The 121,896-nt window shown below is 37.8% G+C and overlaps 1 protein-coding gene across 1 annotated transcript; it reads left to right on the top strand.

The window, feature by feature from the left end:
- Positions 1-1,043: 1,043 nt before the first annotated feature.
- Positions 1,044-84,230, top strand: TXNDC16 (thioredoxin domain containing 16). The gene is made up of 19 exons (XM_090270882.1): positions 1,044-1,268; positions 2,244-2,326; positions 13,749-13,822; positions 14,590-14,664; positions 26,146-26,267; positions 29,094-29,184; positions 33,647-33,797; positions 38,535-38,701; positions 39,119-39,176; positions 41,682-41,805; positions 47,755-47,898; positions 48,949-49,008; positions 53,249-53,417; positions 53,767-53,903; positions 63,633-63,717; positions 65,383-65,521; positions 73,324-73,484; positions 78,585-78,775; positions 83,025-84,230. Exons 1-19 carry the CDS (start codon positions 1,106-1,108, stop codon positions 83,291-83,293), a joined length of 2,463 nt encoding a protein of 820 aa, XP_090127008.1. The 5' UTR covers positions 1,044-1,105; the 3' UTR covers positions 83,294-84,230.
- The last annotated feature ends 37,666 nt before the right edge of the window (positions 84,231-121,896 follow it).

The following is a 121,896-nucleotide window of genomic DNA, read 5'->3' as shown; positions in this document are numbered from 1 at the left end:
TCAATTTAGTATAATTTTTTTCTAATTTTTAAATTCTTTTATTATTTTATTCTTCACTGAAAAATCCTACCCCAATCTTTATGGGTAATTTTTGCTTTTTTTCTCCCTTTCTCCTGTTTTAAAATAGTGATATTTGTTTGAAAAAAAATTAAAGCAAAATTCTTACTTATTCCTGTGATCATATGTTTACCTTCTGGAAGTATATTTTTATATTATACAAATTTTCCTAACTATCTTCTTTTAAACAAAAATAATGTAGACTATTAGTAGAAAAGATTTCTGAAAGAGTAATTGTTTAAGAGAAATTTGAAAGTAGCAAAACAGGAGACTTGAAAGATACAGAGGACAGCATGGAAGTAAGCAGAGCATGGAAGAAGATGAGAGGAGGATAATTAGAACAAATTTGAGTTCAGAAAATAGAACCGAGTTGAAAATACCTTTGAATTACTAAGCTGTATAAATAAATCAATGTCTTGAGCATTAAAAGTATGTATTAAGAGGGAATGTTCACAAGTAGTTTTAATAGCTATCTTCTAGGGGCTTTAAAGGAAAAAATAAGTAAACATAGTAACATACACATATTTTGAATGTTTCACACCCTGTTAATGGTATTATTCTGAATGTCTCACTCCCATGTTAATGGTATTAAGTTGCTGTTTGTCTATTAATTGTATATCTACTCTTGGTAGAGAAGGATAAAATTCCCAATTTAAAAAATGAATTGGATGTTTGAGAATACATTTTAGAACCCTTGAAAATTACAATTGGCTTCACATAACTCCATTAACTACCTATTAAACTTAAGATACTTAGTATTGCATTTTCCTGATTATCTTTTACAAGTATCAAAAATCAATAGCATTATTAAATCAATGCCATTATATATCATCCCCTCTCAAATTTTTACTAGAAGGAAATAATAAAGTACTAGAAAGATCGATTGTATAAATAATGCCTTATATTATTCTTTTTGCATATTTTACTTCATTTATTTAACAAATTCATTCAGCAAAACTTTGTTAAACACCTACTCTTGCCAGGTATTGTCTGTGGCAACGAAGCACAGCAGTGAACAAACTCTCCTGCTTATATACGACTACAACTGATGATGTCTTTCAGTTTCAATGTATTTAGAGTTGGCATCTCTTTTGTCATCATGTGCATTGTTTTCAAGTCAGCAGTCAATTCTCTACCAGAACTGAGTCCTCAGAAATATTTCAGTACCTTGCAAGCAGGAAAAGCCTCCTTAGCTTATTTTTCTCAAGCTGGTAAGTATGTTTTATATTCTGATTTTTATGACATTTCTATTGCTATTTAATCAGTGTACTCACTGGAAACTTATTGTTAGGATTAATAATATGTGCTGCAAAGCTGCTACTACAATATGCCTGCCTTGGTTTAAATCCTTGATTCGGCCACTTGACCTGTTGTGTGAACTTGTTTAAGTCACTTAACCTCTCTGTCTTTTCTGCATCCATGATGAGGAAATAGTAGTTGCTTTATACATTTGTTGTGGGGATAAGGATAAGTTACTTTACTAAAGTGACTAACCCATAGTAAATACTGGATAAAAATGAGCTGTTAAGATAACATCTGATTTTGTCTAGTCATTTATCTGAAAGTATACTTTTTCATATTTTTAGCATTTAAATAATTTAAAAGTGTTCTTTAAACTTTAAATATAGTATTAGTACTGCTTTAGCTATACTATTAATTAAACTGAATTAACTAATATAACTAATAATTGTATTGGTCTCATTTAAGGCTTCAGGCATAAAAACCTATTTTTGCAATTAGTAAGTGAAGTAAATCCACATTTCTATTTGGTTCCCTTATAATTATTATTTGAAAGTGGTATTTAAAATCACTTTGAAAATTTTATGCATGTGTACATGGTTTTTTTGTATATTATTATTAAACTTGGTAAAATAATGCCAAATATTAAGTTTAAATTAAAAATTTATTTACCCTATTGTTTTAGAAAGTTTTTAAATTTAAGGTCACTTACAAAGTTAAAATATGGCATTATAAAGACAGCAGAAATAAGAATAATGAGGCTTTAGAAAGAAGGGTATAAAATATACCATGACTAGGTGTGTTTAGTTACTGATTATTTGTTGTTGCATACTGGTTGAACAAACTTAATATATTTCTTCTTACTTTTGCACCGTTGGGCTTTAATTTTATTTCATCTTTTCTAAGGGGAAAGTCATTAAACATTCATAAAACATTTCTCATTTTAGATTCTCCCAGTACCTCTGTATTTCTTGAAGAACTGAATAAGGCTGTTAAACCTCTCCAGGACTATGGAATTTCAGTTGCAAAGGTAGAAAGATATTTATGTTAATAAATTATTAGTGACAAACATTTTACATTTGAATGACTTAAGACTGAATATCTAAAAATGCTTATGTTGTTTCACTTCTTTTTCTAAACTTAAAAATATTTTTCTACTTTTTTTCATAAGTACAAACAGAAGTACAGAAAGATAGTTCCAGATTATTGTATAAATTAGTACATATGGGGGGGCGAAGCTGTTTAAAACTCCTTAGTTTGGAATTTAATTTAATTTTGTAAACTATTCTATTGGGGCTTTAGTCATTTTCAGTCCTATAGTTGTAGACTTTTGTTTTGCCTGACAAATATATCACAATTTATTTATTTATTAAATTTCTATTAGCACAAATGGAGGTACCAAAATTGAGGTAACTGAAGCACTTTTTTTTTCTAAGTTTTTATAATTGCTTATGTTGTAGTTTCATTTATTTTTAGAATAAAGTTAAGACAGCCTAACTCGAAATTATGTATTTAATTCTCTTCTCAAAAAATTTTCAAACTTGCTGTGGAAAATTTCCACAAGCATCATGAATTAGATTGCTACATAAGCCTTGCTCTTAGTTTAAACTTAGAATTTGTTTAAACTCAGAAAACTGAATGAGAAGTAACCCAGGAATTACTAAATTCTTTCAGATTAGTGTCTACCTGACTTTCTGTTTTCAACATAAGAAGTGTCCAAGCCTCTAGAGAATATTTATAAGAGTTTATTTGAGCCAAAGTAACAACATACTCTGTAGAGCAAGATCTCAAATGATCTGGAGAATAACAGTTTCTTTTACACATTTGAAATTAGGGAGGAAATTTAAGGAAGATTACATGGTGATGGGAGAAAGGAAGGCCAGGATTGGATTACAGGATAGTTAATATTATGTGCTCTTATCACTTTAAAAGGAGGGGTCTGAAATGGTGGTCACATTAACACAAAACTGTGCTAACCTAGATGCACAGAAATAAAGACCAGGCTTGCTTTAGGCAAAAATAAGCCTTTTCCTAAAGTTATATGCCTGGGTGTGACTACTCATGACATCCCGCCCCCCCACGCCCAGTTAGGAATTTATAATCAGTTTACCCTGTGAGGTTGTTACAGAACCCCAAGGCTGCTCCAATTGAAAACAAACCCATGGGCTCTTTAGTTAGGGGCCCGATTGCCCGTCGCCAGAATTATAACTCTCAATACCAGAGTTTAGTGAAAAGAAAAAGAATTGTTTATTTAACAAGCGCGGCCGATCCCCGACGGGTAGCCAGTGCTGGGATGTGCTCGGCCCGGGAGCTCCTTGGAGGCGGAGGCGGCAGCGACAGCAGCAGCGGCGATGGCAGGGCACGCAACGTGGATGGGGACGCACTGGCCGAGCAGGTGGCGGTGGGGACCGACTGGGAGCCCGGGGCGAGCCCGCGGCGGTGCGGGCGGCGGCCGCCGGAGGAGCTCGAGCAGATATTTTATTCCCTCTTGAGAGACTCAAGACTCTCTAGACTCTAGACCAGCGATTTTCCATCAGTGTGCTACTCTACTCCTGTAAAGGAGGAAAGAGGAAGGACATCTCTAAAATCAGAGAAGGAAAACTCTGACTCCAAAAAACCTCCGCTGCCTTGCGGCATACCTCTTCAGGGGAAAGGCTAAGGAAGTAAACCCCGACAGAAAATCAGGAGCCGGAGTCCCTAAGGCGGTTTGACATTGTAGTCAACACCGGCAACTCCTGCGGCGCACCTGAAGCCAAGCTGTATTGACTTTGTCTTTCCCTTGGACCCTTCAGCTGCGAGGAGAGGGGGGGTCTGCTGCATGGGCAACAGCAGACCCTCCATATCACCCTGCCCAGGCTCTGTAGCTTCAGTTTCACTGGAGAGGACACTCCAGCGTCATCGCAAGATGTCGACTCAACACGGGAGGAGACAGATACCGGTTATAAGCTCATCCGATTGGCGAAGGAAACGAGCGCCAGGGGTCTCCTCTGACGGTGGGAGAGGTCATCGCACCTCACTGGACAGCTACCGTCTCGCCATGGCTCGCCTGCCCCACTGGGTGCGTGGGGATCAGAGAGGCGCCTCTCGAAAAGTGGGCCACAAAACACCCGCACCAGTTAATTCCAAGCAAACAACAAGAAAGAAGCCTCCGGCTCTTCGCCTCGCTAGCTGGAACATCAGGACCATGTGCCCCGGACTTACTGCAGACCTTCCGTGGATCAATGGTGCCAGGAAAACCGCTGTCATCGATAGGGAACTGGCACGACTAAACATTGACATTGCGGCTCTACAGGAGACCCGGTTGGCCGACAACGGAACTATCAGAGAAACCAACTACACCTTCTACTGGCAAGGGAAGTCTCCGGACCAACCAAGACAGCACGGTGTTGGGTTCGCTGTGAAGAACACGCTTGTTAACTCCATAGAGCCACCCACAGGAGGCACAGAGAGATTACTTACCCTCCGATTGTCAACAACTTTCGGCCCAGTCAGCATTCTTAGCGCGTACGCCCCAACCCTCTGCGCCACCACTGAAGAGAAAGAACAGTTCTACCATGCACTGGACGAAGCGTTATCCAAGATCCCCAGAAGTAACGCTCTTTATCTCCTTGGAGACTTCAACGCAAGAGTAGGAGCCGACCACATGGCCTGGCCCACCTGCTTCGGAAACTTTGGGAGAGGAAAGATCAATGAGAATGGTCAGCGACTGCTTGAGCTTTCGTGTCACCACGGCCTGTGCGTGACAAACACATTCTTCAAGTGCAAAGAGATCCACCAGGTGTCATGGAGGCATCCCCGCTCCCGCCACTGGCACCAGCTTGACCTCGTCATCACCAGAAGAACGGATATTGGCAGCACCCTCCTCACCCGCAGCTACCACAGTGCAGACTGCGACACGGACCATGCCCTCGTGGTAAGCAAGGTGCGCATAATGCCGAACAGGTTGCACCACTCCAAGATGAAGGGTCGCCCACGCATCAACACCAGTTGTGCCAGCAACCCAGTTAAGACCCAGCAATTCATCAACAAGATGGAAGATGCACTCGGCGAGGGAATGGCGGCAGACGACATTATCGAATCCAATTGGTCACGTCTCCGCGACGCCATATACAACTCCGCCATTATTGCTTACGGGAAGAAAGAGCGGAAGAACGCTGACTGGTACGAGGCTCACTGGGAAGAAATGGAACCCGTGATCGAGGCTAAGAGGAAGGCCCTACTGGCTTACAAGGCCACGCCCACTCCCAGTACACTTCAAGCTCTACGGGCTGCCAGGAACAAAGTCCAGAAGACCGCCCGCCACTGTGCCAACACCTATTGGCTAAACCTGTGCAGAAGCATCCAGGAAGCCGCCGATATAGGCAACGCACGAGGAATGTATGAGGGTATCAAGAAGGCAACAGGCCCAATCCCCTCCAAGATCGCCCCCCTTAAGTCCAAGACAGGTGAGGTCATCACTGACCAGGAACAGCAAATGCAGCGGTGGACCGAGCACTACCTCGAGCTGTACGCAACGAAGAACACTGTAACAGACACTGCTCTTAACGCCATCCCAGACCTACCAGTCATGGAGGAGCTAGACACCCCACCTACTGCGGCAGAGCTCGGCAAAGCCATCGACTGCCTCGCTTGCGGGAAAGCACCAGGAAGCGACGGAATCCCTCCAGAAATCCTAAAGAGCAGGAAACCAGTCCTGCTACAGCCGCTCCACCATCTACTCTGTCTCTGCTGGAAGGAGGGTTACATCCCCCAGGATATGAGAGACGCCAACATTATCACCATGTACAAGAACAAAGGAGACCGCAGCGACTGCAACAACTACTGGGGCATCTCTCTCCTCAGCGTCGTCGGCAAAGTATTCGCCCGGGTCGCTCTTGCCCACCTGCAGACCCTTGCTTCCCGCGTCTACCCAGAGTCCCAGTGTGGCTTCAGAGCTGGCCGATCAACAGTGGACATGATCTTCTCCCTACGCCAGCTGCAGGAGAAGTGTCACGAGCAGCATAAACCACTCTACCTCGCCTTTATCGACCTCACGAAGGCGTTTGATCTGGTCAGTGGAAGCGGACTCTTCAGCTTGCTACGGAAGATTGGCTGTCCACCACATCTGCTTGCTGTGGTCATGTCCTTTCACGACAACATGCACAGCACGGTGTCCTACAACGGCGCAACCTCTGAGGCCTTCCCAGTCAGCAGCGGAGTAAAGCAGGGCTGCGTCCTCGCGCCTACGTTGTTCGGAATCTTCTTCTCCATGCTCCTCCAATACGCCTTTAAGGACTGCAGCGAGGGTGTCTTCATTCACACCAGATCCGATGGCAAGCTCTACAACCTGGCCCATCTACGAGCCAAGACCAAAGTCAAAGAGGTGCTCATCCGTGAGATGCTCTTCGCCGACGGCGCAGCTTTGACATCACACTCCGAAGAGGGACTCCAGCAGCTAGTCACTTGCCTTTCCCACGCATGCAAGGAGTTCGGACTAGCCATCAGCCTGACGAAGACGAATGTTATGGCTCAAGGCACGGGGACTCCCCCATGCATCACCATCGACGGATACACCCTGGAGGTTGTCAACGACTTCACTTACCTCGGGTCCACCATCTCGAGCTCTCTGTCAGTCGACTTGGAGGTCAACCGGAGAATCGCCAGGGCAGCCACAGTTATGGCCAGACTGAACCGGCGAGCGTGGAACAACTCCAGCCTCACTGAGAAAACCAGACTGCGCATCTACCAAGCCTGCGTACTCAGCACTCTCCTCTATGGCAGCGAGACGTGGACCACCTACGCAAGGCACGAAAGGAAACTCAACAGCTTCCACATGAGGTGCCTGCGACGCGTCCTGCATGTCACCTGGCAGGATAAGGTTCCCAACACCGAGGTGCTGAAGCGAGCCAACATGAGCAGTTTGCATGCAGTTCTTAGTGAGAGACGCCTCAGGTGGCTCGGCCATGTCAAAAGAATGGATGCAGGCCGTATCCCCAAAGACCTCCTCTACGGCGAGCTAGCAGAAGGCAAGAGGATGACAGGGCGCCCAAAACTGCGGTTCAAAGACATCTGCAAAAAGGACATGACACAATGCTCCATCAATCTCAACACATGGGAAGTTCAAGCAGACGACCGCCTAGCCTGGAGGCTCGCGGTCAGGCAAGGTACGTCACGCGCGGAGGCTGCGCGCAACGAGGAGGCGGTCCAGAAAAGATCGAGGCGGAAGCAGCGTCAACAGCAGCAACAACAGCCATCTTCCTTCACCTGTAACAAGTGCGGCAGGGATTGTCACTCCCGAGTCGGACTGCACAGCCATTCTCGGCGGTGCAGATAGACTCTCAGGAAGCTACGCCATCGTCTCTCGAGACAGACGGCTGCCGACGGAGATTTAGATTATTCGCGGATTTCTGCTGTTAAGTCTTATGTTCTTTAAAACACCCATAAACACATATCCTTGCCTCCCCCCTACCAAACCTGGCCAGTCTTAGGAAGGTCAGAAACACCGTTTCCCTACTTTACAAACACAGTTCAGCTTTACCAGCAGCTGCCAATCACTCAGTTCTGATTGGGGAGGTCCTTTCTGTGCTGTGGTGCCCTCCAGCTCTCAATGCAGGACTGCCTGGATTCTCAGCCTCCTTGTAAACTGCCTTCTTCCTGCAAACCACATGGATCTCCTCTCCTTCTCAAAACCGCGTGGCAAGAGCCTCTTCTTAAAGCAGCTTGGAGGCCCCCTCCTCCAAGCCATATGGAGGGAGCACACGAGAGCGAGAGAGAGCTAAAATGTCTGCAGCTGCTTATATATCCCTGACTGCGTCCTGTGACGCAGTGGGTGTTGCAAACAGTTCTGACCATTCACAGAACCTTACATAGGCTCTGTCTGCTTTTTCCATACCATCCCCTGGTTCAAGACCCCTCTCATCTACGTGAGGCCTTGGAAGCATCCAAGCCATTTTGCATAAGAAATACACTAGCCACCAGCCTCAGGCATGTGGAGGCATTCTGAAAGCTGCTTCCTTCTCTCCATCCCCCAGCCGCAAAGTCTGGGGATTTCTGGACTCCCCTGTTTCTGTTACAAGGTTACTTTCCATAGAATTCCTTTTACTTCTACACTGTGTACATTTGTTCATTCTTGGTTCACTAGCAGTCCTTTTCCAGGCGATGGCTATTGTTCCACTTGGTCTCTGCAGCAAGTTCCCACGGCAGGAAGCAGGAAAGTTTAACTAACCTTGGCTATTAAAGGGATATTGTTCCCTCTACCCATAGAACACTTCTAACACCAAATGTGTGAGTTTTCCACACCAAGCAATTCTGATACTAACTTCCCAGAGTTAGCACAGATCCCACAGTGAAGGGCTCAGTCTTACAAGACTGCCTGTCACTTCAGATGCCAATTACAAGTAGTGTGTCTCCAGGTTACCTACAACTAACTTTTCTAGGACTTGGCTGCAGATTGGGTGTTCTCACCTTCCCCTCCTTAGTTTTGATAGTTTGCTATAATGGCTCACAGAACTCAGGGAAACACGTTACTTGACATTACTGGTTTATCATAAAGCCTATCTCAGGAACAGCCAAGTGGAAGAGATGGATAGGGCAAGGTCAGCAGCAAGTCTTGAGCATCTGTCCTTGTGTAGTTTGGGGTATGTCGTTCTCCTGTGATTTGAATGGTGTTCACCAGCCCCAAAGCTCTCTAAACCCTGTTGTTTAGGATTTTATGGAGGTTGCATTATGTAGGCAGGAGAGATTAAGTCATTGACCATTGATGATTAACAATCTCTAGCGTGGAGGATTTGAGGTGGGGCTGAAAGTTCCAACTCTCTTAATGATTGCTCTTTCTGACAACCAGACCCTATCCTGAAGCTATTTAGGACCCCCTGCCACCAGTCATCTTGTTAGCATAAAAAAGACAACCTGGGGGTTTTAGAAGCTTCTATGTCAGGAACTGGAGTTAAAGACCAAATATTAGAATGAAAATGTTCCTAGCATTCCTATCACTCAGGAAATTACAAGGGTTTTAGGAACTCTTGTCAGGAACCAGGGGCAGAAACCAAATATATTTTTCTTATGTCATGGTTAATACCTTGAAAAAATATTCAACTCTGTTTGTATAGAGGTCTCAGCTGCTAACTTTGAACAACCGATTACTCTAGAATAATAATGGTACTCATCTCTGAGGAGCTATGAATAACATTTTAAACTGAAATTTAGAAATGAGATAATATGTTGGTGTGAATAAAAAAGGATAATCATGCTGTTTGTTTAGTAACTAGTAAACTAGTAACTGTATACCTAGTAACTGGAGTAGAATATTGAGGTTCATACCCAGAGGTACCTTTATGAACTAACATAATCTAAACTTGATTTTATAGTTGAGGATGCCAAGCTATGTGGAAGGTAGATTGGTGAGTAAGACAGATCTATACTGAGTGCCTAGCTCAGTCCCTTGCATATAATAGATAGTAAATGTTTATGAAATTAAAATTAGCTTACTATATTTAGGTTTGGAAAGAAAGATGACTATGATCCATTCTATTTCTTTGGATACTTTATATGCTAAATAGGGAGGATAAAAGACATTCACAAATTATTCTAATAACTAGTAGAGCCCAATTATAATGAGATGCAGATAAAATGTCAAAGCAGTTAAAGGAAAGAGAGCTCATATATGATTGTTGGGGTGAAAGGTCATGTATGGTATTGGGAAAAGACTTCACAAATAGTAGCATTTTGAGATTATCTTCAGAAGTTAAGATTTCAGGAGGCAGAGGTAGATGAAGAAAACACTAATGTAAATGGATTAAATTTTTCAATTAAGACAAAGATTGTCAAGCTATTGTGAAAAATGCTCACAATAAAACACTGGGACACAGGACTTCAGCAGCAAAGCAAGGTGTTTATTCAAGAGTCTGCAGAGTTGGGCACACAGCCAGCCAGGGGCATGCGCGCCTGAAGTAGACAAAGTAAACCGGTTTTATATTAATGCAATTAGTTCCCCCTCCCTGATGCGATTAGCTCCCTCTCCTCTCCTTCTCCCCTGTTTCTCCATTACTTGTTAATCCCGGTTCACAGTCTAGCACAATTAACTACTTAACTCGTCAGCAGCGGTCCGTCTCGAGAGAGACGATGGTGTAGCTTCTTAAGAGTCTATCTGCACTGCCGAGAATGGCTGTGCAGTCCAACTCGGGAGTGACACGGTATCTGTCTCCTCCCGTGTTGAATCGACATCTTGTGATGACGCTGGAGTGTCCTCTCCAGTGAAGCTGAAGCTACAGAGCCTGGGCAGGGTGATATGGAGGGTCTGCTGTTGCCCATGCAGCAGACCCCCCCTCTCTTCGCAGCTGAAGGATCCAAGGGAAAGACGGAGTCAATACAGCTTGGCTTCAGGTGCGCCGCAGGAGTTGCCGGTGTTGACTACAACGTCAAACCGCCTTAGGGACTCCGGCTCCGGATTTTCTGTCGGGGTTTACTCCCTTAGCCTTTCCCCTGAAGAGGTATGCAGCAAGGCAGCGGAGGTTTTTTGGAATCAGAGTTTTCCTTCTCTGATGTGCCCTGACTGGAAGATCGAACCAGCGACACTTAGCTCGCAGGCCGATGCTCAATCCACTGAGCCAAAACCAGCCAGGGAGTTATAGGACTATCTCCAGCTTATTCGCCAAGTTATCTAGCTACATCTTCCCATTTCTCTGTGTTTGGTGATGACAGTCTTCCTCGTTTTGATCCCAGAGATAATGTGTGAGGAGCAGCTGAATGTTATTTCCTCACCCCTTTTCCATGATTCATCTATTATCTCCTACGGGTCTGAGAGTCACTGGCTTCTTTATCCCTTACACTGCATATAATGAGCAAACCCAACTCTATGCTATTTAGTAATGCATCTTTAAAGGATTCAGAAATTTTCAAAATAAATGAAAGGAAAAGATATATCATGCAAGTGATAATCAAAAGAAAGCTGGTATTGTTACAGAGCAGGTCCCCCCTAAAATCCCCAGAGCCTGAGGTCGTGGGTGGAGGAAGGGAGCAGCTTTCAAGATGCCTTTGCATATCTATAGCTGGTAGCTAGTGTCTTAGTTATGTAAATACTTTGGTTCTTCCAAGGCCCCAAGAAGATGGGAGGGGTTTTGACCATAGAATGGTGAGGAAAGAGCATAGGGGGCCTGCTCAAGGTTCTGCAAATGGTCAGAACTGGTTACCCTGCCCACTGCATCACAGGCCATGGTCAGGGACTTAAAAATAAGGTGGCAACCATTTTGGAGAGTAGAGGGAACCACGCAGTTTGCAGGAAGGTAGAAGGAGAACCACACGGTTTGCAGAGAGGAGAACCACACGTTTTGCAAGGAGGTAGAAGAAAGATCCATGTGGCTTTGAAAGGGCAAAGAGAAACGCTCATGATACAGTGCAACATGGCACATATTTTTCTGGACTGTTATATGGAGGCTGATGACGTTGTACCCCAGATACTGAAGGAGTCAGCTGACAGATAAGGGATGGGGAACTTATGGGAATGTTTTTGGCTTCTTGCCTTTTGGGGAGCAAGGGAAGTGCCAAGTCCTGTGGGAGAACAGGGCTCTGAGCTGAAGTGCTCACTGCCCTCCCCAGGTTGGAATATTGTAAATAAAGACCTGTTTTCCTCAGTACAAGTTGTTGGGTTTTACACCAAGGCGCCATGTGAAAGAACCCCCTTTTGCTCTGTTAGGAGTATGGCAATATTACTATTATCAATGTAGATTTAAAAAAATATAACAACTTTGAGTCATCCTTGACTTGTCTTTCTATCATAACCAATCCATCAATAAGTCTTTTAGGTTCTACTATCAAAACTTTCCAAATCCGACCACTTTCTGTACCTTTACTTTTACTCCTTCCTTGTCCAGGCCATCACTTCTCATCCAGGAAACCACAATAGCCTTCTAATAGTTACTGGCCTTTATCCTTTCACTTTTGTCTCATTAAACTTCTCCACATGTAAGTGAGATGTGTCAGATTACATTGCTACCCTTTCAGAAAGACTTCCTATTACAATTATGATACATTCTTGTGAGCGCTGGCTTTCTCCCTAATCTCATTTTTGGTTCCTACACCTTGCTCAGTTTGTTCTTGAAACATACTGGTCATCGTTCTGTTACTTGAATCAGATGTGTTATTTCCACAAGGCCTTTGCATGTATCTTCCTACTCTGCTTAGAACTCATGTCTTCCAGATATTTATATATTTGTATGTTTCACTCCATTACTTCAGTTGTTGGCGCAAATGTCACCTTGATTCCTAAAATGTCCTGTCACACACTTAATATTTTTATAACATTTAATATTGCATATTACTTAAGTTTTACAATTATCTGTCTCTACTCTTAAAATGTAAGTTCTAAAGATAAAGCTTTTTTATTTGGAACTTAACTGTATCCCCAGTGACTAGAACAGTGATTAAAATATGGTAGATATTTAAATATATGTTGAATGGATAAATGCGAAAATCTATTGTCATAATGCCAACTATCCCATAGCCTCTGACTTTTAAACATTCTTTTAAAATTACACTAAAATTTACTTTTTTGGTTATGGCTATAATCTGACTTTTAATTCTAATTTTCTATTTTTTTTTTTAAATAATTTATTTGTTTATTTTTATTTTTAGAGAGAGGGGAAAGGAGAAAGAGATGGAGAGAAACATCACTGTGTGGTTGCCTCTTACTCACATCCCCAACTGGGGACCTGATGTGCAAACTAGTCATGTGCCCTGACTGGGAATCAAACCAGCGACGCTTGGCTCGCAGGCCGATGCTTTGGTTCATTCTTTCTGATGCACCATCCTTAGCAAGTGTTTCTTCTTTAACGATGCCTCAGGGTCCCTGTTTAGTGCTGGTATTCTAGTTATTTTGTCTTTTGTCAGGAAGAAGTGGGAAGAGTAAAGAGTATCAGTGAACCCACTTTTAAGAATCTTCTAAGTATCCCAACCCAGTGACTTCTCCTAACACTGTTCAGCCATCCTTAGCTGTTGTGAGTCTGGGAAAGTCTTTTAATAGGGAACTTACTTTTAGTGAAGTTCTGTCAGTAAAACCAAAGGGGAGGATGGATTTTGACTGAGAAACCACCAATGTCTGCTATACACGTGTGCCCGCTCCTGAGATGCTTTCATGGTCCCAGCTTACCATGCTTCCTAGCTTTTTGCTCATGATTTTTGTCCTGCTTTAATTGTTTCCTTCCTCTTCTACCTGGTTACCTTCTACCTGTTTCATAAGACTGAGTAAACCCTTAGGTATAATTAAATATTACCATTAGGTGTAGAAACAGTTCCTTTTTCTGGGTTACCTAAATAACTTGAGTAAGTGAGCAATTATGGTTACAAATCAGAAAGAAAAGTAAAATAAAAAATATGGAGACAAAACTGTAATGTTTAATTTTATTTCTTGTTTCCCAAAGCAAGAAAATTTTAAATTTACCTTTTGATATACTCTAAACCTTAAATGTAATCTTTTAAAGGTTAATTGTATCAAAGAAGAAATATCAAGGTACTGTGGAAAAGAAAAGGATTTGATGAAAGCATATTTATTCAGGTAAACTTTATTTTGAGTGTGATGGACAAATATAAAACTACTAGAATATGCAATATAAAATATCACTAACCCAGAATAAAGTTGTATGCAGTGGGGAATCATGAGGCTTAGCAAAAAGTCCCAGTAATAGATTTGTTACCTGCACTTTAGCTTCCTTATCTATAAAATGAGAATAATATCTACCTCACAGGGTTGTTTTAAATATTACATGAAAATGTTATGGAAATTCCTATTACAAATGCCTGGTAAAAAATAATTAGTGTTTTAAGTAGGTACGTCAGGCCATATTCTGCCGATGTCCAGGTTACAGATTCCAGGACACTTGGGTCTGTCAATATATCTGAGGTTTCTGAAGACTCTTTTCCCAAACCCTTGAGATTTGACCTAGAAAACGAGGAGAGATCCCATCTCCTCAGACACCTACTGCTGAGGATACATCTTTCTCCTGCTTGTCTCCTTCCCAGCACAATTTGGGGGGGTCTGTGTGTATGTGACAGGGAGGTTGGTAGGAAGCCCTGTTTGCACTCATTTTTTTTCTTCCTCCCAGTCTTTTTGCTAGGCCCAGGGCCTAACCTTTTCTAAATTGACATAATTATTGAGTATATATTCAATAAATATTTGAGTCTGTATTATGGCCAGCACTTTGGTAGGTATGTGGGATAATGAGTAAGACACAGGCTCTAATATTACTGCCTAGAATATTAGAGAAACAAGTAAATTGGATGCTAAGGAAATATTTCTGTAATGCTTTTCCAAACTTTTTACAGGGGCAACATATTACTCAGAGAATTCCCTACTGATACCCTGTTTGATGTGAATGCCATCATCGCTCATGTTCTCTTGTAAGTACAGGGGTTACCATTCACTTCTTTAGTATTTATCTTGTGATTTCATTTTAGAGAACCACAATCCATTTAAATATTTTAGAGTTTTAACATTATATTTGTAGACATCAATTTCACATAAATTCCTGGTCTATCTTCCCACATAAAGGATCTAAAATTTCTTAAATGACAAATAATACAGAAACATATAGATACTCTGTGTTAAAATAGTAGATGGCATAGCATAGCCACATGGGTCATACTATTGCTTTTGCTTTTGATTCTACCTGTGGAGTGAGGATTTTACCAGGTAAGAAGCTCATGTTTGCTATCCTCAGTAGGATTTTTGAAGTGTCTAGCATTCTTCTCACCCAGCTTGATTTTTTTCTGGAGTCTGTAGCTCTGTGCCTGCTCAGTAAGTGCAGAAACAGTTCAAATAATTCCAGAACATGCCTGAATGTTTGTTGAGAGAGTGTAAGTTAATCTCACTTCCCTGGCATGATGTCTTTAAGCCTGGGATTCAGGCCTGTCTGGAGTCCGTTCATGCACTTTACCTCTGAATAAAGTCTAGTATTCTCTTTGATGAAAAAGCTAGAAACTATGACTTGTTAAAAACACGAGTTTACATGAACTTTCCCCATTTAATGTTATCGTAGGTCTGTTACCAACTATCTTTGTTGCCATTGGCTATCTTTGTCTTCTGCTTGGCTCCCCTTTTCCCTCTCTTCCCTGACTGGATTCCCAGATTAATTGGGTGAAAGTTAAATTACAGGAAACTTAAAACATATAGGTGCAAAGTTGTGTTCATCACTTTGGAAGTGGATACTTCTAAACGGTCCAGTACTAACAATATATTAGTGAAACATCTTTAGAAAGGATCCTTGACAACCAAGGATCTTGAGGCCTGTAGAGTAAGAAACCAATGATAAGAAATGAAAGGTGGCCTTTGAAGAGGGATTCCAAAGAGCTGTTGAGCTGTCTTAGAAGGCCTTTCCTGGATTAGAGAAGGAATGGCTATCCTGAGGTGGGGGTGGGTGGGGGGGGTGGGCATAAAAGGCTTAGCAAAAAGTCCAAATTATAGATATGATACTTGTACAGTGGTTACCTGATGCCTGTCTTTGACCCAGAAAAGAGGGTGAGGAAACAAAGAAGATTCTTTGAGGGATGGGGGAAGGGTGATTAAGATGGTCTTTGACAAGTTTGACAGCAAATCCTGGAGCAGCAGGTCTACCTTTGACAACCTGATGACAAGGCGGTTTTGAAACAATCGAGCCTTAGATGTGGAGTGGTGCCCCTGTTCTCTGAACTGGATAGCTTGTGGGGCTTGTGTCATGCAATCCTGCTGTGGTGATGTCCTGTTCCTTGTGCTGTGCTAACACTGGTTTATAGAACACTAATGCCGCAAAGATTATTCCCCTGTTCCCTCCATGTGCCAGATACCTGTTAGGTACAGGGGTTTCAAAACAGAATAGGATGTAGCGTCTGTTCTCTAAGAAGATAGTATATTGTTGCAGAGACAGACATTTACACAGAAAATATTATGTAGCAAGTAAAATAGAAGTATCTATGCGTAAGGGCTTATGGATCCAGAAAGTAGGGAATAGTTACTTGAACCTAGAATGAGGTGAATATTTACTAAGAAGTCTTTCTGAAGAAGGTGGCAGTGGGGATGAGTCTTCAAGCATAAGTGGGAGTTTGCTTGGTGAAGAAATGGAAGGTGGGTAAAGCAGTGGGAACTGTGTGAACCAAGGCATGGAGGTTAGAATAGTTTGGAGAAGGTAGCTTTTACCAGAGTATCAAATGTGGAGCAGGAGATGAGGGCAGAGATGGAGGCATGGGGTCAGATGAAGGGATCTTTGTTTACCAGGTGAAGAAGTTTAGGCTTTCAAGTAGCCACTGAAGGGGAGGAGTCCAGCTCCACATCAGAATCCTTGTGTCATCTTTCAGGCCCAACCGTAGGCAATTATAAGGTTTTGCCTGACAGGCCTCATAGCGGGAAGGTGCCTCCTTCACACCAAACTTGGTGCACAGCCAGCACATTGCAGTTTTTTAGAGAAAATTGAGGTCAAGGATTCAGGCCTCCTCTTTCTTCCAGTCCCTTAGGCCAAACATGTCCCTGTGTACACCTTCATTTCTAGCCCACTTGTCTCCATTTTGAGGCCTTGTTATCCGAAACTTGGGCTGAGGCAGCTCTCAGGTACTTCTGATAAGACCCTCTTATCTCTACTTTGACTCAGTCTCTTTCCACTACTAGCTCTTTTCTTCACCCCAGCCCAGCAGTCCATAGAGAGTCAGGAGCCTTCTGTTTGGTTCTCCTTGGAATGTGATGATACCTTACATTGGTGCTCTGTGCACCTGATCCTCACCTGGGCTGTTCCATGACAGGGAAGGGAATGAAACATTTTGGAACTTGTGCCTCTCTTTGGCTCTTGCTTACACTGTTGCAGTAAGTGAATGAAGTTTGGATTGTTACTTTTAGTTTGACTTGTCCTAATTTACTAGTGCAACATCTGATTGCTCAACAGAGGGTTGCCAGCAGGCAAGTGATGTGATTAAATTAGTACTGGAGAGCTCTTTTTGGTGGATGTGACAGTTTTGTGGGGTCCAAGGATGTGGAGAAACCATTGTGTGGCGGTTGTATAATCTAGGGAGGTAGAGATAGCAAAGGGGATTTTCTTTTTAATGATTAGGAGGTAAAATTAACTGGACTTGGTGATAGTTAATTTGGTAATAATGAGGAAAACTGCAAATTTGAGTTAATCCCTGACTTCTTTTTCACCTCACTCTACTCCAAGTCTAATCTGATCACTGTCTGAGGTAGGCAAGGAAGAAGAGCAAATTTACAGAAGATAATCTAATCTAACAGGCCAAATTCCCATCATACTTGAGTCTCGAGTGAACAGCTATAGGAACTTGAGCCCCGGAGGAGTACAGATCCAGGTGTTGTTAACGCGTAGGGCATCCAGGGAGTGCTGTAGGACAAAACCAGCACTTAAGGGAAGAAGAAACTTAAGGGGAGAAAAAGAAATGTCAAGTAGAATTCCAAAGAGGCAATATTCTCATTTTTGTTTAAAATATAGGAAAAATGACATGTGAAATACAGTGTTTGCATGTTTTTTGTTTTTTTTTTCAGTAATGCTATTTGGAATATTGAAGAACTGTGCTAAATGGTGTACTATATCGTAGTTCTACCTTTTGCAAATAACCATGAGGAAAAAATGCCTTTCACTCTATCCTACTTTTATGTGCTAAATCTATTAGTTTGAAATATCCAGTGTCTGGTAAGCAGTTTCTCTCACATCCTCTTTTGTGGTTGCATACTATTTCTAGAAATGGAGCTGAACTGTTGCTGCACATTTCCCCCCTCCCCCACCAAATTTGTCATTTGTCTTTCAGATTTCCCCACTTTGTTCTTTTAAAACTATCTGGTCAAATTTATCATTTCTCTTTGGACTTTTGAAATGTAAGTTGTATTAAGATCTCTTTTATGCCATTGTTACAAAGGAATTCACCTGTTTAAAAGATATTAATAAATTTTGTTTTTTTTAGAGCAATTTTAGGTTGACAGAAAATGTAGCAGATAGTACATAGAATTCCCATATACGTCATTTCTTCTCTGTACCAGCTTCCCTTTATTAACATTTTGCATTAGTGCGATACATTGTTACAGTTGATGAACCAATATTGACACATAATTATTAACCAAGGTACATATTTGTATTGGGTGGGGTTCACTCTGTTGTGCAGCTCTATACATTTTGACATGTGTGTGTATCTAATAATACAGTATCATACAGAATGGTTTCAGTGACCTAAAAAATTCCTTGTGCTCTGCATATTCATCCCACCCTACTGGTTCCCAACTACTAATCTTTTTGCAGTCAATATAATTTTGCTTTTTCTAGAATGTCATATAGTTGGACTCATATGGCATATGCCTTTTTAGATTGACTTCTTTTACTTAGCAATATGTATTTAAGGTTCTTCCATGTATTTCATGATTCGATATAGAATTTCTTTTTATCAATGATTGATAGTCCATTGTCGTCGTCGGCAGCCGTCCGTCTCGAGAGACGATGGTGTAGCTTCTTAAGAGTCTATCTGCACCACCGAGAATGGCTGTGCAGTCCAACTCGGGAGTGACACGGTATCTGTCTCCTCCTGTGTTGAATCGACATCTTGTGATGACGCTGGAGTGTCCTCTCCAGTGAAGCTGAAGCTACAGAGCCTGGGCAGGGTGATATGGAGGGTCTGCTGTTGCCCATGCAGCAGACCCCCCCTCTCTTCGCAGCTGAAGGGTCCAAGGGAAAGACGGAGTCAATACAGCTTGGCTTCAGGTGCGCCGCAGGAGTTGCCGGTGTTGACTACAACGTCAAACCGCCTTAGGGACTCCGGCTCCGGATTTTCTGTCGGGGTTTACTCCCTTAGCCTTTCCCCTGAAGAGGTATGCCACAAGGCAGCGGAGGTTTTTTGGAGTCAGAGTTTTCCTTCTCTGATGTGCTCTGACTGGAAGATCGAACCAGCGACACTTAGCTCGCAGGCCGACGCTCAATCCACTGAGCCAAACCAGCCAGTCCATTGTATAGAGGTACCATTTATCCATTCACCTATTGAAGGACATCTTGGTTTTTTCCATGTTTTGGTAATTATGAATAAAGGTGCTATAAACATTCCTGAGCAGGCTTTATGTGTGGATGTAGTTTTCAACCCCTATGGGTAAATGAATGTGGGTTCTGGATAATATGGTAAGGCTATGTTTAGCTTTGTAAGAAACTGCCAAACTACCTTCCAAAGTGATGGTACCACTTTGCATTCCCATGTATAGTGAGTAAGTTCCTGTTGCTATACATCCTTGCCAGTATTTGGCATTGTCAATATTTTTTTAGTCATTCTAATAGGTATATAATGGTATCTCATTGTTTTAATTTGCAGTTTCCCAATGACATAATGATGTTGAGCATATTTTCTATGCTTATTAGCCATTTGTATATTTTCTAAGATGGAGTATCTGTTAAAATCTTTTGCCCATGTTTTAATTGATTTTTTAATGAATTTTAAGTTTTTTAAAATAATTTTTCTCTAAGTTCTTTATTAGGTATATATTTTTCAAATCCCCCCAGTCCTCAGTCTGTGGCTTGTTTTTTAATTCTCTTAAAAATTTCTTCTGCAGAGAAAAAGTTTTAATAATAATGGACTCTAACTTAACATTTTCCCCCCATGGATTATGCTTTTGGTGTTGTGTCTAAATCATTGCCAAATCCAAGATTACCAAATTTTCTTCCATGTTACCATGTAGAAGATTTATAGTTGTACATTTTATATTAAGGCCTGCGATCCATTTTTTGTGAAAGGTGTAAAGTCAGTACCTGGATTTTTTTTTTTGCGTTCGGATGTCCAGTTGTTTTAGCACTCTTTCTCCATTAAGTTGCTTTTCTTCTTTGTCAAAGATCAGACTCTATTTGTGTGGGTGTATGTCTTCTCAGTGTTCTCATGGTTTCAATTTTACATTTAAATCTTTGATCTGTTTGGAATTTAACTTGGTGAATGGTATGAGGGATAGCTTTAGCTGTATATTAGCCAAGTGGCTACATAGTTGTCTCAAAACAACTGAGATTAACGAATGTCTTCACTATTCAGGATGCCATTTTTTACACTAAACCCTCATATATACTCTGGGTCTATTTTTTTAACTTTATATTTCAATGATATATTTGTATACTAGTACAATTATTTTAGTTATTGAGGCTTTATAATATAATATCTGAAACATATAGGCCTCTTCATATTTCTCTTTTAAGAATTGCTTCTTTTGTTTACAGAAAACATTAAAAATTAACTTGTCCAGTTTATTCCCCTCAATGACTAAATCCTACGAGCATTAAATTTATAAATTATTTTAGGGACAGTTGATATCTTTAGAACAAGTCTTCCCATTCTAGAACCTGATGTCTTTTTTTTTTTAAGTATATTTTATTGATTATGTTGTTACAGTAGTTCCAATGTTTTTCCCCTTTGCTCCCCTCTGTCCAGTACCCCGCGTCCCTCTAGCAATCCCACCCCCCTTAGTTCATGTCCATGGGTCGTGCATATACATTCTTATAGGCATCCTTTTGTAGCTAACTCTCTTCTTTTCTCTTGCTGTTTTTAAGATTCTCTCTTTATCTTGAACCTTTGGCATTGTAATTATGATGTGTCTTGATGTGGTCCTTTTTGGGTCTAGCTTGTTTGGGACTCTCTGCTTCCTGGACTTTTATGTCTATTTCCTTCACCAAATTTGCGGAGTTTTCCTTCATTATTTTTTCACATAAGTTTTCAATTTCTTGCTCTTCCTCTTCTCCTTCTGGCACCCCTATGGTTTGGATTTTGGCATGTTTAAAGTTGTCCCAGAGGTTCCTAAGCCTCTCCTCATTTTTAAAAATTCTTGTTTCCTCATTCTGTACCAGTTGACAGTATTTTTCTTTCTTATGTTCCAAATCATTGATTTGAGCCCCAGTTTCCTTCCCTTCACCAATGGTTTTGTGTGGATTTCTTTTTTTGTATCATTTAGCATAGCCTTCACTTCTTCCCTTACATGTTTGCTATACTTAAGCATATCTGTCGAGCCTGTGAGCATCTTTATCACCAGTGTTTTGAACTCTTCATCTGTTGGGTTGGCTATCTCCTTGTCGCTTAGTTCTCCTATTGGAACCTTGATCTGTTTCCTCCTTTAGGCCATACTTCTGTCTCCTCATCTTGACAGTCTTCTATGTTTGTTTGCCTCTGTGTCTTAGGTAGAGCTGTTGCTCCTGTTACGCTGTAAGGGGCGAAGCCTTAGGTTTTCTTGTCAGTAGAGGGTGACCGGTTTCACCACGCATGTTGTGGTGCTGTATGTGGGGAGGGGTCTGAAAAGGAACAATGTCAATTGCTCAGCACCCACCCCTTTTCCAGGCACTTCTCCCACTTTGTATGCAACTGGAGCCTCTCTAGCTGTTGCCTTGGCTGTTGTTCCCAGAGTAGGTGGGTCTGCGGATGTTCTAGGACCATGGAGGCCCTTTAAATAAGTGGACTCTGTGGAGAGACTGGCTGTTTCTTCCTCTGCCCCAACCCCCACTGGTTTTCATAGTCAGCAGCAATGAGGCTTGATTTCCCCCAGCACTGGGACCGTGAGCTGCGTGGTCTGGTGTGGTGCTGGGAGTGTTCCCTAGGTGTCCCTCCTGACTTTAAAATGTGTGACTGCACTTTCCGTTGGCCTACCACTGCCGCTGCTGCTGCCGCCACCACACCACGTCCTCTCCGCCCCGGCTCCACCCCTCCTACATTTCTGGATGAGTATTTCTTCTTGATATCTTTGTTTGTTGGACTTTCATGCAGCTCGATTTTCTGGAACTTCTGGTTGTCTCTATTTTTGAGGTAGTTGTATTTCTTCTTAGTTGTGGAGGGAGGTGCAGCATGTCTCTTTTAGTAATATTTTAATGCTTTCTTCATATATGCCTGAACACTTAAATTTATTACAAGGTATTTAGTCTCTTTTGTTTCTATTATAAGTGGTTTTTTTTCTTCCATTGTTTTCTAACACACCTTTTAATGTAAAATATATAACGTATCTAATATCTATAATATGTTCATATATATATATATATGGTATTGACTTCTGTCTAGTAAGTTTGTGTCCTTTGACCTTATTGAATTTCTGTTATTTAAAACAACACTGAAAAAACAAGCTATAGTAGTTAGAATGTAGTAATAATATTCCTATTGTAGAATGCATGAGAAATTTTACCACATTAGAACAAGAAAAGAAAATCCCAAGATAGACTTTTTCTTTAACCCATTTCTGTCAGTATTTCTCCTCTTGGCAACTGAAGTGAAGGAGCACACATTTATGGAATGGATCCTAGATCCCTAGTTGTGTCCATATTTTGGAAGTTAACATTAAAAAATAAAGTTAGGAAGCCATTGGGAAGGAATCATAGAGATCATTAGATAGAATATCATTAACTTTGGTTTATGTTACCTCATGGATAGTGCCCACTTAATGAGCTTTGGGACATTAGGCAAGGTAAGCTCTCTAAGCCCCATGGCCTTATCTGTAAAATGGAGTTCAAGATGGTATTGCTGTTAGATGGTTGCCAAGAAAATTAAACAGAACACAGTATGCATTGCTGAGCATTCTTAGTTAAAAACCCCAGAATCTGGGTCTGACTGGCTTAGGCAGAAAAGGATTTGGAGCAGATATGGGAAATCTCAGACTTGCTAGAAGAGCTGAAGAACTGGACTCAATTTATATGGCTCTGAATTACAGTCAAGATCACAACACAGAACTAGTCTGGAGCGATGGCTGCATTACTCCTGTGCTGGGTAGGAGAGCATGCATATCCTGTTCTGGGGTTGTTATCAGTACTGTTCTCACTGCTGTCTTTGGAGCTGACTGTTGCTGCTACTGCTTCTTGAAATAATTCTGCACTGTCCCCGATTCTTTATATCACCAGCTCCTTGTCCAAAATGTCAGGCAAGTGATTCTGGGTCATATAGCTGTGCCTTGCAGCAGGGAACTTGGGAAAGAAATTTACAGTAATATTAGATTTTATGAGGGGACTCAGCCATTTTATGAGGAGGCCTCTGCTCACCACAAAGGCTTAGAAAACTGGGAATTCCGAAAGCAAAAGAGAGTGCAGAGCTGGGCAGTCCCAAAACTGATTAACTTCCAGTACTTATAAAATGCTTAGTACTATGTCTGACTTGTGGTAAGTGCCCCCCATATGTTGGCTTTTATTAATTTATATTTGCCATTCCTTATTTCAAAAAGAAGTTTGGGAGATTTGTTCTCCCAGATCTGATTTTCAAAGCACATAGATTAGAGCTGCTAGAGCAATAAAAGTTAAAGGGCGGGTATAATTTCTAAGGTTAGAATTTACATGGAAGTCCAATAAAGTTTGTTAGATGGCACCTCCCAACTGTTTTGAGGTAACTCAAGAGTAATTCTGGACTTGCTGGCCAAAATATATAAGCTATCGATAGTCCAGATTGCCACCGAGACTCCACTGCCATTCATTTGTTGCCTCCTTTTCAACCTGGTTTCCTATTTGCAAGAGTGGTCAGTAATAATGTAGTTTACAAGTCCTGGCCTTAGCATGAGAAGGCCTGGATTTGAGCCTTAGCTCTACCAGTGACTACTGCTGTGATCTGAAGCATGTTATTTAATCCCTCAAACTGTTACCTGTATGTGTGTGTGTTGGAAAAGAATGTTCCAAGAATATTGTTGAGGATTTAAATGAAAACGTGAAAATATCTAGCACATAGTGAGTACTGCTCTGTGAATATTTCTTTTAAAAGTCAAAACAAGAGCCCTGGGAATTGTAGTAGATCAAGTTTTACTTTTCTTTAAAAAAGTTGAAGAAATCTGTAATAAATAGGTCAATATTTAAGTCAATGTAATTTAGGGCAGTAGTTTCAGGGTGTCCTTGAAATCACGATACTTTTACAATAATACTAACACATTATTTACCTTTTTCCACTTTTATTCTTTTAAGAGTGCAGTTTCCGCAGGCTATCTGATGTGTTGTGTGATGTCAGAACAGAATAAATGCAGAAGCAGCTATGAGAATCCAGCTGTCTTTTATTTAGTTTAATATTAAAGAGATTTGCAGAAGTGTAAAACAATACCACTCTTTTCACTAAGTTTTTCTTTTGTTTTGGAAAATTGCTTTCCTTATGAAAAAGTATTATTTATATTAACATGCTATGGTGTTTATTATTTAAAAAAGAATTAATAAACATTTTAAAATTCCTGTTTTAATTTCCGCTTTGGCAACTGTTGGTAGATGTAACCTACATAAACAAATGCTCTTTGAGGAGCTCAGTTTTTAACACTCTAAAGGTATCTTGAGACTGAAGAGTTTAAGAACTCCAATATTAGTAAAAAATGCCATGTTTTCCATAAGAGGAAAACAATATTTGACTAATTTGTTGGAGAGAGTTGAGTAAACCTTTGCTTAAGTATTTGGATGGAATGACTTAAGAATCTCTCCAGTTTGCCTAACAAAAATACACACACATGCACACACATAGATAAATATGTGAAATAAGTTGTTAGGGAATTTATGTAGAAGAGAAAATTAATAAAGATGTTTTTGGGTGAAGAAATATGATCAATTAGTCTGACTTACTCATTGAAAAGATGTTTTGGAAGAATTACGGTCCTGAACTAGGAGTAAGACCTGTTTTATGTTCTGTTCTTGGCTCCTTGATTCAGTAAATGTTTTTGACTAAGTAAGCTTTTCAGTGTTGTGAACTTGCATTTCTTCAAGTGAAGAATGAGAATAAATAATTTCTACCCTACTTCTTCTTTTATTCATTCAACAAATGTTTCTTGATTACTTATGATATACTAGGCTCTATTCTAAGTTATTATGGAAATAATGATAAAATATGCAAGGTCCCTGCCTCAGGAGGGTAACAGTTTAGTGAGAGAGGAAGGAATAAACAAATAAATAAATATATAAATATTTATAAATTGTGATAAGTACTAGGAAGGAATCAAATAATGTGATATGAAAGAGAAAAATGTTACAGACCTATTTATAGGACCAACAGGGAAGACTTCTCAAAGACCAGATGTATGAGAAGAAGCAAAGGCCTGAGGTGTGCCTGAAGTGTGGTATACATACGGAATGGCAGAACAAAATGAGATTGGAGAAGTAGGTAAGGTCTAGGTCATGCAGGGCCTTATAGGCCATGGAAAGAAGCCTGTATTTTAGATGTATGAAGGGCTCACATATATTCAAACTGAGAAAACTAACTGTAAGGGATTATTTGGCCAGACTTAGTGAATACAGCTAATATTCACTGAGGTCGTTGTGATGGAGAATAGTCCCTGGTCGATGTTCTCAGGGACAAACTAATGATTTAGAGAGTGATTTTAGTTTGGTATTAAAATGCTTATGTTCTTGCCCTGGCTAGGTAGCTCAGCTGGTTAGAGTGTTATCCCAATAGGCCAAGGCTGTGGGTTCAATCCCCAGCTGGGCCACATACAAGAATCAACCAATGAATACATAAATAAGTGAAACAACAAATTGATGCTTCTCCCCCCTCCCCCATCTCTTCTTTACCCTGTCCCCCTTTTCTCCTTTTTCACTCACTCTCTCTCTAAAATCATTAAATTAAAAAATAAGTAAATAAAATGTGCAGGTTCTTACTAATTTTTCTTATTAGGTTCTTTAATTTACTGTCATACCTTGTTACTCATTGGCTTCAGAACTCATCAAACCCTGTACTCGACACATTTTGATGAGAAAAAAAGTGTTTCAGCCCTCAGTGCTTAGTCAACACTGTGCATGCCTCTCTCATGATGAAACAGAGGTCTGAAATGTCAGTCTCATGGTAGCTCTGGAACAGTTTGGTACTTGTCGGTTTAGGCACTCATCACGAGTTCTGTAATGAATTAATCACAAGTACTTAAAAAATATGTATTAAATAAGTTCATACAGATTTTTCTACTAATTACATCTCTGTTTATTTTAGTGCCCTTCTTTTTAATGAAGTAAAATATATTACCACTCTGGAAGACCTTCAGAATATAGAAAATGCTCTGAAAGGAAAAGCAAACCTTGTATTTTCATATGTAAGAGCCATTGGAACACCAGGTATTTGTTAACTTCTACTTTAATATTTGCTATGTCTGTACTTGTGTGAGTATATTGAAGAACTTAAAATAGTGCATTTTGACCACAATATAAATATTTTAAAATAAATTTAAATCATTTTTACTATTGTGCTTTCTGTTTTTAATTGGCAGCATATTATAGTGGTTCCATAAGAACTCTGGAGCCAGACTGCCTTGGTTAGACTCCTTGCTCTATCAATTACCCATAGTATGACTTTGGACAACTTACTCAACTTGTTTCTTATTCACTAAGATGGTGGAAAAAAAAATGTGGCTACCTCTTACTGTTATTGTGAGGACCAGATGAGTTTGAATAATTAAAATAGTTTCTGGCATATAATAGGTGCTCTGTGTCAGCTGTTACCATTGTTATTTCCTTGTAGTCCTCATGGTACCTGGTATACTAGTTTATAGTATTCAGTAAATGTTGACCATCTAGCTTTCTTTTTAAATATTTTGGTATTTGCTGTTTATGACATATTTTTCAAAAATCTAACATGACAGAATCAATTTGTAAGTACAGAATAGGCAGAGTGTTTGATTTAACCTGCATTGTGTTTAGGCCAAATGATCAGGGGAGTGATTGTAAAGATTGTGGAATTTAAGCTGAGTTAAAAGAAAAGAAAGGATTTAAGGGGGGTGACTGATAGTGAAAAGTACGATTGTAGGTCCTGGAAGGTTAGTGTTATGTACTAGACTGAGTGACCTAGTCAGATGGAGGTATGGGGGTTTGGGGAGTGATGCTAGACATTGAGATTATGGAGGAGTTTGCAGAAATTGCTAATTAAAGGCCTGCAGTGGGACCATAGCAGTGAGTAGTTAAGGTAGGATTGAAGAAAGATCACTGATGTCTCTAGAGAAGGCCAAGGATTTTGAAAAGATCATCTATGGGCATAATAAGTCACTAAGGATTATGTCAGGATTGGTATTGGAGAAAGTGCCAGTGTGACAGAAACTAAAATCTTTTTGTAACGAGGGGGTGTGACCCTGGCTGGGGTGGTAGATGACTCCAATAAGGCGGTGTGGTGAGTGGAATAATCTGATGATATGTGATATAAGCTGTAGAAGATTAGGTGGTGGAGGGAAGGTAACTGCCTGGAAATGATAGTGAGGGAAAAAAGGAAAATAAATATGAAAAGGAGGAAATCTTCAAAGAAGCATTTTAAGAAAATTTCCCAGAACTAAATGATTCAAGCTCGCAAATAACCCATTGCGCCTCAGCATAGTGGATGAATGTAGATCCACACCAAAGCATCTCATTTTAAAATTTCAGAATATTAGGAATAAAAATTATTCTCAATATTTCAGGAAGAAAAAGTTTGTAGTTATAAGGGGTGGGTCTGGTCAAGGAATTAGTGTAAATGACCTGGGACATGGACAACAGGGTGGGGATTGACTGTGGAAGAGGAGGAAGGTGGATGGGGCAAGGGAGAGCAAAGGGGGAAAAAATGGGACCTCTGTAATAGAAAAACAGTAAAAGTAATAATAAAAAAAAAGTTTGCTGTTAAAGGATCAAGAATCAGAATGGCATTGGACTTCTCAATTGCAGCCCTGGAAACTAAAGAAAATGGAGCAATGCTTTCAAAATTCTCAGGAAAAATGACTTAAACCTCGAATTCTATAAGCAGACAACTATAGTTAGCTATGAAAGTAGAATAAAGACACACCCAGAAGTGCAAGCTTGCAAAAAGTATGTATTCCATATATCCTCTCATAGGAAGTGCTAGAGAATGGGAGCAAGGGGGCAAATCAGTCAAGAAGATACAGGTAACAGGCCAATGGACCTAATACAAGAGCGAGAATAAGAGATTCCCTAGGATGACGATGAAGTGAGTTCTCAGGATGAAAGCTGTGTAGCCCGTCAGGTAGCAATAGTACATATTGGATATTTTTGCAGCAAAATCTCCAAAAAGGGGGAATAGGTGGTATACTTGATATATTTGAAGTTTTAAGAGGGTTAGACAATTGTGCAAGAATTTAGGAATGAATTAGCAAGAAATGCATACAAAAGTAAAGGAAAAGGTATAACTAGAGTGAAAAAAAGTTCAGTAGAGGAAAAGTATTCATTTTGTACTGTATGGCTCATTTGTAAATAGTATTTAACTGACTCATAACTATGTAAATACTGACTGTTGATTTAATAAAAATTAGTACTGTATTGGGAAAATTGAGGGGATAGAAATGTGAACATGTATGGAGTGGGGTTTTGGAAAAGAGAGCTAATTTATCATCTTCCACTGTGGAAAGTCAGTAAATAATACTAGCACACAAAAGTTAGGAAATAAGAGTATAAGAATTGAATTTAGAGACTTGGAGGTAAATACCTAACGAAACAGTAAAGGACTTGAAAGTAGTTGTCCCTTGGTGGAAATGGGGTGAATGGTAGAGAAACTCATTTTTTTCTTAACATTCCTGAAGAATGATTTGTCTCTTTAAGCTATATTCAAGAATAAGTTTGATTACAAAAAAAAGTCAGAAAAAATACACAGATATATACATATATAAATTATAACATAAAAGTTGTATGGTGGATTCATATTCTCTTCTCTTATACTAGGGAGAAGCAATCACAGATTTTTCATGTTATATTGTTAAGTAAAACTTACTTTATACTCCTTAATCTTCTCTTACCTTGAACAGAGTAGACGTTTCATAATTTCTTTAACTGTCTGCATTTTCTCAACTGGAATCCCTACAGAGAATTTTTCTTTAAATCTACTAGAGCATAAAAGAGTGTAGAGAATAGAAGTTTATGTAGTCACACAAACTAATTCTTCCTCTCTCAACTCCCTTATCTGTTCTTCAGAGCACAGGGCAGTCATGGAAGCTGCTTTTGTGTATGGGAACACATACCAATTTGTCTTAACCACAGAAATTGCCCTTTTGGAAAGTATTGGGTATGTATAAGAGACATATGTCAACAATTTTAAGTTTATTTATTTCACATTAGTTATTTATCATTTCCATTATACTCTCACAGCGTGGACTTGTCTAAGAGAAATTGTAAGCAGATGTGAATATATAAATGAAACTGGAAATCACCTTCTTTACTATCATCCACTGTACCACCACATGAAAATGAATTTAAATATGTAGAAGTGAATGAAAACAATATGGATAAGACACAAGATGTAATCCTATGAGTTTCCAAGTATATTTCAGGAATAGATCTCCCACGGTGATGAGATAGGTGATAAAATAACAGCTTTCATAATTAAGCTCCAGAAAGTCTTTCTGAGAGTTCTGTAAGTTACTTTCTCATGATCTTAAATATATTTAAGTACAGTTTTTGAACAGAATGTTTTAGGTGTTTATTTTTTTTGTCTACTTCCTAGCTTACAATTTTAGGTAGAGGCCTCCTTTTGACTGTTGTCTGGGTAATGTGGGATTAAAATTTTTCTTTTTAGTATTTAGGGACACAAATAATAACCAGTGCATTTTAAAGACTTTACGTTTGGCTTTAAAATGCTCTTCTGGAAAATCAATCCAAAGGAAGACCAAATGGTGATCATGTGACCTTTTTATACCATGCTAGTTTTTGAGTCTCCTGCCAACTATTTTCTCAGAAAATAGTAATTATTTGATAGACCACACACAAGTAATTAAATCCCTAACATTTTACAACTCTTTAATTTAGAGATTAGTGCATAGAAAACTGATAAAGTTAAATGATTTGGGCAGGGGGGAATGGGTTGGCAGAAAATAAAGTTCTTACACAGAGAAGTTATCTGTTTCTTGCTCCCTGTATGATAGCCAGCATTCCTTTTCCATTTGTCTCTTCTTATTGAACTGTCATTCTATTCTGCTCGTTCCCACATTAATGAGTTAAATGAAACCTTGATGCTTGTTTACTACTCATATAAGAATTAAGGTTTTTAACAATTTGAGATTTATGCTGACAGTATCATAAAGCTTTACTGTAAGTAGTCACTGAGGCTCAAGATATAATATGCAGTCATTTAGCCAGCTACTTTGCTACTTTGCTACTCCCATCTGCCAATTTCCCATCCTGAAATAGGGGAAGCCTTGTTATTCTCCACCCCATGGTAGTCTGTGATGGCCTCACAGTTTCTCTTAGGTTAGTTATTTGTACTTTTTCTTGTGTTACCAGCTTGTTTTTCAGATAATGAATACCTACAAATAACGGTGACATACTTAAAACATAAGGGGTGGTTATTTATTGGAAGGGTATATATAATTCCTATTATTTACTTTACAAATCCTGTCCAGCAAGGCATACTATATATATTATTCTGACTTATGACTAAACACAGTAATGTCCTGGAAGAATATTTGCTTTTCTCCATTTTAAAGATGGGAATTAACAATGTACAGTTACCCCATTTTTTGTGTACTTTTGAGTATATGAAATACTGGAGATATTTGAATTCTTGTTTATTCATGGATAATAAGATGGTAAGGAGTCATACCTGTACCTAATCTGATAGGGAAGGACTATGGATTCAGAATACAGTAGTCCTATCACACCACTTCTGAATGAAGTAGTTGGCTATAACTTCGGATTGTCTCCTAATGAGGGAGAGGAGAATGCCTTTTTTCCCTTTCATATATGCATTCTTTCATTTAACAAATATTTATTGAATACCTTCTATGTGCTAGGCACTATTCCAGTTGTTGAGGCTGTAACAGTGGATGAGACTAGTATATTAATTATTATATAGTGTTGGACCTTATACTTGAAATTATATGTTGGTTAAGAAGGTATATGTTGACAGGTAGTAAAAGAGGTAATACGTACGCCATAGAGACACTGTTAGCTTTCTGCTACATCCCTGTATTCCTTTCTTAAAGAATCTGTGTATAGGCCAAGAAGGGTGTTACCCTCAGCCCATACATATATATTCAATTAAATCAGAGACAGCCATCTCTGACCTAGGGCCAACCAGTCCATCAGTTTACCTGAGCAAATGGGATCCCCTCTCCCAGAAACTTAGAATTGGGCATAGGAAAATGATCATGCAGTGCTGTGGCCCTCTTGCTCACAGGAATGTTTTGGCCATATAGAAGTAAAGGAGAGAGATTTGTCTTTATAGGAAGTTGAGAGTTGAGGGATATAAATGGCAAAATGAAGGTCTCAGAACTCTTGCTGTTCATATCTCTACATTTACTTTCTGATCCAATTACTTTAATTTTCCTTATATTCTGTGAGATACTCTTCTAAATGTCAGTAAATGTTTCTCCCCCATCCCCGTTTTCAGTTTCTGTTATCTATAACCAAATGATCTCTGATTAAATAACTTTCCAGCATTATTTCAGAGGTTGTGATATGAGTTTCAACTTCAGCAAGGTCCTCCTCCTATCAACACTTACCTTTCCATACATGACTATTTAGGGTCCTCCTCAAAAACTCTTATGTACTTTGTGCCATGGCCATACCATTTCTTTTGTCTGAAGTACCCATTTATTTTATCTTCTTGAAGAAGTCTTTCTCTCCCTTGCTGCTTTTAACCTCTGTGATGATCTTCATGGGTTCTTTCTTTATTTCTCTTCTCCAACCTGAGGAAAAATTAAGTATTTTTTTGTTTCTCATAGCACTTTGTATATTATAACACTTATAGACTACATTTTAATTGTCTTAGGAAATATATCTCCTTTAGTTTAAGCCCTTAATGGATCTGAATTGTCTTATTTATCTTACTTAGTCTTTTGTATTTTAGCACAGGGCCTAGTATACTATAGATCTTTGAGTGATCATTTCTTATTGTTGAATCTATTAGAAATTGCTTTATAATTAAATTTGAAATCAGTGAACTTTGGAGCTCAGTTTAAGCATGTATCAAGAATTAAAATAACATTTTAAAAATAAAAAATTAAAGTATTTTGCCAAACCCTTCTAATGCCTCATAGATTTTTTTAAATGCTATTTTAATTTTGGCAAATCTTACTTACCCAATATAAGTTTATCTTTGAATTCTCTTATAGAAGGGAATGCCAAAACTCAAATTAATGCCATATTTGCTGTTTTGTAATATTTCAGATACAAACTCACAAGCTCCCACAAAGTGTCACATGGTGTCTGTCTTAAGGCATATATATGTTGGCTGAAGTTTATTCAAAACAGATTTGGGTTTAAATTAAACCTAGAAAATTTGTGTTACAGAGCTTTATTTAGCATATCTCTAGAAAAGAAGCTATATTTAAAGATAATCTTACTGTCCTGAAGGTGACAGCCTTTTATTTTATATATTAAAAAAAACACACAACTATGTAGACCTGCCTATAGCTACCATATGAAAGAATTCAGGGGAAAAAGTTGCTTATGCAACTCACGTGGCTTGTTAAAAATATTACGGTTAATTTTCTTTTGTATTCTATATCTTTAGGTTAGGTCCATTTTATTTTAGTTTTTTAAAGATTTTATGCATTTTATTTTTAGAGAGAGGGAAATGGAGGGAGAAAGAAAGAGAAACATTAATGTGTGGTTGCCCCCTGTTTGTCCTCAGTTGGGGACTCGGCCTGCAACCCAGGCATGTGGCCTGACTGGGTATCGAACCGGTGACCCTTTGGTTTGCAGACTAGTGCTCAATCCACTAAGCCACACCAGCCAGGGTGTTATTTTAATGTTATACTCTTTTAGGCTTTTGCTAAAACATTAATTCAAAAACATGAGATTTAAAGAGATTTGTTATGCCTTTCTGGATTGTAGAATGATCACACATTGAACTACAAGTGGATCTATCCCTGATTTTTATTTATTTTATTTTTTAAATTTATTTATTTTTGGCCCAACTTTTCCCCCTTTTCCTCCTTCCACCCAACACCCCCAACTCCTTCTGGCAATCCCCATTCTTTTATTCACATCCATGAGTCATGCATATGTTATTTGGCAACTCCATTTCCTATACTTGCTCTTAGCAGCCCTGCCTATTCTGTAACTACCAATTTGTAGTTTTTTTTTTTTAAATTTATTGTATTTCTATTACAGTTGTCCCACTTTTTCCCCCATTGTCCCCTCCAGCCAGCCTGCCCCTCCTTCTCTTACAGTCCCCACCCTGTTGTCCATGGCCATGGGTCATTTATACTAGTTCCTTGACTAGACCCTTCCCTTACTTAACCCCTTTCTCTACCTCCCCCCCTCTGCCCTGGTAACTGTTAGTCTGCTTGTTTACATGCCTCTGGTTTAATTTTGTTCTTTTGTTTGTGTTGTTCATTAGTTTCCTGTATTAGGTGATATCATATGTTTTGGTTTTTTTTTCATTTCCTGGCTTATTTCACTAAGCATAGTTCTCTCTGGTTCCATCCATGTTGTCGCAAATGGTAGGCATTCCTTCTTTCTTTCTGCTGCATAGTATTCCATTGTGTAAATGTACCACAGTGTCCCTGATTTTTAATTTGCAGATTGGAGGATATAGAATATGCACATCTCTACTTTTTTCATTGTAAACCAGTCTTGGACTTGACCCAGCAATGTAGAAGAACACTAATGGGACAGCCATTGACCACACTGAACATTTATCGATTTATTAAGTCAATGGAAGCACCACTGCTGGTATGTGCCTTATTTTAATGTTAGATAACCCTTATATTAAATTTATTGTTTTGATTCATAGATAGACATTTCAATTAGATGAGCTATATCTTTTCCCCTTCCCTTGGACATATGTCTTAAATTTAGGGGAATTTATGAGTATTTCTTTATTAAAGGTAGAAGAGATAATAGACTTGTCATAAAATGATCATTTAATGCTTTGAAGTATTATTGTATTAGAACCTAAATATAGCCTTGTTTATTAGAAATATTCTGTGAGAGTTATAATGAACTGTGACTACTCTGAGCTCACAAAGACTACACCATGGCAAAGAAAAGATCTCTTGTGAATATTTTGATCACTGTTAAAAAAGTAGGTAAATAAAATATTGGAAGTATAGCATTTCTGGTGTTCCTTTTTTTGGTATTAGCCTGGAAGAATTTTACAGAGACTCAATAAGTGTTGGTGATCAACATACTTTTCTCTCTGAAAGTCTAAAGGGTTGTCCTGAGCATGTGTAAAACCTTCAGTAGGTCTTTTGATTCAGCATGTCCTTTTTAGATAAAAATGGTACCTGTATATTATAAATAATTCAAACAGTACAGCAAAGTATAAGGGGGAAAAAAAAAGCTACATAACTCTATCAAACAGAAATGAACTGTTAGGTGACCATCACACTAGTCATCTCTGCGTCATCGGGGGAATGAATGGATTAATGGGTATATTATTTTGCATATACTACTTTATAGTAAGAAGTATTATATTTAATCTTATTTGAATTTAATAGAAGAAAAAGAAATTGATGTGAAACTAAAGGGGTTGTGGGACTTTTGATAAATCATTTCTTCTTCATTAGAGGCCTCAGTAAATATTGTTGTAAGTGTTGTAAATGATTATGAAAAACATTAGGAAATTACCTCATTATTTTTTAAAAACTATGTTTTCAAGACTTCTGTTCAAGATGGAGGTATGGGTAGACATGCTTTGCCTCCTTGCACAACCATAAAAGGGATCACAACTAACCTTAAAACAAAAAACACCCAGAACTCCCAGAAAATGGAACTGTATGGAATTCTGACAACCAAGGATTTAAGGAAGCCACATTCATCCAGAGGGGTAGGAATGGCAGAGAGGACACCATATGGTGGTGGTGTGGTGGTGTCAGCTGGAGGAACAGGCAGTTTTACATTTGGCAGGTCGAGTGATCCCAGGTCAGACTGCACAGCCCAGGGTTCTAGTGCCAGGAAAATAAAGCCTCATAACTTTTGGCTGTAAAAACCAATAGGGGTTGGGGTGACAGAAGAAACTGCCAGTCTCTCAGGAGAGTCGTTTAAAGGGCCCACATGATCCTAAGCATCCGCAAGCCCACCCACTCTGGGAACCACCACCAGTGCAACAGTTAGAGGGGTACCAGTCGCATACAGAAAGTGGGTGAAATAACTAGAAATGAGGTGAGTGCCAAGCAAGCCTCCAGTAGCCATGCAGCAGTATTTTCCTCTCTCTGACCCCTTATCCACATACAGAGCCACAAAGCAGTGAAGTAGGTTGCCTCACCCTGGTGATTACCTAAGGCTTTGCCCCATACAATGTAACAGGTACACCAAAACAGGGAATCAAAGCAGCTTTACCTAATACACAGAAACAAACACAAGGAGCCTACCAAACTGAGGAGACAAAGAAATATGGCTTAAATGAAAGAACAGAAAAAAACCCAGAAAAAAAAACTAAGTGAAATAAAGATAGTCAACCTATCAGATGAAGAGTTCAAAACACTGGTGATCAAGATGTTCAGAGAGCTTACTGAGTACGGCAAAAGCATAAGGGAAGAAATAAAGGCAACACTAAGTGAAATAAAGAAAAATTCATGGGTAACCAACAGTCAAGGGAGTGAAGCCAGGATTCAAGTCAACAATTTGGAACATAAGGAAGAAATAAACAGTCAGCCAGACAGAATAAAGAAACAAGAATTCAGAAAAACTAGGAGGGAATGAGAAGACTCTCCAAAAGTGCCAACATCTGAATCATAGGGATACCAGAAGGAGAAGAGGAAGAGCAAGAAATTGAAAGTTTATTTGAAAAAAATAGTGAAAGAAAACTTCCATTCTTTAGACATACAAGTCCAGGAAGCACAGAGAGTCCCAAACAACTTGGACCCAAAGAGGACCACACCAAGGCATATCATTATTAAAATGCCAAAGATTAAAGATAAAGAGAGAACCTTAAAAGCATCAAGAGAAAAGCAGAGAGTTCCCATAAGACTGTCAGCCGATTTCTCAAAAGAAACCTTGCAGGCAAGAAGAATTCAAAGTGATGAAAATCAAGGATCTACAACTTAGATTACTCTGTCCAGCAAAACTATCATTAAAAATGGAAGGGCAGATAAAGTGCTGCCCAGATGAGATAAAGCTAAAGAGTTCATCATCATCAAGCCATTATTACATGAAATGTTAAAGGGACTTCTTTAAGAAAAAGATCAAAACTATGAATATTAAGTGACAACAAGCTCACAACTATCAACAACTGAATCTAAGAAATAGAAACAAACTAAGCAAACAACTGGTACAGGAACAGAATCATAGGTATGGAGATTATTTGCGGGTGTTATCAACTAGGAGGGGAAGGGGAAGAATGGCGGAAAAGGTGCAGGGATTAAGAAACATAATTGGTAGGTACAAAATAGACAGCAGACGTTAAGAATAGTAAAGGAAATGGAGAAGTCAAAGAACTTACATGCATGACTCATGGACAAGAACTAAAGGGTGGGATTTCTGGAGGGAAGGGGATACTGGGCGGAGGGGGACTAAGGGAGAAAATTGGGACAACTGTAATAGCATAATCAATAAAATATACTTTAAAAATATAAAATAATGACTTTCAAAAAAACAACAACCCTGTTTTCATTTAAGATAGTATTAACTCCTTGCTGTGAAATATGAGAAAATTAGCTTCATACATTCATTTCCATCCCAACTTGTCTGACCCTGTTGATTATTGTTGTTATTTTTACATTATTAAGATTTATAATGTTTACATTGTGTTTTGTAATCTTAATTCCCATTTTTAAAAAAGCCTTGCTTCTACATTTAAATAGCTTCAGAACCCTCCATCCCAATTTTATTGGCCTCATTCCTGAGCTCTTTGAGCCAGTAGACATTTCGTTTGATTTTGGCTTCAAACAATTTTTTTTTAAAGGAGTATGTGTCTTTTTCCTTTCTATTCACATGAAGGAGGAGCATTTATCTTATTTCAATGGAAAGAATGCCCTATGAATTTGTGTTCATCTCCCATTTCAACATAGAGCCCTGAAAGAGAGCTATCAGTTCACAGTGCAGTTCTTCACTATTTCTCTCCAGTCTCATTTCTCTTTCTTCCAATATTGAGATATTATTAAGTATTCTCAGGATTTTTGTCTACTTACCAGTACTGTTTTTGCCATTGGGGCAGTGTTAGGACTCAGCCCAAGGTTTACTAAAAATCCGTTTTCTTCTTTGGCTGCAACATTCTGACTTGAAATTGTGCCTATTTCCTAAAATTTCTGTTCATGAATTTTCTCTCATTGTTTTTAGAACATTTTTTTTTTTTTTTTTTGGTAGGTAATGAGGAGGGAGATTATCTGATCTTATTTCACTTTGTCATACTTACCAGGAATTATGTAATTGTAATTTTGAAATCAGTGCCCATTTGGAGAGCCAAGTTAAAAATCTACACCTTGGTGTCAGCCTAGAAAGGCTTGGCAGTCCAAGAAGCACAGAATAGTGGACTCTGGGTTACTCAAGATCCCCAGAAAAGGATCTTCCAATCTTCAGCTGGAAGACAGAAATCTGGCTCTAGTATCTGGGAACTGAGTGGGAAAGGGGTTGGGGAGAGACTCAGCATTTGATTACTTAGTTCCCCTGGTTTTGGCATGCTATTCACACTCAGCTGTTTCTGAAGTCCCGTGTCGTCTCCCCCCTGCCCCCCCACCAATTTTTTCCTGGAATGAGGGAGGGACAGTTGACTGTGCTCATGGAGGTGGGGAGGGAATCTAGGAACCTGTTTCTCCGAAGCTTTTACCTTTTAAAAGAAGCCTTTCTGCCATCTCTCCTCCATTATTTCTTTTCCAGTTCCAGAGATATCAGGCATTGACAGTTCCTAAGCAACTTTAGGATTTATTCTGCAGTTAAAATTGAATTGTTTCTTAGCTTTCCTTCACTACTTAGAGTTTTGTAGAGTCAGTTTTTCTGTTTTACAGCGTCTAAAATTTTGCTGCCTTTTCTGTTTTCATTTCTTTACATATGTAGGTTTATCTCTTAATAAATCCTACTGCTGTAGTTTTCCTGGGATTTCTGGAGGAAGTGAAATTAGATGTGTGTTCAAGCTGTTGTCTTAACTAAATGTTCCTTATTGTTCTGTAATGTGTCATTATCTGTTAAAATCTAATGTGAAAGAATGTATTTCTTAGTTATCTGTTCTATTTGAAATATTTCTTTATCAGTACCATACTGTTTTATTTATTGATATTTTCTTTGTAATATGCTTATTCCTTATGGTTGTAATTTTATGTTTAATGCCTTATAAAATTTGTTAGTTTTATAATTCTTAAACTGTATAGGTAGATTGGCAGCATTAAACTTATAATTATGAGCCCATTTCTGGTAATGTTGGATTTATTTCACAGACTTGTTCTTATACTCGTGACTTTATTAATAAGAATTAGCAGGGTTTAAATCCAAATGTTAGAACATTATTATCACATTTTGTTCTTTTTAAAAATGAAGACTGAAGTTTCTGAAGATCCTCAACAAGTTTCAACTGTTCATCTACAACTAGGATTACCACTCGTTTTTATTGTCAGTCAACAAGCTACGTATGAAGCAGATAGAAGAACAGCAGAATGGGTTGCTTGGCGTCTTCTGGGAAAAGCAGGAGTTCTACTCTTGTTAAGGTATCTTAAACATAAAATACTCACTGTATTTAGCAAAACACTAGTATTTTTCTTGTGCTTAAATGTGGTACAGTACTCTGTTCACTTGTAAATAAACTCAAATCTGTAATAGATTTTAATATTGTTAGAACAAGTTGCCGAGCTAAACGTCTGTAATTATTAGCTTGTTTAAAATTTAGACCTTAAAAATTTTCTAAATGAAGGTAGAGATTCAGATAGAGACCAGAAAATCTGGTCTGTATTTATGTGTAAAATTTCTGACTGACAAAATGTTAATATATATTTGTTTTATAAACGCTTTTTATTTATTTATTTTTTTAGTATGAGAACGTAACAGTTGTTTTTTAGATTGACATCCTGGATAACTATTATCCTTCAGATTAGCAACATAAAACTTTTATTTCCATTTTGAAAAAGGGACTCTTTGGAAGTGGACATTCCTCATCAGGCTAATGTGGTCTTCAAAAGAGAAGAGGTTAGTCATTTTGTAACAATGTCTGCTTACTTTAAGTTAGTATATGTGGTCCTAAAGTAATATATGCTTATTATAAAAAAATTTTGAAAATTGTCACTATTCAAACATCATTGCTATTAACATTTCGGTGTGTTTTTTTCATTTGTCTCTTTTCTGATATTTATATGTATATGAATTCATATATATTATATTCACTTATTATTGTGCTATGATGCCTGCCTTTGTATACTGCTTGGAACATCACCGATTCTTTCTTTTGGCTAAATTTTTGGAAATGAAATTTTTAAGGCTTTTAAAATACATTGTCAAATTGCCCTCCAGAAGTATTGGACTTTTACTGAAAGGGTTTGGAATTCCTTGTTTCTCATACATCTGTGCCAGTAGTGAGCATTTGTTTAAAAAAAAATGTTTTTTTTTAATAGACAAAGAAAATTCTTGTTTTTAATTTGCATGTGTTTGATTATTAGTGAGGTTGAACTTTTGAAGGTTTATTGGACTTTTATTTTTACTTTGTACATTTCTGTTAATGTTGCTCTTTTCTTAAATCTTTTAAAAAATTGTCATAGTTACTAAGAACTCTTTAATACTGAACATCTAAATATTATATACATATGCTAAAAAATTGATCACTATATTTACAAACTGCCAGAGAATTTAAACTGAAGTTCTGTTCCTTAAGTCTATGACAGAAATACTGGGAAGAAGACTTGGATTTTGTTTCTTTTAGTTCTGGGAGCAGTTAAATGAATCAACTTTTTCAAGTTTAGTTTTCTCATTTGTGGAATAGTTATAAAACTTCACTTGTAACTCACAAGAAATTTTGTAAGCCCAAATATGAAAATGCTTTGAAAACTAATATTGTTCAAACATGTATAGTATGGAGCTAGTTTGCCCTGCTTTTTGGCCAGGTAATGGAAAGAATACTTTCTGTAACCCCTACCGCCCATTAAAGAAATTTGCTAGTAAATATCCAAATATCCTTAAATGAAAAACTATCATATTTGTTATTGGGAAAAGAGGCTTCTAGAAGAATTAAAACTAATGTTGATATTCTAGTTATGGATGTCTTAAATTGTTAAAATACAGTTGATTTTATGTAGTGTATAAGTAAATAAATAAATGCTAGTATATTTATATAATGAATACAGCATTGCATAAGAATAAACTGCTTTTATAAGTAACAATATAGATCAATCTTACAAATAATGTTGAGGAAAAGAAGCAGTCACAACAAGAGTACAAACTGCATGGTTTCATTATTTAAATTGAAAAACTGGCAAAATTTATAGGTGGTGATGAAAACTAGAATAGTGATTACGTTTGTGGGAAGGCAGTGACAGTTGCTGGTAATGTTGTGTCTTAATTTGTGTGGTGGTTACATAAGTGTATCCACTTTGTAAAAATTCATTAAAATATCCACCTATAATTTGTATTCTTTTCTGTGTGAAGGTGTATTTCAATAAAAAAAGTTACCACAACAGTTTCTATGTATATTTGGAATAATTCAGTTTGATTGATTTTGATTCCTCTTCCTTTTAGCTCCATTATGATTCTACAGGGGTAAAAAATTGCTTGCTTTGAATATAATATTCAAAAGATGAAGATATGTGATATTAAAGAACAGACACTTAAAGTTCTTTTTTAGCATTATTCTAATGTACAATTATAGTCAAGGATATTTTACTAAAATAACCTATTTGCTGTTGGGCATTAAAGAAAGAAATTTAGTGGAATAATCTCAAGTGGAATAGAATTTGTTATTCTTAAAACATCTGGGGACAGATAGTATTTTTATGTTTATAGCTAAACAGGCAATTTAATTTTTTAGTGGGATTATACTAGATAAAGTATTATTTTGAATATTTCTGTGCAATATTCAAAATAATCTTGATTGGCTCTATTTGCAGTAACATTGTATATATTGCCATTTTATATTGAGATAGAATTTACTGTTGCCTATGAATAGTTTCAGATTTTAGTATAATGTAATTGTGAAAAGAAGCAAGCTAGACTTTCTTCTTTTAATTTTATTTTTAATGACAGTTTACTTTCAATATGTATTAGTTTCAGGTGTACAGCATAGTGGTTAGACAATCATATACTTTATAAAGTGTTCCTCCCACTATTTCAAGTACCCACCTGGCACCGTACATAGTTATTACAGTACTGTTGACTGTATCCCCTAAGCTGTGCTTTACATCCCTGTGACTATTTTGTAACTACCAATTTGTAGTCCAGCCTTTTTCAAGCAGCCCTCAATCCTCTTCCCATCTGGCAAGTGAGACTTTCAGTTTTTCATTTTTTTGCCATTTTGTTCAGCAGTGTACACTATCTTTATGTAATGAAGGCTTTGAATACTTTTCATAGTGACTGTGGAGATAATTTTCTTTTTTTGTTTTATTTAAATTGTAATTCAAAGGTTTAGCTTCATTTTAGTATCAACAGTAAATACTTTTATATTAAAATGCTTTATTATATTTTAGGTTTTTTTTTCATTATTTTTAGGGGATGCCAGTGGAATTTTTGGTGTTACATGATGTTGATTTAGTTATATCTCGTGTGGAAAATAATATGAATATTAAGGAAACAGGAGAAGATGAAGACGATGACATGGAAGGTCCAGATATGGGTAATATGTTTTATGCTGCTCACCCCACCCATTCCTGCACAGCATCCATTAGGTCAGTGAAATTTCCATGAATTAACTTTCTCATAGAATGTGTTCAGAGACTATGTATCCGAGACTATGTATTCCAGACTATGGAGAAACCTGAAGAAATTTATTTTGAATCACATAAGAATGCTGTATTTTGTTTAGTGTGCTACCTTTCATTGTTACATGTCAGCCTTTTAGCTTTCCATATCTGTACCTTCATCTTCCAAATCAGTTCTTTCCACCCTACTGGTCTACTCCATGTTTAACAGTGACCCAGGAGCCAGATATTTTATTTTTATTATTCCTATTGGGAAGTGAAATTTTAACAAACATTGTATATACAGTTGTAAATAAATGTGATTATTAGCAATGTAGGGAATAAGTTTCAATAACATTTTAATACTTCTTTTTAACATGTTATTTATATCTTTTTATTTCTTTTATTGCTTACATCTTTGAAATATTCTATAGTTTTCAAGACTATTCTTCTTCACATTTGTTATCCTATCAGTTAGCTGATGTCACCTTCATTTTGTAGATGAAGAATCTTTATTTTAGCAGAGTTCAATGATCTGTCCAAAGTCACACAAGTGGCATGTGGTGAAACCTAGGTTAGAATAATCATTCTGACTTTAAATCTTATTTATGAGCATTATCATTCCTGATGCTTTTTCATAACATCAATCGTATTATATAATTACTCATTTACTTTTCTTTCTTCTCTACTAGCCTATTACTATTTCCAAGGCAGGGATTATGTCTTGTTAATTCTTGTATCCCATTTAGTAAATACTTGAATGTTTTGTATAGCACTATTATCAGCCCCAGGAAAGAAGTAACTTGCGTATTTTTCATTAGGTCCATCATCGTTATGATCAAAATCTGTATTATAAATTTAATAAGTGCTCTAAGTTTTAACTGTTACCAGTAACCAGTTTTTTAGATTGAGCTATGTTTTAGTTGTTTTCTAATATGCAGAGGTTAGAATTGCTAATGTTTTAAGCCAGAATTCTCCCACATAGCATCATCATTATATGGACAGACCTGTGTTCCAGTGTCTTGCTCCAGGCTGTATTTCTATCATGGTTCATATATTTCAGTCTTCAGAGTCAGGGGAGTTGCCCGGTGTTAGTTTACAAAGTTTTCTTTTCTCAATAGGGAGTCACCCATTTCAAGATTTCCTTGTTTTCCCATCCCCTATTACTTCCCAAGTCTCTGGCTTTAGTTGGCCCCACCCAACTACCATCAACTCATGGCTATTCTATTCCAATCACTGCTGCCCATTATTTTGTAGTAAATAACAAATACATAATTTCATCCATTAATGTTTCCCTGTGTATTTCAGAAATATAAGGATTCTCCTTTTAAAATCAACATTATTGCTATTAGTACATCTAAAAAAACCCAATAATCTTTAATACCATCAGATATCTAGTCAGTGTTTGCATTTGCAATTGTTATGCTCTTTCGTGCCACTGTGCCTTTGCACATACTGGTTCCTTTGTTCTGTATACCTCCACTGCCTTCCTTTACTTCCCACCTAAGCTTTTTTTCATTTTTTAATTATATTTTATTGATTATACTATTACAGTTGTCCCAATTTTTCCTTCTTTGCCCCCCTCCACCCAGCATCCCCCACCACCTCAGGCAATCCCCACACCACTGTTCATGTCCGTGGGTCATGTATATAAGTTCTTTGGCTACTCTGTTTCCTATACTGTACTTTACATCACCATGGCTATTCTATAACTGCCTATTAGTACTTCTTAATCTCCTCGCCTCTTCACCCATTCCCCCACACTTCTCTCCCATCTGGCAATCATCAAAACACTCTCCATATTCATGATTCTGTCTCTGTTCTTATTTGCTCTCTTTTTCAGATACAATTGTTGATAGATATGTATTAATTGCCATTTTATTGTTCATAGTATTGATCTTCTTCTCTTTTTTAAAGAAGACCCTTTCGTTTTTTTTCTGAATAGAATTTCAATATCTTGCTTTTTCTCTTCTGCTGGCACCCCTATGATGTGAATGCTGGATCTCTTGAAGTTGTCCCAGAGGCTTCTTTTTTCCTTTTTGTTAAAAAAGATTTTATTTATTTATTTTTAGAGCAAGGGGAAGGGAGGCAGAGAGGGAGAGAACTATTCATGTGTGATTGCCTCTCACATGCCCCCAACTGGGGACCTGGCCTGCAACACAGGCATGTGCCCTGACTGGGAATCAAACCAGCGACCCTTTGGTTCACAGGCTGGCACTCAATCCACTGAGCCACACCAGCCAGGGCTCCCAGAGGTTCTTATTCTATCCTCTTTCTTTTGGATTCTTTTTTCTTCTTCTTGTTCTGATTGGTTGTTTTTTGCTTCCTTATGTTCCAAATCATTGATTTGATTCTCAGCTTCATTCACACTACTATTGTTACCCTATAAATTGTTATTTCAGTTAGTGTATCCTTCATTTCTGACTGAGTCTTTTTTATGCTATGGAGGTCCTTTCTAAGTTCCTTGAGCATCCTTATAACCAGTGTTTTGAACTCTGCATCTAGTAGATTGCCTCTCTCCATTTCATTTAGCTCTTTTTCTGGAGTTTTGAACTGTTCTTTAATTTGGGCCATGTTTCTTTGTCTCCTTATTTTCACAGCCTCCTTGTTTATTTATTTTTTTCTCTATGTATTAGGTAGAGCTGCTTTGACTCTGTGTCTTGGTAGTGTGGCCTAATGTAGTAGGTGTCCTGTAGGATCCAGTGGCACAGCCTCCCCTATCACCCAAGCTGGGTACTCAAGGTGTCCCTTTTGTGTGGGTTCAGTACACCCTTCTCTTGTAGTTGAGCCTTGGTTGCTGTTGGCAGATCAATGGGAGGGATATACCCAGGCCAGTCAGCTGCAAGGATTGGCTGTGATCACTGACCACCAACCTCTACCCTCTGTGGAGGATCCACTGTGTAGGTTCTGGGTGGTGGTGTTCCGACGTGGTCTGTAGCTCTCCACTGGGTGTGTTGGCCCTGGAGTTTCCTGGGTGGTGCAGGCCAAGGTCAGCCCCATCTGTGTTCTGCCCAGGGCCACCTTTCCTGGACTATAATGCAACCTGAGATGGCTGCTACTTATGCTGGGCTTGGAGATTCCCAGGTGAAGCCAAGCTGTGAATCTAGACTGGCTGCTGCTAGTGCTGGGCCTGGGGCCACTTAGCAAGAGGTATGGGTGCTGGGGACTTACTGAGGCCGGCTATTGCTTGTTTGATAGGATTTTAGGAAGTTGTGAACCATGAGCCAAAACCAACCATTCCTATGGAAAAATCTTGGTTAACAGTTTGGGTGGGCCCGTAAGTTGGATCGGACTGAGTCTCAGTAGATATCTAAGGCAGGGAAAACAGTGTTAGTCAGGTTGATGGAGTCTTAGATATGGCACCAGCTTTGTGGCTCTGTGAGGGAGGGCTCAGAAAAGGGACAGTGACCTCTGCCCACCTTTCTCTCTGGGAGAAAGCTGTTTCCCAGCTCCCACCTTGATGCTAGACATTTCAGTTCTTCCTTGTGTGCCACTGGTACCTTTCAAACTGCTACCCTGCTGTTGGAGCTCAGAGGGAGTGAGCTCTGCTTGGGACTCCAGAAGTTTCTTCCACTGACTCAATCCCTATGGTTTTTGCAGCCAGAAGTTATGAGGACTTATCTTCTTGGCACTTGGATGCTAGGCTGGGATCCTGGTGTGGGGCTGTGACTCCTCACTCCCAAGATATTTCTCCTGAATTTTTATCTACCACACGTGGATGTGGGACCAACCCATTCTGTATCTCTGCCCCTCCTACCATTCTGGATGGATGTGGTTTCTTTAATTCTGTAGTTGTGAGACTTCCATTCCACTCAATTTCTGATCATTCTGAGTGATGGTTGGTCTATATTTTAGTTGTAATTTTGATGTGGTTGTGTGAGGAGACAAGCTGTGTTTACCTATGCCACCATCTTGACCAGAAGTTCTCGAATTTTTCCCACCTGAGTTTTATTTTTTTTTAGTATTCAGCTAGTGTCAATTCTTCTAGGAAACTTTAATTGTCTCTCTAATCAAGTTAGGTGCCCCTTCATGCAATCTGTACAAACTTCCAACACAGTATTTATGAATTAAAAATCTGTTTTTTACCACATACATGGATGGATGGATAACTTGGTTGGTTATAATCTCTTATTGTATTCTCTTCCTTATTAAACTGATCACAATTTATAATTATATATATTTATTAAGTGATCAGGTTATTTATTCTCTGACCTTTCTGTAGGTAGGAGCTCCATGTTGTCAGAGACGATAACTGTTTTGTTCACTATTTTCCCTAGTGTCCATCATAGTGCTTGTCATATAGTGGAAGCTAAATAAGCGTTGAACCTTTTTGGATTATAAATTAATATTTTATGAAGAGCAGAATATAATATTCATATTATTTCTAGACAAGTTTAAATAAGTGCTTCTAGATTTGACTAAAGAGCCAGGAAGCATCTCAGAGTCATTTAGGATAAGAAGCTAGGCAACTATAAAGTTTTCTAAACATTATGCATTTTTAACTAAAAGTGTGAATTCAGAGGTTTTTTTTTTTTAATGTGTTTTATTGATTATGCTGTTACAGTTGTCCCAATTTCTTTTCCCTCTGCTCCCCTCCACCCAATGACCCCCCCTCCCTCCAGTTGTCTCCATCCCCTTAGTCCATGTCCATTGGTTGTGCATATAGTTCTTCTCAACATCTTCCTATCTACTCCACTCCCTCCTACTGTGCTTCTTAATTCCTTTACCATCTCTCTCCCTTTCCCCCCTCCCCCCTCCCTGCTGACCTCCCCCCCAATATGTTCCCCATACCTATAATTCTTTTTCCACTCTCGTTGCCTACTTAGTTTGCCTTTGTTTCAATTCCCTATCTTCTGTTGTTGGTTGTTGTGATACAGCTTTCATTTTAATGTTCATAATTTTGATCCTCTTTCTCCTAAACAAGTCCATTTAATATTCCATAAAACAGTGGTTTGGATCTGATGAACTCCTTCAGTTTGACTTTGTCCTGGAAGCACTTTCTCTGCCCTTCTATTCTGCATGACAGCTTTGCTGGATAGAGTAATCGTGGCTGTAGGTTTTTGATTTTCATTACTTTGAATATTTCTTGCCAGTCCCTTCTTGCTTGCAGGGTCTCCTTTGAGAAATCAGCTGACAGTCTAATTGGGACCCCTTTGTACATAATTCTCTTTTTCTCTCTTGCTGCTTTTAAGATTCTCTTTATCTTTAATTTTTGACATTTTGATAATAATGTGTCTTGGTGTGGTTCTCCCTGGGTCCAGTTTTTTTGTAATGCCCTGTGCTTCCTGGACCTGTATGTCTATTTCCTTCCCCAAGTTAGGGAAGTTCTGCTTCATTATTTTTTCACATAAATTTTCAATTTCTAGTTCTTCTTCACCTTCTGGCAAGCCTATAATTCGGATGTTCACTCTTTTATAGTGTCCCAGAGGTTTCTGAGCTTCTCCTCATTTTCCTCACTTTTTATTTCCTCTTTCTGCACTGGTTGACTGTTCCTTCCCTATGTTCCAATTTGTTGATTTGATCCCTGGTTTTTCTTCCCTCACCACTTGTTTCGTATGTGTTTTCGTTCATTTCAGCAGGACTAGTCTTCATTCCTTCCCTGTCTTGATTAAGTCTGCTGTTATTTCTGTAAGCTGTCTTATAACTAGCTCTGAACTGAACCTCAGAAAGGTTATCTATCTGTTCATCCGTTAATTCATGTATTTGCTTTTTGGTCAGCTGTGTGATTGGGATCTCTATCATTATTTCTGCCATTCTGGCAGTTTTTTGCTTCCTGGGTGGTTTTTAATAAAAGTATCAGATTTCCATATATTCACCTGCAAAAAGAGCTTAAATATTTTAATTCTACACTTATACATACTTTAATTTCTTTTCAAATGTTTTAGGAATTCAAGATGATGAAGTGGCAGAAAGTGTTTCCAGAGATAAGAAGAGACAGCTACCTTTGGAACACACACTGGAACTAACAGAAGAGACATTTAATGCGACAGTAATGGCTTCTGACAGCATAGTGCTTTTCTATGCTGGTTGTGAGTATACATCTTTAGAGGAGACTATATTACATGTTAGGAAGTTTAAAGTAGGTATATTTTATTTTTGCATTCTGTATATTTTGCCCTGGCTGGTTTAGCTCAGTGGATTGAGCGTCGGCCTGCGAGCTAAGTGTCGCTGGTTCGATCTTCCAGTCAGGGTACATCAGAGAAGGAAAACTCTGACTCCAAAAAACCTCCGCTGCCTTGCGGCATACCTCTTCAGGGGAAAGGCTAAGGGAGTAAACCCCGACAGAAAATCCGGAGCCGGAGTCCCTAAGGCGGTTTGACGTTGTAGTCAACACCGGCAACTCCTGCGGCGCACCTGAAGCCAAGCTGTATTGACTCCGTCTTTCCCTTGGACCCTTCAGCTGCGAAGAGAGGGGGGGTCTGCTGCATGGGCAACAGCAGACCCTCCATATTACCCTGCCCAGGCTCTGTAGCTTCAGCGTCATCGCAAGATGTCGATTCAACACGGGAGGAGACAGATACCATGTCACTCCCGAGTCGGACTGCACAGCCATTCTTGGCGGTGCAGATAGACTCTGAAGAAGCTACACCATCGTCTCTCGAGACGGACGGCTGCCGACGATTCTGTATATTGCACATTGTAAGATGACATGGCTTTCTTATGTGCCATGTAGACTCTGCCTAATGAAACATTTACTTCTAGCTGATTCTGGGGTTGTAAAACTGATTATATACATCTGACTTACAAATTGAAGGCTAATGATTAAGCTAGATGTTCGGTTTATTAATTTAGAAAAATTATTGTGATTCAAGCTAACAGATCTTATAGATTTATTGGAAGTATATTGCTTTTATCATCAAATAATAGCCATTCAACTGTATTCCTTGCAGTATGAATGCAGAAAATTACTTTCATTTGGAACCTACTTAAATGTTTGGAACAATATTGAGTATTGTATACTTACTAAGAAATAACAGTTTTGGGAAACCCCATAAATCTGTATGTTTCTTATATATAACTAGGGGTGCTTTGGAGGTGTGCATGTTGTAATATCTGTTGAATTTTTTATTTTAATGCAGGGCAAGCAGTATCCATGGCATTTTTGCATTCCTATATTAATTTGGCAATTAAATTGAAAGGTATTGTTCTGTGGTATGCATGTTTATTTTCCTGATTCTAAGCTGTAGCTCTTTGTAAAACTGTGTCATGCTAAAGATTAAGAAAACTATATAAAAATTTAGATTATTAGGATTTTGTCTCCAAGGTTAAGTTAATTAATCATCAGCTTCAAAATGCTTTGAAACATTCATTTTGATTGTCTTCATGGAACTGTCTTGAGTAGAAAAGTACAGAGCCCATGTATTGAGTATTTGCTGCCACATGGTTAATCCATAACCTTTTTGGCTAAATTCAGTCATTCAGTAAGCATTTATTGAGTACCTATTCTGTGCCAGTTACTATTAAATATTACTAAATAAATACTAAGTGTTATTAAATAAACATTTGACAGATAAGATGCAGTCTTACAATCTAATCAAAGACTCAGGATCTCATTGTTCAGTTGGCTCCTCATGGATCTTTTTAGTTTAACTATTCTGTTAAACTTGACCCAGTGGTAGGAAAACAAGAATCCAAAGAATGTTCTTGAATTCAAAATGCCTATGCTACCATTCAAGGAAAGATACAGGGAAGTCTGTTAGAGAGAGAGAGAGAGAGAGAGAGAGAGAGAGAGAGAGAGAGAGAGAGAGAGAGAGAGATGGATTAGGTTAATGTTGCATCATTTGAATGTATCATGTTTCGTATCTGTAATATGATTTTTTTCCTACTCTTTTTCTTGTAAATAGAAGCTATTATAGTTAAGTAGGCTTATTCGGTTTTGGGGGCACTAGTTTACAGGCTATTTCATTATGTATTAAGTTTATTACAGGCAGGTAGTGGGCTTTATACTGAGCTCACTGTACTTAGTGTATTACCTTGCAGAATATCTGATTTGTTAATAATTGTTGACTAAATAAATAACCTAATATAGTAGAGCTTCATAAATTTTGTTTTACTTAGTGGAAAATATGTACTGGTGCACACTTATTCATATATTGGGAGCTTTTGTGAACTCAAGAAATTGATTCCAGAAAGTCAACCCTAAATATAACATGTTCTATAATAATAAAAATATCAGGGATTTTCAGAATCATTTTTGAAGCCCTTCTTTAACATTCATTTCCCAGCCACATTTGATTCAACTTTTGATTTATTTTGTTACCCAAGTGAAAAGGTGATTAAGTCTTTAGATACTGATTCCTTATCTTTTTTTTTTTTTTTTTTTTAAAGCAAATTCCATTATTCTCTTTCTGGTTATCCTTTGTAGTTGAAATCTATGAACAGATTTAAGTTTCTTTTTTTTAGGTTCTTCAGCCTTATTGGGAATTCGGAAAGGAAAAGATGAGTGGTGGACCAAAATAAAATACTAATTGGATAATGTCCCTGAATAATAGGATTATTTCCCCAGCCCATTTGGTTAGTTACAAAAAGACAGTGGAAAAAGATTCCCTTATCTTCTTCTCTATTAATGACCAAATAAGGAGATTACCTGGCCCCTCAATGCAAGGACTCTGAATTGTATGTATTTGTAGAATAAAAAAGCAGATTACTAACTCAGGACTTGATTTCTTTTTTCATTTACAGTATTCCCTCACTTATTGCAGGTATTATGTTCCAGACCCCCCCCCACCCCGTGAAGTAGGAACCTTACATTTATTCTACACTCTTAAACCTACGTAACTTTAACAACATACGTATACAGTACCGCAAAATTCTGCGACATAGTGAAAAATCCGCGATAAATAATTAAATATAATATTTTAAAAAATCCCATAATACAATAAGGCCACCGCGGTAAGTGAACCGCGATATAGAGAGGGACCACTGTAGTTCGTTCTTAATGAGTAACAATTATTTTAGTAATTAGATATCAGATAAATGGACTTTGGGAAGTTTAGGGAGCTTAATGCAGAAATGTATTAGTATAGGGAACTGTAGTGTTTTGTGTCTCTGTTGAACCTGAACTATAACTTTGTAAATTAGGAAAATATTTTACTACTTTAGGCATTTAGTCCTATTACCTTTCACATTGACTTGGGGAAAATTCACTTTTTCATTTCTTAATCCAAGACAATGAAGATTATTTTGTACTCAGTCACAAGGTGGCAGCAAATGGCAAGTTTTTATACTTAGAAGGCATCTGTACCTAAGAGAATGTTTTTTTTTTCCTTTAAATTAAGAACCCTATTGAAACTACTGCATTGATAAAGTATATGGGATATACAAGCATAGTAGACTATCAGGCTATTCCAATTGAAACATGATTAAATATTGAAACCATTTTATAGGAAAGAAAAATTTTTAATCGGTAACTTTAATAGGTAGCCTTACAATGTTTAATGATATGTAACAATATTCTTTTTTCAGTTTTAAAGATAACATCAAAGTTTTCAATTTGGATTGCAGGAACAGTAACATTTTTCACAATGGTAGTCCTATTGAGGATGCATATTGAAGGAAAAGAACTACATTTGTAACAGCACTATATTCCATATGTGGGTGGCAATATGTAATATGGTACTCTATATTAACAAGCATCACTAGATATTTATTGACTAAATAATTAAAATAAAGGATAAGAGAACTTCGTAGAGAAGTCACTTAGCAGATTTAATTTTAGAAGGATTTATCTTTGTATGCTCATACAGTATTCAAGTATTAATATACTTTAGTGTAAAATTTAAAATTTGTTCATGAAGAAATATCAGGGTGCATTCCACAAATTTTTATTGTTTACATACTATGTAGCTAACATTGTACTACACAAAGGTATATAGTGATGAATATGAGAGATTACACCCTCCCTGTATTATCAAACTAATTGCTAACATTAAATCTAGTGATAAGTTATCACATCTATGTTGTATAATCTAGAATCATTTAAAATATAAAAACAAATTTTTAGTTTTAAGAACTTTTGGTGATAAAAATATTAAAATATTGCATTTATTGTACAAAGAGTCCTTCTTTGATCTAATATGATATTAAAGTTTCTTTTTATTAGAATTTATTGCTTCCTTTCACAGCTGAATTGTGTGGTGCTTGTTTTATTTGATTTTTGATCTCTTTCTACCTAATGATTTACATATATTATTATAGAACAAGTGGGATTTCTCTTTGGGTTTCTACTATGTGTTTTCTTAGGCTGAAAAGAAATTATAATATTTAGGCAGGATGGATACCTGAAGCCCTGGATGAGTTTCATGTGTGTCATTTAGTCACACCCATCTTTAAGGTGTTTCATGTGCAAGGACTGCTTTAGATATTAGGAAATCATAGATGAGTAAGATAGACACAGTTCTTACTCTCAGGAAGTTCTCTTGGTAGAAACAGACATTAATCAGATAACCACACAAATGAATGTATAATTACATAATGAGGTAAAGAAAGAAGCATGTTTCTGTAGGAGCATAGGAACCTGAGGTAGATTCAGTGTGTCCAAGAAAGCTGTCGTTAAGTAGTCACACATGAGACTTGAAGGTATGAGAAAGACTGACCTCTGTAAAGGCTGGTGGAGTGGGTTCTTAACAAAACAGATTTGAGTTTTGAAAAGATACTTTTAGTTTCAGTGTAGAGACGTACTGAATTCATGGAGATTAGTTAGAAGCCTGTTGTTATCCAGGAGAAATAATGACTAGAGTAGTGGCAGTAAAGAGGAATGGACAGGTAAAAGATGTGTTTAAAATGTAAAAATGAAAGATGGTAAAAATGAGAGGATAACTGATTGATTTGATTAGACATGAGAAACTTAGGAAGGAGAGGCATAAAAGATGATACTTTGTTTTCTGAGTTGTACAAGAATGGCAATGTTCACCCATATATTCATCAAGGAAACCGTATTTGGTTTTAGATATACTGAGTTTGAGGATGTTTCCATTCAAATGGAAATAAGCAAGTCAGTAAGGTTACATGGGTCTGGAACTTTCAGGAGGAGCCTGGGCCAAATATGTAAATTTAAGATTCATTAGATAGGTGATGGTTTTTGAGATTGTCTAGGACTAGAGTGTACAGCAAGGAGAGAAGGCAGCGTAAACTGAGGCTTGAGGAATCCCATCTCCTGGCATAAGAACCTGCCAAAGGAACTAGAAGGAGCAGCAGGAGAGGTGGGGAAAAAGCTAGTAGGGGAAGCTGTTGCAAAAATCAAGGGAAGAGAGTGTTCCACAACACTGTTCATGCTGCTGAGAAGTTAAAACAAGAATGGGATATAAAAATATTGACAATTCTCAACAACTGAGTTTTCTTCATTCATATTTATAAAACATGTGTTTTCCTTCTATTTAGGAGCATCCACAGTGCTGCTTACCAGAATAAACTGTGCAGATTGGCCTGATATATGTAATAAGCAAAATGTTACTGAATTTCCTGTTGTAAAAATGTACAAGAAAGGTGAAAGTCCAGTATCGTATGGTGGTATGTTAGGAACTGAAGATCTCCTAAAATTTATCCAGCTGTAAGTATTCAGCTTCACCCTAAAATTTTAAAACTTTTAGGTCTGTAAAACTTCTAATTACCATATGTGGTTGACACACTTTTGAGTGGGTTAAGGAGGACACTAGACTTGAGGTCTCAGGATGAGCACTGATGAGTAGAGCTCATCTATATTTCATCAGTTTGGGGGAGGTAGAAATTTTATTTAATGAGGGTGATTTTTTTTTGTTTGTTTAGAGTAGTGTTTGTCTTTATTTTGTCAGATGTTTATCCTGAGGCATATAGTCTTTTCTAAGTTCAGTATTTTTATTTTTTTACAAGCTGAAAAATATTTTAAAAAATTAATTTTGAATAGTTATATATTCATCTAGCAACAGGATTTCATGTCCAGTGAACATAATATCTGTCCAAGAAGCAGAAGAATATTTAAGTGGGGAGTTATATAAGGACCTGATCTCCTATTCTAGTGTGTCGGTACTGGGACTATTTAGTCCAACCATGAAAGAAGGTAAGTAGAATTGAAAATTTAAATTATACAATGCATAGTTAAAATCTCATTAGTCTTTAAAAAAAGAATTACTGTCTTTTTTAAATTAGAGAGACTCAGATTATAAAGGATTTTGAAAATACAAAGAAATTTAAAGGAAAAAAATATAATCTAATTAGAGTTATTAAATTTTAATGTAATTTCTTCCCTCTTTTTCTGTATACCTATGTATTGTATTATTTATATATGTTTTAATGTAATTGGGCTAGTACTATTTATCCAAGTTAGATTCTTGCTGTTTTTGTTTAAAATTACATGGTTGCATTTTTTCATGTGAGTAATATTCTTCAGAAACATCATGGCTGTATAACATTTGATTAGATGAATATACTATAATGTATTTAACTGCTAACAATGATATTTGTTGATTCTCTTTTTTCTTTATGCTGTATGTAAATAGTATTTTTATTTATGAGTTTTTGTGTGGATTTTAGACTGTTTAATGCGTATTGATTACCAGTTAGGGAATAACTTTTTCTTCTATAAACTGTATGTATTATTCATTTTTTAGAAAGGGGTTTTATTGCATCTCTAATGAGTTACTAGGAGATTTTTACATAAGGATATTAAGCTGCCCTGGCTGGTGTGGCTCAGTGGATTGAGCGCAGGCTTGTGAATCCAAGGGTTCCTGGTTCAGTTCCTGGTCTGGGCACATGCCTGGGTTGCAGGCTAGGTCCCTGGTGGTTGGGGGCATGGGAGAGGCAACCAGCTGATGTTTCTCTCCCTGCCTTCCCCATTCTCTAAAAATAAATAAAAACAAAATCTTAAAAATAAAGAAAAGGATATTAAGCTTTTGTCACTTTTTTCAGTTATTTTCCCCCAGTTATTTGCTTTTTGGCTTTGCTTAATAATAATTTTATATGTAGCAATTTAAAATTGTTTTCAAATTTATTGATTTTGAGATTTCTTTCATTGCTATTAGTCATTGAAATCCTCTATTATCATTATCAGTTAATATTCACCTGTATTTTCTCTTTGCTTTATTTATATTTTCTTACTCTATATTATCTTTTTGCTTTCAATATTTTTCTTTTTTAAAAACTGTGATAAGATACATATAAAGTTTACCATCTTAACCATTTTTAAGTGTATAGGTAGCTAGCATTAAGTATATTTACATTGTTGTGCAACTAATCTCCAGAACTTCTTTATCTTGCAAAACTGAAACCATACCTGTTAAACAACTCAACATTTTTTCCTAGCCCCTGGTAGCTACCATTCTACTGTCTGTGTCTATGAATTTGACTACTCTAGGAACCTCATATAAGTGGAATTGTGCAGTACAAGGGGGATGGGGACCCAAAAACAATTGAAATTATTTTCTGGAGTGTGGGCCCCTTGTAGTACAGGCTTCCCCAATAAGGTGAGTGTTCTAGGAACACATCTGTAGCAGTGTACCAGCTGGCGTTGTTGTGAGAGGCTGCATTTGGCTTTAGTGAATTTTTTTGAAGACTCTTTCGGTGCATTTGCCCATTTCATGATGGGTGATTGACAAAAAACTGCATGACGCCCATGCCCAACCCTCCCTATTCACCCAATCTTCCCCGAGTGACTTTTGATGAAAAACGTCCTCAAAGGGAAACGTTTTGCCGATGTGTAAGAGGTGAAACAAAAAATGAAAGAAGCACAAAAGGACATCAAAATCAGCGAGTTCAAAAACTGTTTTGAGCAGTAGAAAAAGCATCTTGATAGGTGTATTGCATCAAATGGAAAGTACTTTAAAGGTGACTGAAGTTAAATATGTAAGAATAAATACACAATTTTTTATAAGTTAATTCTGGATCCCCCTTCTTATTTATCTTTTCTGACTGGCTTATTTCACTTAGTGTAATGTCCTCAAAGTTTATCTGTGTTGTAGCATGTGTCAGCATTTCCTTCCGTTTAAAGACTGAATAATATTCCGCTGTACATACATAACTCATTTTATTTATCCATTCATCTGTCATTTGGTTGTTTCTACCGCTTTGCTATTATGGATAATGCTGCTCTGAACATGCATTTCAGGAACCTGCTTCCAATTCTTTTGGATATATACCCATAAGTAGAGTTTCTGGGTCATATAGTAATTGTATTTTTAATTTTTTGAGGAACTACCATACTGTTTGTCATAGTGGCTATACCATTTTATGTTCCTACCAACAGTATAATTTCTCCACATGCTTACCAAAACTTGTTATTTTCTTGGTTGGTTTGTTTGTTTTTTGATAATGGCCATCCTAATGGGTGTGAGGTGAGGACTCACTGTGGTTTTGATATGCATTTCCCTAATTGTGTGATGATTAGTGATGTTGTAAATCTTTTCAAATGCATGTTGGCCATTTGTATATGTTCTTTGGAGAAGTGTCTATTCAAGACCTAGTGCCCAGTTTTTATTTGGGTGGTTTTTTGTTGAGTTGCAAGAGTTCTTTGTTTATTCTGTTTATTAACTATTTATTATATTTATGATTTGTAGATATTTTTCTCTAATTTCATAGGTTGCCTTTTCAATATGTTGATTGTGTCCTTTGATTTTTTTCTTTTAAAAAAGTTTTTAATTTTTTAGATCTTTGCGCGCATGATATGAGGTTAGGGGCCAACTTAATTTTTGTCTAAATAGTTAACAATTGTTCTTTTTTTCTTTATTTTGATTCCACCATTCCTTTTTGTGATTCCACTATTACCATATTAAATCTACATCTATATGTTGTATACGTGTCTTTTGAAATGTTTTCTGTTTTGTTTGCTTTACCTATGATACTTAATATTAATTTTATAACACATGTTGGACTTAGTTTCAAAATATATGATTGGGTCAAGTCTTTTATTTCTCTCTCTCTCTCTCTCTCTCTCTCTCTCTATATATATATATATATATATATATATTTTTTTTTTTTTTTTTTTTTTTGCCTATTGATTCTTCCAGGTGAACTTTAGCCATTTACACATATTATCTACACTTCTCTGGATGTCTGCTTTATGCTTTGTTAGTATTTCTTTACTTAGTTTTTATTTATTTGTTTTTCTATATGCTGTATGCTTCTTTTGGTTTTATATTCCTCAAGGCTAAAGATGTTTTTTGAAAAAGCAAAACATATTGGAATCTATAAAATTAAAGACCATTTTAATGATTTTGATTTCCTCTTATGGAAAGTGAGGACACTTAATTTCTTCTATGGTCTTTTTCTCTGTATCAGCCTCTATGGTCTCATATTACAGGCTCAGATGATCATTATTGCTGAGCTTTTTGTTTCTTTATATATTTCTGTTTTAGAAATATTTTTCCCCAACATACTACTATGAAAATTTTCACTCATACAGTAAAGTTGAAAGAATTTTATAGTAAACTCCAATATATCTGGCTATCTAGATTTTACCATTAGCATTTAACTATACTTGCTTTAACATATGCCTTATATCTATCCATTCCTCCAGCCATCAATTAATTGACCTTATTTTTGATGCATTTTAAATGAATGTTTTTGCATTTAGCTTTGATACTGTGCTTATATCAATTAATTTTACTTATAGTTTTACCTAGGATCAGTCTATAGTATTCTTTTAATATCCCAACTTCTTTATTCTTAGACTGTTACTTTTTATTTCTTTCTTGCTCCATAGGAATGTGTCTTCCAGTAACTTTATTAAATTTAAAAAATAAATCTTACCTAAGGACATTTTTTTCATTATTTTTGGTGGGGAGAGAGAGAAACCTTGATGTTGCCTTCTCATACCTGCAACCTGGGTATGTGCCCTGACCAGGAATCAAACCCATGACCTTTTGGTCTATGGGACAAAGCTCTAACCAAGCCACACTGGCTAGGGTTGGTTATTTATTTAATTATTTATTTATTTTGAGAGAAAGAGCGAAGGAGAGAGGGAGGGGAGAAAGAGAGAGGAAGAGAAACAGAAACACTGATCTGTTGTTCCACTTATTTATGCATTCATTGGTTGATTCTTATATGTGCCCTCACTTGGGATTGAACTCTCAGCCTTGGCATTTATGGATGGTGCTCTAACCAGCTGAACTACCTGGCCAGGGCCAACTTTCAGTAACTTTTAAAGAAAGTGTACACATAGGGAATTTTTTTCTGACCCATAGTACTGCTTAGAATGTTATTCTCTTGCCTTTGCATACAGATGGCCTCTTGACCGGGCAATGAAATCCTTAGCCTTAGTGTTTCCATCACATACCTTTACCATTTATCTAGTGGACCTCCCCGCCACTTATTTCTCTTTCATTTAAGGCGTACTTGAAATTCTGAATGAAATCTTAAAGATATTTGTATGGGAAGAGGATTCCCATGTTTAGCATTATATTTGTATATGATATTATTAATTACTAAATTTTGCTTTGTGTACATTCCTGTCTAGTACTTACTCCCCTCCAGTTTGTTTTCAAATTCTTTTAAATTATAAGCTGAAAGAACTTACTAAAAAGAAATGATAAGAATGTTAATGTGTGCTTTGTGGCTTACCATGTTAGAAGCAAAATCCTAGAGGGCATAGCTTTATAATTTGTATTTTCTTTATGAGAAATTGTGAAGTGAGTCTGTGTTTTACTCCTTTGTTCTTCCCTTTCTAATGTTTTTGCTCCCACTGTTGACTTTGTCTTCTCTCTACCTCAAGTGCCTGGTGCCCTGAAGTTCTCATTTATTACTTCCACTGGGCCTCCTTCCAAAAATAATTATCTTTTGATAATAAAGAGCACAAATACAGTGAAGTCATTAAAACAAGGATAAGAGTTAAGCAATAAAAGAGTAGGGGATAATTGTGTAGAACATCTAGAACACACTGCAGTTGATCATAAAACTTAACCCTCAACAATCTAGTAGCAACCAGAAACAGATGAAATTTTTGCCATTTTATCAAGTTAGGATGGTGACTGATACGAAGAAAACTTGTAAATTCTGAGAGGAGTTTTTCATTTGTTTTTGTTTTTATACGAGATCAATATAAGGAACAGTACCTGATTGCATTTCTACACACGTGATGATATAATTTATATGTAATTATATCAAAAAAAGTTAAAAGTGTAATGTTAAATTATATACAGGTAGCTCTGGTGTGCCAGAATGATGTTATCTGGGTATAATTTCTAAAATCATTTCACTGGATTGATTATTCCCAGTCTTTTCAGTCAGGTATTAGTTCTTCTTCTTCTTGTTCTTGTTCTTCTTCTTCCTCCTCCTTCTTCCTTCTTCTTCCTCTTCTTCTTCTTTCTTTTTTAACTTATAAAAATTATCATTTTTTGAGCATCATTTTTGTATCAGATATTAATTTGTTTATATAGATTCTAATGATTTGAAGACTAAAATAATGTGAATACTATGAGGGCAAAATTTCCCTTTTGTCCGCTTTTATATATACCAGGTCCCTCTACTGGAAAGTTACTATTTTTTTCCTTTGTAAATAATAAGTATCCTATTAGGGGATATAATTTAAAACTCTGTAATTGTCCTATCTCTCATTATTCTTTCTACATTTATTAGCCGTAAGAGCTTTCCGTTCTCATTTCTTAATCAGTGTGACACCCGAGTTATTTTATTCAATGGTTTACAATCAGTTGCTATTATTTGTTTGCTTAGATTTGGTCAGTGGGAGCCCCTTCGATTTGACTCATGTCATTCTGGCATGTCTCCATCATTTTTTGAATATGTCCTTTTGGCACAAGATATTCCCAGCCCCATTCCTGGAATCAGCCATTTCTCTAAGGAGTCCAGGTCCCTTTTAGAGGAACACTGAATTTAGAAACCAAGATCTAATAGTTAGGAGTGCTTTTTACTTACCGGAGTGTTCTTCTCAACTCTTGCTGACAGGCTTAAAAAAAATATGTATGTATATATGTATATGTGTGTATAAATATAACTTCAATAAAATGAAATAGTGGAAAATAGCCGTATTTCTAAATTATTTATTTTATGCAATTAAAACATATTCAAAAAAAACAAAAACATATTCACAGTTAAGTAATAAATATTGTTACTCATCACAATTTTACATCTCAAATATATTTATAGTGGTTAAAATGTTTTATTTAGATAACTGATTACTTCCTTCTAATTGGGGTTGCCATATATTCTGACATATATGCAGTTTTCACCAAGGAGGAGAATATGCCCGGTTTTAAACATTCAGAGGATAATTTGCACTCTGACTTATTGGAAATAGATATATATCTGAGGTCTACAGTCTTAAATGCTCCAATCCCACAAGAAGCTTAGGATTAACGAAGAAAAGAATTTATGAAGAACCTTTCAAGAAACATACATGAATAGAGAGGCTTCTGTATGTGGAAATTATATGGGTACAGTAGAATAATTTCCCAGTGTTACTTTTCAAAACAGAAAAGAAGAAACTGAAATAGTTCCATTATACAGTATTCCCTCACTTATCATGGGTATTACATTCCAGAACCCCCCACGAAGTAGGAACCTTACATTTATTCTATACTCTTAAAGCTACATAACTTTATTTTTATTTTTTAAAAATATGTTTTATTGATTATACCGTTACAGTTGTCCCAATTTCCCTTCCCTCTGCTCCTCTCCACCCGGTGGCCCCCCTCCCTCCAGTTGTCCCCCCCTTTTAGTCCATGTCCATTGGTTGTGCATATAGTTCTTCTCAACCTCTTCCTGTCTATTCCATTCCCTCCTACTATGTTTCTTTATTCCTGTACTATCTCCCTCCCTCTCCCCCTTCCCCCCTCCCTGCTGACCTCCCCCAGTATGTTCCCCATACCTATAGTTCTTTTTCTACTCTCGTTGCCTATTTAGTTTGCCTTTGTTTTGATTCCCTAGCTTCTGTTGTTGGCTCTTGTGATGCAGTTTTCATTTTAATGTTCATAGTTTTGATCCTCCTTTTTCTAAACCAGTCCCTTTAACATCTCATATAATAGTGGTTTGGATCTAATTAACTCTTTCAGTTTTATTTTGTCCTGGAAGCCCTTTCTCTGCCCTTCTATTCTGAATGACAGTTTCGCTGGATAGAGTATTCGTGGCTGTAGGTTTTGGATTTTCATTACTTTGAATATTTCTTGCCAGTCCCTTCTGGCCTGCTGGGTCTACCTTGAGAAGTCAGCTGATAGTCTAATTGGGACCCCTTTGTACATGATTCTTTTCTTTTCTCTTGCTGCTTTTAAGATTCTCTCTTTATCTTTAATTTTTGACAATTTGATTATAATGTGTCTTGGAGTGTTTCTCCCTGGGTCCAGTTTTTCTGGAACTCTCTGTGCTTCCTGGACCTATAAGTCTATTTCCTTCCCCAAGTTCAGGAAGTATTGCTTCCTTACCTTTTCACATAATTTTTCAATTTCTAGTTCTTCTTCACCCTTTGGCAATCCTATAATCTGTATGTTCGATCTCTTACAGCTGTCCCAGAGGTTTCTGATCCTCTCATCACTTTCCTTGCTTTCTGTTTCCTCTTTCCACACTGGTTGATTGTTTGTTCCTTCCCTGTGTTCGGGTTTGTTGTTTTGATCTCTGGATTTTATTTCCTCACCAGTTGTCTTGTATGTGTTTTTGTTCTTTTCAGTATGAGTGACTTTCAATCTTTTCTCGTCTTGTTCCAAATCTTTTGTTAATTCTGTAAGCCACCTAATGACTAGCTCTGAATTGAGCCTCTGAAAGGTTTCTTATTTGTTCGTCTGTCAGATTCTTCATCTGTTGCCTTGTGAGCTGAGTCACTGGGATTTCTATAGTTGTCTGCCTCATTTTGACAGATTTGTGTTTTGCTTTGCTTCTTGGGCCGGCTATAGGGGGCGGAGCCCGTGTACTCTTCACAACCTGGTGACTGGTGGTGATCCGCTCTCTTTTTCGCTGGGCTGTGGCGCTTTGTTGTCACTACCCAGCAACTGGCGGCGATCCGCAACCTTTTCCACAGCGCTGTGGTGCTTTGTGTGGGGACGGGGGTCCAAGATGGATTCCTGCTGTTATTCCCCACTGGGAGACCAGGATCCGTCCTCCCGCGCTCTGGGCCTCGCCGTCTGAGGCAATGCGGGGGGCTGCCTTTCCCAGCATTGGGGTCGCGAGCTGCCGGGGCTTGACTGCAGCCAGGATTGCTCCCCTTGCCGCTGTCCCTCGTGTTACCACAAACAGCGCTGCCCAGTTTCTTGCCCCTCCTACCTGTCCAATGAGCACCACTGGTTTATAACTTCGTACGTTGGGCTTCCGTGTAGTTTTATTTTCTGGAATTTCTAGTTATCTTTTGTTTTGAGGTAGTTATATTCCTTTCTAGTTGTAGAGGGAGACAGAGCGTGTCAGTCTAAGCCTCCATCTTGGCTGGAAGTCCTGTTGTGTAAAGCTGTAACTTTAACAACATATGTATACAGTACTGCAAAATCTCACAATATAATGGAAAGTCTGCGATAAATAATTAAATATAATACTTTTTAAAATCCCGCGATACAGTGAGGCCACAATAAGTGAACCGCGATATAGCGAGGGACTACTGTATCATTGTTTTAGGTAATGATCAATTACTGATCAGAATTTATTCTTGTTTTCTCTTAGAATGAAAATATAGTCACTCAGTTCTTTCTAGTTGCTTAGTTTTCTTACAAATCTATTCTACCTTGGTATAGCACAGGTTGAAGAAATATTTTCATGGATTACTAATTTCTTATTAAAATCATGATTATAAATGAGATCTCAGTGTTGCCTGCTGGCTAACTGTGCCACTCTAGTAACTTTGCTTTCCTACAGACAGTGTTTCTAAATGTTGTGGAAAGTACACATCATTTTTAAAGAAAATAATCTTGTGGTTACCTGATGTTAACAGTGTTGATGCTTACATCCTGAATACAGTGCTGTATGCAAAGGTATAGATCTTTTGGGTTCGGCATGCCCAACCTCCTAGGTGCTTAATGACTCAAATCTTCCATTGCTGCTTTGTTTTTTGAATTACTGTGAATCTTTCATGCAGCAAGCTGAGCTATTATTTGGCCTCCATTTGGCAAAAATATCTTACTTATATAAGTCCACCTCTGCTTTTTTCTCATTACTCTACAACTTCTAAGTTCAGACTTGCTTCTTGGTTATCAGATAGTCATTAAACATGATCAGAATATGCTATTATTTATGAAAATGTATTCAGAAATCTTTAGACATAACAGCTTTAATTTTGAGTATCTGTAGCCTAACAAATGAAAAACAAAAAACAAATTAAGGTTCAAAGGTAATAAAACAGATTACAGAAAATACAGGAAAAAAGAAAAGACACAAGTCCCCCCTAATTGCAGAACCCTAATACAGACTGTTAGAGGACTAGAATTTCCAGTCTTCTATTACTGTCTATGCAAATAGGTTCTTCTAGATTTTGTGATTATAATGTGTATATCATTTCACATACTTGCTTCTCTTTCTGGGCTATGTATAGGATAGCTGTCTCCATTTATACTGCCTTAGGAGTATATTGAAAAAAGAAAAAAATATTTATTCATTAAATCTGTATGATTAGAGTGCTATAAATCTTATAAATGTTGAGTACATTTGTTTAGAGAACCACAGTTGTATTACATCAATTTACATTTCTGTAATAATCAAATGTCATAAAAAGAACACAGATTTATTTTAGAACTAAGTTTTATAAGATTTGCATTCAAATATTTATAATTAATTAATAACAAATCACTGTCATATATAAACCTGTTCATCAGTTGAATAGCACACATAATTTTAAAGTTTTCATTTTTTTCCCTTGTCTATGTATTTTTAGCAAAAGAAGATTTCACTGAAGCAGGAAAATACCTAAAAGGATATGTTATCACTGGAATTTATTCTGAAGAAGATGTTTCGATACTGTAAGTGTATTCGTCTTCTAATTTTAGGGAGGAAGAAACTTGCAAAATTATATATTGCTTGTATTTACACAGTTAACAAATAAAATAGGGCAGCAACGTAGCAATTTTTAATATCCTTCTAGGAAGATATGGGAAATACCACCTCGCTATTTAGAATTTTTACATATTCTTTTACTTTAGGCTAGCTCCCTCAAAGGGGCAGCCTTGGATGCATATTATTTCACCTTCCTATAAAAATTTTTCTCTTTTGGTTCTATTACCTGCAATTTTGATTATTTGGAGTTGTCATATTTTGGAGGTGGGGGTAGGTATTTTACTTTTTGTTTGTCTGGGTTTTGATTTGCCACCAAGATATATATAAAAATCAAAGTTTTTCCAGATTTTTCCCAGTTTTAATTCATGCAACTATACCTGATAGATCTACCTAATTTTGAATTACTGTTAACATATACTTAAATATTGCTTTTTAAAGCCACTTAAGTTGCTCTATTTGTAGAACTTGGGGCTCCTGTGAACTACCAAATATTTCAGCTGCTGCAAAATGAAGGACTGAACTGAAAATTTGAATTGAAAATCTACATAATGGCTCATTTTCAGGTGCATGTGAAGTTGTTAAGCCCAGTGGTTTGACTTTCTTAACTTCTGACTTTAATATTTTGAATTGTGATTTCTGAGATTAAATGTTTCATTCTGAACACTGGGGACATGTGCTCTTGATGATCAAGCTCCTGTTCTATCCACAAAGTCAGTAATTTTTTAAAAGCACTGAACTCCAGATCTTTAGGAAATAGGAGACCCGTTCACCTGGCATATATACCGTTGCTCACTATCTTCTTTGCTGTCTTTGTGCATTTACCTATGGCCCAGAAAGCAAGGCCCGTCATTTTCAGAGTGTGTTTTGTTTATAACCCACTGGTCAACTAAGAGGGTTTTGCAGGTAATCTGAAGACTGTCCTCTCTTCCAATGTTTATATTGTTATAATGTCTATACTTTGTTCTAGCATGAATTAAGTTTTCATACAATGTTAATGACTATATCAATGGTAATTTCTCACAAAGCATTTTTTCTTATTTAATTTAGTGATTTTTCTTTTAGGTTTAGTTAGCAAAAGTAGTGGCGGAGAAGCAGGTTTGGGTTCTGTTTCAGTGCAGAAAACACAGACTGTATCTGGAGTACCTCAGTTTGAATTCTCTGTTAGTTATCACTCTCTGAGTCCTGATTTCCTCCTCTGTAAGATGAAGGTGATAGTGGTTACTTTATAGGGCTGTCCTGAGGGTTGAATGAAATGTAATTAAAATCACTTGGTGTAGTGCCTGCAAATAGCAGGTTTCTAATAAATGCCCATCTCCTTGCTCAGCAGTATGGTAAATAGTCCAGAAAGCTGAGAACTATTCAGTGTGTTCCTAATTCTATTTAGACATTTTCTTGATGACTAAGTTGTCTAGGAAAAAAAAAATCTGGGAAGATTATTATCTGTTTCTTTCTTTTAATTTAGGTTGTCAAGGCTACAGAAGATGGATTTGTCAGTAAATTGAGTTCAGTTTTTCCTTGGTAATATAGGGCTTCCTGTTTGCTGCCTTTCATGACCTCTTGGCCTCATTGTTTACATTTTTGATGACTTGCTATAATTTAGTTGAAATTTTTAAATATCTATTTCTCCATAGGTCAAATAAATATATTGCAACTCTTCCAGCCCTGCTGCTTGCCAGACACAAAGAAGGCAAAGTAGAGAGCATTCCATTAGCTAACACCCATGTGCAAGAAATAGTTCAAATAATAACAAATGCATTACTGGAAACATTTGTGAGTATATTTTATAATAAGGATGTTATTTGAAATAAGGATATCTAGATCAGTTAAAGGTAGTTTATTTTACTATGTGGTTTTTCAGCTTTTGTTGGCATAGGGCAAGATGTTTGTGAGCTGAAGATTCATTGGGTTGTTCTGTTTTATTGTTCACTCATTATGCATAAAGCTTCTCTAGTCCACTGCCAACAGTTTACATGTCTTTGGATTAATTTTATTGCTGAGACAAGTGTGGCTGATGGCCAGTACTTAATCTAGACTGAAACTTGGTATAAAGCACATGGATTCCAGAGTCAGTGTGCTTAGCTTCAGGTTTTTGGTTGATTCCTTACCAGCAGTATGTTAACTTCTTGTTGTCTCAGTTTTCACATGTGTAAACTGTAGGTGATAGTAGCACCTGCAGAGCATTAATTGTAAGGAATAAATGAGATTTGTGTTCAGTATTTGGCTCCTTGTAAACATTCAGCAAATCTTTTTTTAAATTAAATTTAATTTAATTATTTTTAGAGAGAGGAGAAAGGAGAGAGAAACATCAGTATGTGGTTGCCTCTCGTGAGCCCCCAACTGGGGACTTGGCCTGCAACACAGGCATGTGCTCTGACTGGGAATCGAACTGGTGACCCTTTGTTACACAGGTTGGTGCTCAATCCACTGAGCCACACAAGCCAGGGCTTTACAAATGTTTTAATTATTTATTCAGTTTCAGAACAAAATACTGATTTATGAAAGGCTTTTTTCTTTTTCTTTTTAAGATTCACGTATTTATTTTTAGAGAGAGGACGGGAGGGTGAAAGAAAGGGAGAGAAATAGCAATGTATGATAGATATGCTGATAGGTTCCCTCTCGCACTCCCCCAACTGGGGACCTGGCCCGCAACCCAGGCATGTGCCCTGACTGGGAATTGAACCAGAAACCTTTCAGTTTGCAGGCTGGCACTTCATCTACTGAGCCACGCCAGCCAGAGCAAAAGGCCTTTTTCAGTGCTTTGTATAATAGTGGATTCAGAGGCGCAAAAGAAAGAATCAGTGTTTTTTTGTTTTTGTTTTTATTTTACTTGTTTTGCATTTATATTAAACATAATTAGATTATTATAAATTTATGCTTTTCTACAAATTATAAATTAACATAAGGAACACTTAAAAAAAGATTTTATTTATTTTTTATTTAGACAGAGGGGAAGGGAGGGAGAAAAAGAGGGAGAGAAACATCAATGTGTGGTAGCCTCTCATACGCCCCCAATGGGGGACTCTGTCCGCAACTCAGAAATGTACCCTGATAGGAAATCAAAATGGTGACCCTTTGATTCACAGGACAGCGCTCAGTCCACTAAGCCACACCAGCCAGGGCAGGAGCACGTTTATCAGCTATAAATACTGAACAGATATCTTGTGTTTATGTTGTGATTATGATCTAAATGACATTACATTTTAGGCTCAAATAAATGACTGTAGTTTTAATTATTAAATCTTTTTGTCACCTTTGTTCATTACCGCTCTCTTTCAATTAGAGTTAAAGGTTAGAATTAATCAAATTATTAATATTTTCAGGGTGTAGTTTTCTAAATTATTTACATTTTACTGAATAAATATTTCTTTAGCAAATATATCATGTAATATTGTTGGAATTATTATAAGCCTTTAGCGTTTTTTCCCCCAGATAATATAGAAAACTATAAAGAAGAAAATGAGAATCAACCTCTTTAACCAAATTTAAATTTGGGGATATATTATTCCAAACTTTAAAAAATTTCATGTGTGTATGTGTGTGTGTGTGTGTTTGTCTTTTTATAAAGGGATATTTTCATCAAGAAGTAAAGATAGGCATATTGGTTTTTCAATATCTGCATAATATTCTGTTGTACCAAAAAAAACCCCCACTATTTAATTAGTTTTCTGTTGATGAATATGTCAGTTGTTTTTAGTTTGTTTTGTTTTACTCAGGGACCATCCTTAAAGATAATCTTTAGGTGTTTCCATGATTATATACTTATGGTAAATTCATAGAATTTGAATCGCTATCCCAAAGGATAGGCATGTTTTTAAGGCTTCTGATACTTCTGTTTTGCCTGATAGAAGATTTGTATCACTTTACTCTTTTTTCCTGGCAGATAAAAATGACTATCATTTTTTTTCTTTAAGATTATAATCTTTAAAGTTGAGAAACTTAGGGCAAAGTTAACTATCAAAATCTGTTTATAGTTTAGGCAAACATGATAAGCATCATGGGAGTGTTTCAGTACAATGTTTTGGTTTGCAGTGTTCTATTAAATACTGAATAGCTATATAAAAATTATTTTGCTTTAGTTTATGACCTTTCCATAAATTAAAAAGCCCTCAAGTGGTTATGAAATTTGCTAAAGCTTCTCTGTGTTAAAGGATTAAGTCTGAAGCATATAGCGGCTGCAATAGCCAGCAAGAAGTAAGCTCATCTTCTGGCCTGCACTTAGGTATTAGAAAGACTTTGTTTCCTTCATCTGGATAGGAGAGAGTGGATGACCAGAGGGTAAATATTTTTTATATGACACCAAATTTTTTTTTTTTTCACTGTGTGGTTGCCTCTCACTCATGCCCCCAACTGGGGACTTGACGTGCAACCTAGTAATGTGCCCTGACTGGGAATCAAACCAGCGGCACTTGGCTCGCAGGCTGACGCTCCATCCACTGAGCCACAGCAGCCAGGGCTACCAAATTTTTGTTTTAGTGAACATGATACCCAAAAATGAAATACACAGTAACTGTATAAGCAATGATATATCCTAGGCTGTCACACTTAGAACTATTTGTTAGGAAATATGTTTGGTACATTTCTCTGATACATAAGTTCCTTTTGCTTTTACTGTGACTAAGAATACCAGAGACTTCCAGTTAAGACAGAGGCATAAGTAAACATGGCTCATCTCCTTGCACTACCACAACAAAAATTACAACTAAACTACAAAACAACTATCATTCAGAACTGTCAGAAAATTGAGCTGTATAGAAGTCTGACAACCAAAGAATTCACATTCATCCAGATGGGTAGGAGGGGTAGAGATGAGGAGACATAGAATGGGTAGTTCCACACCCATGTGTGCTGGATAAAAATTAGGAGGAATACCTTGGGAGCGAGGGATCTCAGCTCCACACCAGATCACCCAGCCCAGGGTTCCAGTGCCAAGAAAGTAAGTCCCCATAACTTTTGGCTGTAAAAACTAGTAGGGGTTGGGGTGACAGAAGAAACTGCAGGATTCTCAGGCATCTCCTCTTAAAGGGCCTGCAACAGGCTTAGGACTTACTCAGACTCACTACTTCTGGGCTCCAGCACCGGGGCAGCAGTGGGAATGGCACCAGTGACCAATGGCACTAAAGTGTCTGACATTGGGGAGAGTGCCAGAGGACAGCTTCCTTCCAGACAAAACTCCAGAGGCCAGGCAACGACCATTGTAGATTTCCTGAGCCCTCCCACACAGAGCCACAGGGTGGCAACACCATATCAGAGACTCTATCAACCTGGTTCTCATGGGTTGCCCTGCAAAGGTGATTACCCAAGGCTCCATCTCATCTAATTTACCGATGCACTTTTCTACAATAGGCTATGCTACTAAGACAGGGAGTGAGAGCAGCTCTACCTAATACATATAAACAGACAAGGGAGGCTGTCAAAATGAGGAGACAAAGAAATGTGGCCAAAATGAAATGACAGAACAAAATCCAGAAAAAGAACTAAACAAAATGGAGATAAGCAATCTGTCAGATGCAGAGTTCAAAACACTGGTAATTAGGATGCTCAAGGAACTCATTGGGTATTTCAACAGCATAAAAAAGACCCAGGCAGAAATGAAGGCTACACTAAGTGAAATAAAGAAAAATTTACAGTATCAACAGTTGAATGGATGAAGCCAAGAATCAAATCAATGATTTAGAACATAAGGAAGAAAAAAGCATTCAATCAGAACTGCAAGAAGAAAAGAGAATCTAAGAGAAGGATAGGCTATGGATCGTCTGCGACAACTTCAAATGTACCAACACTCAACTTATAGGGGTAGAAGAGAAAGAGCAAGAAATTGAAAACTTACTTGAAAAAATAATGAAAACTTCCCTAATTTGGTGAAGGAAATAGACATACAAGCCCAGGAAGCACAGAGTCCCAAACAAGATGGATGCAAAGAGGCGCACTCCAAGATACATCATAATTAAAATTCCAAAGGTTAAAGTGAAAGAGAATTTAAAAAGCAATGAGAAAAGCAGTTAGTTACCTACAGGGGAGTTCCCATGAGATTGTCAACTGATTTCTCAAAAGAAACTTTGCAGGCTAGAAGGGATTGGCAAGAAATATTGAAAGTCATGAAAAGCAGGGACCTACAGTCAATATTGCTCTACTTAGCAAAGCTATCATTTAGAATGTAAGGGCAAATAAAGTGCTTCCCAAACAAGGTAAAGCTAGAGGAGTTCATCATCAAATTATTATAGGAGATGTTAAAGGGACATAAGAAAAAGAAGATCAAAACTATGAACATCAAAATGGCAATAAATTCACAACTATCAAGAATTGAATCTAAAAAGCAAACTAAGCAAACAAACAGAACAGAAACAGAATCATTGATATGGAGATCATTTGGAGGGTTTTCAGTTGGTGGGGGAGGGGAGATTGGGGGAAAGGGTACAGGGATTAAGAATTACAAATTGGTAGGTACAGAATAGATGGGCTGTTAAGGACAGCATAGGAAATGGAATATCCAGAGAACTTATATGCATCATCCATGATCATGAACTAAGGGGATTGCTGGGGGGAGTGGGGAGTGCCAGGTGGAGGGAGCAAAGGGGGAAAAATTGGGACAACTGTAATAGCATAATCAATACAATATATTCAAAAATACCAGAAACCATATAATTATAGCCTCTTATCTACTCAAATAGCTGAAGGTTACCTTCCAGTTACCACATTTGGTGACCTTTTCTTTTTCTCCTTAGCCTCTCAGTAACAATCAAAATTGTTAACTATGAAAAAAAAAAAAGAAAAGTGAGTGACAGAGGAAGGATAGAGAGGGATGGGGAAAAAACCGGAACTGTTAACTATGCTATTCCTTTTTATAATTCTCTTTTCCTCTGGCTTTTGTGATTCAATCCTCTCCAGATACTCCTTTAACCCTCTGGCCACTCTAGAAGTACATCCTCAAAAATTTTTTTTCTTTTGCTGTGTTCATTTTCTGGGAAATTTTATTTATACCCATAAATTCTACCATCATTATGCCAGCTGATGATTCCTAAATCTGAGTTTCTATTCTTAGCTTACAGAATTTATAAGCTCACAGAACTTTTTTTTTCTTTCCTGACAGACATAGCAAAGAGCAGAGTTCGTCACTGGTCCATCTTTTCATAAATACATATTCCAGTCACTTATCCTTCTAAAATAGGCCTAACCATGTTACTCATTTGATTTAAAATCTCATTATTCCCAGAAGCTAGAAAATCTATGAAGTCATTTTCCTATCTGGTCTGATAGCTATTATTGCCTCTTGCATACCTAAGTCTGATAATACTTTATTCTCACTGTTTCCCAGATATTATATATACCTTCACACCTCTCTGCCTGTCCTCATGATGCTCCCTATATCTGGAATCCCTGGTCTTGTACACACCTTAGTCTGTCAAGATCTTATTTTTCATCCAAGGCTCAGATCAAACATCACTTCCTAAAAACATCACGAGCTTTCCTGCTTTGTTTTTTTAGCTTAATTTGAGCTAAACCATCACAGTACTCTGTATATCTGTTTCTTCCCATAAAGCAGCGGTTCTCAACCTGTGGGTTGCGATCCCTTTGGGGATCGAATGACCCTTTCACAAGGGTCGCCTAGGACCATTGGAAAACACATATATAATTACATATTTTTGTGATTAATCACTATGCTTTAGTTATGGTTGGGGGTCACCACAACATGAGGAACTGTATTAAAGGGTCACGGCATTAGGAATGTTGAGAACCACTGCTGTCAATGAACTCTTTACCCTGGCTGGTGTGGCTCAGTGGATTGAGTGCTGGCATGTGAACCAAAAGACTGCTGGTTCAATTCCCAGTCAGGGCACATGCCTGGGTTGCAGGCTAGTCTATGTTTCTCTCCCTCTTTTTCTCTCTCCCTTACCCTCTCTAAAAATAAGTAAGTAAGTAAGTAAGTAAATAAATAAAATCTTTTTTAAAAAGTATGAACTCTTTGAGGGCAGGGAAAGTGTCATTTCTTTTTTATTCAGTATTTAGCATAACGTCTTGAATTTTGTAGTTCCCAACAAATGTTTGAATTGAGCAGGGGTGGCTTCATCTGTGATGTTTTGAATCTGTTCAGAGTAAGGTCTGCTGGCGTAATAAGATCTGTCAGTTTTAGGAAGGCCATGTAACTCATGCAGAAGATTAAAGATAATAGTTAACATAAGAAGAGAACATAGGGGAATTTGGAGAAGAAGGGATCTTAGACTTAGGTCATGGAAGGGGAAGGTGTGTGAAAGGATTTTGAGTATGAAAGGGAAAGAATTAGAAGGGGAAAAAAAAAGAATTGGCAAAGGAAAGTAGCTTTGAAAACTAAATAGGGAAAGTATATATCAGATTTTGATGTTTGAGGATTGTCAACCAGTACTGTGTTCAGAAGTGGTTGGCATCATGAAAAATATAAAATTGTTCATTTGGATTTCTAGTGTGTTCCAATGAAATGTGCAGCTGATGAGCAGAGTGCCTGGGTACTAGTTTCAGTTTTTCCTGTTAGCCTTTTCAATTTTTTCTATTAGCTGTATGACTCTAGCAAGTCAGTTTCTCTTCATTGGTTTCCTCATTTGTCAGCTGGGCATTATTTCTCTAATACAGGGTGATTTAATCTAGCTCAGAGGTGAATCCAGATGATGAAATAATAGATGTGGAACTAAATATCAAAAATGGTAAAGGAGTTAATATTTTAAGTCATTGCTTTTTTGAAAAAAAGATTTTATTTCTTTTTAGAGAAAGGAAGGGAGAAAGAGAGGGAAAGAAACATTGATGTTCAAGAGATACATCAATAGGTTGCCTCTCGCACACCCTCCAACTGGGGACTTGGCCCACAACCCAGGCATGTACCCTGACTGGGTATTGAACCGGCGACCTTTTGGTTCACAGGCTGGCACTCAATCCACTGAGCCACACCAGCTAGGGTGCTGTTTTTAATCCTAAATATATCAGCATTGTTTGGTGCTCTTTCCAATTCTTAGTAATAACACATTGTCCTTTAAAAATATATAAAAATGGTTATTCTTTTAATAAGGAATAAGAGGGTAGGTTTCATCTTATAACTTTTGTTATTTTAAACTGAAAATAAATGAGACTATATATTTTAGTATATTTTTTATTTTAATTATGCTAAAAATCCATAATATTGAAACAAAGATCTTATTTTTAAGTAATCATAAATGTTAAAAGATTATACCTTTAAAGCTCAGTTTATATTTTTTTTTCAAAACTTTTATGTTAGAGAAAAATGTGAGTTTTATTTGTAATGCATACATTGTCTGCTCTGGTCCAGATTTTAGCATAAGAAATCATTAGACTTGTTACATCCTTGTGAAATAGGATGCTCCTTTAAGTTAATTTATTTTCAAATTCTGTTATTTTTATTTTTTAAATTATTAAGATAAAATGGGCTTAACTAAAAAAATACTCGAGATTTATAGGTATTAGTCATAATAGCAAATCACTTAAATTGTAAATGTTTGAATTGCATTTTAAAAACTAAAATTGTAGGAGTTACTTAAATGTTATTTTCTATTTTATGCATCATCATTCCCCTTGTTCTTTTTTTTTAACAGCCAGAAATCACTGTGGAAAACCTTCCCACTTATTTAAGCCTTCAGAAACCATTACTTATTTTATTCAGTGATGGCAGCATAGACCCTCTGTATCAAAAAGCAATATTGACAGTGGTAAAAGAGAAACACTTGGATTCAGTTATCCCTTGCTGGTTAAATCTGTAAGTATATTTTTATCTTTTAATATGTAGGAAATGAAACTAACTCTACCTGTGGAATTGATATTTTGGGACCAATGAATATATCATCATATTTTAGTAATTAAACTCTTAGGTGCTTTAAAATGACCTTGTTTCAGATTTATCTGTTCTACAATATTTTTTTTGTTTTTCAGCTTTATTGAGGTGTAATTGACAAATAACATTGTAACATTTAAAGTTACACTGTGATGATATGATGTATGTATACATTGTGGAAGGATTCCTCCATCCATCTAGTTAATTAACACATCCATGACCTCACCTATTTACACACACACACAAACAACACACACACGCACACAAATGGGGGAGAGGGGAAGAACATTTAAGTTTTACTCTCCTGGAAAATTTCAATTATACAATATAGTGTTATCAACTGCAGTCACCACATTATACATTAGATCATCAGACCTTATTACAGCTGAATATTTGTGTCCTTTTACCAACCTCTCCCTATTTTCCTCAATCTCCAGTCCCTGGCACCCACTTTTTTACTGTTTCTATGAGTTTGACTTTTTTTTTTAAGATTCCATGTATAAATGATACTGTGTGCTATTATAATTCTCTTTGTCTGCCTTATTTCATTTATCATAATGCCCTCGAGTTCCATCCATGTTGTAGCAAACGGCAGGATTTTCTTCTTTCTCATGGCTCAATAGTATTACATTGTGTGTGTGTATGTATACGTATATGTCCTCATATAAATACACCATATTATATTTATTCATTCACAATGCTGCAATGAATATGGAGTGCAGATATCTCTTTGATACCATGTTTTTATTTATTTTTTTGGATACATACCCAGAACTGGATTGCTTGCTGGATTATAGGGTAGTTCTACTTTTTAAATTAATACACAGTATTTTTAATTGTTTGAAGAATCTTCATACTGTTTGCCATTGCACCAATTTACATTCCTACCAACAGTGCACAAGGGTTTCCTTTTCTCAATATTCTCACCAACACTTGATATCTCTTGTCTTTTTGATAGTAGCCATTCTAACAGGTGGAAGGTGATAGCTCATCATTGTTTTGATTTGCATTTTCCTGATGATTCGTGATGTTGAGCATCTTTTCATGTGCCCTTTGACCTTTGTATGTCTTCTTTGCAAAAATGTTTAATCAGTTCTTCTGCCCCTTATTAAATTGGATTGTTTGGTGTTTGTTATTGTAGAGTTGCGTGAGTTCTTAAGTTATTTTGGATTTTAATTTTTTATCAGATGTGATTTACAAATACAGTATTCCCTCACTTATCGTGGGTATTACATTCTAGACACCACCCCCGCCCCCCGCGATAGGTGAAAATCCGCGAAGTAGGAACCTTACATTTATTTTAGTATTTATATATATTTTAAGGCTTTATAAACTCTTCCCACACACTTATAAACCATTCCCAGTCCTTTATTAACCTTTCCCACTTCGTTATTAACCTTTGCCACACTTTTATAAACACTACTTATGTTCTTAAACATATTCTACACTCTTAAACCTACGTAACTTTAACAACATACATATACAGTACCACAAAATCCCGCGATATAGCGAAAAAATCCGTGATAAATAATTAAATATATTTTTTTTTCAGATTTAATGTGTTTTATTGATTAAAATATTACATTTGTGCCACTTTCCCTTCCCTCTGCTCCCCTCCACCCGGTGGCCCCCTCCCTCCAGTTGTCCCCCCCTTTTAGATTATGTCCATTAGTTGTGCTTACAGTTCCTCCCAACCTCTCTCCGTCTATTCCATTCCCTCCTACCTTGATCCCCAATTCCTATATCATCTCCCTCCCTCTCCCCACTCCCCCTCCCTGTTGGCCTCCCCCCACTATGTTTCCCTTACCCACAGTTCCTTTTCCACTCTCGTTGCCTGTTTTGTTTGCCTTTGTTTCATCTCCCTAGCTTCTGTTTTTTAAACCAGTCCCTTTAACTTCTCATATAACAGTGGTTTGGATCTAATGAACTCTTTCAGTTTTATTTTGTCCTGGAAACACTTTCTCTGTCCTTCTATTCTGAATGACAATTTCGCTGGATAGAGTATTCGTGGTTGTAGGTTTTGGATTTTCATTACTTTGAATATTTCTTGCCAGTCCCTTCTTGTCTGTAGGGTTTCCCTTGAGAAGTCAGCTGATAGTCTAATTGGGACCCCTTTGTACATAATTCTTTTCTTCTCTCTTGCTGCTTTTAAGATTCTCTCTTTATCTTTAATTTTTGACATTTTGATTATAATGTGTCTTGGAGTGGTTCTCCCTGGGTCCAGTCTCTTGGGAACTCTCCTTGCTTCCTGGACCTGCAAGTCTATTCCCTTCCCCAAGTCTGGGAAGTTCTCCTTTATTATATTTTCACTCAATTTTTCAAGTTCTAGTTCATCTTCCTCATTCTCTGGCAAACCAATGATTCTTATGTTGGGCCTTTTATAGCTGTCCCAGAGGTTTCTGATCCTCTCATTGTTGCTTGCCATTTCCTCTCGCTGCATTGGTTGACTGCTTGTTCCTTCTCCATATTCCAGTTTGTTGAAATGGACTCTGGATTCCTCACCATCTGTCTCGTATGTGGTTTTGTTCCTTTCGTTATGAAAGTTTTTCGCTTCTTTCATATCTTTTTCCTGCTCTTTTGTGAATTCTGTAAGCCACCTGATAACAATGGCCCAGAACTGAGCCTCTGACAGGTTTCTTATCTGTTCATCTGTCAGGTTCTCTATCTGCTGTCTGGTGAGTTGTGCCACCGGGATCTCTATCTTTGTCTGCCACATTTTGACAGATGCGTTTTGTTTTCCTGGGCCGGCTGTCGGGGGCAGGGGGCAGTGCCTGCGTACGCGTCACAAATCAGCGCCTGCCTGTCCGCGACCTATTTCGCAGCCCTGTGGTGCTTTCTTTGGGGGCGGGGGTCCAAGATGGATTCACACAGTTATTCAGCTAGGAGACCGGGATCCGTCCTCCCGCCCCCCTGGGCCTCACTGTTCAAGGCGATGCTGCGGCTGCTCCCCAGCGCTGGAGTCGGGCACGCCAGGGGCTTGATCGGAGTCGCCTGCCTGTCCGCGACCTATTTCGCAGCCCTGTGGTGCTTTCTGTGGGGGCGAGGGTCCAAGATGGATTCACACAGTTATTCAGCTAGGAGACTGGGATCCGTCCTCCCGCCCCCCTGGGCCTCACTGTTCAAGGCGATGCTGCGGCTGCTCCCCAGCGCCGGAGTCGGGCACGCCAGGGGCTTGATTGGAGTCGCGCACGCCAGGGGCTTGATTGGAGTCGCGCACGCCAGGGGCTTGATTGCCTCCAGGATTTTTCGCCGCCCCGCCCCGCCGCTCCGCAAACAGCTTTGCCTTCTTTAACTCTTACCTGCCCAAATGGCACCGCTGGTTTATAACTTCATATGTTGGGCTTCCGTGTAGCTTTATTTTCTGGAATTTCTAGTTATCCTTTGTTTTGAAGTAGTTGTATTCCACTATAGTTGTAGAGGGAGACCTAGCGTGTCCGTCTAAGCCTCCATCTTGGCCGGAAGTCCTAAATATATTATTTTTAAAAATCCCGCGATACAGTGAGGCCGCGATAAGTGAACTGCGATATAGAGAGGGACTACTGTATTTTCTCCTATTCTGTAGGGAGCCTTTTCATTTTGTTGGTTTCCTTTTCTGTGCAGAAGCTTTTTAGTTTTATGTAGTCCCACTTGTTTATTTTTGCTTTTGTTGACTTTGCTTTTTTGTTATACAGTAAATTTTTTAAAGTAATAATTTTTCTGATTTTAAAAGTAATTGACGGCCTGCGAGCCAAGTGTCACTGGTTCGATTCCCAGTCAGGGCACATGAATAGGTTGCATGTCAGGTACCCAGTTGGGGGCACGAGTGAGAGGCAAACACACAGTGATGTTTCTCTCCCTCTCTTTCTCCTTTCCCCTCTCTCTAAAAATAAATAAATAAACAAACATAAATAAATAATTAATTAATTAAAAAAAAAAGTAATTGGTGTCCATTGAGAAAACTTCGGCATTTTTCTTCAGTGTCTTTGTTTGTACTTCTGCACTTTTGAAATGCAGCCTAAATGTTACAGAAAGTTTTCAGTGCATTCACAAACAGTATTTCCTGGTATGTTTCTAGATGTGTGACATTAAATGTCCATGAACAAAGTTCACATGTGTACATACTATCCATTCTTCAAATTCATTAGATAAAAGATGTTTTGCTTTTGACTCATTTGAAAAATTAGAAGAATGGGGCAGTGTACATTTTTGCTGTTGAAGAGTTCTCTAACAGTATAGCCTACTGCTTGAGACAGAAGTTTTTCAGGTAATTATCTTTATAGGTATCTCAGAGTAAAATAGTATTTTTCCTAATGTGGAATGTGCTGTATTAGGAAAAGTAAGTATCTTAAACTTAGTTTCCTTGTATAAACATAACTTAAAAATTTATTTTTTAGTTTGAAATTAACCTTTTCTCCTTTTGTTTGAGGAAGGACACTTACATTTGGAAAAAGACATTTATTATAAGTATTGTTATTTTATAGTTTGTAACCATTTAATTTTTGAACTGACATGTGATGAGATACTAGGCAAAACTTTAGAAGGAACTTATTGATTATGTTAAGTAGAAATTATCAAATCTTTGGGCTATGCCTGTTTTCCATTAAAACTCTCATTGGGTTCTGACTGGTGTGGCTCAATTGCTTGGGCATCGTCCAATAAAGCAAAAGGTCACTGGTTTGATACCAGTCAGGGCACATGCCTAGGTTGTGGGTTTGGTCCCCAGCTGGTGGTTGGGGTGCATATGAAAGGCAACAGATCACAATCACTAGAGGCAACTAATGGATGTTTCTTTCTTTCACTTTGTTTCTCTCTCTTCTTCCCTTCCCTTCTCTCTTAAAAAAAAAAAAAAAAAAAAAAGCAAGAAAGAAAACAATGCCCATGTTAAAAGAAAGTTAAAGACCTCATGGTTTTTAGGACATCTTTTCATAAAATAAATTTACTAGATTGATAATTATATTTAAAGGTTAATATTCTACAAACTATTATTTTCATTATTGTGTTATAGAAAATATTTTAATTAGTGTGTTCACTTGCTCTCTTTCACAGAAAGAACACTCCTGTGGGGAGAGGAATCTTGCAGGTGTATTTTGTTGCTCTACCTCCCCTTCCTCTTCTTGTTGTGGTGAATCTGCATTCAGGTGGCCAAGTATTTGCATTTCCTTCAGACCAGGCTATAACTGAACAAAATCTTTTATTGTGGCTTAAGAAATTAGAAGCAGGACTAGAAAGTCCTATCAGTAAGTTTTCTTTTTTGTTTAATGTACACCATTATGTATTTTGTTGCATAGATTTTAAAACCTGGATGATAGCTAATGAATGCTAGGACTAGTTGAATTGTAATGTTTAAAAGTATCCTAAATATTTTTTAATGTGCTGATAGCATGGGATGTTCTCCTAAGTGGTAAGTATTATTGCCCACAAAAAATAAGTACCATTGTATTAAATTTAATAATAATAGCTAACATTTATTGAATGCTTAGTAGGTACCGAGCACAATGGTAGATTATTTATTTTATATCATTTAGTTCTCACAAGAGTCACATAAAGTATTATTACTTATAAAAGAGTTAAGTAACTAGTTAAAAGTCATATAATTAACTAGTAAATGAGCAAGCTTGGATTACAGCCTGAATCTCTTATATTCCAAAGCCAGAATTTTGGACCACAAGAAAAGAGATGTTGGCTTAGGGTTTATGGTGCTGGCTTATGACATGTGATAGTTTCTACTTTTGTAGGATGTGAATTTATACTTGTGGTGTAGATGTATATGTTAATTTATATACAATTATGGCAGCAACAGGCCTGTTGCTATAATTTAAATAACTTGTAATAACCTAGATCATTAGTATATTGTAAAAATAGTGTGAAATTTGATGTAATGAAAGGCTTCCTGAGGTACTATCCAAGGATTTTGTTACTATATGCCAGATAAACTATATTACAATAATATTTTGGCACGGTTCCATGATAGAATCCTAAAATAAGGGGTGTGTGTGTGTATGTGAATATATGTGTATATGTATACACACACAGTTATGGTATACAAGCTCTTATTCAGTGTTATATAGTCTCTCAGCCAGCATGTATAGTGTGAATATACTATTATGCATATTTGTATATATTTAATCAGATACTTGAATTCATTTTAAGTGTCAGGCATTGTAGCACACCTGTTCTTCCCAAGCGATCTGCTTCATTTCTGTTAAATTAGGCAGTTTAAGTAAGTCTAAGTCTCCTGTAATGGTATTTTTATATTGAAATATAATTCACAAACCCTAAAATTCCCCCTTTTAAAGCCCACAATTCAGTAGTTTTTAGTATATTCACAAGGCAGTGCAACCATTATACTTTTTAATTGTATAATTTTATTACTGCAAAAAGAAATCTCATACCCATTAGCAGTCACTTTCTATTCTTCTCTCCTCCCGCCTTCTGACAACCACTGATTTGTCTTATGGATTTGCCTGATCTGGACATTTTGTATAAATGAAATCACTTAGCATAGGTTTTCAAGGATCATCCATGTTACATATGAGTCAATAGTTCATTCTTTTTTATGGATGAAATAGTCAATTGTATGGATATACTGCATTATTTTTCTCCATTCATCAGTTGATGGGCATTTGGGTTGTCTCCACATTTTGGCTATTATGAATGATGCTGCTCTGAACATTGAAGTACATGTTTTATATCTGATACTCAGATGCCTTATGTCACTACCACACTGTCTTCAATACTGCAGCTTTGTATTAGGTTTTAAATTGGGAGATTTGATTCCTCCAACTTTGTTCTTCATTTCCACGATTATTTGGCTATTCTGAGTAGTTTTAGATGATACTTTAAAGTCAATTTTCTGAGATAATTTTTGTTTTAATATTTTCCTAGGAAATATGAAAAATTAATTAAGTTGACTATATTGTTTAAGTCATAATCTAGAAGGAGGCCTTTTTGTGGTTGTTTATTTTAGCCACACAGTACAGTATAGGCGTCCGTTCAGTTGTAGCTCTTGAACTCTTCAGGTAGTCTGTGTTCACTTCTTTATCTGCATTGCTGTTGTCCAGAATCAGAGGAGGGTTGACGTTTTATAGTTGCTGTGACACTGAAGCCCCATAGACTCTGACTAAGTCATATAGAATTATATGTAGCTAGGGCCAGGGCACCTCACAAATGGAACTTCTTTTAAAAAAAAGTGGTGATGTTTAAAGATACACAAACCTGAGTTTATGATCCAGCCTCCTTAATTACTGTGTGTCTCTATGTCACAAATTTATTTTAAAAAATCAAATAAAATAATGTATGCAAAGGCACTTTGTAAAATGTAAAATTTAAAGTATTATCATGATTCATGTAAAGATCCTTTTCTACAAGGAGAATACCTGAGGGGCTTTGATTCCTCAATTAAAGTCATCACCAAGAGGAAAGACTCAGAATTATTCTTCTGAGTTTCCCGAGAGACTGATAATATCTCCCATTGCAATTTTGTTCATGGATGCCTCTGCCAACTTACCCTTTGAGGGGTTTCCATTATTTCTTTTTATCAGTGCTCCTATTCTTAAGTTATTCCTGCAGCCTCCACAGCAGGAGGAAGCAAACTGAGCCGTATTGTTTGTGTTGGGTCCTGACTTCTGTGCGGGCAGGGCCTGCTGTCACCACTCTCTGGGAGTGGGGTCTGAGAGAGGGGTATTGCAGCTACTCTCAGAAGAGCCTGGGTCTGTAATGGTGCCACAGGTGTCTGCCTCACCTTGCTCGCTGCACATCTTAATTTCTGTGAAATTGAGACCACTAGCTACTTTTATTTGAAATTTACTCTTTGTTCAAGTTCTCTGACCTTTTTAGGCCTTGATTTTCTCTGATGTAAAATTGGGATAATAATTGTCTTTACCTTACGGGGTTGTAAGGATTAAATGGATAATGCCTGGTATACAGTAAATGCTTGATAAATGTTAGCTCTTATTATCACTTCTAATTTTATAATAATATATCTATTACCTATATATAATGAGAGTACAGTTTTATTTACAAGTGAAAACATTAAGATCTTTGTAGTGTTCCTTCAGCAAATAATTAGCAAAATTGTGATACCCAGTTTTAGCATTTTGTCTTATTCTCAGACACTGTGCTGCAGTGTTTACTTTTTAAAATATTGCTAAATATGTGCTATGCTTTAAGTTGAACTTTTCTTAAAGATACTTTAATATCTTTAATAAAGATACTTTATTTGCATATTGCAAACAACAAAGTTATTCCTACTTCCTAATCATTATATTCAAGAAAATATTATATCTGTTTGTCACTTTTTTATCTGCTAAACTGGCAACAGTAATTTGAAACATCAATTACAGGGGAAGCCTAAATTTAATATCCTGCTGATGTTCCAGGCACTGGGATTTCATGTAATTGAGTGAGTGAAGAAATTATATATCAAAGAGTATAGATACACTTCATGTGTATTTGTGCAGATTTTTGTTTGAGCTTTAATCTACTCTATGAAATTAGAATTTAAATGAATTTCTTAAGCTTTTAAAGACATTTATTTGATTTATGAGAGATTCTTAAGTTTGTATTTTATGGACTTGTTTTTCATGTAACAGCTTATTTTTTCATGTAATATTCTTTCACTGAACTTTATTTTTAAAGGTTTACTTTGCATGTTTCCTTATACCATTTACTTCTCAAAATAGTGTTTTAAATGGGCAACTAAACTCTAAAATCATTTTGTAAGATCTGTCTACTAAACGGAGAAAAGTTAGCTAATTTATTTCATACAAATGTTAAAATATGTATTGTCATCATAACAAGCTCAAATCAGTTTTCTTCTGATGACCAATGTTTTGAAATAATGTTAAGATTCACTGCTATGAAGCCCACCTAAGAAATTATTCAATCCCTGTCTGTTTATAGTACAGTTGATTCCATAGCAATTTTTAATTATCCCTTTCTATAATTATTTTTATAAAATAAATTTGTTTTCATGAAGTGTATGCAAAAGATGTTAAAAGCTTCAAAAACAAAATGCTTTCAAATGTTAGGAAAATACTTGTCTGGATGAAAAGTAAATATGTATGGGCCCAAAACTGTTTTTTTGGAATGATTCATAAGAAACAGTTCCAGTTCCTTGAGAAAGACAGAGGTAGAGAGGGAAGCAGGAAACTTTTTCATTTTAACTTGTACCTGTTGGTGTGATAATCTCATAAACATATTGATGTTTTCTGAACAGTAGGGAGACCTTTTGTTTTCTTCCTATTTATACTAACCTTTATTTTGAATAGAATAGCTTGCAAATATAAAAAATAAAAATGGCTAGTAATGAGAAACATATCAAATTTCTTAAACAATGTTCTAAAAAATATAGTTTTGCTTAATAAAACTGATAAAGTCTTCCTTTCTACTAGTATATTTTTCAAAATAAAACATTTTCTAGTATATTTATGTGATGATTTTTTTGATCTGTTCCTCTTTAACCCTTGATTGTATCTTTTTTTCTAGCAATTTTACCTGCTCAGGAGTGGAAGCCTCCTCTTCCTGCTTACAATTTTCTACGCATGATGGATGCTGCAGCATCTCAGCATCCCACTAGGAAAGATCCTGCGTGTATGAAAGAAACTGATATTCAGGAGCAGGATAAAGAACAACATGAAGATGAATCAGCAGTAAGAGAAGAACCAGTTGAAACACTGAGAATAAAAGACTGGGATAGAAGTAATGTATTTAATGCAGAAAAAAAAGCATTTAGGCATGATAATAAAGAGTTATGATGCTCTAAGTTAATTTAATAAGGCTGTGGAAAGCTTTCTAAACTCTTTTTGACTTATTTGATAGACTTAAGAATTAATTTCATTAAACAATAATACTAAATTATTTCAAGCTCCTAGCCCAGTGCTGTTCAAGAGAAATACAATGTGAGCCATATATGCAATTTAGAATTTTCTAGTAGCCACAGGTGAAATGAATTTTAATAATATATTTCACTAAGTATACCCACAATAGTTCAGTTTACATAAAATGAAATATTTTACATTTTTTTTCATACCAAGTGCATATTTTATACTTACTGCAGGTCTCACTTTGGAGTAGCAACTTTTTAAGTGCTCAGTAGCAACATGTGGCTAGTAAATACTGTACTGGACAGCTCAGCTCTGGACAAAAATTAGTATAATTAATTTACTTTAGGTCTAGCCTGATATATTTTGAACTAAAATATAAATGTAACTCTAGTTTAATCATAGATGACTCCACCATGGAATCATATAGCTGGCAGTTGTATTTGTTTTGTTGTCATGATGTTAAAACTAGTGTTTCTTACCTGAAGAGCAGTTTTGCCCCCCCAGAGGACTTTTGGCAACGTCAAGAGACATTTTTGGTTAGAGGTGTTACTGGCATCTAGTGTGTAGAGGCCAGGGATGCTGCTAAATACCCTATAATACATTGGATAGCATCCCACCACAAGGAATTGTCTTGCCCAAATGTCAGTAATGCCAAGGTTGAGTAACCCTGTGTTAAACTAACCTGTGACAGAGTGGGTTCCCTGAATTTTCTGGTTCTACTCAGTTAGTGTTTGAAAAAAACTTGGATATTAAATATTAGGTGATCCTATCTTGATTATTATCTGGACACAACTTTATCTTTTCATATAAATTCTTTTTATAACATTTTTAAAGGGTAATGAGATAACTAGAAAGGACTCAGAGTGAGATATATATCACAATATAATATATATTGTGTTAGGTATATTATATTCTATATATAGAGAGGCATATTATATAATAAAATATATGACAATTCTTATATATAGTAATATAATTCTCATGGATAAATATATATATATATATATATAAAAGATAATCTTAAAACCTTTTATTTCTGCAAGTTATATTGCTAAATTCCAGATTGAATAAGAATTAATGTTCTGTCATACTAAAAAAAAAAAAAAAAGAGAGAGAGAGGCTCCCTCATCTGAATCATGCATGAAATCTACTCTTGTAAGCTCTTGACAAAACAGTTGTCTGCCAGGGCCATTGCGCCTCTTTTATATAACAACAGGGTGAGATTAACCAAAAAATAAATTTTCATTCCAAGAGCACTTGTCAGGCTTATCTGTTTGTAGCAGTAGCTTGTCTCATTTTTGCTCTGTGTAGTTTTCAAGACTTGCAGAGACCATCCTATGTGGTGCTGCACTGTATTCCTCATTGTAATATCTACTTGGTATATCTTGTCCTTAAAATTTTCTCCACACACAGTTTGCTAGTACAAAGGACTTTCATAACTGGAATTTAAAAATCATAAAGAGCAAAACTTTAATAAATGCATATATTTCATTGTAACATAGGTCATTTGCTACTCTCCGTACTCCCTCCTTGAGTTTTCTTTTGTTGCATGTAATGTGTATTATTTCAGTTCATTCTCATTTGTTTTTATTTCTTTTTAAAAATTATTTATTCTATTAAAGTCCCAATTTTTCCCCCTTTGCCCTCCTCTGCCCAGCCCACCCCACCGCAAATCTCACAGTCAGTCCCCACACAGTTGTCCATGTCCATGGGTCATTCATGCATGTTCTTTGACTAATCCTCTCCCTTTCTTTCCACCATTGCCCCCACCCCCTTGTTTTTATTTCTAACGTGGGAGGTAGGAGAGTGAACTCTAAATATAGTGTGTAGTAATACAACATCATCAGGCTAATAATTAGAAAATGCTAATTATAAGCACAAAGAAACATGAAATGAATTAGTCATTGTACCATGGCCAACAATTTTGACAGTTATTAATACATGTTCTTTTAACAATTTTGTAAAAAGTATCTGGATTTCAGGTTACCTTCAAAAGTTTCTTTGGCCTCAGTCACTCTCTTTATTGGACTACATTCCCTTTGTCAGTTGGGGTTCTTTGGTTCCAAGCAATAAAGATTCAACCCTGGTTAACTTAAGCAAAATGGGAATACAGCCATCCCTTGGTATCCGAGAGGTATTAGTTCCAGGATCCCCTCTGCTTGGATACCAAAACCCGAGGAAGCTAAAGTCCCAGGTATAAAATGACATAGTATTTGCACATATATTTGCATATAAACTTCAGGATAGTATGCTTACATATCTCTTCATTCATGTGGATTGAGCATAGTGCTTAGCAAGTAGCAAATACAAGTTTTGTTTTTTTGAACTTTCTGAGGTTTTTAAAAAAACATTTTTGATTCATGGTTAGTTGACTCCGTGGATGCAAAATCTATGAATGTGGAGGGCTAACTGTATTAGGTATTTCACAGAGTAGAAGAAAAATTAAACACAGATAGAAATTGAGAAAAGATAGGAACCAAGGATTGGTCGTAGCAAGAACTAATAGCTCAGTGGTGAATTAGTTCCAAATGCTTTTCTAATCTTTAATGATTCGGGGAGTTCTAAATCATGGTTAAGGGAACAGTAAGCAGACTTCCACAGTGCAGAAGTGATAAAGAAATCTAGATTTTGTTTATCAGAAAAAGGGGGAGGAAAAGGTGACCGTGGAGAGGTTTTGCTCGCAACACCACTTGCTATTTTTCCATCTGTCCTTCATATCCTTTCAGGTCTTTCTGTCACATCCTCCTGCCCATTTTTGAGAGCCCTCTCTCTACCCTCAAGTGGTTGTAGTTTTCCTATACATCCCCTGATCCTCTATAAAACTTGTTAGCCAGTACATATGTACATTTTGCTTAGTATTGTGAGAAACACTCACAATAAAACACCTGGATGCAGGACTTCAGCAGCAAAGCAAGGCATTTATTCACGATTTTTCAGAAACAGGTGCACAGCCAGAGGCAGGCACACCAAAGCGGAAAAAGCAAACTGATTTTATCCTAACACGAGTAGTCCCTCCCCCCGTTTCTCCATTAACTGGGTACTCCGGAGTTTACAATCTAGTATGATTGCCTAAGAATGATAGGGTGATAGGTCTGTTTCTAGCTCTCCCTTGAAGATTCTCTAACTTGTTTGCTGAGTTTTATAGCTACATTTCCCATTTTCCTTTGTTAGGTGATGAATATCTTCTTTCCTTTGATCTCAGAGACATTTGTGATGAGCTGAGGAATGTCATTTTCTTACTTGTATACTAATATTCTTTCTTTCTTTTACCGTTGACTCAGAAACCAGCCCTGATTCATGATTCAATTTCAGTTGGCCTTAGCTGTTAATTATTTCCTACTGGTTTGAGAGTCACCAGCTTCCTTGTTCCGTACAGTATTTCATCCCTTATGAATCAGATTCTTTCGCTCTCTCCTGTCTCAGTGGATGGAAGATAAACATCCTTCATCCATTGCTTCCAGGTGTTGTGTTGAAATTTATCATGAGCTGTTTCTCCAAAATTCCTAGAGTTCATTTCTCAAGCTATGTTTCTTTTAAAACTAATTAAACATACTTATATGCTGAACAATAAGAGTTTGCTGATCAGTAAGTGCTTGTCTTCGGTAATAGAAAGGAGTCAAATAGGTGTACCTTGGGAGCTGCGCTTCCACTTAAAATGTAGAAAGCTGCAGGACCTCCGGCCAAGATGGAGGCATAGACAGACACACTGCGTCTCCCTCCACAACTAAGAAAGAATACAGCTACCTCAAAACTAGAGACAACCAGAAGTTCCAGAAAATCCATCTGCATGGAAGTCCAACAAACAAAGATATAAAGAAGAAATACCCAGACAGGTAGGAGGGGCGGAGAGGATGCGGTGTGGTGGTGGCAGCAGCACTGGCAGCGGCAGGCTGGCAGAAAGCACAGTCACATGTTTTAAAAAGTCAGGAGGGACACCTGGGGAGTGTTCCTAGCTCCTCACCGGACCTCACAGCCCACAGTCCCAGCACTGGGGAAAATCAAGCCTCATTGCTTCTGGCTCTACAGACCAGTGGGGGTTGGGGTGGAAGCAGAAACTGCTGGTCTCCCAGCAGAGTCCACTTGTTTGAACGGCCTCCATGGTCCTAGAATGTCCACAGACCCACCCACTCTGGGAATGACAGCCAGGACAGCAGCTAGAGGGGCGCCAGTCTGGCACAGAAGTGGGAGAGGTGCCTGGAAAGGGGGCGAGTGCTGGGCAGGTGGTATTGTTCCCTCTCGGACCCCTCCCCCACATACAGCACCACAACGTGGTGAAATAGGTCGCCCTGTACTGACAAATCCCTAAGGCTCTGCCTCTTACAACATAACAGGAGTGATAGCTCTACCTGGGATGCGGAGGCAAACAAACACAGGAGCCTGTCAAAATGAGGAGACAGAAGTATGGCCCAAAAGGGAAAACGGATCAAGGTTCCAGTGGGAGAACTAAGTGATGAGGAGATAGGCAACCCAACAGATGAGTTAGACAACCTAATAGATGCAGAATTCAAAACACTGGTGATAAAGATGCTCAACAGGCTTGACAGATATGCTTGAGTACAGCAAATGTGTAAGAGAAGAAGCGAAGGCTATGCTAAGTGAAACAAAGGAAAATCCACACAAAACCAAGGGTGAAGGGAAGGAAACCGGGGTCAAATCAATGATTTGGAACATAAGGAAGAAAAAAAGTGAACCAGTGCAGAATGGGGAAGCAAGAAGAAAAAAAATGAGGGAAACTTCCCAAATTTTGCAAAGGAGATGGACATACACGTCCAGGAAGCATGGAGGATCCTGGGTGAGCTGGACCAAGAGGGGACCACACCAGGATGCATAATGATTGAGATGCCAAAGGTGAAAGATAAAGAGAGAGTCCTGGGGGCAGCAAGAGAGAGGTGGAGAGTTGCCTACAGGGAGCTGCCTATAGGACTATCAGCTGATTTCTCAGAGGACACTTTGCAGGCAGGAAGGGACTGGCAAGCAGTATTTAATGTGATGAAAGGCAACCTATAACCAGATTTACTCTTATCCAGCAAGGCTATCATTTGGAATGGAAGGGCAGATGAAGTGCTTCCCAGACAAGGTGAAACTAAAGGAGTTCATCATCACCAAGCCATTATTATATGAAATGTCAAAGGGACTTACTTAAGAAAAAGAAAATCAAAACTATGAACACTAAAATGTCAATAAACCCACAACTATCAACAACTGAATCTTAAAAATAAAAACAAAATCCAACTAAGCAAACGTGAATAGGAACAGAACCATAGATATAGGGATCTTTTGGATGGTTATCAGCTGGGAGAGGGGAGAGGGAGAAAAGAGGAAATGGTGCAGTGACTAAGAAGCACAATCAGTTGGTACAGAATAGACGGGGATGTTAAGAATAATATAGGAAAAGGTGAAGCCAAAGAACTTACATACATGACCCATGGACATGAACTAAGGGGGGTGGGATTGCTGGTAGGAAAGGGGATACTGGGCAGAGGGGAGCAAAGGGGAAAAAATGGGAACTACTGTAACAACATAATAAAATATACTTAAAAAGTAAAAAGTAGAAAGCTGCAAGGGAGGAATGTAACTCTCATCTTAACAACAAGAAAAAAAAAAAGAGTAACTTTTCTTATACCCATCAGAGAAGGCAACCAAAAGAACTGAATTCCAGAGTGACAAACTCTTTCAAGAAAAGACAGGATGTATGAACTGTTTCACCTTTGTCAGAGAATTGGAGGCTGCCAGTAAAGCAAGTAAGAAAAAATTATCAAGAATTTGAAAGAGTTTAGGATTTTACCCTACCTGCAAATTATGTTAGCTTGCCACACTTTCCTGAATCTGAGACAGAGGACTTAGTGACACTGAGGAATGTTGTTACAATTTGTGCTGGTTCCCTGACTCCAATCCTACAGTGGGTTGCAATATAGGGGAGAAACTCTGGGCTCAGGGAACCTAAGTATCTGGTAATGGTTGCCAGCCCTTTGTTCTGGAGGGAGACATATTTCTTATAGTGGAGAGTAATCAAACCCGTCTTTCTTCTAAAGAGGGATGTTATTTTCCCAGGCCAAAAAGGTAGTCCAGAACAAAGGCAGTCAGTGTCTCTATTTACAACTCATGCCAGGAACATGAGAAACCCAGAAAGAATTGTCTTCCAACAGTAATCAGCTAAAATTTTAAATAATTCTTTAACATGTGGACTAAAATTTATCTGAGAATAAGTGGGAGCCTGGACATGACAGTAGTTCCTGTTCATTCAGGAGTTCCTTTCCATCAGTGTTCACTGTACACTGGGTGCTAATGAGAGTTATTGGGACAGGAACCTGGTGAGAAGAGATCCCTCGGTGACACAGACATGCAAGTTGTGGTTGATAGAATGATATTGGGTGGCACATGTAAAACACTGTCTACTTCCTCAGGCCTTTCTCTTGTATGAATAAAAGCCATTAGCCACTATAGAAGAGAGAGGAAACCTTCCTGCTCCATGCCCAGGCAAAGATCCACTGCCTGTGGAGGAGGAGTAAATGTAAAAACATTTTGCCCCAGGGGAGAGAGAGAAAACCTTGTGCCCAGGATCCTGCACTAATAGCAAGCAGAGATCTACTATTACTGGAAGAAATGCAGGAACATTTCTTCTGTGAGAAATGGCCATGTTTGGCTGCCATAGTGGAGGAGGTAGAAATTCTGAAAGGTCCCACTCTAGGGCCCAGATGCACAGGCCCTGGTCTGAGAAAGCATGAAGAGAACCAAGAACTTCTACCTCCACCCATCATCAGCTCAGTATCAAATAAGAAACAACAGCAGTATACCACTTTGGGAAGCACAAGACTGTGAATGATCCAGGTAAGCAGGACTTGCTCAGGCTGAGGGTAGAGCAGGAAAACAAGCCCTTTGGCACCCATGTGCAATTCTAAGTACCAGGTAATAGCCAATCCCTGGAGGAACATGCAGACTGTGGTGCACCGAAGGTAAAAATAACAAAATCTATGCCTGTTTTGACTGAGTAGATTTTACTCAGTCAGCCACATGGGCAGGTTTTTATATTATTTATCTCTCTCTACTATTCTCCATGAGACGTGTAACATTCAGTCTAAAATTCTAAGACTGAAAAAAAAAAGTAACAGGAAACAATCCATTGTCAAGTGAAACAAGTGACAGAATGAAAAGAGATGACCCAGATATTGGAACTGTGTGACAGAGACTTTAAATAACTATGATTAATATGTTAAAGGAGTTAGTGGAAAATGTGGGCAACCTACACAAACGTTGGGCAATTTCAGCTGTGATGGAAATGCTAGGAACAAACAAACATGCCAATAGCAATGAAGAATGCCTTTGGAGGGCATTGAACAGACTTGGCACAGCTGAGGAAAGACTCTGAACTTGAAGAGGTCAGTAGAAATTATCCAAAGTAAAAGCAAAGAGAAAAAAATGAATAAGTAAACAAGACAGATGATTCAAAAGCTGTGGGATAATATTGAACTGTCATACATGTAATAGAAATTTCAGGAGAAAAGAGAGAAAATAGAATAGAAGTACTTGGAGAATAATTGCTGAGGTGTTTCAAAAATGAGTGAAAGAAAATAAATCACAGTTCTAAGATGCTCAGAGAAGCCCAAGTAGGATCATTTAAAATTAAAACATCCATACACATCACAGACAAATTACTAAAAACCAAAGATAAAGAATATGGTGAAGATAGCTAGAGCAAAGAAACAGATTCTAATTCTCCTCTCTGCCTACTTTCTCTCTCCATTTTTTAGCTCCATTATTAGCTCAAGTCATACAAAAAAACAGGTCATGAGCTGGGTTTGGCCTACTGGCCATAAATTTTCAAACCCTCATCTAAAGCAAAACTGGACTAATAGGAGATTAATACAAATTTAAAGGTAAAAGTCCATGATGATAACAAATAACAATAAGGGAGGACATGGAAGTATACTATAGTAGGGGTCTCAATTTATGTGAAGTGGTATAACGCTATTTAGAAATAGGTAAATTGTGATACATTAAAATGTATGTTGGCCCTTAGTCATCACTAAAAATAGAAATATAGCTAATTAGTTAATAATGGAGATAATAATGGAATCATAAAAAAATAATACAAAAGAAGTCAAGGCCATGACAAAAATGGCACAAATAGGAAACATCTAACAAAGTGGTAGGCTTACATCCCCCCATACCACTACATATATTGATGTAAGTAGTATAACCACCCCAATTAAAAAGCGAGATTGTAGATTAGATTGTAAAAGAATTGTATACTATACCAAAAAGCCTAAAACTTAAAAAATAAAAATGTAAATAGGTTAGAAATGAAAGGATGGAAGAGATAACTCATGAACACTAACCAAAAGCTATCTGGAGCCCTGGCTGGGTAGCTCAGTTGGTTAAAGCATTACCCCCGATACACCAAGGTTGCAGGTTCAATCCCGGGTCACAAATGGATGGATGGCTCTCTCTCTCTCATTCTCTTCACCACCTCTCTCTCAAATCAATAAAAAAAAAATTTTTAAAGGTAACTGGAGTGGTAGCTGATTAACATCAGACAAAATGGTCTTCAGAACAAGGACTATTAAAAGGGATAAAGAGGGATATTTCATAATGATAAAGAGGTCAATTCACCAGGCAGATGTAACAAGTCTAAGTGTTCATGTTTTTAAAAGGGTTTTTTTTTTTTTTTTAAGCTGATAGATTTGCGAGGAGAATTAGACAAATCTATTAAATCATTGGAAATATCAGCACTCATAGTAATTGATATAGCAAGTAAACAGAAATCCTATAAAGATACAAAAGACCTGAATAACAATCAACTTTACCTCATTGACATGTATAGGACTTTCCACTCAACAACAGAATATACATTTTTTTATAAGTGTACATAGAACATTCACCAAGGTTAATGATATTCTGGACCATAAATAAATTTAAACTAATGGAAAAGATTGAAATCATAGAAAATTTGCTCTCTGGCCACAATGGAATTAAACTAGAAATAATTAATAGATACCTGGAAAATTTCCAAGTTTTTGGAGATTAATCAACACTTCTAAATAACCTTGCGTTAAAGGAAAATCATAAGAGAATCAGACAAATTTTGAAATTAAATGAAAATAAAACCAAACATAGCAAGATATGTGATACAGCTAAAACAGGGCTTAAAGGGAAATTAAAAGAATAATAAGGTAATTTGAACAACTTAATGTAATAAATTTAATAAATTAGAGGTGAGCCATTGCCTATTTTGTAAATAAAGTTTTATTGGAACACGGCCTCACCCATTTGTTTACATATTGTGTATGGCTGAGTAGTTGCAGCAGAGACCATATAGCCCACAAGCCTAAAATGTTTACTATATAGGAGTTCAAGAAAAAGTTTGCCAATCCCTGATTTCGGCGAGTTAATCAGATTCTTTAAAAGATCTAAATACCAGATCTCAATACCAGATCTCAAGAACAAATAGGTAACATTAATTACCTTGTATATATTGAAGAATTTGAATTCCTAATTAAAATCTGCTCCACAAAGAAAGCTCTAGGCTCAGATGGTTTTACTGGCAAATCCTACCAAACATTCAAGAAAAAAATAATATGATTTCTATACGTCTTCAAACGAAAAAAAAAATGAAGAGGAAGATACTCTTGGCCTGTATTATTACCCTGAGACCAAATCCAGACAATGACATTATGAAAGAAGAAACAACCAGTATCTTCATAGACATGCATACAAAATCTTTAGCAAATACTACCAAATGTAATCCAACAATATATACAAAAGAACACATTATGACTAAGTGGAGTTTATATCAAGGATGTAAGGTTGGCTCAATACTGTCAGGCATACTTCATTAATATTTTAGAAAATGTCTTCCAAATACCTAAATATAAATAACCATAGTTTGTTCTTTCTAGTAAAATGGTGTTCTATGAAAAAAAAAAATTGGCTAGCTTAGGTCTCAATGCATTCACACAATTGCTTTTCTCAAGATAAATGTCATACTTTGGGATGCTACATTGGTTCTTTGTGTACACTTTCCCTTTCATCACTTAACATTAAAAAGACATATACCCAAGTTTCAAAATAGAATCAAATTAATAATTTTACTGCTCTATCAAAAATATTTTTAACTAACACTGGATTTTTCCCCCTAATACTAAAAGTGTCATGACTACTAAACCTGCTGAATTGAGAAAAAGAAAAAATTGTGTTGAAATTAAAATCATAAGAAACAGAGAATTTGCCTTTTTTTCCAGTCACATCTATTAAGTCACCAAAAAGATTTCACTGACATTTTAGAAATATGGGAAAGTCATTTATCTTGGCAACTGTGATTTTACAAACATAGACACATTATTTGAATTTTCCTAGAACATAACTTGTATAGACTACTGTAGGAAATGTAAAATATCAAAGTATTTGAAGGCTTATCTGTGAGCAAAAATGAACTCTCTGGATTGAAGACCTCTTGTAAATAAATTGATTATAGTTTAATATTTTGTATACTAATTTGGTGGACAGAACTTAGGGTGGCCACCATAATAATACCCTATAATAATAATGCCTTCTCCTTCAGTAGGTGGTACCTGCGACTTGCTTCCAACCAATAGTACATAGCAAAGGCAACGAATGTCACTCCTTGATTACCTTGAAATGTGTGTATATAATACATACATATAGCCATCTTGCTAGCATGCATTTAGAGGTTCTCTGTACTTCTCAATGAAGAAAGTAGGGCTCCTCTAAGCATTGCCGGTGGCCTCTAGGATCTGAGAGTGACTTCTCGTTGGCAGCTCACAAAAATACCTGGGGCTCCTTCTTTTATGGAACTTACGTTCTAGTGCATGTGAGATAGAAAATAAACAAATAAATACAAAGTTAGGCGATGGATGATAACCACTATGAAGAAGGGTAAGTCAAAGGAAGATAAGGAGTAGTATGGGAGAGTTTTTAAAAATAGGAAATTGGTAAGGAAAGCCTCACTGATAAGATATTTGAGCAAAAACTTTAAAAAATAATACAGAAGCTAGGAAGCAAGCCTTACAGGGAATAGCAAGTGCAAAGGCCCTGAGGTGGGAGAAAGCCTGAGGTAGGAGAATGCCTGAAGTGTCTGAAGAACACCAAGGAGGTCATTGGCTGGAATATGAGGAAAAAATGTAGAAAATGAGGTTAGAGATGTAGCCAGAGGTCCTTTTCACTCACAGCCTCATTAGCTATGGCAAGGACTTGACCCTCTAAGTGTGATTGGAAGCCATTACATGGTTTAAATGTCTAAGAGGGTGATATGATCTAATTTTTCAGTTAAAGTGATCACTATTGCTCAGCTGAGAATGGACTGTAGGTGAATAAGGACAGAGGAGGCAGGATAGTTAGAAGGCTATTGCAACAATCCAGATGAGAGCTGACTCAGATAAGGAAGATAATGAGGGTTCTGGATATACTTTGAAAGTATAACTGACAGATTTGTTGATGAACTAAATGCGAGAGGTGAGAGAAAGCAACAAGTCAAGGATGACACCCAAGAATTTTGGGCTGAGCAACTGGAAGAATGGAATTACCGTCAACTGAGAGAGGATAAATAGTAGGAACAGGCTGGGAGGTGGAATAGGGAATCAGGGGTTTAATTTTTACCTGTTAGGTTTAAGATGTCTATTAGACATTCAAATGGCACTCTCAAATAGTCTGTAGGGTATACGAAGGTCTGTCCAGAAGCTATTCAGCCATGTAATGTGAAAAATAGAGACGTTTATTGAAGAAGATAAAAATACAAGAGATGTTGTACATAGGACAATGACACATCAATCTCCTTCAAAGTAGGCACCTTGAGACATTGGGAAAAGATAAAGTTATTAATTGTAGGTTATAAAAGGTAGTAAGTATGCATTTTGTAATTTTGAAGGTATCCACTAAAAGAATTGAAAACTTTCAAACTATGAGAGCAAAAAAAAAATTGTAGCTCTAAAAATAATTAACCAAAAAATGAACATAAAGGAAACATAGACTAGATGGGCTAAATAAAACAACAATTTAAACCGAAACATCAGTAAAAAAGTGCAAATGGACCAACTATTTAAATTATTGTCAGGTGGGAATAAAAAGCCAATCATATAAAGTTTACAGGAAATATATGTTAAACTTAAGTATACAGAAAGGTTTAAGTAAAAGGATAGAAAAAAGCTATACATTTAATTTCTAAGTAAGAGAAAGCTGGTCAGATAAGATAGACATTAAGGAAAAAAGCATAATTAAAGATAAAAGGTCACTTAATGATAAATTGTTCAATTTGCCTATAAGTTACAACGATTGTAAGTTTGTAATCACCTAATAACAATTTCAAATTATATGTAGCCAAAATTTGCCATCATATTAGGTTTTAAGTACCTAAGTAATAACTAGAGCCAACAGAAAAAAAAATGAGAGAAGTTAATTGAAGATTTAAACGTCATTAATAAACTTGACTTAACTTCCTTCACCGAATGGCATAATGCACATTCTTTTCCAGTACATGTGGAGCGTTTATAAAAATTGACATACACTGAGCCATAAAGCAAGTCTGAATAATTAAAGGACTAAAATCATACAGAACATGTTCTCTGACCACAGTGCAATTAGTGCAGAAATCAATAACAAAATGATAACTAGACATATGGCATTAAGGATCTGGGTATGCAGGCCTGAGCTTGAGATAAAAATCTGAGAGTCATCTAGCTTATTAATGGCAAAACTTGGACTTAAACCTGAGTCTCTTTCACATCCATTTTAGTGAGATGATACCATAGAAAGTCCTTTTTGTTCATAACATTTCTTTTTGCATTGAAAATTAAATATATACAATATGTGAAAACAACACTAAACCAACCTATTACTGGATTTTTGACTAAGCAGAGAATTCAAACATCTCTCCCACTTAGAGCTGATTCATGTTCTAACACTTTATGGTTTGCAGGTTGTGATTTCATGGTCTCTTAAAATAAGCCTTATTTTTTAAAAAATAAGATATGTTAATGGTAGCTTATCCAATATTTCATTTGGATAATCCAGAGTCAAGTCCTTATATAGACCTCAAGACCTATTAAAAAACAGATGTAGAATCTGGAGTCTTGTGAAATATTCCAGACAGCCCTCCTGATTTACAGTAGGCAAAATTTCACATCAGCCTTTTAATCAAATAAAGCACTCATTTCCTCTGACATTAGATGCAGTCTGGATTTTCTATTTCTCATAGGGATATTTTATATAATTATGAAGCCTATTTTTGAAGAATTAATTTTCCTCACATTTAAATTTACTTCCTTATTTGAGGTGAAACATAACCAGCTACCAAGTTCTTTGTGCCATGAACCTCCTGAATGTCTGGTTTATTGTACTGAGAGTTACTAATGCACTTAAATCTCTTCCCAAAGTTACCAGGACTGGAGGCTAAGGACACACCAGCCAGCCCTAACTATTCTTAACCAATGTGAACAGTTAAGTAAATCCCTAATGAGACCCTAAGGATTATTTTTGTTTCTAAAGATACTTAAATTTGGGAAGGAGAGAATGCCATAGGAAGGCAGTTTTCCTATAAATAGTCTCATGAAAGTGTCAAAGAAACTCTCACATTTGGTAAAGAGAATTAAAAATAGTTATATATCCTGAAACATCTGGGAGAGGCAGTATGTACGGTGGTTAGAGAATGGGCATTGGGTTTGGACTGAAGAATCTTTGAGTCCTTTTTCTTCTGATTATTAGCTATGTAATGTCATAAAGTTGCTTAAAATATGTATGCCTTAGTTTAGGATTAAATGGGAGAATTTAGTAAGCCTTTGAAAAATGTCATCTTATAGATGGGTTCATTTTTAGAATTTTTTCCTATTAGCAAAGTAATACTTTCTCATAACAAGAATTCAAAAGATATAGAAATATACAAAAAATACAATAGCTGCCTCACTTCCCTCCAACTCCAATTATAGAGTCAAGTGGTAACCACTATTAACAACTTGGTTTGTATTTGACCTTGTAAATAATTTCACTTCTTGTTCTTAGGGTTTGAGATGTCTATGTCAGTAGATGTTCTTTATTCCATTTACTTTTTCTTTCCATGTACAACATTAAACATTTTCCCTTCACTTTCTGGTGTTAAATCAATATTTAGTATTCACATTCTCTGACTCCAAAAAACCTCCGCTGCCTTGCGGCATACCTCTTCAGGGGAAAGGCTAAGGGAGTAAACCCTGACTGAAAATCCGGAGCCGGAGTCCCTAAGGCGGTTTGACGTTGTAGTCAACACCGGCAACTCCTGCGGCGCACCTGAAGCCAAGCTGTATTGACTCCGTCTTTCCCTTGGACCCTTCAGCTGCGAAGAGAGGGGGGGTCTGCTGCATGGGCAACAGCAGACCCTCCATATCACCCTGCCCAGGCTCTGTAGCTTCAGCTTCACTGGAGAGGACACTCCAGCGTCATCGCAAGATGTCGATTCAACACGGGAGGAGACAGATACCGTGTCACTCCCGAGTCGGACTGCACAGCCATTCTCGGCGGTGCAGATAGACTCTTAAGAAGCTACACCATCGTCTCTCGAGACGGACGGCTGCCGACGAGTATTCACATTGAGGTCAGGAAGGAGAGGTTGTGGAAGAATCTGTCCCATTTGATCATTAATGTAGTCTGTAGTTGTTTTCTTTATCCTGGGGTTTGCTCTTCAAATCTGAACTTTAAAAATTAACATATTTATACCTACAGGGTCCTTTGTTTGGCTGAAGAACATCCCCCCTGGTGTCCCAGAGGGCAGTGCTTGAGAGCACCATTCACTACTGAGTGGCACTTCACCACATGTCCTGCTGAGTGAGGGCTGCCTCCTGACAAGTCCAGGTATTACTTCTGGTTACTCGTATCTGATGAATATGATTTCAGGTGTAATTTTTGTATCAACTAAGAATGCTTTAATTGCATGTAACAGATAATCTAACAGTAGCTTAAACATGTAGGGGTTTTATTTTAAGTGACAAGAAGTCTGCAGATGTAGCGGTTTCACAATAGTATTCATGCCCTAGGTTCTGTCTTTCTGCTTTGCCATCCACAATGTAATAATGGCTTGTTCACTCTTGGTTACAAGGTGCTTGCTGAAGCTCAGGCAACTAGCATGTGCCCAAGGCAGGAAGAAATGAGAGAGGGTAGAGCCAGATATGCCTTTCTTTATTTTATAAGGAAAACAGAGGCTTAATCAGAAGCCCCCTGGGAGACGTCTGCTTGTGTATCATGCTTGGGCTAGAGCTGGACCAGATAGCCCCTCCTATCTGCAAAAGAGCTGGGAAGCAAGTCCTGTATTTGTTTTTCCAGCCCCTGGAGTGGGAAACAGCACTGGAAAAGGGTATAGGTCATCCATAGCCTCTGGCACAGGATGGGCAGTGGGAGGTGAAGGGATGGGCTATAACTATCCTGTTCAGTTTATCTTTTTGGTGCTGGTATGAAGACATGCCCCAATCACAGCTGTGAAGTTGACCCACAAGCCCACCATTGAGAAACTCCACATGAAGAGAAGGTCTGGGTTTCTCTAACTGTTACAGCTCTTAATGACCAGCTCCTTTGGTTTATATGTAGCTACTTGTCCAGGTCGCGAATGTGCCCAGAGAGTGGGTTGAGGCAGTTCTAGCATTTGCCGTCTCATGACTCAGGATCTCCGTTGCTCTTCCTTTATCATCCTAGTCCTGAGTTCAACCAACGATTATAGTTCCTTTTTATCCTCCAGGTTTATTTTGGGGACTCTGTTGTCCTTCCTTCTCCCTGCATGGTTCAGGGACACTGGTCCACTGGGAAGTTCTCCCAAAGTCTAGGGATCCTATGCAAGTAGGTTCACCCGTTCTTGGATTTTTGCATACCAAAGGGGAGTGGTCTCCATATGGTATTTTCTATAGGCAGTGGATCTTGGTTTACATTTGCATAACATATGAGAATGATTCAAATGACTCTAATGAATCAGGAAAATCATCCACAGTGACTCCTTGTATTGGCTACTTGCTTACCAAAGAGGTGGAGTTTACCTTCTTCCACTTAAAAATGTCTGGCTACACAACAAATTAGAAAATACGTAGTAATTGCAGTACTTGCAAATGCTATCATTTATTCTCTGAGGTTTCATGTAACATATCTTTAGATCACGTCATTTAGTCATTTACACTATATTCATTTCTTTGACCAACAAACATCTGTGGTTCCTGCAAAATGCTAGACCCTGAACTAAGTGTTGTGGATACAAAGTCAAATCAGGCACGGTCCATTACCTGAAGGACTGTAGTTAGCATCTAGTGTGTGGTAGAAATGCAGAAATCTCTTTTGCCTGTTATAAAGGCTAGGGCAGGGGGTTGCCTAGGACGGTAGGGCATACCAGAGGAGGGGCAGCTAAATTTTACTGAGGGCCAGACAACTTTCTAGGGAAGAGGTTGCAGGAGCTGAATTTTGATGTGTGAGTAGAAGTTGCTAAAGGAATTTCCAGAGATAAAAAGACATGTGTAATGACAGGGTGCTCATGGCGTTGTTTCTGCATGCAACAGGTCAAGAGCAAGAGTTCCATATGAAAATGAAAAGTATTTGGGGAAACGAAGTCTAGGGGGCCACAGAAGAACGGGAACCAGATACTGCAAAGTGTTATTGAATTAATGACCTTGAATTATGGATCATAGGTTATGAATTTAAGTTATAAACCTATTAGGCGATTATCCCCCACCAAGAGTGGGAAAAAAAACTGCAAATGTTTCTATTTTGATGAAAAAGGAAAATTGAACATTTATGATGGATTGAATGTAGAGCCAATGGTCTTTCCAACATGATAATCATTTTAGAATAATAGTCTCTTTCTATCAGCCTCTCTGCTTGTATTAGCTTAAGTAGATTAAACCCTCTGGGGACCTCAAAGTAGTAGGTGAATACTTTAATTCTGGAAATTATAACAAATTAGAAACTGTCTAGGGCTAAGTCATTTCCTGTAGTATTTTCCCAGGCTATTAGAGTACCACTTATTCCCCTGCAATACAAAATGCACAAAATGGGGACTGAGTTAGTAAACCTCCCTTAGCATCTTATTTTTTATAGCTCTGGAAAACAACTCAGGTATAGGAAAGACAGAGACCAGTATTTGCACACCAATTTTCTTTCTTTAGTTTGGCTTCAAAGAGTTCCAATGTTTCTTTGTTTTTCTAGAAGATGGGTCTTTGAGAAACAGATTCCCACGATGGAAATCTTAATGTAATTCAAGAAGTCAGAAAGGGTGAAATTTATTTTCAGATTTTTTAATTCTAAAATGCAGTAAAAACATTATGTCTGTTGGTTTTAAAACCCCTTTATGTGTTTTAAAGTTGTGTTCTGGTATACCCTGATGTTTTAGACTGCGGACATTTCAGAAGAGTGTCAGTATTGATTTGCTTGCTTGTTCCTAATTCTCTGTGTGTGGTGGTTGTTGCCGAAATTATTGATAAAGAACTGATTCTATTCTAAGCCCCACAAAAATATTGACTCACGATACCTTGTATTGTATTTGTTTTTTTCATTTATAATGCCCTTTCCTATACATTGGCTTGTTTAACCTTCATGATGTCACTATAAAATTGACATGGCATTTTACAAGCTAGGAAAGTTATTCAGAGGCTCTAGTGAGTAGATCCCAAACTTACATCTTCATTCATATTATCTAGGAGAGCTTCAATAAAATAGATTCATGAGCTTCAAACCTTTATTCAACCTCCAAGACTCTGCTTTAGAAGTGAAAAAAGCTGCCCAGATGATGCTGAGAGAGTGAGTCCAGCTGGAAATCTCTGTTTAAGAAAATTTTGCTAGCGCTCTTAGGAAAAAGAGTCAGAACTGAACCAGAGATGCTGACTCCAAGTCAAAGGTCTTTCCCATAGATCATAAGTCAAGCAGATGCTGTGGATGAGAGACAGGGGTTGGGAGGACGAATGTAGATGGATGCAGATTGATAGTAAAAGATAAATCTTAGAGCAATTTTCCTTCAGAAAATAAATTTTAAAAATGAAGATGATTGTTCTTTGCCAAGTCTAAAGAAATCACCTCAAATGTAAATATTATAAACATATAAGATATCATATCTAACACTGAAAAAATAAAGTTGTTCAAGTGAAACTCAGCAAAAGAATCTAATACTTATTATACAGTAATTTCTTTTTTCTTTTTTGTTTTACCCTCCATTCTCATAATTATTGACAGACATGCATTATAAAAAGATTTTTTAAGTATTGGTGGGAAAGAATTTGGGAGTTATTTCTAGTAATTCCCTTGCTCCCTTAATGGTCTTGTATCAGAATTTTTAAAAATGTGTATGACTTTATTTTGTTACCATTTGCTCAATCTTAACTTCATAAGTTGGAGGTTTTCCATCCCCACTAATACAAGAGGAAATCTGAGAGTTTAGGCCCTGTCCATTGCTGTTGGTCCCCCTGAGAATTGTCTTTAGCTTTTTGTCTACTAGGTAAAACAGTGATTTTTATGGCTCTCAAGTGTCTCCTTAAAATAAGGATTTCTTTTCTTTGATGATGTATTTGAAGTCACATTTTATAGTTTCTGAATGAGTAATCCTGTGGGTAAATGCCCTTTCATACATCAATGGATGAAACATCTAGTTAAACTATTTTGTACCTTAAAAAAAAAAAAAAATTAAAAATGCTTTCTAAATGAAACCTCAACCAAAACTTCTTATTTTATATTTTGGATTTTCAAATCTTGCTATCTTTTAAGGAAAAGCATAGTCTTAAACATTCAAAATATACATTAACTGAAATTCTGTGTATGTTCAAGTAATTTCAAAGCTTTGCTATATATGCCTGCATATGTATTTGTGTATGTAGATGTACCTGTGTGTGTATATGTATGTCTGTTTTTGGTACCAATTTATTTAAGAAACCATTTTAGGAGAAAAATACCCTTAGTTAACTTGCTTATATTTTACTTTTATTTTATGGAATTTAGCACAATGAGTGGTATGCTCTGTTTCTGTGTTTTCACTTGTTTTGCTTGTCATTACTGCTCTCTCATGGTTACCAAAAGGAATATTTGTAAATATTTGTAACATCAGGAATCTTGTTTCATCTTTGGTTTAATGGTCTAAAATTCTTTAGCATACAAAGAAAAATCCCAGACATTTAAGAGTGTTGAAACAAGGGTAATTAAAACAGTAATTTGAACCTAGGACCTACTCTACCTACACATGTACATCATGAGCTATAGATTGCCTCGACCTGCCAGTAATTGGGGTAGTGATGGAGTGCATGGACTTCCTTATGTGGACTCCATTCCATAAATATTGTATATCTACTGAGGGCTTCTTTACTTGCAGACAAAATAGAGTGTCTGTGTGCATATATGCATTTTCTGGGGTCAGTTTCTTAGCTTTCTTTAAATTGTCTAAGGATTTCATAACAGAAAAAGGCAGAAAACTGCTGGACTAAAGAGTTACAAGATGCCTATGTTGAATGCACTCTAGTTCAGATTTTCTACACACCACTTATGTATCAGGGTTCTCCAGAGAAACAGAACCAATAGGATGTTATAATATGTGAACATTTACTATAGAAATTATATATATACATAATTTTGAGCATCTTAATAATTAGGAAAAATGAAATTTCAATTTACCACACACAATGTAACATACCTAATGCAAATATATGCAAATTAGAATTGTATTAACTTAAAAAGGCTGACCTTAAAATGTCAATAAAGTTTCTATTTCAGTATAAAATTTCAATATAAAGTTTCTATATATACTATATATGTAGAGCTGTATATATAGGAGATCTATTATAGAAATTGACTCACATGGCTACAGAGGTCGAGAAGTCCCCTGAACTGCAGTCTGCAGGCTGGAGAACCAGGACAGTGGTAGCATAATTTAGTCTGAGTCCCAAGGTCTGAGAATCGGGGTTGAGGGGCTGGTGGTGTAAGTCCCAATCTGAGTCTGAAAGCCCAAGAGCCAGGAGCACCAATGTCTGAGAGCAAGAGAAGATGGCTGTCTCAGTTCAAGCGGAGAGAGCGCCCTTCATCTGCTTCATCAGGTCCTCAATGGATTACATGATGCCTACCAAATCAAATTAATCTCTTCCCTCACAGACACCCTCAGCCAGCCAAGTTGACACATAAAATTAAACATCACAACTTAATTGCCTGAAACAAATTTATCTGACTTTCTCTTCTGCCTCTTAAGACCTCAGTACCAGTCAATAAATGAAAGAAAAGTTACTGACATGGTACAGGCATATGACTAAAGCAGAAGTACAGTACAGCTTCATTTTATGAGAGTGATGTGTTCCTGAAGACTTGGCAAAATTCAAAACTTACATATTTCATGTCTAAATGCTCCCATAGGACTGACTAAAACGTTTACTAGCAAGAGTGGCTAAGACATGTGCCAATAGCATAGACATTATTGGTAATTTATTCAGTTCCTATCTGGCTTAAAATTATAGTTCTTCAAGATTAAAAAATATTTTGGAAAATTGTACAGATATGTGCATAAAAATGAGAACTAGACTACCTTTTTATGTCACACACAAGAATAAACTCAAAATGGATTAAAGACTTGAATGTTAGATCCCAAACCATAAAAATCCTAGAAGGAAACATGGGCAGCAAAATCTTGGATACTGCTTATAGCAATATTTTTTTCTGATATATCTCCTCAGGCAAGGGAGAAAAAGAAAAAATAAGCAACTAGGACTATATCAAACTAAAAAGTTTTTGTACAGCAAAGGAAACCATCACAAAAATGAAAAGACAACCCACTGAATGGGAGAACATATTTGCCAATGATATCTGATAAGGGGTTAATATCCAAAATTTATAAAGAACTTATAAAACTCAACACCAAAAAACCCCAAACAATCCAATTAAAAAATGGACAAAGGACATGAATAAACACTTCTCCAAAGAGGAAATAAAAATGGCCAATAGACATATGAAACAATGCTCAACATCACTAATCATCAGGGAAATGCAAATTAAAATTACAATGAGATATCATTTCTCACCTGTCAGAATAGCTATCATCAATAAATCAACAAACAACAAGTGCTGGTGAGGATGTGGAGAAAGGGGAGCCCTTTCACACTGTTGGTGGGAATGCAGATTGGTGCAGCCACTGTGGAAAGCAGTATGGAGATACCTCAAAAACTTAAAAATGGAATTGCCTGATGACCCAGTTATTCCACTTCTGGGAATTTATCCAAAGAAACCCAAAACACTAGTTCAAAAGAACGTAAGCACCCCTATTGCATTGTTATTTACAATTGCCAACATATGGAAGCAACCCAAGTGTCCATCAATAGATGAATGGATAAGACAACTATGGACATTTGCACAATTAAATACTGCTCAGCTGTAAAAAAAGAAGAAAATTTTACCCTTTGTGATAGCATGGATGGACCTGCAGATAGGTGGAATCTAATGAACAAGCTGAACTAACAAGGAAAATAGAGACAGACTCATAGATAGAGAGCAATCTGACAGCTCTTGAGTGTGTTGATGGTGGTGGGGTTAAAGGGTAGATAGAGGGATCCAGCAAAATGAAAAAGAACTTGGACATGGAAAACAATGTGGTGATCACTACGGGGCAGGGGTATAAGGGGGATAAATGGTAATGGAAAAAAATAAAATAAAAAAATTTTTAAAGAAAAAATGTGTAAATTTTTTCTGAAATTGAAACTTCATTGATATTTTAAGGCCAGGCTTTTCAAGTTAATATAATTCAAATTTGCATATATTTACATTAGTTATGTTAGATTGTGTACAGTAAATTAAAAATTCATCCATTTTAATTATTAAGATGTTCAAAATTTTAACTCAGTTTTACTTCTCGTAAGATACCATTCAGAATTAATTTTGCACAATTGATAGTGATCCTAATACCACTGTTGGTACATTACTGTAATTAATGGCTCACCCACTCTATAAATGTAAATAAAATGTTCTTGTTGTGTTGCTTGTATGTCCTGTAGCAGTATGACAACTGAGGAAATTCAACTGGAAGGAGAGATAGAACCAAATAAAATACCAGTTAAGAGCAGGTTTGAAAATATACAGGTCCAATTATGGTTTTCATGAAGTGTGAGTATGTGTATATGTATGTATTTAGTTTTCATTTTGATTCAGTCTTCTGTGGAAAATTTAAATTAACATTTGAAGATGGTTTGAGGTACAGCAAATTGGGGCCATTCATTTTGATTCTTGACTTATGGTTTGCTGTCTCTAACTGACAGGGAGGAGAGTATAAATTCTCCTTGGTTTGTCTGTTACACACCAGTCACAACATGTGTAGGTGAAATCTTTCAGCAGTTGTACTAAAAATTAGAAGGAATAAGTCTTTTCTTGAATTTGAGAAATTTGAATTTTAAGGATACTATGATTTTTTCCTAAGTCAACATTTTGGCATTTAGGTTGTTCTGACTTTAATGTGTGAAGCCTATTTACGGAACAAGTAGTTAAACAAAAGTGGCATGTTTAGTTTTCAGATTACAAGTAACATTGACTGCTTTGACTGCCTTAAGAAAAGAGATGTGTAGGGTCTCACGGGAACCATGTAATAGCAATGGAACCAGAAGTCATGTAAAGACAGCCATAGACAGACATATCTGACTACATGGCAATCACAATCTAGTGTGAGAACTAGAAGGTTCATATACCCCAAGATCCAGTTCTAGCTTTAGGGAGCCACCATGTCATCCCATCAATAGCAGAAGTTCATGGAGCCCTATTGCAGTGCTCTGCTGTTGCTACTCCTGTTGCTACTCCTCAGCTACTGGTATGGTCTCCTTCAGAAAGCCATCCTTAGCCACTAAGTACCTCTTCTTTGTGTTCTCATAGTGTTCATTGTGTCTTGCTATTGCGATGTTTATTACATTGTATTATAATTCTCTTTTTCTTGTCAGGCCGCTTTATTAGATTGTGAAATTGTGTTTGCTCATCTCTGTATTCCTATCTCCTGGCCTGCTTCTGTGTTTTTAGTCTTTGCTCCTATTATCATCTGCTTTTTTTTCTTTTAGATTTTATTTATTTATTTTTAGAGAGAGGGGAAGGGAGGGAGAGAAACATCAATGTGTGGTTGCCTCTTGCATACCCCCAGCCTGCAACCCAGGCATGTGCCCTGACTGGGAATTGAGCCAGTGACCCTTTGGTTCACAGGCCAGCACTCACTCCACTGAGCCACACCAGCCAGGGCTATCATCTTCTTTTAATTGACTTTCTTTTTAGGATTCAAAACGCTCTCAAAGGGAGAATTAGATTTATTGCTGTAATGACCATCTTCTCTGTGAGGTGGAGCTTTTGTGCCAGATTACTTCATAGGCTATTGATATACACAGTGGCTGCCCTGATCCAACAGCCACTCAAACTGATGATGTGGTGCCAGCAGAATAAGTTATTTCAAGTTTGGAATTCGGTATAGAGGGGGCTCATTCTGAGACTTGGGCTGCATAGTCCAAGAGATCCCAGCTTACGCTCCCAAAGTGTGTTGCGTGATTAAATGCGTGGACAACCTATATCAGTTATCATTCATGGCCATTTCTAACCACCTTCCAAAGTGTGCAGGCCTACAATAAGGGACTATGTATGATTAGTATGGCAATGTCTGGTTGGTGTTTCCTTTAGCATTTCCTCAGTTAAATGAGGTACGCCCTTATGGTTATTATTGTCTTGTTTTAGTTTATACAGCTTATAAGGATCATTAATTTTGCACAGTGAAGCTTGAGGAGGTACTTTGATTTGTGGACTACTTTATTTTTTTAAGTATATTTTATTGATTATGCTGTTATTGTTGTCCCAATATTTCCCCCTTTGCTGCCTTCCACTTGGTACCCCCATTCCCTCCAGCAATCCCCTCCTTAGTTCATGTCCATGGGTCAAGCATGTAAATTATTTGGCTTCTCCCTTTCCTATACTATTCTTAACATTCCCCTATTTTGTCCCTACCAATTATGCTTCTTAATCCTTGCACCATTTCCCCAATTCTCTCCCTTCCCCTCTCAGCTGATAGTCCTGCAAATGATCTCCATATCTATGATTCTGTTTCTGTTCCAGTTGTTTGCTTAACTATTTTTTTAATTCAGTTGTTGATAGTTGTCAGTCTGTTGCCTTTTTAATGTTCACAGTTTTGATCTTCTTTTTCTTAAATAAGTCCCTTTAACATGTCATATAATAATAGCTTGGTGATGATGAATTTATTTAGCTTTACTTTGTCTGGGGAGAAAATTATCTGCCCTTTCATTCTAAATGATAGCTTTGCTGGATAGAGTAATCTAGGTTGTAGGTCCTTGCTTTTCATCACTTTGAATACTTCTTGCCAGTTCCTTCTTGCCTGCCAAGTTTCTTTTGAGAAATCAGCTGATAGTTTTATGGGAACTCCTTTTAGGTAACTTTCTTCTTTTCTCTTGCTTCTTTTAAGATTCTCTCTTTTTCTTTAAACCTTGGCATTTTAATTATGATGTTTCTTGGTGTGGTCCTCTTTGGGTCCAACTTGTTTGGGACTCTCTGTGCTTCCTGGACTTGTATGTCTGTTTCCTTTGCCAAACTAAGAAACTTTTCTTTCATTATTTTTTCAAATAAGTTTTCAATTTCTTGCTCTTTCTCCTCTCCTCTGGCACCCCTATGGTTCTCCTGTTGGTACATTTAAAGTTGTCCCAGAGGTTCCTAAGTCTCTCCTCTTTTTTTTTTTTTTTTTTTTTGCATTCCTGTTTCTTCTTTCTGTTCTGATTGAATGTTTATTTCTTCCTTTTGTTCCAAATTGTTGATTTGAATCCCGGCTTCCTTCCCTTCACTGTTGATCCCCTGTATATTTTTCTTTATTTAACATTGTGTAACCTTCATTTATTCCTATATTTATTTATTTTTGCTGTACTCAAGGGGTTCTCTGAGCATCCTTATTGCCAGTGTTTTGAACTCTGCATCTGATAGGTTGACTTTCTTTCGTTTAGTTCTTTTTCTGGGGTTTTGTTCTGTTCTTTCCTTTGGGCCATATTTCTTTGCCTCCTCAATTTGGCAGCCTTCTTGTACTTGTTTCTGTGTATTAGGTAGAGCTGCTTTGACTCCCTGTCTTAGTAGAATGGCCTATGTAGCAAAAGCAGCTGTAAGTTGTATGGAGTAGAGCCTTAGGTAATTGCCAGGGGAGGGCCACCTGCTTCACTGCTTTGTGACTCTGTTTGTGGTGGGGGGTTCAGATGGGGACAATGCTGCTGCCTGGCTTCTGGCAATTTGCCTGGCCCTTACCCCATTTCCAGTCACTCACTCACTTCCTGTATGTGATTGGCACCCTTCCAATTGCTGCCCTAGAGGGTTGCATCCATTATAAGACCATGTGTGTCTTTTAAATGGCAAACATCTGGCTGTTTCTTCTGCCACCCCAACCCCTACTAGTTTTTACAGCCAGAGGTAATGGGGGTTTATTGTTCTGGTGCTGGAACCCAGGGTTGTGTTGTCTGGCCTGGGGCTTGGATTCCTCCTGATTTTTATCCACCAGATGTGAATGTGGGACTGTCCATTCTGTTGCTGCTGCTGCTGCTGCTGCCGCCGCTGCCGCCGCTGCTGCCGCTGCCGCTGCTGCTTGTCCAAGCCATACCACCTCTCCACCCCTCCTACCTATCTGGATGACTGTGGATTCTTTAAATCTTTGGTTGTTAGACTTCCATATAGCTTAATTTTTTGACGATTCTGATTTTTATTTGTTTTTGAGATCTGGTTGTAATTCTTTCTGTGGTTGCATGAGGAGGCAAAGCATGTCTACCTACACCTCCATCTTGACTAGAAGTCTGTGGACTATTTTAAATAGTCAGTAGTAAGGTTTTCAGTTTTCTCATTTCTTCTGTCTAGCCTCAAGATTCATTATTCTTTTCCATCTATGGCCCTATTTAGGATAAAATATTTTAGCTGATGTAATCCTTTCATTTGACTGATGTAGAGCATAAATGATTGTCCAATTACAGAGCTAGTCTTAATGGAGCACTGGAATCAGACTCCTGCTCTTACTACTGCACCACCCTCCCCTTTATCATCTGTTTAAAAAGTCCCATTTCACATTTTCAAATTCTACTGTTCCTGAGGCAAAATAGTCAGTTACTCAGCCCCTAAATTAGGATAGAGTAAATTTGAAGGCAAAATTCTAGGAGCTACATCGCAAAGGAGGGTACAATTTATTACTACCAGTAATATAACCACAGGTATCATTCCCTGAGGGTTTGCTATGTTGAAGGCACCACACTAAGTGCTTTACATGTGCTGTCTCATTTGATCCTCATGACCACCCTATGAGCAGGCCTATTATTATTCCTAAATCACAGATTGGACACTGAGGCTTGAAGGATGAGTAACATTTCCCACACCTACACTGGTAGAACCAAAATCTAAGCACAGGCCCTCTGATTTCAGAGCTCATGCTCTTCACTGCTGTATAAATGGAGTAAAACCAGACAGAAATTCCAGTCTGGTTGCAATGGTGACTAAAGCAAAACAATTGTTACAAAAGGTAAATAATGAGACAGTAAAACACCGGTGGACACCTCCTTTGGCCTTATCTCATGTTTGTGTAAATACATACATTGTAAGGGGTTGGTGTCTATATGATTTAACTTCATATCTTACTTTGTAAATAAATTACATAAATTTAGGATTGGAAGGAATCACAGAGTTTACCTATTCAGCTTTACCAGATAAACAAGATCCCTGCTGAGAAGCATGCAGTCTTTGTTGAAGACCAGCCTGTGATAGACAGTTTGCACTTTAAGAGTTTGCTTGGTGGTCGCTTGTTCTCACATCCCAAGCCAGACGGAGCCCGTTTCACCTGAAGCCTTTCCCCTCTGAGTCCTGGCCCTCCCTGTTCTGTGAAATAGAGAGTAGGAGCCTCCAGCCTCTGCTCTGTGAGGTCCTGGAAGGACTGAAGACCACATTTCTCCCCAGTCTTTGTCCTCATCGAGTTACACATCTCCAGAACCCCTTTCAACCTCAGTGTTTTCCAGATCACCCACCATTTATTTGGTCACTTCTTCCAGGACATAGTCTAATTTTTCTCCCTATATATCTCTCTGGAATATAACACAAGATATTATCTCATCAGGGCTGAATGGTGTGGGATAGATTACTTCCTGAGTTCTTGGTATTACACTCCTCATAATACTTAAAAAAGCAAACACATTTTTTTCCCAACTGATTTTGTACTTGTAATTAACTATATAGGCATATCTACTGATTTGTAGCCCAGAATTTTCTACCCTAAGAATAAATGTAGAACCTAACAGTTAATATTTATTTAAAGTGATTATTATTTTTAAAGTTTTATACAATATTCTACCCTGTCATGATCATTTTGAATTTTTTTTTTTGTGTGTGTGTTAATCAATTATATGTAATTTTATTTCATATTATTTATGAAAAATATTGCACTCAACAGAGCCAAGGACAAGGACTGGGTAGGTGGTATGCCATTAAGTGAACTTCTTTTTGGAGTCAATAAATCAATATTATTTCAGTGTATTATTCAGTTGGCTGTGCCTCTACCTAAGCAGTACCATGTTAGCTTTCATCATTCTATCCATAAAAACACCATGAGAACCTTTGTCAAATGTTTTGTAAAAATTGAGGCACAGTATATTTAAGATATTCCATTAATTTCCAAAATTTTTAAAAATATGGTTACAAATGACTATTTTAAAAAACAAATCAAGCTTCCAGCTTTGTTAACTATGGTGAGTACTTAGTCCATGCTGACTCCCAGGGACCACTGATTTTTAAATCCTCAAGAAGAATGGGCTGTATCTCAGCACTAGGTCCTTGCAATAGTCAGGGACAGCAGGAAGTTTTTGGATAGGTTGAAAATGAAAGTCTAGAAGTGTTAAGAGAGACAAAACATGCTGGCCTACTTTTCAGATGTGAACACTGAAACTTTCTAGAAGTTACCTGCCCACCCCACATATACATATATATACAAATATTAACATATACACATATATGTGCCTTTTTAAAGGGTGGTAACTGTATGTGATAGTTCATATTCTTCAATATAAGTTTTCATTGAATACTTGATTTTTATATTAGGCCATGTGACCTATAAGTAAGATCCCTCTACCTCTTGCCCTGTGGCAGCAGTTAATTTTAAAAAAAAGCCATCTCAAAAGAAGAAAAGAGCCTTCTAACTCCAAGAAGTGCCACCTCAGAATCACAAACTTCTGGCACAATACAGTGGGATTCGTCCCAATGCTATTAGTAAGTTTATGATAAATTCCTTACAACAAATAACAGTTTGCCATTAATACTTCCCAACAAAGACTTTTCTCCATATCCATTTGTATAAACAAGTATTCATATAACTTACAATGTCTAATGTTATTAAGTCCTTACCCTGTGCCATGCTCAATGCCAAGCATTCCACATAGATGATCTCCTTTTATCTTCTAATGGCCATATGAAGGCCCCAAGGCTCTGCGGTTGTATAGCTTGATAAAATTATCCAGCTGGTGCAGATTCAGAACCAAAACTTGACACCATGTCTGTCCCTTGAGGGCACATGTGTGGTCAGTTAGTTCATGCTGCCTTGTGGAATCTTTGGTCCTGATGTGTTGCTGGACTATTTGCATATTTTGCCTTGTTGTTTTCAACCAGATTGTAACCTAAAGTCAGATATTGTGATTCATTCATCTTACTATTTTCAAAAACACTTAGTATGCCATAACCTCAAAATAAAAATAAAAATGTACTGATTGAAAACTATCCCTTAGACTTACATATCTCACATCACCATTTTTCCTGTTTGGGGATTGAGGGTATATTGCATGAATGAAGGATGGAGGGAGAACAAAGGTATTTTTTATTCTACAGATATTTTTCCAAGGAATAGGCTCCTTCCTGACTGTAATAATTCAAATGTAGCTTTATTTGAGGTAAAATATATCAACATTATTATTTCATTTGCTTGCTATACTTTATTACTTTGTTCCTTATCTCCAAATACCTAGTTGAGAAACACTAGTTACTTGTTATATATAATTTGAATTATTTATGTCCTATTTTTATTTTTCATTGGGGATTTCCTATAAACCATATATGACCCATAAATTTCTCTTTAGCACCTTCAGCTTCCCAAATATGTATTTCCTTTCTTTGAATCTGCACCATGTGGTTTACCACACGTACAAAGTAAAGGTCAAAAGAGGCTACTTGGCACCAAAGGTCTTCAGGTTAAAAAAAAAAAATCAAATTAGTCAAAATGTGAAGTTTTACTTTGAATACACAGTTAATTTACTGTATAGGTAAGTACAATCCACAGAATAATATACAATGTAAACTCAATTGGCTATTTACCATTTATTGACTTAAATTCAAATTCACTCTTCAAGTAGTTATAGCATTCTTAGATAATGATGTAGAGTATCAGTATCATTTTAAATGTTACTGAATTTGTACACATGACATCAATTCAATAGTTAACAAATATTTATTGAGCACCTACTATATGTCAGGCATAGTGCTCTGAGATTACATTGGTAACCAAGAGAGAGAGATACAGACTCTGCCCTTATGGAATTATTACTCTAGAAAGACAAAAAACCAAAAAAGCAAAAATAAAGTAACCAAAATGACAACTGCTAAAAACAAATAAACAAAAGACAAATGGGGGATGGAAAAAGAATCCGTTTGGGGAGGGGTTGGTGGCAAGGTAAAAATGTTTTATATAGCATTGCTTGGTTTGGGCCTTTCTAAGGAGGCAATACTTAACCTGAAAATTGAAAAATGAATAATAGATAGGTGAAAGTTATGTGTGTGGCTTTTGGTGGCCATGAAACTGGGGAGATCTTGGCCAGGCCGAGGACATTGGCTTTCATCCTCCCAGCCCTTTGACCCTTCCCTGTAGGTCCTCCATTTTATGGTTTGGTCCCTCCCCAAAGAAGAAAGGGGTGTGTGCATGTATATTCACTCCCCCAAAAAGGATGTCATAGATATGAAGACACTGAGGCACTGAGAGAAGCCTGGTGTAGTTCAAAAAAGGTGAATGAAATGAAGAGCTGTGGTCACAGGTTTTGGTAGTAAGGTGTGCAGAAGCTGGGTTGTGTGGGGACTCATGAGTCATTGAAAAGAAGTTTGGATCTTATTCTAAGTATAATTGAAAGCCAGTGAAAGGTGTTAAACAGGGACCAGACACGATCTAATCTACTGGCTCAGAAGGACACTATCACTGGAGAGGAAAACAGATCCATAGAGGAATAAGGAAGAAGCAGAGAGACGTTGGGAAGCCACTATGGTTTTTGAGGTGGGGAATGTGGTGACTTGGACCAGGCTGGTGGTAGTGAAGGCAGACAATAATGGATGGATCGGTGGTAGGATGAACGCAGAGGACGCAGGAGAGAGGAATAAAGCTTGGCTCAACTTTTTGACTTGAGACAAATGTAATTGAATGTGGAAATGAGGAAGAGTTTTTGTAGGAATTGATTCTGTTTTGAACATGTCAGATATGAAATGTTTGTAAGCTATCCCAACAAAGATGTCAAGTTGGCAGGTGACAAGCTTACTAGTTTGAGCTCAGAAGAGGGGTCCCAATTAGAACTATCACTTAGGGAGTAATCAGCTTCTAAACAATGTTTAAAATTCTGGGAATGGATAAGGTCACCTAGGAAAAAGAATTCAAAGAGAAAGAGAGGATATCTAGGATAAATTCCTGACTTAGACATTGGATAGAAGTAAAGGAACTTGCAAGGAGCATGAGGGAAAAGTGAAGAGACAGGCAGAAGAAGAACCAGGAAGCCCCCAAGAAGGAACACTGTTAAGTAATCAAGATTTGGACAAGCAACTTAATCTTTCTGTGCCTCTGTTTCTTCCTCTCCAAAATAAAAATTTATGAAATAAATTTATAATTAATATTAAATAAATTAGAATAGTGTATTAGTTTTCTATTGCTTTTGCAACACAGTACCATAAACTTAGTGTCTTAAAGCAACAAAAATGTATCATTTTACATATTTGGGGGTCAGAAGTCCAAAGTAGATCTTTTTCACCAGGCTAATATCATGTGTTGGCAGGCCTAGGTTCCTTCTGGGGAAACTCTTTCATTTGCTCTTTCTAACTTCTAGAAACTGCCCGTAGTCCTTGACTTATAGTCTCCCTAGAACCCCAAAGCTGGCAATGGGGAGTTGAGATGTGACATCACTCCAACCTTGTTTCCATGATCACCTCTCCTGACTCTGCTTCCCTTACCCACTTCCAATCAGTGTGCACACTTGTTTCCTCTATCTAGAATGTCTTCACTCTCTCTGACAGATAGAATCATGTGCACTCACTTTTTCAGCCCCATTTCCAACACTCCTCTTCTCAGAAGCTTTTTGGACCCTGGCAACAATGTTCTCTCTCTCCCACAATATTACTGTCCTATTGATGTCTCACAGATGCGCCAGTCTTTTCTTTTCTTTTTTTAAGTTTATTTTATTGATTATATTGTTATAGTAGTTCCAATTTTTTCCCCTTTGCTCCCCTCTGCCCAGTATCCCCTTTCCCCAACAATCCCCCTCCCCCCGCCCAGTCCATGCCCATGGGTTGTACATACAAGTTCTCTGGCTTCACTCTTTCTTATATTATTCTTTTTTAAACAATTAATTAATTATTTTTTTATAATAATAAAAAAATAACATTCCCCCACTCTCAGACTTAAGACGCTTTATAATCTTATAAAGGACAATGGGCGAAGGTCTCGAGCTCCTCTAGCTGTTTCAAGCTGGACATACTCGTCATCCTACCTACTCTTGGGTCCAGAAATCCCTAATAAGAATTGGGGTGTAGAGGGGAGGGTGGCCTTCCCATATGGGGAAGGATCGTGCAGACTCCAGGTCAGTTGGCTGTCCCTGGACAACGGTATGCTTGGTTTAACAGGCTGGCATCCTTGTTGTGTTCTGGGGGCAACAGATTAGGCAACAGGGTCAGGATGCGCCAGTCTTACAAGCACGCCTGTATGCACTGTATTTCTTCCCACTAGGCTCTCAGCTTCTTCAGGGCAGTGACTGCATTTTATTGTGCCCACAAAGACTAGATTCTGTGTTTGAATCCTGGCTCTGCCACTTTCAAGCTTGTGGCTTTCAGCAAGTTACTTCACCTCTCTTTGCATCAGTATCCTTATCTGATAAGTGGGGTTAATGTTAGTACCTGGTCATTAGGATTATGGCAAGGATTTGCAGAATAAAACACAGGGGCTAGCACATATAAGCACTAATTAGCATTTGTTGAACGTTTGCATATCTGGATGATTGTGACTTTGCTATTACCATTTCGTCGGTGGCGGCAGCCGTCCGTCTCGAGATACGATGGTGTAGCTTCTTAAGAGTCTATCTGCACTGCCGAGAATGGTTGTGCAGTCCGACTCGGGAGTGACATGGTATCTGTCTCCTCCCGTGTTGAATCGACATCTTGCGATGACGCTGGAGTGTCCTCTCCAGTGAAGCTGAAGCTACAGAGCCTGGGCAGGGTGATATGGAGGGTCTGCTGTTGCCCATGCAGCAGACCCCCCTCTCTTCGCAGCTGAAGGGTCCAAGGGAAAGACGGAGTCAATACAGCTTGGCTTCAGGTGCGCCGCAGGAGTTGCCGGTGTTGACTACAACGTCAAACCGCCTTAGGGACTCCGGCTCCGGATTTTCTGTCGGGGTTTACTCCCTTAGCCTTTCCCCTGAAGAGGTATGCCGCAAGGCAGCGGAGGTTTTTTTGGAGTCAGAGTTTTCCTTCTCTGATGTGCCCTGACTGGAAGATCGAACCAGCGACGCTTAGCTCGCAGGCCGACGCTCAATCCACTGAGCCAAACCAGCCAGGGCTATATTACCATTTATTTGGAGAGAAAAGAGATTTAAGTATTACAGGACTCTCCCCAAATTGGAGAAGAACCAGGTTTAGAAGTTATATCACTTCAATTTCACTTCCCAAATACCTCCCACTCCTAAGCTGGAAGGAATATATTTATTTTATTCAAGTGTTTTGTCTTTTTCTTAACTAGAAGGCTAAAGTTAGGCTACCTAATTTTACATACTTTGGCTTTAACATATTGGAGACAGTTTGGGCAAAGTTCTCATCCTGTAAAAGTTTTCACATTCTGTATCATATCTGGCTGATCCCCAAGTCTCAGTTGTAAACTCCTTGATTCTAAACCCATGAGCTACCTCAAGTAGCAATTGCTCTCAATTACATGAAATTCCTATAGTATCTGGGAGCCTCAGCTACTCCTGAAAGATCCTTGACATTATTCCCAGTCACCCTGCTATTTTACTTTGATTTGTACTTGGTAGGGGACTGGAATGTAAATCTCCAAAGTGCCTGAGATGATACAAATATCTGTTTTAAGACTTAAGGGAAAAATAAAATTACTCCAGGACTGTAGCTCACTGAGAGTTGTCAGAATATACATTGGGGCTTCAAAGTTTGGTTCAACTGTCCTCCTCTTGGGACATAAATGGAAACTTCAGTGCCTTGAGAATCCATCCTTGCTACAGGAGACCACAAATTGCAGTGCAAATCCTGGGACGGTATCTCTTGGAGAAGTAGGGCAGAGAAATCTGGCAGCCTGACAAGAGGCAAGATACTTGCACACCCAATTTGAACTCTGCACTGGTTGGTTTTAAAACATAAAAATGTTCACCTCATTCTCTGGCTCAAAAATTTCAAATGGCTCTCTACTGCCAATAAGCTGAAGCTAGACTTTTTGGTCTAGCCTATAAGATCTGCCACAAACCAGATTCAGTTTACCTTTCTGGCTTTATAACTTCCCCAGACCTGCCAGCAGCCACACAACTCTTTTCATCATTTTCTAAACAAAAACACATATGCTATAGTTTCAATGAGATAATGTAATTTTAAAGGGGGAAATAGTAATATTCCACTTCTATATACCAAGCATTGTACAAAAAGCACTTTAAACATGTCAACTCATTTTCATCTTCATGACCTAATCACCATCACAGTTTACCAATAAGGAAACTCAGGTGTCGAGAGAATGGCCAATAAGGTTCTATACTTAAAAAATAATGCAGCCAGGATTCCACCCACAGCCTGGCTTCCTCCCACAGCCTGGCTTCCTAACCACATTCTGGAAAGATTTGTTTCCAAGGAGGGATTGCTCTCCTGACATTTGAACCTGAAGAACTATTACTGCAGCTACTGACTTCTGCTGACTTTATAAGACTTTGCTGGCTTGAAGTCGAGCCTTGCAAAGGAGAAGATGGACAAAATCACCCTTAAAGCCAGTGTGTTCCCTAGAGCCACAGTGTGCGTTATGATTTTATAACTGTCTTCATTTTTTCTGCAAGTGACCAAACAAAGCCAGGGGTTTCTCTGTATCGTCTTCCTTGCTGAGAACCCTTATTGAATTACAAGCTCATAAGAGAAATGTTTATGTGAGTTGTATAATTTAACTAAGCTTTCCACAAGAATGCACTGAGTTAATAAATAACAGCTGTGGATAGTATGAAAAACAAATTGGCCTTACCTGGAGTGCCATCATAGGGGTTTGCCATCCTGCCTGCACATTAGAATCACAAACGAAGCTGTTAGAAATACCAGGTGACTGGGCCCCTTCCAGACCTTAAATTGTATTCTGGTCAGTGTGGGTGAGTGGGCAGGCATCAGTAGTTTTTGAAATCATACCCAGTGATACAAATATGCAGCCAGGGTTAGAACTAATGGGCTAGAAGAAAAGGTGTATGTTTTTGTATTTGTTTGGAATGATCTGTGAGTCTTCATAGTGATCTTAATCTCTATTAACTTAAACCTGGAACAGTATGGGTCCTTTCTAACTTTCCAAATAAGTGTATTTTAAAAAATGTGAACAATGGCAGTACTCTAAACACAAAAATGAGTTAAGAAAACAAAAATTTTCAGATGTGGACTGTCCCTTGGAGCTTTTTTTTTTTTTTTTTTTATATTTCTAAAATTTTATTTTTTAGAGAGAGGGGAAGGGAGAGAGAAAGAGGGAGAGAAACACTGATGTGCATGGTTGCCTCTCACATGCTCTTATGTATGAGAGCATGGTCCGAGTGTGTGCATCACCAGCCTCCTCTGGGGCTGCGGATGTCAGGTTCTCCCCTAGGTCCACACACTTGAACTAGGTTCCCCACGTAGTATGTGAGACCATCTGTTTCAGCTCCCTGTCCCCCATTTTTACATGCAGTGAAGAGGAAACAGTACGAACAAGCTGATGGAACTCACACCCAGAGACTTGATTCCCCCAGTGGGAGCTAAGAGACCATGTCTACTTATTCCTGGGCTTGTGACTTTTCCACTACATTATGCTGGTATGCCATAAAAATAAATTATGGTGGCTTTCTTTCCATGAGTGGGTCAAGATTATCTTTCCTCTGTCTAAAGAATGTCCCCAGGATATGGGGTGGGAGATGTGGCTTTTAGGAATTAACTCACATTTGATTAATGAGGAAAGACTCCTGTGACAAAATGTATACATTAAAAGTTCTGTGAAATCTATATTACTTGGCCTCAAAAAGAAAACTAGTAGGACTACTGTAAAGTTATGTTTTTAAACAGAAGGAAAAAATACTTTAAGTATGAAGCCATAAAATAGAATTATTTTATTTGAATTGTAATGGGTAAAAACAAATCTTAAATAACAAAGGCTGGGTTTCACTTCAATAAAAAATTTCCATTTCAGCCCTGCTTAAAGTAATTTGTTGGTTAAACAAGAGCAAGGACAAAAAAATAAATAAAAAAACAAAAAACCCCGAATGATACATTTTTAAAATAAAAAAATGATTCTGCCCAAATCCTGAGATTAAACTATATTTTAAGTCCAATATGCTGTCTTTCAATTTCTTAGGCTTCTACTTATGAAAGGCAGAGAATTGTAGAAACATTTTTGAGTATTCTGTGCAAGACACTTGATAAGGTCCTACATGGGATATACAATATATATGGTCAATGCTCAGTGAGTAAACCCCGACAGAAAATCCGGAGCCGGAGTCCCTAAGGTGGTTTGACGTTGTAGTCAACACCGGCAACTCCTGCGGCGCACCTGAAGCCAAGCTGTATTGACTCTGTCTTTCCCCTTGGATCCTTCAGCTGCGAAGAGAGGGGGGGTCTGCTGCATGGGCAACAGCTGGCCCTCCATATCACCCTGCCCAGGCTTTGTAGCTTCACTGGAGAGGACACTCCAGCATCATCGCAAGATGTCGACTCAACACGGGAGGAGACAGATACCGGTTATAAGCTCATCCGATTGGCGAAGGAAACGAGCGCCAGGGGTCTCCTCTGACGGTGGGAGAGGTCATCGCACCTCACTGGACAGCTACCGCCCGCCTCAAGCTGGGCAGCCCCCAGCCAATTAGGTGCCGTCTCGCCATGGCTCGCCTGCCCCACTGGGTGCGTGGGGATCAGAGAGGCGTCTCTCGAAAAGTGGGCCACAAAACACTCGCACCAGGCAATTCCAAGCAAAAAACAAGAAAGAAGCCTCCAGCTCTTCGCCTCGCTAGCTGGAACATCAGGACCATGTGTCCCGGACTTACTGCAGACCTTCCGTGGATCAATGGTGCCAGGAAAACCGCCGTCATCGACAGGGAACTGGCACGACTAAACATCGACATTGCGGCTCTACAGGAGACCCGGTTGGCCGACAACGGAACTATCAGAGAAACCAACTACACCTTCTACTGGCAAGGGAAGTCTCCGGACCAACCAAGACAGCACGGTGTTGGGTTCGCTGTGAAGAACACGCTTGTTAACTCCATAGAGCCACCCACAGGAGGCACAGAGAGATTACTTACCCTCCGATTGTCAACAACTTTCGGCCCAGTCAGCATTCTTAGCGCGTATGCCCCAACCCTCTGCGCCACCACCGAAGAGAAAGAACAGTTCTACCATGCACTGGACGAAGCGTTATCCAAGATCCCCAGAAGTAACGCTCTTTATCTCCTTGGAGACTTCAACGCAAGAGTAGGAGCCGACCACATGGCCTGGCCCACCTGCCTCGGAAACTTTGGGAGAGGAAAGATCAATGAGAATGGTCAGCGACTGCTTGAGCTTTCGTGTCACCACGGCCTGTGTGTGACAAACACATTCTTCAAGTGCAAAGAGATCCACCAGGTGTCATGGAGGCATCCCCGCTCCCGCCACTGGCACCAGCTTGACCTCGTCATCACCAGAAGAACGGATATTGGCAGCACCCTCCTCACCCGCAGCTACCACAGTGCAGACTGCGACACGGACCATGCCCTCGTGGTAAGCAAGGTGCGCATAATGCTGAAGAGGTTGCACCACTCCAAGATGAAGGGTCGCCCACACATCAACACCAGTTGTGCCAGCAACCCAGTTAAGACCCAGCAATTCATCAACAGGATGGAAGATGCACTCGGCGAGGGAATGGCGGCAGATGACATTATCGAATCCAATTGGTCACGTCTCCGCGACGCCATATACAACTCCGCCATTATTGCTTACGGGAAGAAAGAGCGGAAGAACGCTGACTGGTACGAGGCTCACTGGGAAGAAATGGAACCCGTGATCGAGGCTAAGAGGAAGGCCCTACTGGCTTACAAGGCCACGCCCACTCCCAGTACACTTCAAGCTCTACGGGCTGCCAGGAACAAAGTCCAGAAGACCGCCCGCCACTGTGCCAACACCTATTGGCTAAACCTGTGCAGAAGCATCCAGGAAGCCGCCGATATAGGCAACGCACGAGGAATGTATGAGGGTATCAAGAAGGCAACAGGCCCAATCCCCTCCAAGATCGCCCCCCTTAAGTCCAAGACAGGTGAGGTCATCACTGACCAGGAACAGCAAATGCGGCGGTGGACCGAGCACTACCTCGAGCTGTACGCAACGAGAAACACCGTAACAGACACTGCTCTTAACGCCATCCCAGACCTACCAGTCATGGAGGAGCTAGACACCCCACCTACTGCGGCAGAGCTCGGCAAAGCCATCGACCGCCTCGCTTGCGGGAAAGCACCAGGAAGTGACGGAATCCCTCCAGAAATCCTAAAGAGCGGGAAACCAGTCCTGCTACAGCCGCTCCACCATCTACTCTGTCTCTGCTGGAAGGAGGGTTACATCCCCCAGGATATGAGAGACGCCAACATTATCACCATGTACAAGAACAAAGGAGACCGCAGCGACTGCAACAACTACCGGGGCATCTCTCTCCTCAGCGTCGTCGGCAAAGTATTCGCCCGGGTCGCTCTTGCCCGCCTGCAGACCCTTGCTTCCCGCGTCTACCCAGAGTCCCAGTGTGGCTTCAGAGCTGGCCGATCAACAGTGGACATGATCTTCTCCCTACGCCAGCTGCAGGAGAAGTGTCACGAGCAGCATAAACCACTCTACCTCGCCTTTATCGACCTCACGAAGGCGTTTGATCTGGTCAGTCGAAGCGGACTCTTCAGCTTGCTACGGAAGATTGGCTGTCCACCACATCTGCTTGCTGTGGTCATGTCCTTTCACGACAACAGGCACAGCACGGTGTCCTACAACGGCGCAACCTCTGAGGCCTTCCCAGTCAGCAGCGGAGTAAAGCAGGGCTGCGTCCTCACGCCTATGCTGTTCGGAATCTTCTTCTCCATCCTCCTCCA

The sequence above is a fragment of the Furipterus horrens genome, unplaced genomic scaffold (genome assembly GCF_987537825.1).
Source record: "Furipterus horrens unplaced genomic scaffold, mFurHor1.1.pri manual_scaffold_3, whole genome shotgun sequence".
NCBI lineage: Eukaryota > Metazoa > Chordata > Mammalia > Chiroptera > Furipteridae > Furipterus > Furipterus horrens.
Note: the sequence above shows the minus strand (reverse complement) of the source record. Positions and strands in the feature narration are given on the sequence as shown.

Excerpts from the sequence above, each read along its gene's own strand:
- TXNDC16 (XM_090270882.1), top strand. The coding sequence starts at position 1,106 with ATGATGTCTTTCAGTTTCAATGTATTTAGAGTTGGCATCTCTTTTGTC. Across the intron at positions 49,009-53,248 it reads TTTGGCAATTAAATTGAAAG|GAGCATCCACAGTGCTGCTT; the intron begins GTATTGTTCTGT and ends CCTTCTATTTAG. Across the intron at positions 65,522-73,323 it reads ATGCATTACTGGAAACATTT|CCAGAAATCACTGTGGAAAA; the intron begins GTGAGTATATTT and ends TTTTTTTAACAG.